Below are 144179 nucleotides of genomic sequence, written 5' to 3' on the forward strand. Positions count from 1 at the left end.
AAGCGCCATACGTTTCTTTATTTCACAAAACCTTATCTTATAAAAAGGCATTTAACAAGGCATTATTTGCAACAATTTGCGATCTATGCATAAGCGGCCATACCCGCAACAAGGGTGAATCAATACTACACCAATTAATGGTTCTTACCATTTCATTACGTATACATAACTATTTTTATGTAACTTGCATTGAACAATGTGCACACATCGCACAAGTTGTAACCAGTTAAAGTACTTAATGATTTCATTAGAATATTGGATCCTAAGTCGATGGGCACTCATGCAGCCCCATAGGCTGCAGTCCGAAGCTTGCTAACGAAGCAAAACCGTGGCGAGAAGGAGGGATGTCCTACAGCTGGGTTGGAGCTGTCCAAAATAGGCTGGCGCTCTTACCAGCCACATCGATGCCATGGGGCACCAAGCGCACACATGCAGGCCTGGTTGGGCCGTGCTGCCAAAACGTGGCAGCACCCACGTCGAGGTGACAGCCAGCTACTTTCTGCTGGTGCTGCACCACCAGGACCAAAAGGGTTGGTCAAGGAAAGATTACACCGCGCGGGTTGCAGCCATCGTGAAGACCCAGGTCTGGACCGATTGGTCCAGACCCCCAAATGATCATATTTAGACCTGACAAGGTCTGGACCATGCGTCCAGACCTCACGAGGCTCGGCTACCAACGAGTGGAGGGGCGCAGGCCTACCAGCTTGCACCTTGTTGCAGCCCAACTGCTGCAACGCTACAGAGGGTCCGTGAGGCACCAGCCAGCACCGAGGGGAGGGGTGCAGGCCCAGCTGCCTGCACCCAGCTGCAGCCTAAACACGACATGGATGCAGCAAGGTTCAAAACAAACCCGAAAACAAAGGGCCTAACGCCCTTCCTACCGAACTGGGTTCGGCCAGGCCAATGACAGGTCTGGACCGAGTTCGGTCCAGACCATGTCAGGCCGAACAGGGTGACCAAACCCCAAAGCCACCGACTGGGCTCGGCTCAAGGGGTTCACCAGGTCAACCGGGGAGAGAAAGGGCGCCCAGGCTGACCCATTTGTGGTCAGCCTGGGGTCACCCAAAGCAAAGGTGTGTCCAGAAATTTCTGGATGCCCAAAACAGAAAGTGAAGAGTGGAAGAAGCGAAAGGGGCTCAGCCCAACCTACCCCCGGCTGACCCAGCTGGGGTCGGCCTAGGTCACACATGCTGGAACGTCCAGCCAAACAAAAAATGAAACAATGGTCAGGGGCGTCCAAGGCCAGAAAAAAATAAAAGGAGAAAAGAGTGGTGCGCTCCACCATAGCTCGACCCGTTTAGCCTAAGCCAACAACACCCAAAAAGGGCTAACCCGAGTAAAAAGGTTTTGTTGGGCTTGCCAAAACGTGGCCTCCTTGCCAACCTAACCATGCTTTGGAAAAATCTTTGGCGGACACGAACAAACCAAAATCAACATGATGTGTTGCAGCCACTTAGTTAACAAAGGAAAAACGGGTTTGTGATGGCATGCTCAGCCCAAAACCCTATTTACCATGCATGCAAGCTCGCTCACAAAAATCTACAAAGGTGTAACAAAACCGAAACATTCTCAAGTAAGAACCCACATTAAGGTACGTAAAGAGGGAAAACTCACACAAACGCCAAAAATGCATAGAAATTGCTCAACCGAAAACCATGTTTGGACATGTGTAGCACTGTCTCACCTTCGAGGCTTTCTACAATGGTGGAAGAGGTATGTGCAACGGCTGGAGCTGCAACTAAGCTCACTCTCAATCTCTCTCTCTATCACTCACGGTTTTGGAGAAGCAAAGGGGAGAGAGAAGCTCCTCTCCAAAATCGCACAAGGCAAATCCTCTTTTTCTCTCTCTTAAAATCTTATATAGCTAGGTTAAATAAATGGACGACTGGGATTGTCCCAGCTAGGATGAATGGCTGGGGTGCTCCACGCCCCCCTATAGCAAATGCATGTTCCCCTTTTGAAATTTCTAAAAAGGTTTACAAAAACGCCACTTTGAAAAGCCATTAAAACTTGTAGAAATTACTTGGAAATGCCCCTAGTTGCCGCCCCTTATGCCCAACCGAGTTTTAGCATTTGAATTGCTTCAAAAGTGTTTTAAAAATGCCATGAGGTGCCAGCCCCATGCTCCTTTTTATAAAAAGTTGCCCCCTCATGATGAGCTCTAGGCTCATCATGAGTTTTGAAAAGAGGAAATGGCCAATCGTGGCCTCTTTTTCAAAAGCCATGCAAATATTTTCAAATATGCCACCTAGCTTGTCAAACCTTGACCATCTGGTCAACCAAAGCTAAAAACGTCCTCTAGAGAGGACGCCCAATGGGTTTGGGTCCTCTTCTAGTGATCCGGGTCCAAATCCAAAATTGCTAATGCATTATGTTTCAAAACAATGCTTATTTTATGCATTTAAATATTAATTTAATTCAAATAAATCATTTAGTTCTCTTCAAAGCCTTAATTAATATAGAATGCTTGATGCCTCTTAAGAAAATTCTCATTCGTTTGTAAGAATTAAGCGTATTACGATTCGTGTCCAATCGTAAAGCAAAACTCGTAATTCACATGCAATGACAGGGTTTTTACGTCGTATAGGTACCAAATTTGAAGACAAACTATAAAAATATATTATAAACTTACCCTTAAAGTTTCAAGGCGTAATTCGTCCGAAATTAGGCACTTCTTACTTACACAGTATATTTACGTAATTTTCGGGTCGCGCGCACAAAGCAGAAATACAAAGCACAGTCAATTTACATCAAATTACATGCTATAATCTCATAAACACCCAAAAACATACATTTCAATATTAAGTAAGCAATAAATTCCTCAGAAAATTCACGGGTCTTACATTCTACCCTCCTTAAAAAGGATTTCGTCCGTGAAATCACAAATCAACAAGCAACAACAAAATAGTTAGATCTCGTCCAACAGCACCTACTCGGCCACAACTAAGTCTCTCGTAGACTTCTTAGGATAGAACTTGGCAATATACCCTGGTTGTCCACACTTGAAACACTTGCCATCAAAGAGAGGACAAGCTCCAAAAGCGTGATCTTCGTCGCATCGTCAACACTTTCGTTGGACATTCGATCGCTGGGATCACTTTCGCTGGCGGTTCTAAGATACTTTCTGACGCTTCCGATCTCTAGTAGGTGGTGAAGACTCCACCCTACTAGGTTTCTTCTCACTCGCAATCGCAAAAACTTGAGCCTGATGCTCAGCTTGGTCTTCATCCAATAGAGTAGCTACCTCGATAGCCTCTTTGAGCGACTTTGGCCTGCTAGTGAATACTTTGGTTCTCAAAGTAGGCCTCAAACCTCGAGCGAACTTCATTGCTCGATCATTCTCCTCGACGTAAACATTCAGACAGTATCGTTCTAAACAACGAAACTTCGTGATATAGTCAGACAAGGTCATCGTTCCTTGTTGCAAGTCCAGAAATTCTTGCATCTTCTTATTGCGTTCGTGCTTCGAAAAATAAGCAGAGTTAAAGACTTCAACAAATTCTTCCCACGTAACAGTCGCGTCCTTAAATTTGACCGAAGAGACAGTGTCCCACCACTTCTCAGCGTGGTCTTTCAAGCGATAAGTACCAAAGTTCACTTTCTTCTCCTCTGGGACATCCAAAACACAGAAAATACGCTCTATCTCACGTAACCACGACTCAGCGGCTTCAAGGCCTATCTTACCCACAAAAGCAGGAGGATCTAACTCCATGAATCGCTTATACGAAACCACACTATTGTTCTGCCTATCTTGGGCTATGTGTTGAAGATTCGCACCCAACTGTTGGATCACAACCACTTTCTGTTGCACAACCTCCGCAAGGTTGCTCACAGTACCCATAATATCGTTGCATCTGGTCTTCTAAGTCATCTATCATGACAAAAAGACACAATAATCAATCGGTAGGTCTGACAACCATACTCGTGAAACGATATTCACAGCAATCATGCAAAATTCATGAGCATACAACACACATATAATCCAGACAGAAACCACAACATAATTCCATCGTGCAATACATCACGACATATAAGCATGTTCTATGAACGATCTCAAGCGACACCATACAAGGTCGCTATCGCTAGAAAATCACCATTCTAGACGACAAACGTTAGAGAATCACCACTCTAACACAATAAAACATGAGAGAAACACCACTCGCATGACATTATCAATCGTAACATCGTTAGGGAATCACCACCCTAGCGGCATTGTTAGAGAATCACCATTCTAACGGCATCATCAGAGAATCACTACTCTGATGGCATTACTGAAGAATCACCACTTTAGTAGCATCATTAGGAAATCACCATCCTAATGGCCTTGCTGGCGAATCACCACCCCAGCAACCTCATTAAGAAATCACCATGCTTATGGCATCGGTAGCAAATCACCACGCTAACGGCATCGCTGAAACATCGTCACTCCAACGGTGTCACTGGAGAATCACCACTCCAATGACCTTCATTAGAGAATCATCACTCTAATGGAATCGTTAGCGAATCACCATGCTAACGGCATCGCTGAAGTGTCACCACTCCAATGGTATCACTGAAGAATCACCACTCCAATGACCTTCATTAGAGAATCACCACTCTAATGGCATCGTTAGTAAATCACCATGCTAACGGCATCACTGAAGCGTCATCACTCTAACGGTATCACTGGAGAATCACCACTCCAATGACCTTCATTAGAGAATCACCACTCTAATGGCATTGTTAGAGAATCACCACCTGACGGCATTACTGAAGAATCACCACTCGAGTAGCGTCATTAGGAAATCACCATCCTAATGGCATCATCAGAGAATCACCACCCTGATGGCATCGTTAACGAATCACCACGCTAACGGCATCGTTGGAGAGTTACTCCATCCAACGGCACAGTTGGCGCTACCAGGAATCACCTCCTGAGCCAACGCACCACAATCCTCTAGACAGTAGTGGGGGAAACAAAAATTCCCGCAACGCTCTCTCACGAGCAAGAACACCCTGATAATCGGTGTTAACTATCCCCAGAACACGACCCTCTCAGGAGTCAAATGCCATCACCAGCAACACAAACGCAACATGCTAAGCGCGTAACAACCGATATGTTCTCATCACCAAGAACGACTGGGGGAAATCTGCAGTATCCGCCAACGGGATATGCAGAGGCTCACTGGCACAGACAAGGCTTCAGCCTTCTGTCCAAAAAGGAACCACATCCAGCAAGATACCCTTCGTCAAAGATAGTGTTACGAATAATTCCAACAAGGTCAGAAAAGAGGGAAAACATCCACTTAGAGCCTCACACGACGATTCTTATCGAAGTCATCTTGTCTTTAGCATGAAAAGGCTAAGGGTTCAATAATCGCTATGATATATCAATCGTCTCCACCACATAATGTGGAATGAGAAGGGCGAACAATGCAAGTAGTCCCCTAAGTCTCAGTCAAAAATCTTTAACTCTCACAGGAGTCGACTCATATCAGCTTGGGAAACTAGATCCACAAGCGTGAACGAACCCTTAGGTTCCAACAATCAATGTCTTAAGCCCAATATACGAGTGTTATCATCACAAAATTTTACTTTTGCAAGTCAAACTGACCTTTGGAAAAGATTTTGAAAATAACTCACCTCTGTTTTAAAATGCAAGATAATTCCGAAGAATGGGACTCGTCTGTCGGTACGAGGTTCAACTGTTTCTGGCGCCTTTACCAAAGGTAATTGAACCAAGGATCAAAAGTGTGCTTAGCTTTGCTCAACTAGTCTAAATCGTGTTCTATTTCCTAAATGCACAAAGAATCAGGCATGTGCTATGATTTTCTGAAAATGCAGGTTTGAAAACATGATGTTTGCTTTAAAGATTGAGAATAATTGGAAAATTCTTGGAAAAGATGTCACTTGAAAATCGTGAATCCTGATTGAGAGAATGTTTCTGAGAAAGTAAAAATCGATTTATGAAGAAATCTTGAAGTTTTATGAAAATCGATTCTGAGAAATTTGAAATAACTTTAGGAAATGTTTGAATTTTGAATTTTGGAATTAAAGATGTTAGGATTTGGAAAATCATGAGTTTGAACTTGAGAAAATACTTGAAATATCCTTTTAAAACTCAGAACTTTGAGAAAATCCATTTCTGTATAAAACTTAGAAAATTTTGAGAAAATCGATTTCCTTGAATTGGAATTGGGATTTTTAAATTGAATGAAATGAATGAATATGGATTTGAAAGTCATGATTTTGAGAAATTGAGATTTTTTTTTTGTATTTTTGAGAAATGCAGTGCATTTTGACGTTAGCCTAAGAGTGTAAGCTGAATGTGGCTAATACGAAGATCACAAATCTGGGTCTCATTCGTGTAAGCGCCACAGTTTTTCTGAAGAATTTTTAAATGAGATATACTTCATTATTAGAAATTCCTTGTTCCAGCACGAGCAATACTCGTAAATTTAGCAATTATCGCTTTCTGAGGTTCTGACTCGCGTAGATTTGCTCTATGAGGCGATTCGGGGCAAACCACGATGGATCCAACCTCAATATTTGTAGATTATATGTATATTGTGTTTGCATGAGTTCGCTCCGGATTTAGGGTTTAAACGAGAGCAATATCTCGTTATTTCATGGATCTTGGCGAGATAGGGGTATATCGGTAATTATGAGTCATACCGAGGCCCAATTTCGCCGTAATTGAGAAATTAAATATACTTTATGAAAGCTTAAACCTTAATTTACAAAGTGTAATTTAAAATCTTGATTTTTAAATTAGTTTAGATTAGTTCTTTTATTACTTACTATATTGAGATTTTACAAAAGGAGAGAAATGGGGTAAATTGCAAAATCCTCAAAACCTAGAAGAGGGTTTTTGAAAACTTTTTTTTCAAGGGGTAGGTTTGTGAATTTAGAAGAGTTTGGCATGGGCTCCACCTCAGCCCATGTCTCCTTTTTTAAGACTTATGAAAAGGAATATTTGCAAAAAACCACTTTTCAAAATGGAGATTTTGAAAAGTTGGAAAATTTTCAAATGGAGGCCTTGAAAAGGTATTTTCAAAAGTGGGTGGGCTCAGCCCACGTTTTGGGGAATAGGCTGGGCATGGGCGTGCAAGGGAATGGGAATGGGAATGGCGATTTTTTTGGGTTGACCTTGACCATGAGGGGTCAAGGCCAACCACTCCCCTTTGATTAAGGGGAGTGGTTGGAAGGTACCAAGTACCTTACACCCACCCCCCACCCCCATAGGGCATAGGTGACTAGGGTGGGGCATGGGAGGGGGAGACCACCCATCTCCCCTCCTTCCCTTTCCACCACTCATCTTTCCCCCCCCCCCTTTTTTTAAGTAAGGGAAGGGAAGAGAGATAGGGTCGACACCCTCTCTCTCCTTCCACTCTTCTCCTTCTTCCTCTTCTACACTCCCTCCTTCCCCCTTGGTGCTGCTCCTCAGCTGGGCCAACCTAGCAAGGTGAGTTCCTCCCTCTTTGTCATTTTTAAGCTTTTGATTCAAAAAAAAAAAATTTGTAAGTGTGTGTGCTTGTTTTTGTTGTAGTGTTAGAACGCCCCGCCCCCCCCCCCTTGGGGGCTGGTGCTGGGCAAGGTCCATGGCTGGGCCCTTGCACGCCCAGCCCAGGCCGTTTGGTGGCCTGGCTGAGTCCACGGCTGGTGGACTGGGCCGTTGTGGGCCTTGGGAAGAGCCCCGGACTGACCCAAAGCTGGTCAGTCCGGCTCTTCTCCGCATGGCAAGGATGGCTGCAGCTTGTGCTGCAGCCCACGGTTGGCCTGGGCCACACTGGACCCAGACCTACCCGAGGTGGGCCCACCACGGGTGAGCCACCAGGGGTGAACCCCCCCCCCCTCCCCCCTTTCTTTCCTTGGTTATCCCCAGCGCACCACCCGGGTGCCTTAGCACCCGGGGGTCTGGGTTTGAGGTTTGACCTGCAGGGTCAAGGGCTACAACCCTGGTTCGAGCCACCACTTGGCTCGAACCAGGGGCCTGTATGGGCCCCTTTCTTTGTGGTTTGCCCGAGCCAAGGCCCTTTGGCAAGCTGGTGGTCTGGTGCGCATGGCACCCGGGCCACCTCCTTGGCGCAGCCACTTAGTGGGTGCGCCAGGTGGGTACGGCCTGGCTCAGCCCATGGTTGGGCTGAGCCAGATGCTACAGACCCAGGGTCTGTAGCAGGCAGCTGACAACCCCCCCTCCCCCTTGGACCGGTTGGCTGCTGTGCAGCTGGGTGCTCAGAGCACCCGGGGCTTGGCGCTGGGCGCATCACTTAGTGGTGCGCTGGCCCCTTTGTGGGCCTGGTCTGGACCCACGACTGGGTCAGACCAGGCGTAGCCTACCCCCAGCAACCTCTGTTGCTGGGGTAGTGGAGCTGGTTCTGGACCCCCTGTGGTCCAGACCAGTGTTGTGAGAGGCGTACGCCTCAGTACCTGAAGCGTACGCCTCAGAGGCGAAGGGCACGCTCAAGGTACTGAGGCATTGTACCGAGGCGTTTGAGTCTTGAAGCATACGCTTCACATGGGTGAAGCGCACGCCTCTCATCGAGGCACGCTTCGCCTCTAAGGCTTACGCATCATGTAAAGCAAAAAAAAAATGATTCGCGCCCAGCCCGCCGATCCCGACTACTTTCAGCACGTCGGTTAGCACCCCCCCCCCCGATGATCGCCTTCCTCTTCCTCACCCGACGACACCTTCCTCTCGATTTTCTCTGGCAGCATTTCTTCAAGGTATCCCATTGTTCTCCCCTTATGGATGGTTTTTTTGTTCGGGGCTCCGGTATGAAGGATCTAGGGCACAGAGTGCAGGTGAGGAGAGGTTCTCCATTTACGTGCACTCGAGGCCCGGATTCGTCTTCGACCACATGACGACCATGTGCTCCTATTGCTACGGGCGCCATTTGAATCATAGCATTAAGGTTTGGGCTTCTTCTTTTTTCTCCCTTCCTTGATTGATCGGCGGTAGATGAATTGGTTCTATTGTTGCTTTCGATGGTTTGAGTTTGTGATTATTTGGGTGGGGATGTAGGTAGCTTGGGGAGAGGCGAGCATGATCGATGCGGAGCGTATGTTGCTCGCTGAAGCTCTTCAGGATCAAACGAATCAACGATTTGTTCTTGTTTCTGACAGGTTTTGTCATGTCTTCCATGAGTTTCTTACCAATTGCGTCCATAATTTTATCATCTTAGCCAAAATTTCCCATGTTTTACTTATTTATGTTGAATTATTGTACACAATATTTGGGCTTGTTGTCATTCATTGTTTTTTGTTGATTGGTTTAATAGTTGGAATTGTTCTATTGCGACGATTCAGGAAATGAGTGTTCATTTTTTTTATAGCAGAAAAAAATCATGGAGTTTTTCTATTCGCACGATCGTATAAATTGCCTTTCCTTGTTGGCGTCATTGCAGTTGTGTCTTTCTAGCTTCTGCATTGCAAATTTCGTACTAAACTTTCTAGGATCGACTGATTCTGTGTTGTGTGGTGATATCAATTATCGGGTTAAGAACTAATGATGGCAATCTTTAGTGCAGTTGTGTTCCTTTGTACAACTTGCTGATGTACTAATAAGATGAAATAGCATAACATGGAGGAAATTCACGAGCTAGTTGATTTATGTATTGCATCTGTTCTTACAGCAAACAATCATGTGAGTTCAGTTTATTTTTCCAGTTATTTTCTATACACTTTGTAGTGGTATTGTGATCGTGAAATTGGTGTGACCTTTTTTATTGGCAGCAAACCATATTTTAAGAATTCTGCCATAACCTTTGTTGTTTGAATGATTTTAACTGTATTTTGAAATTATACACCTTGTTGCATTGACAATTTGCTTCAGAACCATGCAGTATCATCATGGATCTGTTGTAGTATTGGATGGGTGTCCGCAAGTATCACTTACTGTGAATGCCATCTTTCTGTTATAGAACGCGTTTTTCCTTGTATATCGTTTTTCTTTTCTCCTCACATGCTCTACTTGTGCTTATAATCATTTTTCTTGAGGTTTGGATGAGTTATCTAGATACAGCCTTAACAGTTCATGTCCTATAATAGAAGGCCACCCTGCATGTTGGCGTAATGTTTCTTATCATCTCAATGTTTTCATTGAACCATCAGACAGGGAATAGATAATTCAAACTGATTCTATGTTGGGACTCTGATCAGGGCACTGCATCAGAGCCATAAGTAATATGGATGATGAGAAACCCCAGAAAGGACAACCAATTACTCATGAATGAAGTGGTGCGTAGAAATGAGAGTCTGGTTAATATGTTATTGTTGGAAGTCGATAAGATTGAAAAAGCTGGACTTAACAAAAAAATATTGCCAACTTAATCTTCTTGCCAAATGACCCTTGTAAACACCTCAAATTTTCCACATCCATTCTCAAACAATCCTCCTCAGGCAGTGCCAACCCTGTCAGGTCAGTGTAGGAGTCAAACCCCGAGTCAGTTTCAGAAAATCACCATTTTACCCATTTTCATTAGGAAATTTACCATTTTACCCCTAGGTCATCCCGAACCCCAGTCAGTCGGAGTCAACCAAGCTCATTGGTCAGTTTAAGACAGTTAGAATATCAGTCATCTCAAGCTCATCTGAGCTCACAGTGAGAAAGCCATTTTCATTTCTGACCATTTCTGCCAAAATGAGATCATTTCTTCAGAAATAAGCTCATTTCTCACTCAAATCAAAGCCAATTGTCTCTGAGTCAGCCATTTACAGTCAGTCATACTCCCCAGAGTCTAACTTGAGCTCACCAGAAGTTCAAGCGCTCCAGTTTCAGTTAAAAACCATTTCCAAGTGTTCAGGAGCCCATTTTAGTCCATTTCAGCTCTTTCAGCTGAAATTGAGCTGAGTTCAGCCAATTGAGCTAGTGTTCGAGCTTCGATTTTAGTTCATGTCAGTATTATTGACCTTTTTTTTTAGCTCAAAGTCAGCTCAAGTTCGTAATTCACTTCGCTCCAGTGATCATTCCGTACCATTTCTCTAAAAATGGCAACTTTTCTTGAAAATTCAGTCGAAAAGGTCAGTTGAGTCAGTGTCTGGTGAGTTCATTTGAGTTCTGAAACTCTAAAACCCAGCTCATCTCAGTTCAATCCAGCTCGAATCCCAATTTTCAGTGTCACTCTGACCCAATAGAGTCCCGAAAACCATTTCTTGAGCTATTTTGCAAATTTTATCAATTTTAATGCTTTTTAAACTGGTACAACTGCTAATCGGGGTCTAACATCTAAAATTCTTCATTCAGGGTCTGCATTTCGCATGTCATTTCTCATCATTTCATATCATTTCTTAGCATTTCATAACATTTCATCACATTTCATCACATTTCGTCACATTTCATCACATTTCATCACATTTCATTTTATTTTCGAAGTCCAAAACTCCAGTTCTATAAATTTCAATCCAGATTGAGTTATAAAACTTTTCAGAAATCAATTTCAAACCTCAGGTTTTTTCAAAATTGACATTTTTACCCCAGGAGTCTAAATTTGGAAATATTTTCTCAAGAAAAATAATCTAGATTTATTTCAAACTCAATTTTTTGAATTCTACACTGGATTTGCTTCGCAATTAGCTATTGAACTTTAAAATCCGAGCTCGTTTCAAAAACTGCCTAAAATAGTTTGTTTCATTTTGAAATATTTTCTTGAGAAAACAATCTGGATTTCTTCCAAAATTAAATTTTTAAATTCTACATTGGATTTTCTTCGCAATGAGGTATTGAACTTCAAAATCCGAGCTCGTTTCAAAAACTGCAAAAAATAGCTCGTTTCGTCTGGAAACTTTCTGAAATGACTATTTTACCCCTCTAATCTTCAAAATGAATTTCAAAATTGAAATTTGGACCCGCTCTGAGATGGCCCATTCATTTACATTTCTACTTTATTAAAAAAAAAAAAGATGTTTCTTTTTATTTGTTTATTTTTGTTTTTATTGATTTTTATTTATTTATTTTATTTTAGAGAGGTGGGACCCACAAGGTGGTCGCCCAAACCTCCAGCCCCTCTATTTCTCCATTTCCTTTCTCTCCTCCTCTCCTTTCCCTTTCCTCCTTCCTTTCTTTCCTTCTTTCTTTCTTTTCTTTCTTTCTTCTTCCTTTTTCTTTTCTTTCTTTCTTTCTTTATTTCCTCCTTTCTTTCCTCTCCCTCCAACTCACGTATGGGAGTCCAGCCCCCCTTCTTCTTCTTTCTTTCTTTCCTTTTCCTTCTTCCCCTCTTCTTTCCTTTTCCTTCCCTTCCTTCTTTCCTTCTTCCTTTCCTTCCTCCCTTCCTTTCCCTATTCTCCACCCATTCACGTAGGTTCTTTGTTTTTTTTTTATTTAACTTATCAACACCTAAGTATGGAGGAGATGAGACCCGAAATTTCCTAAGGTTGAAAGATAACAACTCACGGCTGCTCCCATTGCCCCTTTATGCACCTCTCTCTCTCTCTCTCCCTTGAACTCTTTCTCTCTCTCCCCTTTGCTGCAACAGCCACAACCATTAGCAACCCACAGCAACTCCCACCTTCTTCCTTCAACACCACCAACTGCACACCATAGCAGCCAACCACCTCTTCCAGCCATTGAAGCTCCACTTACCTTTATGCACCTCTCTCTCTCTCTCTCCCTTGAACTCTTTCTCTCTCTCCCCTTTGCTGCAACAGCCATAACCATTAGCAACCCACAGCAACTCCCACCTTCTTCCTTCAACACCACCAACTGCACACCATAGCAGCCAACCACCTCTTCCAGCCATTGAAGCTCCACTTACCAGCTTGCAGCCACCACAAGGGGAGCACCAGCCGGTTCATCTCTTCCAGCCACCATCATTGCTTGCAGCTGATCTGCCAACTTTGAAGGCACCTCTTCCAGCCTCTCTACAGCAGTCATCACCACCAGGCCATCAACCTCTTTCAGCAGCTGCAACATCCTCCAAGGTGGTCTCCTTTGTAAGGAGCCATCACTCTCACACCTCTCTCCTTCAAGTCTTGTTGCTGCAGCCATCACCACTACAGGTGCTGCTCCGGCCACACCACAGCTCCACACAGCAGCTCTTCCTCCACCATAGTAGGTCCAGCCCCACGACATTCCAGCGGGTGCTTTTCCTCCAATCGGCATCTCCTCCATCCTTCACCGCTCCAGCCATAACAACAAAGTAGCAGTTATGCCATTGCCAAGGTCACTGCTCCAGTCATAACACCAGGGCAGTACGTTGGCCTAGCTCCTTCTTCGAGCACCCTCAAGCATCCCCAACGGTTGAAAGCTTCCCAGGTCTTCTTCGGTAGCACTCCCTCTCCGCTGTAGCAGCAAGGTGGCAGCCACCATAGCCTTCCCTCCAACCGAGCCAAGGTAGGACCCCTCTAGCCCTTTTATTTGATCTCACCCAAAATCCATTTTTTTTCTTGTTTGATCTCTGTTGCAAACTTGATGTAAAAGTCTTTTTTTTTTTGTTTTTTTAAAGGAATAATTACAACTTGATGTCAATTAAGCTTTGGCGATAATCGTTTTGGGCTCATTATGTTTTGGAAAGACCATCGTATATGGAGTAAATTCATGTTATCTCCTTTCATAGGATAGTTTGTCTGAATTTTAAATGTTTTAACTTTACCATGTAGGTCTTTATTTTTATTCTTAAATACTCTTTACAATGTACCTATTATATGTAAAGGCTAAAAAAATGAAAGATTCATGTCGATAGATCAAATCTTTCACTTTATAAGCCAAAATCAAAGATAGATTTATGCCTCCAATAAATTTTATTTTGCGTATTTCATGTCATTCTATATATATATAAAAAAAAATTGCATTTAGTTAAATTTCATCATGTATTTATTCATTTTACATAGTCTTATTAGTAGATTGATTTAGAATCTGTAGAGTTTCAAGTTTGTGCGAAGTCCATGCATATTTTTATGTAAATTTCTGCATTAATAAATTTTGTAAAATTTAGAACAATTAGGATTATATGTCTCTGATCTATTGCCGAACATTTGATTCAATCCGGGTTTTAGAAACCATCTAAGTCGATCAAAACCCTAAATTGGGTTTTCTGTCCTCTGGAATTTCAATTTCTGATTTAGCAGAAAAGAACCTCCGACACCACCCCTGTGGGAGATTCAAATCGTCCTTCAAAAATCACAGTAGATTCATGATTGAATCTACTAATGATCTGGAAATTTTGAGTTTTTTCTAATTAGTTTTGATCTCTGTAAAAAATTGGATTTCTCACACCCCTGGGAAAATATTGATTTTCTTTCGTCAGGGTATAGACAGACTCTAATGCACCAAGTCCATCCAATCTGCAACCCGTCTGCAATAACTTTCAACATGAAAGTTGTTTCTAACATAATTTTCTGTCATTTCCCAAAATTTGGGAATTTTTGAATCTATTTAATTATTTTTCCCGGATTTTCTCTTTTTGTCTAACAGATTTCAATGTCCAGAAATCTCAGAGATTTAGGTCTCTGATAACAGTATGGACTTTTCCAAACCATAACCCGAATCCCAATGGTGTAAAAAGATCAAATTTTCCTATATTTATCAGGGACATTTTCCACAATTTCAACCTTTTTCCCATCTGTCTTCCATTTTTCCCATGTTTTCTACTGAAACCTGTCTGTTTCCCCTAAATCCTAGAGTCACCGGATTCCGATCTGACTTGCCGGAGTGTCACAGCTCCGACCATAGGTCAAAACCAGAAAGTATAAAAGGCAAAAATTCTTGCCTTACTGTCCTATGTCACCCCATAAAATTTGGAAAATTTTTATGGAAATTTGATATCCTAAATCCCCTTTAGAATCAACATTTTAGGCAAAAATCACAAAATTTAAGGTTTTTATTTGAATTTTCATATTTAAAAATATAAAAAAATTAGATTTTCGAGCTCCATTATGTTTCTAGGGTTATTTTAGGTGTCCATGCCAAATTTGGTTTAATTCCAAGTTTATTTGCTCCATGTGTTAGTTTATCTTTAAATTCAGAAGCGAAAATCAGACGAAAATCAGGTTAAATTTGATATTTATGATATTTTCGCCATTTTAGGGTTTTTATCATGTACATAAGCATGTAGACTCATATTAGGGTTAATTTCAATCTCCTTTGCATTTCATATTTTTCAATTTTGCAAAATTTATTTCAGAAAACCCTGGTTTCAAGGCCATAGTCTTGTTATCAGGGGTATTTTGGTCATTTGCCCTAAATTTCGAAATTTCAATTTCTAATTCTCCATAATTTTATGCATATCATCATATTTCATCATATTATGTTTGATTTATTTCATTTGATTTTAAAATTTCCAAAATTTATAAAAATTCTTTCATAAAACCCTGATTTCAAGGTCATCAGGGGTATTTTGGTCATTTTGACCCCAATTTCGAATTCTCAAGTTTATTTTCGAAACTTATTCATTATTTATTATGTTTATATCAAAGGGGGTATGATTTTGGGTTTATATCTGAATAATATCCGATAATTTCCCATATTTTCGGATAAATTCAGAAAAACCTACATTTTTGTGCTAACCTTGTTTTCTAGTTTTGCAGGAACATTCAAGAAGAAGACTTAGCTTTTATTTTTTTTTATTTCAATTCAATGTAACCTCAAATGTAATAATTTGGAATAAGAGTTACTTTTCTGCTTAGAATAGGGTTGCATTACATATAGTTTAATTTATGCAAATTTCAATATGTGATGTATGATTCATGCACATTATTTCAAATTCACTATGGTTTACACGAATGGCACATGCACAAGCTCTTATGGAGTTTATAAACTCGGTGGGATTCGTATTTATGGCCATAGTCAGAATACGAAGAAAACCAAGATTTATGATCTTCATATTAGCCACATTCAGCCTACACACTTAGGCTAACTTCAAAAATGCACTGCATTTTTCAAAACTTCAAAAGGATTTCTCAATTCCTCAATGAAATTCCCTTTTCAAATTCATATTCATTCATTCATATTATTCAAACTGCATTGTTTTCAAATTCATTTTCCAATTTCAATTTAAAAAAAAATCATTTTTCTCAAGAATTTCCAAGTCTTTCTCAGGATCTGATTTTCTCAAAATCCTAAGTTTTCAAATGACATTTCAAAGCATTTCCCAAGTTCAAATCAAGATTTTCCTATGTTTTCAAATTCTCAAATTTTAAAATCCCAAGTTTTCAGAAATCGATTTTCTCATATTTTTCAGTTTTCCTGAGAATTCATTTTCCATTTCAAAAGTCATTTTCCAATGAATTTCTTAGATTCTCTCAGAATTCTCAAATCCATTTTCTCAGAAAAGCAATTCCAAATTTCAAAATTGATTTTCTAAAGTTCAAATTTTCCTGAGAAATCACTTTCCAATGCAAATTTCTGATTTCCTATAAAATTTAGTGATTTTCCCAGGAATTCCATTTTCAAGCATTTTCCAGTCCTTTTTTTAATGCATTTCAATTTTCCAAAGCAAACATCATATTTTCTCAAACTTGCATTTTTCAAAATTCCATAGCACAAGCCTGATTCTTTGTGCATTCTAGGAAAAATAGAGCATAATTTAGATATTTGAGTCAAGTTAAAGCACGTAATTGATCCTTGGTTCAATTACCCCTGGTAAAGGCGCCAGGAACGGTTGAATCTCGTACCGACAGGCGGATCCCATTCCACAGAATTTTCCCGCAAATTTTCAAAACGGAGGTGAGTAATTTTCAAAACCATTTTCAAAACTTTGGTCGAGTTTGACTCGCAAAATTCGTTTCTCTCTCGCAAGGGAGGGGAAAAATTTTGCGATGATAACAGGTTTGGCGACCGTGATGGGACCTGTCTTCGCCTGATCAATTATGTGTTTTAACTTAGCTCATTTATCAAAATTATGTTCTATGGAATGTCAGCTTTAATTTCTGATATCATGTGAACCTAAGATCCTAGACTTGAACCCAGCTGACATGGATTGCATGTAGACTAGGCATGGTTTGGTAGGACCATATTGAGGAGAATTATGCATGCTCACATAGACTTAGGTCTGAAATACAACACTCCTCAATCTAGGACTTGTATGAAAACATTGTTTGCTTCTTCAAAAAAAAAAAATTCAAAATTCTCTCTCTTTAGGATTTAGAGCCCTCTGTTTGCCTGCATGTGATCATATTTCAAAAACCACCCCACCTATGTCTACCCGGTCTTCACGTTGCTGGGATCTCTTCCAGAACCATAGTTCGGGACAGAGCCTCACAACTGGGCCACTTATTTGGGTTAACGCCCCCCTGCCACGTACCAAGGGCCATAGTCCAACGTATATCGGCAGGCGCTCAAGGATGTTGGGAAAACACAAGCCTAGACCCGAAGATGAGTTTTATGCCACGTACATCGAGCCTCGACTCGAGTATATCGACATAGCATGATTGGACACAGTTGATCTGAGCCTAGAGTCAAAATTAGGGTCCTAAAGCTCTTTCAAAATCAATGCATTTAGAGTTGGCTTCTTAGGGATTGTTGTATGTGCATAATTGTTTGTAATTGAATGTATGATATTCATTTTTGCCTTATTTTCTCATATTTTTCCCAAATTTTCTAAAATACCGAACAATTTTCCAAAATACCTCATTTTTCATCTTTTATGAAATATTTCCTTTTTCTCAAAAACCTTGGATGATTTTTCTAAATTATCCACCTTTTCCTTCAAAACTCCAGGAGATTTTTCATTCTTTCGTTCCTCTAGACTTCGAATTTCCAGCTTTCATTTTATCCTGCCTGCAATTTTCAAAATTCTTGTATTTTTCCAAAGTCTAATTCCAGTCTTCTTGTCTTTCAGTCCAATGGCATCCAGTCAGCTCGATTCTGTTTTTCATGAGGGTCACATCTCCTACGAGGTGCGACAAAGTCTTCCTGAGCATCGATCTCTTAGCACCGGACCCTTCTTCCCCCGGTGGTACTATGTCTGGTTCAAAAACTTCTCTCGTATGTTTCCGGACCACTTGAGCGATTGCGTGTTGGAATTGGCATATGCAGTGGGAAAGTTGATAGTCAACTACAATCTGATTCATGCACTGGCAGAGCGGTGGAATCTGTGCACTTGCACGTTCTGGTTCCCGTGGGGCGAGATGACACTACTGATGGATGAGTTTTCAGAGATTATGGGACTGCCTGAGCCAGCCGGTCAGCCTGGAGATCCGTTAGAGCAGCAGTTTCTGATCAATGTCAAGGGTCTGGACCCCAAAGATGTCGTAGCTCACATGACAGGGCGCAAGTCTTGGCCACTGATTGAAGAAAATGGGAATGAATACGTGAGTCTGATCGAGATCTACCGACAGTATGGAGAATTCGCAGAAGTCAGCTCGTTGTCCAGGACAGCTCGAGAGAGAATTCAGCACGCGATGGTTTTGTGTACTGTGGGACTTGCTTTCTTTCCAGATGGACAGAATTATGTGGATGTCAGAATAGTTCAACTTTTGAGAAGATGGGGAAGTCGACAGACCAGCTGTCTCTCGATAGCCATGGCCGCGCTTGCTTTTCTATACAGAGGACTGACCCACTTCACACTTGGAGAGTCCATCTTAGTCGAGGGATGTACTTATGCTCTTCAGTCCTAGTTCCTTCAGCATGTACCGACCAGAGCTAGTTCGTTCAGATACAACGGCAAGAAGCTCCTTCCAGTTGCGCGGTACCGATTCATGATCGATTATCTGCAGGAAGAAGAAGTGGTGTGAGACTATTTTGATCGAGAATTATTGCCTCTTAGATACACCTATGCATATGGCAAGAGATTCAAGTTGCTTGGTCCATTCTTATGTACTTACTATCATCCGGAGCGGTGTGTTCGACAGTTTTCTCAGAGACAGAAGCACATAGAGATGAGTCTGCTATCAGGAGTCGTGCCGGAGTTTGACCTTACATCAGCGCAGTGGTCCAGAACATACCATTCTGCCAAATATGGCTGGGACTCTTTTGTTACTCTTCCACTTTTTCCTGGTCCTCGTGTCTCTGCCAGTTATAAGGAGTGGTGGCAAATTGTCTGTATGCCCCCTCTTTCCCAAGTTTATTATTGATGCAATCATGTTTTTCTTTCAATAAATAAAAATCTTGCAAATTCTTCAATTCTTGGTTTGACGACCTTGCCTAGGTAACAAGGCTTAATTTTCAGTTGTTTATTTTCTTTGCAAAGGAATGACAACGCAATTGTCGTAATCCCAGCGACGACTCAATCCTTAGTAATGGGATATTCTTTCAAATTGTCTACCAAAATTCTCAGCGAATATTTTCTTCCAATCAAAATCTCTCTCAAAAGCCTAACCATCGATTTTGCCCTGCAGAGAGCATTCGTGACAGTCAATGGTTCAAACAAGGTCAGGGAAGAAGACTGCACCAGTCGAGGGAATCGCATATTCGACAGCTTCAGACGAAGAAATGGATTCCCCGCGCTCAGGCAAAAATCAGGGGCAACATGTTGAGGATGACATTGATCCTCAAATGTATGCCATGTTTAACAAGATGATGACCAAAATGTTGGCAGAGCAAGCGGAAGCTAGTATAAAGAAGATCCAAGTCAAGCCAAAGGCTAAGGGTCATGCAGTCAAGAAGGAGGTGAAAATGTCTAAGAAACATGTCCAACATGTTGATACAACTGATGAAGAAGGATCAACAGAAGGCACAGATGAAGAGTTTGAGACCCATCAGGCATTCCGCAAATCTACTCAGGGGCAGGGGTCAGCCCACAAATTCAAAGAGCAATCTGTCAATGACTCTGACCAGCCGCAGTTCAAAGATGTGGTCAGAATGCTTCGAGACCTGCAGGCCCGCGACAAGGGCAAGAAAGTCTTCACCAGCGAAGACTTCTATGATGGTTTGGATGGGGATGACAATCTCGAGAATCTCCCTAGAAAGTTTATCAAATTTGATGGTTCTGGCGATCCCAAAGCTCATCTCGCCATGTTCTTCGCTGAATGCTCCAGATTCAAGCGAGATAACCGGGCACTTTTTCTATGTTTCCCTCGCAGTCTGGAGGGAACCGCAGCTAAATAGTACTCGGAGCATGTAAATCCAATTGAATTGAAAGAATTTGATAAAGTGGTGAACATGTTCATCGAGCGATTCCTCTTCAATGCTGAGGCACTTCCCACCCTCAGTCATCTTTGTGGCCTCAAACAGAGAGAAAATGAAAAGGCAAGAGATTTCATTCACCGCTGGAGGTCAGCTTGCAACAAGATGAGAGACCCCATATCAGAGGGGCATGCTCTATCCTTAATTCTAAGCAACTTCTCACAGCCTCTGAGAGGCCTCATCTCTACTGCACCATCAAGGACATTCATTGAACTGACAGAGCGAGCCGAATGGCTCGAGTTGAGCATGGAGAATAGTTTCTACGAAGGCTTCACTTTCATCAAGAACAACGACCAGAATGAGCAGAAGAAGAAGACTCACTTCACTCATTCTGTCAGAAATAATAATTGGAACCACTATAAGGGGCAGAACAAAGATTTCTGTTATGGGGCAGAAAGTTCCAACAAGAACGATCAGAAAGGCAAGTCAGTGCCTCAATACAATAAGCCACTTCAATTAGAACAGGGACCGAAGCCCCAAGAAAAAGTAAAGCATGAAGGGTGGAGTTATGACAGAAAATTCACTCCACTAGACCAATCCCTCGAGACTGTGCTTGAATATATGTTGACCAAGGAGATGGTCAAACTGCCTAGGTTGGCTGATCCCCCTGTTCCCATGGGGAAATTCAAAGATCAATTTTGTAAATTTCATAGAACAGTGGGGCACAATACTGAGAACTGCTTCGTTCTCAAGAATATTGTTCAGGATCTCATCGACAAGAATCTTCTTGTAGAGGGTGCCGAAGATGAAAATATGGATATTCTAAAGAAACCCTTTCCCCATCATTCTACAACGGTTGTCTCTGAACAACCTTTTCAGCCGCAGAAGCATATTAGGCCATGCTCTAAAAGGGATATGCAAATCCAACATCAGGTCCTTGTACTGCAGCAAGCTCAGTCCAAAGCTCAGAAAATGGATCTCATTGCAGCTTTTGGTAAAATGAAAGTATCTGATAAACCCGCTGGGGTATCTCCTGAGGTGGCTAAAAGAATGCCATGGCTCCCCAAGCACTTTATTAAGCTCACCCCGGAGAAAAGTGAGACATCCACACCAAAGCCGATAACAACATTATTCAATGTCTCAATTTTAGACTTAGCTCAAGCTTCCACCAAACACCAGCAGGTGTTGAATGATCTGTTGCGGAAAATCAAAGTGAAACCGAGCATAACTCCAGAAGACTTGGCCCAGATAGTCAATCAGGCCATGACAAATGCTCCGATTACTTTCTCAGATGAAGATCTTTCCAAGCCGCATGTGTTTCACAACAACGCTTTGTATGTTATGATTTGAGCCAGAGGAATGATTGTTCCTCATGTGTTGATAGATGGAGGCAGCAGCCTCAATATATGCCCAGAAATGACAGCCAAAGCTTTGGGCATCAAAGAAGAGGAATATATCCCAGACCCGATCACTATCTACGGGTTTGATAATCATGGTCAGACAGCGAAAGGAAAAATTTTCTTGGAGATTTTCATTGACTATTCAGTCCACTCTGTCCTTTTTCATGTGGTCAATGTGCCACCCACCTATAATCTGCTTCTCGGAAGACCGTGGATTCACAACACGAACACGGTGCCGTCTACTCTGCATCAGTGTGTCAAGTGGTCAAAAGGTGGAATGATCACAACAGTCTTGGGCGAGGATCCGGAGAAGAGGCTTGCACAACCCATGGTTCCTAGGCCCACTTTCACTACTGATATCCCTAGCATTAGGGGCATTGATGAGGCCAGTTTCGAAGAAAACTCAGAAATACTGCAGACGGCTGAACAACCAGCACATACAGTGGCCATGACTCGATGGAGAGGCCCACCGTTTTTCAAGATTGGAGGACGAATTGACTATAGCACATTCAAAGATCATCCATTGTTCTCCCAATTTATGAAGGCCAAAAAGGGATTTGATCTGTTAGTAAAGCATGGTTATCAGCCTTTTCAAGGCCTAGGAAAAAATGGAGATGGTCGTCTCGAGCCAGTAATTCCTCAACACTATCCTCAGAGGGCTGGATTGGGCTTTAATGGCAGAAGATCTCAGAAGGGCACTATCTTTGTCAAAGGAATGCACTAAGGGCATCTGCTTGTCTTTCATTTCTATTCTTCTGTTTTCACATTTAGGATGATATCCCATTTCATTTCAATCATTGTCCTCAATTCAATCTTTCAATAAAGTTGCAAATTTCCTTTGTCTGTCTGGATGTCATTTGTCTCTTTACTTCTCATTATCAAATCTTTATAAAATTGCCATTATTTTGCTCTTTTATTTTTCCAATTATTTTCTCAATAAAAGCAGTTTGTTTTATGATGGGCGATTTCCCTGAATCGATTTATTCTTTAATTTTCAGAATGTCTTCCCGATCTATCAAGAAGCTCGTTCTTAATCCAGAGGCCTTTTCGAAGCCAACAGTGATTCATCAGGTTAAAATAAGAGCAGAATGTAGTCAGATTACAAAGCAGTCAGAAGAACCTGCAGAATTTGATTCAGCTCTTCAAGAATTACCAGAATTTACAGCAATTCAGAAACAAGATGAGCCATCATCCTTAGTTCAGGATCCGACTGAGGATATCAATATTGGATCAGAAGACGATCCTAAAATTCTCAAGATTGGCAGCAGTTTGAGCCTGGAAGAAAAAGAAAGGCTCACCCATTTTCTCAAGCAACATGAAGAAGTGTTCGCGTGGACGTATGAGGACGTGCCAGGTCTAGATACCAAATTGGTTGAGCATTGTCTCATCCTAAAACCAGATGTCAAGCCGGTTAAGCAGAAACTGAGAAAGATGGATCCTCGAGTGGAACAACAAGTTAAGGAAGGTCTAGACGACCTACTCAAAGCAGGGTTCATTCGAACCATTGACTATCCAGATTGGCTAGCAAATATTGTTGTTGTTCCCAAGAAAAATGGTAAAGTTCGAATTTGCATCGACTTCAGAGATCTCAATAAAGCAACTCCTAAGGATGATTATCCATTTCCTAATATTGATCTTTTGATTGATAGCACAGCAGGTCATGCTATGTTCTCTTTTATGGATGGATATTTCGGATATAATCAGATCAAGTTGGCCGCTCGTGATCAGTCCAAGACATCTTTCACTACTCCTTGGGGCACTTTTTGTTATACAGTCATGCCATTTGGGCTTAAGAATGCTAGAGCCACTTATCAGCGTGCTATGGCCGTCATTTTCCATGATCAGATACACAAAATCATGGATGCCTATGTCGATGATATTCTGGTAAAGTCCAAAGAAGAGGAAGATCACATCGAAGCTCTCAATCAAGTTTTCAAGCGGCTCATTCTTTACAAGCTAAAACTCAATCCACAAAAATGTGTCTTTGGAGTCGAATCTAGCAAATTGTTAGGCTTTCTAGTCAGCAAAAAGGGGATAGAAGTTGATCCCGCTAAGGCCAAAGCTATCATTGACATGTCTCCCCCGACTAATTTGAAAGAATTGCGTAGCCTTCAGGGACGTATGCAATCAATTCGGCGATTCATATCCAATTTGGCCATGAGATGTGAGCCTTTCAATCATTTGCTCAGGAAAGGAGTGAAATTCGAATGGGGACCAGAGTGTCAGCAATCATTCGAACGCATCAAGAAATATTTGTTCAATCCTCCTGTGTTAAAGCTGCCAGAATTGGTGAAACCCCTACTGCTATACATTTCAGTTAATCAAGTGGCTTGTGGCGGATTCTTGGCGCAATACGAAGAAGGCAGTCTGATAGAGCATGCCATTTACTATGTGAGCAAAACCTTCATTGATTATGAGAAGAAATATTCTCAGATAGAGAAGACATGTCTAGCTCTGGTTTGGATGTGTCAGAAATTGAGACACTATCTGTTGGCATCTGAAGTCAAGATCCTATCCAAATTAAATCCTCTCAAGTACATTCTAGAGCAACCCTTCTTCAGTGGACGGATTGCCAAATGGCAGGTTCTATTGATGCAATACGATTTGGAATATGTCTCTCAGCAATCTATCAAGGGCCAAGCAATTGCAGATCAATTAGCAGATTTTCCTCTAGCAGAGGATGTTAAAGTCGAGGATGATTTCTCCGATAAGCGGATCTGCAATATTCAACAATCCCCAATTTGGAATTTATTCTTTGACGGTTCCAAGAATATGGCAGGCATAGGAATCAAGATTCTATTGATCACACCTGAGAAGGAAATGATCCCCTTCTCTCTCAAATTAGATTTTCAGTGCACTCATAATATGGCCGAGTATGAAGCTTTGATACAAGGTTTGAAAATTCTACAAGACTTCAATGTTAAAAGAGTGCATGCTTATGGCGACTCTTTGCTCGTCGTCAATCAAGTCCTAGCTGAATGGCAAGTGAGGGATCAGAAATTACTTCCTTATCAGAAGATCGTCTCAGCTCTTGTCAGCAATTTCGAAGAATTCCAACTTTTTCATGTCAAGAGAGACTTCAATCAAATTGCAGACAGTTTAGCCAATTTGGGATCCATCATGTCTTTCAAGAGCGGAGAATCTTGTCGCTCCTTTGAAATTGGCAGACTTGATCAACCTGCTTTCGTCCCAGTAGAGCAGATAAACCAGGCTGAGCAAAAGAAGAAGCCTTGGTATTATGACATCAAGAGTTTCATCGAGACTGGCGAATTCCTTCAGAACTCTCAAAGAAAGAGCAGCGAGCAATTCAGCGTATGTCTGCTCGATATTTTATTCTCGCTGATGTCCTTTATCGTCGTGGATTCAGTTCTGAATATTCCAGATGTTTGGACGAAGAAGAAGCCAAAGAAGTTGTACAAGAAGCACATGAAGGCATTTGCGGTGGTCATGTTGGCTACCAAACTCTTGTCAAACAAATCATCCGAGCAGGATATTACTGGAGAACTATGCAACAAGATTGCTATCGTTTTGTGAAGAAGTGCGTTCAATGTCAGATGCATGCACCTTCCATTCATGCGCCAGCGACATACTTGCAATCCGTCGTCTCACCATGGCCATTTTCCATGTAGGCTTTTGATGTCGTAGGTCCCATTACTCCTTCTGCTTCAAATGGCCACAGATATTTTCTTGCTGCAACAGAATATTTTACTAAATGGGTAGAAGCAGTCACTCTACGCACAGTAGAAGGACGACATGTGGTCTCATTCATCCATAAGAATATCCTATGTCGTTTTGGCATACCACACGATATTGTGTCAGATAATGGCAGTCATTTCAAGAATGAGAGAATGAGGACTTTCTGTTTGAAGTTCAAAATCCATCATCATTTCTCCGCTCCTTATTATCCTCAAGGAAATGGCCAAGCAAAGGCCACCAATAAGATTTTGATTCGAATCCTGGAGCGAACTTTGGAAATAGGCCGTGACTGGCATGAGAAGATTCATGATGCATTGTGGGCGTATCGAACCACCATTCGAACTCCAACTAATGCTACTCCGTCAGAACTTGTCTACGGAACTGAAGTAGTATTGCCTCTACATGTTGAAAACCTGCCTTGAAGTTCACATCACTACTGAAATTATCGCTTGATCAGTATCAGTAGCAGCGACTGGTACAACTTGATTTGCTAGATGAAAGAAGACTCAGAGCAGCAGAGTACGCTCAATCATATCGTCAGAGGATAGCCAAACAATATGCAAAATCAGTCATTGAAAGAAAATTTCGAGTCAATGATCTAGTGCTCAGATCAATGGCTTATCTCAAGCACCGCCCAAGGGGAAAGTGGTCACCAAATTGGGAAGGTCCCTATGTTGTCAAAGAGGCATTACCTCGTAATTCATATCGGCTGATCAATGCCGACTGAGTGGAATTACCAGATCCCATCAATGCTCGACATTTGAAAAAATTCTATACTTAAATTATTCTTTGTAATTCCTCAAATTTTCTTCAAATAATGATCAGATTCTCCTTTCCCAGTTATACTGGGGCATTTTTAAAAAAAAAAAAAAAAAACTTTGTCTTTACCTACAAATACCTTGTACGCAGGCAGGACAAACAAATCTCTCACTTTGCATGCATGTGCACTCATTTATATCATTTTCATATTTGCATACATCTGCATTCATTGGCATGCATTTGCATCAAGTTTGTTACCCATTCAGGATAAGGGATAATCCTGAGACCCCAACAATCATTCTCGTTACAATTCCCAAATACTTTAAGAGCATAGGTCTCTTTTAAAAATTCAAATTTCAAATTAAAAACAAGGTATATTTTCAAAACCCAGTGCTTGAACTGGTACATTTTTGAAATCCAGTGCTCAAACTGGTACACTTCCAAAATCCAATGCTCGAACTGGTGTGTTTTAAAAATCCAATGCTTGAACTGGTACATTTTCAAAATCCAATGTCTATGTTGACATAGTTTCAAAACCCGGTATTCATGCTGGTGTTCTTTCAAAGTTGAGCACTCGTGGTTAGTGTCTCCCTGGTTGGTCGTATCACTCAACCTTTCGGGTTCAGTCTTTGTGTTGATCATTCATCAAAGTTCAAATTCCAATTACCAGTTTCGGCCCTTGGGCCATCCAATTTCCAATTTTGGCCCTCGGGCCATCCAATTACCAATTTCGGCCCTTAGGCCACCCAATTTCCAAGATTCCAATTTCGACCTTCAGGTCAACCAATTTCTAAATTTCCAATTTTGATCTTCGGGTCAATCAATATCCAAATTTCCAATTTCAGATCTCCGGGTCAACCAATTTCCAAATTTCTAATTTTGACCTTCGGGTCAATCAATTTCCAAATTTCCAATTTCGACCTCCAGGTCAACCAATTGTCAAATTTTCAAATTCGACCTTTGGGTCAATAGATTCCAATTTCGACCTTCGGGTCAATCAATTTCCAGTTTTCAAATATCAATTTCCAATTTCCAAATTTCCAATTTCCAATTTTCAATTTCCAATTTCCAATTTCCAATTTCAAATATCAAATTTCAAAATTTCAATTTCCAATTTCGACCCTTTTGGTCACCCAATACCAATTTCAGTCATTTCCTCTTGCGAGAGACCCTTTTTACAGGGAGAGTTCAAGGGAGCTCGTTCTTTTCGCATGCTATCCTTTGTTCACCTAGCCCCATTTCAGGGAGAGTTTGAAGAGACTCGTGTCTATGTGAACCGTTTGCAAAACAAAATTCCAATTTCATACAAGGAACCCTTAGTTCAGGGTGATCTTCGACGGAAGTTCGCTTTCCTTGTGACCATAATTTCGTACTAGGCCATTTCATCATGAAGGACCCTTTTTTTTAGGGAGAGTGTGATGGACTCGTTCTTTCATGACCAATTCACCGACCTCACCATTACCGACCCCCTTTCCATAAGAGAAGCCTAATGTTAGAAAGTTTTGACGAAAGCTTAATTTCTCTTTGAAAGTTCATTTTGCAAACACCTCCTCTTCAGGGAAGAGAGGAGTAATTCCTATTTCCAATTTCTGAATCTTCTCCTTTGGGGAAAGGAGAAGAAAATTTTTGTCATGGATACATTGCGTTGTGCTTCAAATACTCGCTTCCACAAAGGATTTCAAGAAATATTGGCCAATTTGTCATTAAATATTTGTTGATTTCAAAATTTTTATTGCACAAAAACATTACCTCAGAATACCTTCAGTATTACTTCCGAAAGGACAAAGCTTTCGTGAAAAAAGATTTAAAATTCAAAATCTTTCTATTGGCCGACCAAAAGGATGAAGAATAAATCCTCGATATGGGCAGCAAAGGAAATTCAATGTTGTTGCAAAGCCATAAGTGATCAGTATTGATCGCAGTCAATGGCACATTTTTAAAGATCATTCTTGGAAAATAAAGCAGTCGAAATATCTTGGGTGATACAGAAAAATCCATTAAATCCCTATATCTCCTCAATCACCTAAGCTGCAATTAAATATCTGCAAAAGGGATCTCTCATATGTTGTCAAGATGAAGGCGAATTAGGCGAGTAGACCCCCGAGGCCAAAGAAGATTTGAATCATCTCCAAGATGACGGAGTTTGTGACGGATCCTTCCAGGGAAAGTTCAGAGCACCGTCAAGATGGAGGCGACTGCGATGAGCCTCCCGACAAACCCTAAAGGATATTTAATTTCCGCTATCATCAAGAGATTTCCAACCAATGAGCCAATAACCATCGATATAATCCCTGAGAGAAAAAGAAAGATCAGAACACCTCCAAGATGAAGGAGTTTGTGACGTACCCTTCCAAAAAAAAAAAGAGAGAAAAGTCAGGACATCTCCAAAATGAAGGATGATGTAATAAAATCCCTAAAAGCCTAAGAGAGCTCTAATTCTGCCAAAAAAAGAAAAAAAGAAAAAGAAGAAAAAAAAAAGTGGGCAGAAAGATCATCATGAGAAAAGAATTCCAGGATATCAGACTGCCGAATCTGTCAAGAATCTTCTTTAAATTTTGTGAAATTCTATTATCAATATTCTTTCACCAATTGCCAATATTCATATCAAGGAAATTGATAGCTTCCTTAAAAGAAAGCCAATTGTAAGAAATTTAAATTCGAATCTGGATTCTACGAAGTTACGCCCAGTCGGAGGTAATACTTCAGGTAGAAAAGAGGGAATATTTTCAAAAAATGTGCATCATTTTAAATTATTTTGAATCAACAATAATTTTCAACATTTTGACAATATTTTCTAGCTATCCTGGCGTGAAGCGAGAGCTTGAGGTTCATCTTTGGCGCATCCTGACATCAGTTGTTATCCCTTTTAAGGACTTGATAACGGGAGTTTTCAATATTCCTTTCCTTCTGTTGGTATAATCTGAGCGCATGGGCTCTCAGATTCGCACACTTCCCTGTGTCCCCACTGTCCCACCATAGACAGTCCAATTTCGGCTTGAGGTTAAGCCACCAATCATTTTCTCGCAAAAGGTCACCAATTTCAAAAGTTATTTAGTCTCAGCAATGAGGCTCCCAAAATCAAACCCCTTTTCAAGCTTTAGGGACCCCAATTTCATCCTTTTGCAAAACCCCTATCGGATTCATTGTGCGGAAATCTGAAGGTTCCATCATGGTTTCTTCCTTCGAGGATTCCATTCATTTTCTGCCCAATCAGGATAAGGGAACAAATCTGAGCCTCCTTTGATGAGGTATTTCATTTTCTGCCCAATCAGGATAAGGGTACAAACCTGAGCTTCCTTTGATGAGGTATTTCATTTTTTTGCCCAATCAGGATAAGGGAACAAACCTGAGCCTCCTTTGATGAGGTATTTCATTTTCCGCCCAATCAGGTTAAGGGTTAAACCTGAGCCTCATTTTGATGAGGTATTTCATTTCACGGTCAGGTTAAGGGTTAAACCTGAGCTTCGTTTCTACACGAAGAATTTTCCGTCCCATCCAGGTTAAGGGCAAAACTTGAATCTCACTTCTTTTGAGGTAAATTTTTTATTCTTCATTCTTCATTTCATATCTATCATTTTCATCAGGGCTAATATTTTCATATTCGGTCAGATCCTTCTAACTGGGGCATTTTTATAACCCAAATTTGGTGTGTTTTTCTTTGCCACTAAGCTCGTCTTCAAGCCGGCTTAGTAGCAAAGAGGGGCATCTGTAAACACCCCAAATTTTCCACATCCATTCTCAAACAATCCTCCTCAGGCAGTGCCAACCCTGTCAGGTCAGTGTAGGAGTCAAACCCCGAGTCAGTTTCAGAAAATCACCATTTTACCCATTTTTATTAGAAAATTTACCATTTTACCCCTAGGTCATCCCGAACCCCAGTCAGTCGGAGTCAACCAAGCTCATTGGTCAGTTTAGGACAGTTAGAATATCAGTCATCTCAAGCTCATCTGAGCTCATAGTGAGAAAGCCATTTTCATTTCTGACCATTTCTGCCAAAATGAGATCATTTCTTCAGAAATAAGCTCATTTCTCATTCAAATCCAAGCCAATTGTCTCCGAGTCAGTCATTTACAGTCAGTCATACTCCCCAGAGTCTAACTTGAGCTCACCAGGAATTCAAGTGCTCCAGTTTCAGTTAAAAATCATTTCCAAGTGTTTAGGAGCCCATTTTAGTCCATTTCAGCTCTTTCAGCTCAAATTGAGCTGAGTTCAGCCAATTGAGCTAGTGTTCGAGCTTCGATTTTAGTTCATGTCAGTATTATTGACCTTTTTTTTAGCTCAAAGTCAGCTCAAGTTCGTAATTCACTTCGCTCTAGTGATCATTCCGTACCATTTCTCTAAAAATGGCAACTTTTCTTAAAAATTCAATCGAAAAGGTCAGTTGAGTCAGTGTCTGGTGAGTTCATTTGAGTTCTGAAACTCTAAAACCCAGCTCAATCTAGCTCATCTCAGTTCAATCCAGCTCGAACCCCAATTTTCAGTGTCACTCTGACCCAATAGAGTCCCGAAAACCATTTCTTGAGCTATTTTGCAAATTTTATCAATTTTAATGCTTTTTAAACTGGTACAACTGCCAATCGGGGTCTAACATCTAAAATTCTTCATTCAGGGTCTGCATTTCGCATGTCATTTCTCATCATTTCATATCATTTCTTAGCATTTCATCACATTTCATCACATTTCATTTCATTTCATTTTCGAAGTCCAGAACTCCAGTTCTATAAATTTCAATCCAGATTGAGTTTTAAAACTTTTCAGAAATCAATTTCAAACCTCGGGTTTTTTCAAAATTGACATTTTTACCCCAGGAGTCTAAATTTGGAAATATTTTCTCAAGAAAAATAATCTAGATTTATTTCAAACTCAAATTTTTGAATTCTACACTGGATTTTCTTCGCAATGAGCTATTGAACTTTAAAATACGAGCTCGTTTCAAAAACTGCCTAAAATAGTTTGTTTCATTTTGAAATATTTTCTCGAGAAAACAATCTGGATTTCTTCCAAAATTAAAATTTTAAATTCTACATTGGATTTTCTTCGCAATGAGGTATTGAACTTCAAAATCCGAGCTCGTTTCAAAAACTGCCAAAAATAGCTCGTTTTGTGTGGAAACTTTCTGAAATGACTATTTTACCCCTCTATTCTTCAAAATGAATTTCAAAATGTTTCTCCATTTATTTACATTTCTACTTTATTAAAAAAAAAAGATGTTTCTTTTTATTTGTTTATTTTTGTTTTTATTGATTTTTATTTATTTATTTTATTTTAGAGAGGTGGGACCCACAAGGTGGTCGCCCAAACCTCCAGCCCCTCTATTTCTCCATTTCTTTTCTCTCCTCCTCTCCTTTCCCTTTCCTCCTTCCTTTCTTTCCTTCTTTCTTTCTTTTCTTTCTTTCTTCTTCCTTTTTCTTTTCTTTCTTTCTTTCTTTATTTCCTCCTTTCTTTCCTCTCCCTCCAACTCACGTATGGGAGTCCAGCCCCCCTTCTTCTTCTTTCTTTCTTTCCTTTTCCTTCTTCCCCTCTTCTTTCCTTTTCCTTCCCTTCCTTCTTTCCTTCTTCCTTTCCTTTCTCCCTTCCTTTCCCTATTCTCCACCCATTCACGTAGGTTCTTTGTTTTTTTTTTTATTTAACTTATCAACACCTAAGTATGGAGGAGATGAGACCCTAAATTTCCTAAGGTTGAAAGATAACAACTCATGGCTGCTCCCATTGCCCCTTTACGCACCTCTCTCTCTCTCTCCCTTGAACTCTTTCTCTCTCTCCCCTTTGCTGCAACAGCCACAACCATTAGCAACCCACAGCAACTCCCACCTTCTTCCTTCAACACCACCAACTGCACACCATAGCAGCCAACCACCTCTTCTAGCCATTGAAGCTCCACCTACCAGCTTGCAGCCACCACAAGGGGAGCACCAGCCGGTTCATCTCTTCCAACCACCATCATTGCTTGCAGCTGATCTGCCAACTTTGAAGGCACCTCTTCCAGCCTCTCTACAACAGTCATCACCACCAAGCCATCAACCTCTTTCAGCAGCTGCAACATCCTCCAAGGTGGTCTCCTTTGTAAGGAGCCATCACTCTCACACCTCTCTCCTTCAAGTCTTGTTGCTGCAGCCATCACCACTACAGGTGCTGCTCCGGCCACACCACAGCTCCACACAGCAGCTCTTCCTCCACCATAGTAGGTCCAGCCCCACGACATTCCAGCGGGTGCTTTTCCTCCAATCGGCATCTCCTCCATCCTTCACCGCTCCAGCCATAACAGCAAAGTAGCAGTTATGCCATTGCCAAGGTCACTGCTCCAGTCATAACACCAGGGCAGTACGTTGGCCTAGCTCCTTCTTCGAGCACCCTCAAGCATCCCCAACGGTTGAAAGCTTCCCTGGTCTTCTTCGGTAGCACTCCCTCGCCGCTGTAGCAGCAAGGTGGCAGCCACCATAGCCTTCCCTCCAACCGAGCCAAGGTAGGACCCCTCTAGCCCTTTTATTTGATCTCACCCAAAATCCATTTTTTTTTGTTTGATCTCTGTTGCAAACTTGATGTAAAAGTCATTTTTTTTTTGTTCTTTTTTTTTTTTTAAAGGAATAATTACAACTTGATGTCAATTAAGCTTTGGCGATAATCGTTTTGGGCTCATTATGTTTTGGAAAAACCATCGTATATGGAGTAAATTCATGTTATCTCCTTTCATAGGATAGTTTGTCTGAATTTTAAATGTTTTAACTTTACCATGTAGGTCTTTATTTTTATTCTTAAATACTCTTTACAATGTACCTATTATATGTAAAGGCTAAAAAAATGAAAGATTCATGTCGATAGATCAAATCTTTCACTTTATAAGCCAAAATCAAAGATAGATTTATGCCTCCAATAAATTTTATTTTGCGTATTTCATGTCATTCTATATATATATATAAAAAAAAAAATTGCATTTAGTTAAATTTCATCATGTATTTATTCATTTTACATAGTCTTATTAGTAGATTGATTTAGAATCTGTAGAGTTTCAAGTTTGTGCGAAGTCCATGCATATTTTTATGTAAATTTCTGCATTAATAAATTTTGTAAAATTTAGAACAATTAGGATTATATGTCTCTGATCTATTGCCGAACATTTGATTCAATCCGGGTTTTAGAAACCATCTAAGCCGATCAAAACCCTAAATTGGGTTTTCTGTCCTCTGGAATTTCAATTTCTGATTTAGCAGAAAAGAACCTCCGACACCACCCCTGTGGGAGATTCAAATTGTCCTTCAAAAATCACAGTAGATTCATGATTGAATCTACTAATGATCTGGAAATTTTGAGATTTTTCTAATTAGTTTTGATCTCTGTAAAAAATTGGATTTCTCAGACCTCTGGGAAAATATTGATTTTCTTTCGTCAGGGTATAGACAGACTCTAATGCACCAAGTCCATCCAATCTGCAACCCGTCTGCAATAACTTTCAACATGAAAGTTGTTTCTAACATAATTTCCTGTCATTTCCCAAAATTTGGGAATTTTTTAATCTATTTAATTATTTTTCCCGGATTTTCTCTTTTTGTCTAACAGATTTCAATGTCCAGAAATCTCAGAGATTTAGGTCTCTGATAACAGTATGGACTTTTCCAAACCATAACCCGAATCCCAATGGTGTAAAAAGATCAAATCTTCCTATGTTTATCAGGGACATTTTCCACAATTTCAACCTTTTTCCCATCTGTCTTCCATTTTTCCCATGTTTTCTACTGAAACCTGTCTGTTTCCCCTAAATCCTAGAGTCACCGGATTCCGATCTGACTTGCCGGAGTGTCACAGCTCCGACCATAGGTCAAAACCAGAAAGTATAAAAGGCAAAAATTCTTGCCTTACTGTCCTATGTCACCCCATAAAATTTGGAAAATTTTTATGAAAATTTGATATCCTAAATCCCCTTTAGAATCAACATTTTAGGCAAAAATCACAAAATTTAAGGTTTTTATTTGAATTTTCATATTTAAAAATATAAAAAAAAATTAGATTTTCGAGCTCCATTATGTTTCTAGGGTTATTTTAGGTGTCCATGCCAAATTTGGTTTAATTCCAAGTTCATTTGCTCCATGTGTTAGTTTATCTTTAAATTCAGAAGCGAAAATCAGGCGAAAATCTGGTTAAATTTGATATTTATGATATTTTCGCCATTTTAGGGTTTTTATCATGTACATAAGCATGTAGAATCATATTAGGGTTAATTTCAATCTCCTTTGCATTTCATATTTTTCAATTTTGCAAAATTTATTTCAGAAAACCCTGGTTTCAAGGCCATAGTCTTGTTATCAGGGGTATTTTGGTCATTTGCCCTAAATTTCGAAATTTCAATTTCTAATTCTCCATAATTTTATGCATATCATCATATTTCATCATATTATGTTTGATTTATTTCATTTGATTTTCAAATTTCCAAAATTTATAAAAAATCTTTCATAAAACCCTGATTTCAAGGTCATCAGGGGTATTTTGGTCATTTTGACCCCAATTTCGAATTCTCAAGTTTGTTTTCGAAACTTATTCATTATTTATTATGTTTATATCAAAGGGGGTATGATTTTGGGTTTATATCTGAATAATATCCGATAATTTCCCATATTTTCGGATAAATTCAGAAAAACCTACATTTTTGTGCTAACCTTGTTCTCTAGTTTTGCAGGAACATTCAAGAAGAAGACTTAGCTTTTATTTATTTTTATTTCAATTCAATGTAACCTCAAATGTAATAATTTGTAATAAGAGTTACTTTTCTACTTAGAATAGGGTTGCATTACATATAGTTTAATTTATGCAAATTTCAATATGTGATGTATGATTCATGTACATTATTTCAAATTCACTATGGTTTACACGAATGGCACGTGCACAAGCTCTTATGGAGTTTATTAACTCGGTGGGATTCGTATTTATGGCCATAGTCAGAATACGAAGAAAACTAAGATTTATGATCTTCATATTAGCCACATTCAGCCTACACACTTAGGCTAACTTAAAAAATGCACTGCATTTTTCAAAACTTCAAAAGGATTCCTCAATGAAATTCCCTTTTCAAATTCATATTCATTCATTCATATTATTCAAACTGCATTGTTTTCAAATTCATTTTCCAATTTCAATTTAAAAAAAAATCATTTTTCTCAAGAATTTCCAAGTCTTTCTCAGGATCTGATTTTCTCAAAATCCTAAGTTTTCAAATGACATTTCAAAGCATTTCCCAAGTTCAAATCAAGATTTTCCTATGTTTTCAAATTCTCAAATTTTAAAATCCCAAGTTTTTAGAAATCGGTTTTCTCATATTTTCCAGTTTTTCTGAGAATTCATTTTCCATTTCAAAAGTCATTTTCCAATGAATTTCTTAGATTCTCTCAGAATTCTCAAATCCATTTTCTCAGAAAAGCAATTCCAAATTTCAAATTTGATTTTCTAAAGTTCAAATTTTTTTGAGAAATCACTTTCCAAAGCAAATTTCTGATTTCCTATAAAATTCAGTGATTTTCCCAGGAATTCCATTTTCAAGCATTTTCCAGTCCTTTTTTAAATGCATTTCAATTTTCTAAAGCAAACATCATATTTTCTCAAACTTGCATTTTTCAAAATTCTATAGCACAAGCCTGATTCTTTGTGCATTCTATGAAAAATAGAGCATAATTTAGATATTTGAGTCAAGTTAAAGCACATAATTGATCCTTGGTTCAATTACCCCTGGTAAAGGCGCCAGGAACGGTTGAATCTCGTACCGACAGGCGGATCCCATTCCACGGAATTTTCCCGCAAATTTTTAAAATGGAGGTGAGTAATTTTCAAAACCATTTTCAAAACTTTGGTCGAGTTTGACTCGCAAAATTCGTTTCTTTCTCACAAGGGAGGGGAAAAATTTTGCGATGATAACAACCCTATAGATCGCCAATCGAGCTCACAGAGCTATTGACGCCACGCACGCCAAGTGTTTGATGGTATGTGTGAGATGATAGTGGTCTTGAAGCTTATTTTATTATTTTGATCATAAAGCTTACGCTCCAATGCCTCGAGGCTTATGCCTCGCTTCATAACATGCTCAACGCCTCGCTTTGCCTCATCGCATTTAACAACCTTGGTCCAGACCATCGCCTTGGTGTGGCGCCACCTAATTTGGGTGGGCGCCCCACAATCTCTCCTTAGCGCCCCTTGTGGGCTGGCGTGCACACACTGGGTGTTTTGGTCTGGACCCACCCGTGGGTCAGACCAGGGGTGCCTGTGGGACACCTCAACTGGTGCCCCTACCCCTGGTGGTCGGCTGGGCTTGGACCAACAGGGTCCAGGCCTGAGCCTTAGGCTTGAACCACCCAGCCGGGTGGTTGGGTTAGCCGCTCCCCTCCGGGTGTGGGCTAAGGCCCAACACCCTGGTCCGAACCCATGGCTGGGTTCAGGCCAGGGGTTTTCGGGACCCAGTTGGGTCTGGTCAGGTGCTGACCAGACCTCGCTTTGGGTTTTGTTTTGGTTCGGTAGGCACTGGGCTAAGCCTAGCCCCTTGTGGGCGTTTTAGGCTTAGCCAGGTGCGGGCACACCCGAGGTTGGCGCGTGCGGGCTGAGGCCAGTATGGCTGTCAGCCCCACTTGGCCAGTTGCTAGGCGGGGACCAAGAGTGGCAGGGCCTCCGTGGCCTAGCCTCTTGTCCAGCCCCCTTCGGGTTTTTGGTTCCCCGTTGGCGCCACAGCGGCACCGGGTGCTAAGGCACCCGGTAACCTTGTCACCTTGTTGGGCAGCCCCTTGGAGTGCTCTGACCCGGGGTTTGAACCCCTTATGGGTAGCACCAAGGTTGACGCGACCCCATGGAGTTCCATGGGAACTCATCAGTGGCAACGGTCGCCTTTCCGTTCCGTTAGGGAATGTCGAGCCTTATAGGCGGTATGTGTCTCTGGCAAACAACCTATGTCGCGGTTGGAGGCTTCAGTTGCTCGTACCCCGCAACCTCGTAAGGGAGGCAGTGCGGACGGGTTTCAAGCGGTGTTGCGACACACGTACGCATAGGGATGTCCGGTTCTATGGACCTTTAGGGTTTCGGTCACATTCGTGCCCCAGACATGCGGACCGCACATTTGGATATGCCAATGTTATTCCCATTAGCATGGGATTATATTGAATTCTATTCTATCCCCTGACACTTGTGAGTGTGGGTCTTGCGAGGATCCCTGGGGATGGCTCCGCTACGCGAGATTCTGTCGTGTTATGATAATGGTACGCGTTTTTTGATGAATTCGCACCTATGCGAGTTGTCCTGTTTCGTGAGTGCAAGTTGGCACGTTCGGACATGTACATCACTAGCTCACTTGTCGAGCATCTTCGTGGTTGGACCCCTCTCGTATATCGATAGATATACGCTGCACCAGAGGTGCGCCTTACATGGCATACACTTGGAAAGGAACTGGAATTATCATAGGGTTTGACACTTTTGACCTATTGAGGTATTGAGACTCGGGTGGAGTCTACGGGAAATGGCCCGGGTTGGTGAGAATGTACTCACATATTCGTGTCGCCCTAGACATAAAACAAAATGTTGTATATTATCGTCTTCACAGGCGATGTGCTTGTGGTGGCCGTGTGAGGCCGAGCACGTGAATGGGCAGGCGAAGTCCTCGTTTGCGTACCCCGCGGGGACCACGAGGCACGACTACCTCGAGAGGAGGTACGACCGGAAGTTTGAGCCTAAATAAGATAAACCTGCCGCGCCCCATTCACAATTTGGTCACCCAGGGAGAGGGTGAATGGTACAGCCCCGAGTGACGTGTCGTTACTACGACTTGTTCTTTAGAGGAGCCGATGTGCCCTCTGACCTCCAGTCACTCGGAGTTAGGGAGGTCAAGGTACCCTCTGCAGGGACCTTTACTACTGCAGTAGTACGGATTGCAATCCTTTACCCCTGTGAAAGGTTTCTCCTGGCTGCGTGTCGCCCACAGGTGGTTTTCTCGTTTTGTAGCATCCCCGGTTACCACATTAGAAATTGAATAACAGACGCCGGGGGCATGTCTCATAGAACTCGAGGGTTTTCCTTCGCGTACCCGAAGGAGGTAAAAAGATGAACATAAGGACTAACCAATCAGACTGACTTACTGTAGTTGCTACTTTAGAGCAGTACACACTTTTGTTCAGTTGCTACCCTCTGTTGGTTGGTTCCTACTTTGTTGCTTTAGCTGCTACTTCTGTCTTCAGTTTCTGTTTTGTTACTTTAGTAGTTTCACTGTTACTTGTAGGTTTACAGTCTCGTGGCACGTGCACTTACTTGACACACACTGGTATTTTTATTCAAGTTCTTCTAACTGTTCCATCATGCTAGTATAGTCTGGTACTTAGCACACTTGTAGCTTGTTGCTTACCTTCCGTTTTTCCTTAAGAATGATAATGTATGGATGGGTTGTCTCACCAACTCGCAAGAGTACTGACCCCGTTTTATGGGGATACAGGTGACGAGTAGATGCAGCGCGATGCGACGACGCACAGCAGGAGCCTTGAGACCCACACTTGCAGCAGATTCTGGCTTCTTCTTGTTTTGGGGTTTGAGGGGTGGTACCCCTCCTTTTTGTGAGACTGTCCCTTTTTGTACCCAGTCTCGTTTTGTATCATTATAACTATTGTGGAAATGAAGAATACTTTACTTGTCTACTGTGGTTTGGTTTTCTCACTGTGGCTCGCTCAGACTTGCGGCCCTTGCTTTACCCCTGTTTCCCTCCTTTCCTTCCGCTAGTTGTTTTTCACTCTGTATATCCTTCAAAAAAAAAAATCCTCAAAAACCAAAGGTTTTCACAAGGTCGGGGTTTGGGGCATCACAGAGATTGGTATCAGAGCCGCAGGTTTATAAGTGTGGTCCAAGACTTCTGCGTGCAACGTTCATCGCACTGTAAGTATGTTCTGAATTATTACTTTCATTTATTTCTTAATGATTTCTGCTGTATTTAGCTTTGCATGCTTGACTTGTTGCATAACCTGTTAGATGCCTGCTGATTCGAGAAATGAGCGAATGCTCGGAGCTCTTATCGACTTGATTCGAGGCACAGAGGCCCTCGATCAAGCGGTTCAGCAAATTGTACGGAGTGCCCGGATACTTGCACATCCGGCACCTCCTTGTGGGAGATGTGACGAGTATCACGCAGTACAGATTTATCCTCGTGCCTTGAGCATATGCCCCTACTGTGGCTTTAGGGGGCATATTGAGATCGAGTTTCAGCGCAAGTTGGGCGACGAACTCATAATGGGTAACGCTGAGACCGAAGAGAACGAGGCTTCTGAGGGTGGTCAGACACAGTCAGCAGTTGACCCAGTGGGAGATGCACTGGTTGCACCAGGTTCTCCTGAGTACACGCCAGCTTCTTACTCACGCTTTGTTTCTCCCGAGTACATGCCAGCTTCACCTCCATGGTCTCAGGCAGTGAGTCCTCCTGAGTACACACCTGCTTCTCCTCCTCGTCCGATGCAGCGACGATACGGGAATCGGAACACCTACCGCAACTACTACACTCGTAGGCAGCGGTGATTGTGTTTGTTCATATATGAACATGTGTGGTTGGAACACTGAGTCAGTGTTCATTTTGTAGACTTGCTTTGTTTTTGCTTTTGTTGCGGAGGTTTATGTATGGTAACCCTGTTATAGAGGGTAATTTTGGCTTGTACTGAATATATGTATGCATCTGCTTTTTAAGTAATGAAGTTATGCTTTGACTTGTCTGATCGCTTACACGTATCTTCTTTTTGCACAAGATGGCTTGGCGCGAGCGTTGCGATCGTATCATGGACACTGTGAGCAACCTAGCTGAGGTTGTGGGCAGGCAGGCTGAGGCCATGCGTGTTATGGGAGAGAACATGAGGACCTCTCAGGAGCGAGAGACCCCGGTTCCTACTCCCTCTCCAGTTCCAGCGACAGCCGTGCCCTATAAGCAGTTCATGGCTATGAACCCTCCCTCCTTTGATGGAAAGTCTACACCCGAGGCAGCCGAGGATTGGATACGAGAGATCGAGCAGATCTTTCGGGTGCTGCAGGTCAATGACGACAGAAAGGTAGACTTTGGCACGTATCGACTCCGGAAGGATGCCTAGAGGTGGTGGGCGACCACCTAGGATGTCAAGTTTGGAGGCGGAGCAGTTACGTGGGAGCAGTTCGTGGAGGTCTTCTACGCGGCCTATTTTCCGACCCACGAGCGCAGCCGTAAGATGCAGGAGTTCCTCGACCTTCAGCAGGGGAACTCTACTTTGGCAGACTACATCACGAAGTTCAGAAGCTTGGAGCACTTCTGTCCACATGTGTACGTGACCGAGAAGGAACGAGCGATGAAGTTTGCTCATGGACTGAAGTTAGCCTTGCGCCTGAGAGTGTTCACACGTGCTCCCTCGACTCTTGAGGAAGCCCTGGAGACGGCTACACTTCTGGAGCAGGAATGGACAGAATCCCAGAAGACTTCGCAGACCAAGGGTAACCAGCAGCAACAAGGCCAAAAGAGTTGGCCTAAGAAACGTTCATTCCAGCAGAATTCGGGTGGAAAGAAGTCCGCCCCGCCAGCAAAGAGGAATCACAACAACCGGCAGCGACAAAATCGCCAGCCCCATCAGCAACAACAGCAGAGACAGGTGGTGGCAACATCAGGTTGCCCAAAATGTCGGATGGATCATCCTGGCCGACCATGTCCACGGGACCTTGGAGGATGCATCTACTGTGGCAAGATGGGCCACTATATCAAGGATTGTCGGAAGAAGCAGTCCGACGATCTGAGGAGGAACACGCCAGGAACATCACAGCCAGCGCCTCAGCGACTTCCTCAACAGCAGCAGCAGCAGATGTACCCGCCGCAGCAATCTTCCCAGCAGAAGACGGGTAACCAGAAGACGGTGGCAGGGCGTGCCTACGCAGCCACTATCGAGCAAGTGACCAAGGGAGGGTTGGTCCAAGGTACTATTCCAGTCGTTGGTCATGCAGCTTTTACCTTGTTTGACTGTGGTGCTTCGCATTCTTTCATAGCTTCGAGATTTGCTAGTTCTTTGCCTTTGTCTGCTGTATTGTTGAATTATCCTTTGGAAGTTCGTACGCCGACTGGTGATCAGTCTTTATGTACTTCGTACATTCCGAGCGTAGATGTGTCAGTGGCAAGTCAGGACTTGCCAGCTGACTTGATCCTGCTAGATATGACGGAGTTTGATGTCATTCTAGGCATGGATTGGTTATTTGAGTATCATGCTCAAGTTCTTTGCAGAGAAGGCAAGGTGGTTTTGTACCCTCCTGACCGTCCAGTTTTGGAGATCAGCCTTGCTCGACCTGTTCGAGACAGACGTATGATTTCGTCATTTAAAGTTCAGAAATATCTGCGGAATGGGGGTACTGCTTTCTTGGTCAGTATCGCCCCGGTTGAATCGGTGTTAACCCCTATCGAGGATCTTGAGGTAGTTCGGGAGTTCTCCGATGTGTTTCCTGAGGAACTGCCTGGATTACCTCCGAAGCTTGAGATCGAGTTTTGTATTGAGTTGTTACCTGGAACAACTCCGATCTCAAAGGCACCATACCGTATGGCTCCGGCAGAACTCGAGGAACTGAAGCGTCAGTTGGAAGAGTTGATGCAGCAAGGGTTTATCAGAAACAGTGCATCGCCGTGGGGTGCACCTGTTTTGTTCATAAAGAAGAAAGACGGATCCCTGAGGTTGTGCATTGACTATAGAATGCTTAACCAAGCGACGATTAAGAATAAGTATCCGTTGCCGAGAATAGAAGATCTCTTTGATTAGTTGCAGAGAGCGAAGATATTCTCGAAGATTGACCTCAGATCGGGTTATCATCAACTCCGGATCAGAGAAGATGATGTCTCGAAGACAGCTTTTCGAACTAGGTACGGGTTGTACGAGTTCGTTGTGATGCCTTTTGGGCTCACAAATGCACCAACAGCATTCATGGATTTGATGAATCGTATCTTCTGTCCGTTCGTGGATACATTTGTGATCGTATTTATCGATGATATCTTGATCTACTCAGAGACCTCTGAGCAGCACCGAGAACATCTGCATATTATATTGGGAGTACTTCGGGAGCACAGATTGTTCGCCAAGTTCTCTAAGTGCGAGTTTTGGCTTCGACGCGTCATGTTTTTGGGTCATGTGATATCCAGTGATGGTGTGTCAGTTGATCCAGCAAAGGTCGAAGCAGTGTTGGACTGGAAGCAGCCTCAGTCTGTTACGGATATTCGCAGTTTTCTCGGGTTAGCTGGTTACTACCGGCGTTTCATACAGGACTTCTCCAGGATTGCGCTTCCTTTGACGAAGCTTCTGCGTAAGGGAGTCAAATTCAAATGGACTGACTCTTGCGAAGAGAGTTTCGAAGTCCTGAAGATGAAGCTGACTACCTCTTCGGTGTTAGCTTTACCTTCTGGCAGAGGCGGTTTTGTGGTGTACACAGACGCCTCGGGTACAGGATTAGGATGCGTGCTCATGCAGCACGGTCGGGTTATTGCATATGCTTCACGACAGCTAAAGATTCACGAGAGGAATTACCCGACTCATGATTTGGAGTTAGCAGCTGTGGTGTTCGCCTTGAAGTTCTGGCGACACTATCTGTACGGAGATACGTTCAAGGTCTTTTCTAACCATAAGAGTCTCAAGTATTTATTTTCCCAAAAGGAGTTGAATATGAGACAACGTCGTTGGCTCGAGTTTATCAAAGATTATGAGTTTATGTTGTCTTACCACCCTGGTAAGGCGAACGTTGTTGCAGATGCGCTTAGTCGCAAATCGAGTAGTGTTCTGGCTAGTCTTGTGTGGAGCCAGAAATTGATCGAAGATTTTGTGGCTTGGAAGCCATTCGCGATCGGAGGCGGAACCATTAGATTGTCTGGGTTGGCCATTCGATCAGAATTCTTGCCTAAGGTTATCGAGGCACAGAAGCGGAACGCTCAATATGAGAAGATTGTGGACCGAGCTCGTGAAGAGGGCTCAGTCTTTCGCATAGACGATAGCGGTTGCATCCGCATGAAGGAACGACTTTGGGTGCCAAATGACCCTGAGTTGAGAAAGGAGATTCTTGATGAGGCACATCTGTCGAAGTACACCGTCCATCCTGGTGGTACTAAGATGTTTAAGGACCTTCAACGAAGGTATTGGTGGAACGGGATGAAGCGTGAAGTCGCAGCGTATGTTTCGAGGTGTTTGACTTGTCAGCAAATCAAGATCGAGCACCAACGTCCCGGTGGCACCATGCAGAGGATTGAGATTCCTCAGTGGAAATGGGAGGATATCACGATGGATTTCGTGGTAGGGTTACCGCGAACCAGGCGAAAGCACGATGCGATATGGGTGATTGTGGATAGACTCACCAAGTCTGCTCACTTCTTACCTATCCGGATCAGTCAGCCGCTTGAGAGCTTAGCAGACTTGTATATCCGAGAGATTGTGCGGTTACATGGTGTACCTACGTCTATCATTTCGGATCGTGATCCCAGATTCATGTCGCGATTGTGGGGATAGTTGCAGTCAGCTTTGGGAACGAAGCTGAAGTTCAGTACTGCCTTTCACCCTCAGACTGATGGCCAGTCAAAGAGAACGATTCAGACGTTAGAAGATATGTTGCGGGCTTGTATGCTCGACTGGAAAGGTGATTGGGATTCACACTTGTGTTTGGTCGAGTTTGCCTACAACAATAGTTATCATGCTAGTATCAGTATGGATCCGTACGAGGCTTTATACAGGAGACCTTGCCGATCACCGTCATATTGGGACGATATCAGCGATCGATCTAGCGAATCGCGATTGTTCTTCAGCACTACACTCAGCAAGTGCAGAAGATCCGAGAACGTCTGAAGGCAGCCCAGGACAGACAGAAGAGTTACGCCGATAAGAGGCAGCGAGAGCTACAGTTTGATGTTGATGACATGGTTTTTGTGAAAGTATCCCCGACGAAGAGCGTCTTTCGTTTTGGGAAGAAAGGAAAGTTGAGTCCTTGATACGTTGGGCCGTTCAGGATCCTCGAGAGGATCGGTGGAGCAGCCTATCGGGTTGAGCTACCGCAGCAGTATGCTCAAATTCGTAATGTTTTTCACGTGTCGATGCTGAGGAAGTACATTCCGGACCCATCGCACGTTATCCGATACGAAGAAGTCGAAGTGCAAGAGGACTTAACTGTGGCTGAAAGACCGGTTGAGATTGTCGATCGTCGTGATCAAGTTCTGCGTACCAAGACCATTCCATTGGTTAAGGTACGGTGGCAACACCATGGCATTGAAGAATGCACATGGGAGCCAGAGGCCAGTATGAGGGAGAAATACCCTGACCTTTTTATGGCCTAGCGTTCGTGATTTCGCGGACGAAATCCCCTTTTAGGAGGGAAGGATGTAAGCGCCACAGTTTTTCTGAAGAATTTTTAAATGAGATATACTTCAGTATTAGAAATTCCTTGTTCCAGCACGAGCAATACTCGTAAATTTAGCAATTATCGCTTTCTGAGGTTCTGACTCGCGTAGATTTGCTCTACGAGGCGATTCGGGGCAAACCACGATGGATCCAACCTCAATATTTGTAGATTATATGTATATTGTGTTCGCATGAGTTCGCCCCGGATTTAGGGTTTAAACGAGAGCAATATCTCGTTATTTCATGGATCTTGGCGAGATAGGGGTATATCGGTAATTATGAGTCATACCGAGGCCCAATTTTGCCGTAATTGAGAAATTAAATATACTTTATGAAAGCTTAAACCTTAATTTACAAAGTGTAATTTAAAATCTTGATTTTTAAATTAGTTTAGATTAGTTCTTTTAATAGTTACTATATTGAGATTTTACAAAAGGAGACAAATGAGGTAAATTGCAAAATCCTCAAAACCTAGAAGAGGGTTTTTGAAAACTTTTTTTTCAAGGAGTAGGTTTGTGAATTTAGAAGAGTTTGGCATGGGCTCCACCTCAGCCCATGTCTCCTTTTTTAAGACTTATGAAAAGGAATATTTGCAAAAAACCACTTTTCAAAATGGAGATTTTGAAAAGTTGGAAAATTTTCAAATGGAGGCCTTGAAAAGGTATTTTCAAAAGTGGGTGGGCTCAGCCCACGTTTTGGGGAATAGGCTGGGCATGGGCGTGCAAGGGAATGGGAATGGGAATGGCGATTTTTTTGGGTTGACCTTGACCATGAGGGGTCAAGGCCAACCACTCCCCTTTGATTAAGGGGAGTGGTTGGAAGGTACCAAGTACCTTACACCCACCCCCCACCCCCATAGGGCATAGGTGACTAGGGTGGGGCATGGGAGGGGGAGACCACCCATCTCCCCTCCTTCCCTTTCCACCACTCATCTTTCCCCCCCCCCCCCCCCCCTTTTTTAAGTAAGGGAAGGGAAGAGAGATAGGGTCGACACCCTCTCTCTCCTTCCACTCTTCTCCTTCTTCCTCTTCTACACTCCCTCCTTCCCCCTTGGTGCTGCTCCTCAGCTGGGCCAACCTAGCAAGGTGAGTTCCTCCCTCTTTGTCATTTTTAAGCTTTTGATTCAAAAAAAAAAAATTTGTAAGTGTGTGTGCTTGTTTTTGTTGTAGTGTTAGAACGCCCCCCCCCCCTTGGGGGCTGGTGCTGGGCAAGGTCCATGGCTGGGCCCTTGCACGCCCAGGCCGTTTGGTGGCCTGGCTGAGTCCACGGCTGGTGGACTGGGCCGTTGTGGGCCTTGGGAAGATCCCTGGACTGACCCAAAGCTGGTCAGTCCGGCTCTTCTCCGCATGGCAAGGATGGCTGCAGCTTGTGCTGCAGCCCACGGTTGGCTCGGGTGGCCTGGGCCACACTGGACCCAGACCTACCCGAGGTGGGCCCACCACGGGTGAGCCACCAGGGGTGAACCCCCCCCTCCCCCCTTTCTTTCCTTGGTTATCCCCAGCGCACCACCCGGGTGCCTTAGCACCCGGGGGTCTGGGTTTGAGGTTTGACCTGCAGGGTCAAGGGCTACAACCCTGGTTCGAGCCACCACTTGGCTCGAACCAGGGGCCTGTATGGGCCCCTTTCTTTGTGGTTTGCCCGGGCCAAGGCCCTTTGGCAAGCTGGTGGCCTGGTGCGCATGGCACCCGGGCCACCTCCTTGGCGCAGCCACTTAGTGGGTGCGCCAGGTGGGTACGGCCTGGCTCAGCCCATGGTTGGGCTGAGCCAGATGCTACAGACCCAGGGTCTGTAGCAGGCAGCTGACAACCCCCCCTCCCCCTTGGACCGGTTGGCTGCTGTGCAGCTGGGGAGCCGGGTGCTCAGAGCACCCGGGGCTTGGCGCTGGGCGCATCACTTAGTGGTGCGCTGGCCCCTTTGTGGGCCTGGTCTGGACCCACGACTGGGTCAGACCAGGCGTAGCCTACCCCCAGCAACCTCGGTTGCTGGGGTAGTGGAGCTGGTTCTGGACCCCCTGTGGTCCAGACCAGTGTTGTGAGAGGCGTACGCCTCAGTACCTGAAGCGTACGCCTCAGAGGCGAAGGGCACGCTCAAGGTACTGAGGCATTGTACCGAGGCGTTTGAGTCTTGAAGCATACGGTTCACATGGGTGAAGCGCACGCCTCTCATCGAGGCACGCTTCGCCTCTAAGGCTTACGCATCATGTAAAGCAAAAAAAAAACGATTCGCGCCCAGCCCGCCGATCCCGACTACTTTCAGCACGCCGGTTAGCACCCCCCCCCGATGATCGCCTTCCTCTTCCTCACCCGACGACACCTTCCTCTCGATTTTCTCTGGCAGCATTTCTTCAAGGTATCCCATTGTTCTCCCCTTATGGATGGTTTTTTTGTAAGTGTGTGTGCTTGTTTTTGTTGTAGTGTTAGAACGCCCCCCCCCCCCCCCCCTTGGGGGCTGGTGCTGGGCAAGGTCCATGGCTGGGCCCTTGTACGCCCAGCCCAGGCCGTTTGGTGGCCTGGCTGAGTCCACGACTGGTGGACTGGGCCGTTGTGGGCCTTGGGAAGAGCCCCGGACTGACCCAAAGCTGGTCAGTCCGGCTCTTCTCCGCATGGCAAGGATGGGTCCAGCTTGTGTTGCAGCCCACGGTTGGCTCGAGTGGCCTGGGCCACACTGGACCCAGACCTACTCAAGGTGGGCCCACCTAGGGGTGAGCCCACCACGGGTGAGCCACCAGGGGTGAATCCCCCCCCCCCCCCTTTCTTTCCTTGGTTAGCCCCAGCGCACCACCCGGGTGCCTTAGCACCCGGGGGTCTGGGTTTGAGGTTTGACCTGCAGGGTCAAGGGCTACAGCCCTGGTTCGAGCCACCACTTGGTTCAAACCAGGGGCCTGTATGGGCCCCTTTCTTTGTGGTTTGCCCGGGCCAAGGCCCTTTGGCAAGCTGGTGGCCTGGTGCGCATGGCACCTGGGCCACCTCCTTGGCGCAGCTACTTAGTGGGTCTGCTAGGTGGGTACGGCCTGGCTCAGCCCATGGCTGGGCTGAGCCAGATGCTACAGACCCAGGGTCTATAGCAGGCAGCTGACAACCCCCCCCCCCCTCCCCCTTGGACCGGTTGGCTGCTGTGCAGCTGGGGAGCCGGGTGCTTAGAGCACCCGGGGCTTGGCGCTGGGCGCACCACTTAGTGGTGCGCTGGCCCCTTTGTGGGCCTGGTCTGGACCCACGGCTGGGTCAGACCAGGCGTAGCCTACCCCCAGCAACCTCTGTTGCTGGGGTAGTGGAGCTGGGTCTGGACCCCCTGTGGTCCAGACCATCGCCTTGGTGTGGCGCCACCTAATTCGGGTGGGCGCCCCACCATCTCTCCTTAGCACCCCTTGTGGGCTGGCGTGCACCCACTGGGTGTTCTGGTCTGGACCCACCCGTGGGTCAGACCAGGGGTGCCTGTGGGACACCTCAACTGGTGCCCCTACCCCTGGTGGTCGGCTGGGCTTGGACCAACAGGGTCCAGGCCTGAGCCTTAGGCTTGAACCACCCAGCCGGGTGGTTGGGTTAGCCGCTCCCCTCCGGGTGTGGGCTAAGGCCCAACACCCTGGTCCGAACCCATGGCTGGGTTCAGGCCAGGGGTTTTCGGGACCCAGTTGGGTCTGGTCAGGTGCTGACCAGACCTCGCTTTGGGTTTTGTTTTGGTTCGGTAGGCACTGGGCTAAGCCTAGCCCCTTGTGGGCGTTTTAGGCTTAGCCGGGTGCGGGCACACCCAAGGTTGGCGCGTGCGGGCTGAGACCAGTATGGCTGTCAGCCCCACTTGGCCAGTTGCTAGGCGGAGACCAAGAGTGGCAGGGCCTCCGTGGCCTAGCCTCTTGTCCAGCCCCCTTCGGGTTTTTGGTTCCCCGTTGGCGCCACAGCGGCACCGGGTGCTAAGGCACCCGGTAACCTTGTCACCTTGTTGGGCAGCCCCTTGGAGTGCTCTGACCCAAAGTTTGAACCCCTTATGGGTAACACCAAGGTTGACGCGACCCCATGGAGTTCCACGGGAACTCATCAGTGGCAACGGTCGCCTTTCCGTTCCGTTAGGGAATGTCGAGCCTTATAGGCGGTATGTGTCTCTGGCAAACAACCTATGTCGCGGTTGGAGGCTTCAGTTGCTCGTACCCCGCAACCTCGTAAGGGAGGCAGTGCGGACGGGTTTCAAGCGGTGTTGCGACACACGTACGCATAGGGATGTCCGGTTCTATGGACCTTTAGGGTTTCGGTCACATTCGTGCCCCAGACATGCGGACCGCACATTTGGATATGCCAATGTTATTCCCATTAGCATGGGATTATATTGAATTCTATTCTATCCCCTGACACTTGTGAGTGTGGGTCTCGCGAGGATCCCTGGGGATGGCTCCGCTATGCGAGATTCTGTCATGTTATGATAATGGTACACGTTTTTGGACGAATTCGCACCTATGTGGGTTGTCCTGTTTCGTGAGTGCAAGTTGGCACGTTCGGACATGTACATCACTAGCTCACTTGTCGAGCATCTTCGTGTTTGGACCCCTCTCGTATATCAATAGATATACGCTGCACCAGAGGTGCGCCTTACATGGCATACACTTGGAAAGGAACTGGAATTATCATAGGGTTTGACACTTTTGACCTATTGAGGTATTGAGATTCGGATGGAGTCTACGGGCAATGGCCCGGGTTGGTGAGAATGTACTCACATATTCGTGTCGCCCTAGGCATAAAACAAAATGTTGTATATTATCGTCTTCACAGGCGATGTGCTCGTGGTGGCCGTGTGAGGCCGAGCACGTGAATGGGCAGGCCAAGTCCTCGTTTGCGTACCCCGCGGGGACCACAAGGCGCGACTACCTCGAGAGGAGGTACGACCGGAAGTTTGAGCCTAAATAAGATAAACCTGCCGCGCCCCATTCACAGTTTGGTCACCCAGGGAGAGGGTGAATGGTACAGCCCCGAGTGACGTGTCGTTACTACGACTTGTTCTTTAGAGGAGCCGATGTGCCCTCTGACCTCCAGTCACTCGGAGTTAGGGAGGTCAAGGTACCCTCTGCAGGGACCTTTACTACTGCAGTAGTATGGATTGCAATCCTTTACCCCTGTGAAAGGTTTCTTCTGGCTGCGTGTCGCCCACAAGTGGTTTTCTCGTTCTGTTGCATCCCCGGTTACCACATTAGAAATTGAATAACAGACGCCGGGGGCATGTCTCACAGAACTCGAGGGTTTTCCTTCGCGTACCCGAAGGAGGTAAAAAGATGAACATAAGGACTAACCAATCAGACTGACTTACTGTAGTTGCTACTTTAGAGCAGTACACACTTTTGTTCAGTTGCTACTATCTGTTGGTTGGTTCTTACTCTGTTGCTTTAGCTGCTAGTTCTGTCTTCAGTTTCTGTTTTGTTACTTTAGTAGTTTCACTGTTACTTACTTGTAGTTTTACAGTCTCGTGGCACATGCACCTACTTGACACGCACTGGTATTTTTATTCAAGTTCTTCTAACTGTTCCATCATGCTAGTATAGTCTGGTACTTAGCACACTTGTAGCTTGTTGCTTACCTTCCGTTTTTCCTTAAGAATGATAATGTATGGATGGGTTGTCTCACCAACTCGCAAGAGTACTGACCCCGTTTTATGGGGATACAGGTGACGAGTAGATGCAGCGCGATGCGACGACGCACAGCAGGAGCCTTGAGACCCACACTTGCAGCAGATTCTAGCTTCTTCTTGTTTTGGGGTTTGAGGGGTGGTACCCCTCCTTTTTGTGAGACTGTCCCTTTTTGTACCCAGTCTCGTTTTGTATCATTATAACTATTATGGAAATGAAGAATACTTTACTTGTCTACTGTGGTTTGGTTTTCTCACTGTGGCTCGCTCAGACTTGCGGCCCTTGCTTTACCCCTGTTTCCCTCCTTTCCTTCCGCTAGTTGTTTTTCACTCTGTATATCCTTCAAAAAAAAAAAATCCTCAAAAACCAAAGGTTTTCACAAGGTCGGGGTTTGGGGCGTCACAGAGATTGGTATCAGAGCCGCAGGTTTATAAGTGTGGTCCAAGACTTCTGCGTGCAACGTTCATCGCACTGTAAGTATGTTCTGAATTATTACTTTCATTTATTTCTTAATGATTTCTGCTGTATTTAGCTTTGCATGCTTGACTTGTTGCATAACCTGTTAGATGCCTGCTGATTTGAGAAATGAGCGAATGGTTCCTACTCTGTTGCTTTAGCTGCTACTTCTGTCTTCAGTTTCTGTTTTGTTACTTTAGTAGTTTCACTGTTACTTGTAGGTTTACAGTCTCGTGGCACGTGCACCTACTTGACACGCACTGGTATTTGTATTCAAGTTCTTCTAACTGTTCCATCATGCTAGTATAGTCTGGTACTTAGCACACTTGTAGCTTGTTGCTTACCTTCCGTTTTTCCTTAAGAATGATAATGTATGGATGGGTTGTCTCACCAACTCGCAAGAGTACTGACCCCATTTTATGGGGATACAAGTGACGAGTAGATGCAGCGCGATGCGACGACGCACAGCAGGAGCCTTGAGACCCACACTTGCAGCAGATTCTGGCTTCTTCTGGTTTTGGGGTTTGAGGGGTGGTACCCCTCCTTTTTGTGAGACTGTCCCTTTTTGTACCCAGTCTCGTTTTGTATCATTATAACTATTGTGGAAATGAAGAATACTTTACTTGTCTACTGTGGTTTGGTTTTCTCACTGTGGCTCGCTCAGACTTGCGGCCCTTGCTTTACCCCTGTTTCCCTCCTTTACTTCCGCTAGTTGTTTTTCACTCTGTATATCCTTCAAAAAAAAAAATTCCTCAAAAACCAAAGGTTTTCACAAGGTCGGGGTTTGGGGAGTCACAATTCGTATTCTGACTATGGTCATAAATACAAATTCCATCGAGTTTGTCAACTCCCTAAGAGCTTGTGCACGTGCCATTCGTGTAGACCATGGTGGATTTGTAATATGTGCATGAATAATGCATTCGTCAGATATTAAAATTTGCAGAATTAGGCTATATGCAATGCAAATCCTAATTAAGCAGAAATTGAAATTCTTATTCCAAAGTTTACATTTAATTTACATCACTAATTGAATTTAAATACAAAAAAATAAAGTCTTTAATATCCCTGCAAAACTAGAAAACTTGTTAGTGAAGACATGTTGGCTTTTCTAGATTTATCCAGTAATATCTGGAAATTACTGGATTTTGCTAGATATAAGCCATTTTCCATGATTCCCTAAGATAAACATAATAAAAAATGAAATAAAATATAATAAATATGAAAATAAGATTTGAAAATTCGAAATTGTGGTCAAAATGACCAAAATACCCCTGATAGCAAGACTATGGCCTTGAAATCAGGGTTTTCAGAAAGATATTTTGTAAAATGCAAGTTTTGAAATTCAAATGAGGAATAATTAAACCAAAGATGATATTATATGATTAAAAATATGAAAATTAGGGTTTAGAATTTCGAAATTGAGGTCAAATGACCAAATTGACCCTGATAGCAAGACTATGGCCTTGAAATCAAGGTTTTTTTAAATAAATTTTGGTAAAAACTTTGGATTTAGGATTGAAATAAATATAAAATTGACCATGAAGCATTCTAATATGATTCTAAACATGAAAAAACCATAAAAACATGAACTTATAAACGAAAATCAAGAAATATCATGAAAATCATGATTTTAGCAGTGTTTCGGGATCTTGCGGGCACCCTTTTTGCAATTTGATCCATTCAAGCATCAAATGGATTCCAAAATTGATAAAAATTGGCAACTGAACTTGTTGTCACCCTAAAATAATATTGGAATCATAAAAATATATTTTTGACATTATTCCAATTCGAAAATTCCATTAAAACCCTAAAATATGCTATTTTTATCCATGGTCACATACCAGTTTCAGTGTTAGACCCGAATCAGGAGTCAATTTACCATAGAAATTTCTGAAATTTTACAGAGACAAACTATACAGAAAAACAAAGAATCTCCTCTTTACAGATCAGAAAAATCATCTTTGATAAAGGAAAAAATCTTCCAACAATCTGGACTTAAATATAACGAATCTAACATTGGTTAAAATAGGTACTTACGGTTGAAAATACAGAAACAAATAGAAGTTTTCATCCAAAATTTCTGCAATTTTAGCAGTGAACATTACACAGAAAAATAATAAACTTCTTTTTTTACAGATTATGAATCGGATCTACTGTTTTAGATCTATGATCAGCACAAGTCGGATTAGGGTTTTAATAAATCATAACGAGTTTTAAAAGATGGATCCGACTTTCTGATAGAGGAAAAATATTAAACAGAGGCAAAAAATTATGAAAATTTTACAGTAAATAGCCTACATCAACGCAAAACTATTTCACTTTACGGATCTTGAATCGGATATCGAATAAAAGAAATAACACATCTGCAATTTAGGCTTGAAATTAAACAATGATTTTAATCAATAGAAATCTCGATTTGACTTTGTATTTTATTAACAGAGTTCCCAAATTCCAAAATGTCTGAATTTATTACAGTAGTTTACTGACATACCCGTGTATCACATATAAAAAACTCAGTAATTTCTAACCAGTATTTCAATATAAACTAACATGCTTTCTACTGATCTAAAATTAAAATCTACAGAAATCTAAGAAACACTAAGAAAAATATGATTTAATCATGAAAAACCATAAAATTTATCTAAACAGCAAAAAAAATTTGATTTTAATGATGAAACACATCTAATAAACATTAATATGCTAAAAAATAAATAAAACACAGGGAATTCATGGTTAGATTTTGATTTACCCATTAAAAGATGGATTCGACCCATTAAACGGGTGAATCGTAATCTTTTTCGGGCGTTTAGCATAATAAAAAAATAAAACATTGTTAATGAATCAAAACATGTAAGGCACCATCAAACATCAGCTTAACATCATCTTGAGGTCCTCACATGATTTTTTTGAAATAAAAGAAAAGAAAAAGCATGCTAAAAGAGGCGATAATGGTTATTTTAATGAGATAAAGTAATAAAAATGATGAAAATAATAAAATAAATTAAATAAAACCTTACATTGGGGCTGCAACAATGGAGGAAGGAGAAGAGGGATGGAGACGAGAGAGAGGCCATGAAATTGGGAGAGAAAAAGAGCTCTCTTTGACCTCTTGAAGTCCCCCTTTTATAGGTTTTCAAAAAGTCACTTAATTAGGGTTAATTAAGAGGTGTTTCTTTTTTTCAGGACTCTTTCTAATAAATCCACTAAGGGCAACTATTTTCCTAGAGGATTCTAACTTAATGGACTTTAATTAATCCCTAATTAACACCTAATTAAACCCTAGAAAGTCCAAACGTGGCATCACCTAGTATGGACCCACATTTGGTTTTTAAAACTTGAATTTAAAACCTTTAAAAACCAATGGTTTAAAACTTAAATAAAATGGATTTTCAAAATTGATTTTGACTCCTATAAACCCCTAACCTAACTAGGACATTGACTAACTCTACTCTAACCTTGACTTCTTCAAATGTGGCACCACCCCGAGTGGGCCCCACTTGAATTTTTAAAAACGATTTTAAAACTTGAAAATGAGAGGTTTTTCAAAAGAGATTCAAAAGTATACTTTGAGATTGAAAGTTTTGAAATGACACAGAGTTCTGACTGAGTCAGAACTCCTCTGGATATGGCACCAACTGAGTGGGCCCCACATCGAAGTTTTAAAATTTTGAAATAAAGACTAAAAATAGCTTTAAAAAGGGGTTAAAATCAATAAATGAGATTCAAAGACTTGGAAATAGAGTCCTAATCGAACTGGAACTCCGATCTAGAGTCCTGAATTTTTAGGACTCTAAGACTTTAGGATTTTAAAAGCCAAATGAAGAAGTTTTTGAAATATTTTATCAGAAATGGTAAAATAAGTCAGAAAATGCAGTCAAGGTTAGACTCCTAACTCAACCGAAACCCTGAAATAGAGTTCTGAATCAACTGGGACTCTACAAAATCACCTAATTTTTGAAAAACAAATGGAAAAGAGTAAAAATAAAAGCAAAAACAGACTCTAGAACAGACTATTGACTGGATTAGGACTCTGGAACGGAGTCCTGATCGGACTGAAACTCTAGATTTTTTTGGTATTTTCTGAAAAACATATGAAAGAACTTGTGAAAACAGTGAAAACAATAACAAATATTAAAATAAAACAGAGTTCTGATTCAACTGAGACTCTTGGGACAGAGTCCTAATTGAACTAGGACTCTTAGATTTTTGGATTTTCAGAGAAAACAAATGAGAGAATTTTGAAAAACAGTTAAAAATAGGATAAAATTGAAGTTTTGGTTCAGAGTCCTGATCTGATTAGGACTCTGAGAAAGAGTCCTGATTCGATTAGAACTCTAAGAATTTTTGGTTTTCTGATAAGCAAATGATGAAATTTAAACAGAAATTTTGAAAATCAGTGAAAATGGAGTGAGAAAACAAACTTTTGATAGAGCTTTTGATAGAGTCCTCATTTGATCAGGACTCTGGGGCAGAGTCCTGATTTTATCAGAACTCTAGGATAAAATCCCAGAATTTTGAAATTCTTTGATAAAAGTGTAATAGTTTTGATAGATGGAAAGATTTTTGAAAGATTCTCTCAAAACTGAAATCAGGATCAGAGTCCTGATCCAACTAGGACTCTCTAAACAGAGTCCTGTTTTGACAAAAACTCTGAGTTGTGACTCATTTTGAAAGATTTGGTTAAAAACAGGTAAAAATAGTGACAAAAGACAGAGTCCTAATCCGACTGGGATTCTTGAAAAAGAGTCCTAATCCAACTAGGACTCTGGGATTTTGGCCAAAACGAAAGATTTTAAAAGGTTTTCTCCAAAACAGGTAGAAAAGGTATTAAAAAGTAGTGTTCTATTCCGACTGGAACTCTAATTTTTTTGAGATTTTTGATAAATAAAGGAATCCAGAAGTGACATCACCTAAATGGGCCTCATCTGAGAATTGATACAATTGAAATTGAGTTTAATACGAATCCAGATTGTTTTCTGAGAAAAACATTTCAAAATATAAGGTCCTGGGGGTTGGCAAATGACAGAATATTGATTAAAAACCCAGGTTTTAAAATTGATTTTGAAATAAAAGTTTTAAAACCCGAATCTGAATTAAATATTTTAAAAACAGGAGTGCTGGATCTCGAAAATGAGATGTAATGACATGCAATGCTATGCAATGCAATGAAATGGTATGCCAAATGCATGTAATGATATGTAGTGACACATGAAATATATAAACACTGAATGAGGGTAAAAATTTGGGGTGTTTACAGATGCCCCTCTTTGCTACTAAGCCGGTATAGGGCGGAGCTTAGTGGCAAAGAAAAACACACCAAATTTGGACTATAAAAATGCCCCAGTCAAAAGAATTTGACTGGGTGTGAAAGAATTAATTCAGACGATGATGGTAGATATGGAATGGAGAATAAAGAAGATTCACCTCATCGAAATGAGGCTCAGGCTTAGCCCTTAACCTAGATGGGGCGGGAAATGAAATACCTCATAAGAATGAGGCTCAGGTTTAACCCCTTGACCTGATCGGGGATGATACCTCATGGAAAAACGAGGCTCAGGCTTAACCCTTAACCTGAAAGGGGATGATATCTCGTGGAAAAACGAGGTTCAGGTTTAACCCTTAACCTGAAAGGGATGATACCTCGTGGAAAAATGAGGTTCAGGCTTAACTCTTAACTTGAAAGGGATGATACCTCATGAAAAAATGAGGTTCAGGCTTAACCCTTAACCTGAAAGGAGACGATACCTCGTGGAAAAACGTGATTCAGGCTTAACCCTTAACATGAAAGGGAATAATTCCTCGTGGAAAAATGAGGCTCAAGCTTAACCCTTAACTTGAAAGGGGACAATACCTCATGAAAAAATGAGGCTCAGGCTTAACCCTTAACCTGAAAGGGGACGATACCTCGTGGAAAAATGAGGCTCAGGCTTAACCCTTAACCTGAAAGGGGACAATACCTCGTGGAAAAATGAGGCTCAGGATTAACCCTTAATCTGAAAGAGATGATAGCTCATGGAAAAACGAGGTTCAGGCTTAACCCTTAACCTGAAAGGGGATGATACCTCGTGGAAAAATGAGGTTCAGGCTTAACCCTTAACCTGAAAGGGAACAATACCTCATGGAAAAATGAGGCTCAGGTTTAACTTTTAACATGAAAGGGGACACTACCTCATGAAAAAACGAGGCTCAGGCTTAACCCTTAACCTGAAAGGGGACGATACCTCGTGGAAAAACGAGGCTCAGGCTTAACCCTTAACCTGAAATGGGACAATACCTTGTGGAAAAATGAGGCTTAGGCTTAACTCTTAACCTGAAAGGGGACGGTACCTCATGGAAAAACGAGGTTGAGGCTTAACCCTTAACCTGAAAGGGGACGATAAACGGAATCCTCAAATGAAGAAACCATGATGGGACCTTCGAATTTTGCATAATAAATCCGAGAGGGGTTTGCAAAAGGAAGAAAAGGGGTTTCTTAAAGCTTGAAAAAGGATTGATCTTGGACGTCTCATTACTAAGACTAAATGGCTTTTAAGATAGATGACCTTTTTGCAAAAAATTCAGGTTTAACCCTTACCCTGAACGGGAACTGTCTATGGTGGGACAGTGGGGAACACAGGGAAGTGTGCAAATCTGAGAGCCCAGACGCTCAGATCAAAACAAGAAGGGAAGGATCTTGGACAACTCTCATCATCCGATCCTAAAAGGGATAACAACAATGCCTGGATACATCAAAATAGACATCAAGCTCTCACTTCATGTCAGGATAACTTGGAAAGATTGTCAATAAGATAAAAAAAAATTATAGTTGATTGAAAAATGATTGAAATATAAGTATATTTATATGAAAAATATTCCTTCTTTTTTACCTGAAGTATTACCTCCAACTGGACTTAACTTCGTAGAATCAAGATTCGAATTCAAATTGCTTGCCATTGACTTTATTTCAAGGCGGCTATCAATTTCCTTGATATGAACGAAAAAGAAAGGATTCTCATTGTGAAAGCAATTGGTGAAAGGATATTGATAAAAGAATTTCACAAAATTAAAGAAGATTCTTGGCAGATTCGACAGTTTGATATCCTGGGATTCTTTTCTCAGAATGGTCTTTCTGCCTGTACTCTTTTTTTTCGACAAAATTAGAGCTTTTTGGGTTTCTGGGGAATTCATTACATCATCCTTCATTTTGGAGATGTCCTAGCTTTTTCTCTCTTTTTAGAAGGGTACGTCACAAACTCCTTCATCTTGGAGATGTTATGATCCTTCTTTGCCTCAGGGATTATATTGACAATATTGGCTCATTGATTGGTGGTCTATTGATGATAGCTGAAATTAAATATCTTTTAGGGTTTGTCGGGTGGCTCATCGCAGTCGCCTTCATCTTGACGGTGCTCTGAACTTTCCCTGAAAGGATCTGTCACAAACTCTTTCATCTCAGAGATGATCCAAATCTTCTTTGGCCTCGGGGGTCTAACTCGCATAATTCGTCTTCATCTTAACAACAATTGAGAGATCCCTTTTGCAGATATTTAATCGCAGCTTAAATGATTAAGAAGATATGGGAATTGAGTGGTTTTTTCTGTATCACCCAGAATATTTTGACTGCCTTATTTTCGCAAGAATGATCTTTAAAAATATGCCATAGCTTCGATCAATATCAATCACTTATGGCTTTGCGACAACATTGAATTTTCTTTGCTGGCCATATCGAGGATTTATTCTTCATCCCTTTGGTTGGCCAATAGAAAGAATTTGAATTTTGAATCCTTCTTCGCAAAAGCTTCACTCTTTTTGGAAGTAATACTGAAGGTAATCTGAGGTAATTTTTTTGTGTAATAAAAGATTTTTGGAGTCAACAACTATTTTTCATGACAAATTGGCAAAATATTCTTGGAATCCTTGGTGAAAGAAATCGCTTGAGGTCTAAATGACACATCCATGGATAGATTCTTCTCTCCTTTCCCCAAAGGAGAGACTCAGGCTTGACCCTTACCTGAACGGGTAGTAAAAAGATACTCCTCTCTTCCCTGAAGAGGAGGTGTTTGCAAAACAAACTTTCAAAGAGAAACAAAGTTTTCGTCAAAACTCCCTATTTCTAGGCTTCTCTTATGGAAAGGGGGCCGCTAACAAAGGTTGGAAGGATATCATAGAGGAGCGAGTCCATCACATTCTCTCTGGAAAAAGGGTCCTCGACGACAGGGGTGGCCTAACAAAAGACATTTTAGGGTTACAAGGAGAACGAGCTTCCGTCGAAACTCTCCCTGGAAAAAGGGTTCCTTGTGTGACAATAAAGATTGTTTTACAAACTGTTCGTGAAACACGAGTCCCTTCAAACTCTCCCTAGAAAAAGGGGTTCAACGAACGAACAATAAAGACATGCGAAAAGAACGAGCTCCCTCGACCTCTCTCTGGAAAAAGGGTCCCTCACAAAAGAAAATGATTGACAATTGATTTTGAACTAATTGACAGACGAATTCGACACGAAGGTCGAATCTTGGAGGACTATGATTGCAGGATATCACTCAAAGGTCGGAAAGATATGATTGACTTTGATAGAATTTGTTAACCCAAAGGTTTTGCTTGCTAAAAATTTGATGACCGGAGGTCTGACTAACAAAATAGATGACCCGAAGGTATGCTTGATAGACTGGAATGACCCAAGGGTCTGACAAAGATTGTTTGGTTGGCAGATTTGAAGATTAACATTGAGTCTGAACCTCAATGTGAGATTTATGTTGCGACCAGTATGAAGACCGAACTTTGACAAAGTACCAGTACGAGCACTGGATTTTAAAAGATTACCAGTACGAACACTGGATTCTAAAAGATTACCAGTACGAGCACCAGATTTTTAAATAAATACCAGTATGAGCACTGGATTTTAAAAGATTATCAATACAAATACAAGATTTGGTAAAGCAACCAAGGCGAGGTTGGATTTTATAAAAGGACCAATTTGAAAATTGGATTTAACTGGACCGATGGAAAACTAGGTTCGGTCGGAAGCTTTGAATCGGAATTCAAATCTTCAAGGAAAGACTAGATGAATTGGATTTTGAAAGAGAATTTGGGTCGGAACTCGGATCTTCTAGACCAATTGCTAAATTTGCAGGAAAGTTTGAGTAGAAGTTCAAACTTTTAAAGGAAAGCTAAGCGAATTGGATTTGGAAGGAAATTCGAGTCAGAACTCGAATTTTCTAGACCAATTCTGAATTGGATTTGAAAGAAAATTCGAGTCAGAACTCGGATCTTCTAGACCAATTCTAGAATCTGGAGGAAAGAAAATTAGGCGAACTGGATTTGGAAAAAAAAATTGAGTCGGGACTCAGATTTTCAAGACCAATTCTGAATTGGATTTGGAAGAAGATTCGAATCGGAACTCGAATTTTCTCGACTAATTCTGAATTAGATTTGGAAGAAAATTCGAGTCGAAACTCAAATCTTCTAGACCAATTCAAGACATTTGAAGGAAATTAAATTAGATAAATTGGATTTGGAAGAAAATTTGAGTCGGAACTCAGATTTTCTAGACCAATTCTGAATTGGATTTGGAAGAAAATTCGAGTCGGAACTCGGATCTTCTAGACCAATTCAAGACATTTGAAGGAAAGAAAACTAAATGAATTGGATTTGGAAGAAAATTCGAGTCGGAACTCGGATTTTCTAGACCAATTCTGAATTAGATTTGGAAGAAAATTCGAGTCGAAACTCGGATCTTCTAGACCAATTCAAGACATTTGAAGGAAAGAAAATTAGAAGAATTGGATTTGGAAGAAAATTCGAGTCGAAAATCGGATTTTCTAGACCAATTCTGAATTGGATTTGGAAGAAAATTCGAGTCGGAACTCGGATCTTCTAGACCAATTCAAGACATTTGAAGGAAAGAAAACTAGATGAATTGGATTTGGAAGAAAATTCTAATCGGAACTCGAATTTTCTAGACCAATTCTGAATTAGATTTGGAAGAAAATTCGAGTCAAAACTCAGATTCTCTAGACCAATTCAAGACATTTGAAGGAAAGAAAATTAGATGAATTGGATTTGGAAGAAAATTCGAGTTGGAACTCGGATTTTCTAGACCAATTCTGAATTGGATTTGGAAGAAGATTCAAATCGGAACTCGGATCTTCTAGACCAATTCTGAAATTTGAAAGGATGAAATTTGGAATTAGTTCAACTAGTATGAGTACCAGATTTTAAAGGAGTACCTGATCATGCATATATTTTAGGGTTATTTCATATCAAAAATATGCATGATTTCATAAAAAAATGATTTAAAACTCAATTTTATGCTGGTTTTGAGTAAATGAGCTAAAATGAATTAAAAACAGAAAATGCTTGAAAATTAGTGTTATTTTGCAATTTAATGAATATTTTAATGTTTGTCATTGTGAGTTACTAAAAATAAAATAAAAATTAGAGTTGAGAATATAGTTAGTTAGTTTTAGAAAAATAATAAGTTGAAATGAGGTTTAGTGTAAATATTTTTTAAGAAATAGTCTTTAGATTAAAATAGTTTTGAGGTTTTTAGCAAATAGACTTTCTTTAAACAGTCTTTTTAGATTTTTGAAAATAATAAAACAAACCATTACATGGTTTGGTTTTTTTTAAAACTGAAAAAAAAAAACAAATTGTAACAAACCGGTTCAAACCGGTTTGTGATTTTAAAAACTGAAAAAAAAAATAATAACAAACTGGTTTAACCGGTCTGCGTTTCTTTAAAAGCTGAAAAAAACGAAAAACAAAGCGTCTTCACCCTGTGCGCCAAACTCAATCCCCTTTCCCCCTCTGTTGCATTTCTTTCCCTCTTCTCCAAACCGCCAGATTCCTTTGTTCCCTCTCTTTTCTCCTTCTTCTTCCTCCTTTTTCCCTTTCTTCCCCTTCTCCCTTCTTCTCATCTTCCTCAATCCGGTGGTGGAATCCCTCAGTTCGGCGATGGTGCACGGGTGGATGACCACCATTTCTCTTCTAACCCTTCTGATTCAAAGTAAGTTTGGATTCTTCTTCTTCCTCCTCTTCTTCTTCGGCCAATTATTCATTCTTCTTATTCTTCTTCTTTACTTTTTCAATCGGTGATGTGCTTATTTAAGAAAAACTAAAAAAAAATATTCGTAAATCACATCCGTTTCCCTGTTTCTTCTTTGTTGATCTTGTTTTTGTTTTAGAAAAAAATGAAATTCGGCTATTAATTTCTGTCAATATCTGTTCATGCTTTCCGCTTTTTTTTACTATTTCATTTACAGAATTAGTTCAATTGCTGCTTAATGTAGTTTGATTCCTTGCTTTTTATTAATTTCCATTCCTGTTTGTTTTTCTGTTTTACAATTTCCTGTGCTCTTCTTGTTTGTTTTGCATTCAATAGTTCATGTTTTTTTTTTTAGTCATCGAATTGAATTTTGAATTTTCTGTTTTTCAATTAAGTCATTTTCTGTTTTTACAGTTTATTTTCAAATTCATTTTCCTGTTTCATTTTTCTTGTGTTTGTTTTGAATCATTCCAATTTCTGTTTTACCTTTATTTCTTATGTTTTTCAGTTGTTATTTCCAGTTTTAATGTTTTTCATTTGTTAAAGCTTTAATTTCTGTTTGTTTAATCAGATTGTCTTGTTATGATTCTATTTCCTGTGTTAGTTTTGTATTCATGCTGTTTTCAAACTTGTTTTACATTCATTAATTTCCCGTTTCTGCATTATGATTGATCCATCACATTGATTTCCAGATTTTGCATTAAGCTTGTTTTCCTTTTTAATATTTTTTTTCAAGTAAAATTTCCTATTTATTTCATTTTTCAGTTTTTAGTTCATTTTCAGTTTTCTTTAAAATTCCTAATTCCATTTCCGATTTCTGTTTCAGTTTTTTTTATTTTCAATTCCTGTCTTTGATGCTGTGTCTTTCAATTAAGTTTCATTTCATTTCAGTGTATGTTGTTTCTTGTTTTTTAGTATTTCAAATAATGCATTTCTTTCCTGTTAAACATTTTATTTTCTTGTATTTTGTTTTCTAGTTTTTCTTTTCATTTAAATTCCTGTTTGTTTCAATCATTCATTTTCTTGTGTTTTTTTTTCATAAGTTCATTTTCTTGTTGTTTTAGCTCAGTCATTTTCCATAATTGTGCTTGATTATTTAGTTTTTTTTTCATATATAGCAATTGTAGTCTTAGATTTACTTAGTGAATTGCCATTAGTTCAAGATAGTTTTAATTGGCATTAGACTCTTTGCATGATATCTTTCACAATATTTTTAATAGTATAGTTGGTTTAGTATAGTTGCTACTTCTATCTCTGGTACTGCTCGTGTTCATTTGATTTGTGGAGGATATCACAGGAGTGTAGTGGAAGTGATTACGTGACACGAGGAAGCACAAGAGTAGAAGATTTTTTATTTTATTTTTTGAATTAGGAATTTAATTGGGTTTGTAAATATTGCACTTTACGCCCTCTGCGAAGGGTATTCATTTGTTGTAATACTTAGTTGTTTTTACCTTTCTTGAACATTTTACATTTTAATAATACGTCAATAAAGATTAGTTTAGATTTGTGTGTTTGAATACCAAATATTCTCCTTTCCTGAGTTCGACCCGGTCTCATCCACTAGTGAGAACCGTTTTTTATTATTTGATGTCTGGTTTTCACATGTTTTACATATAAAAATCTTTTCAAAATTACAACAATTTAAAAGAAGACATCAAATTTTTGGCGCCGTTGCCGGGGAACGGCGTAATACTAGTATTCACTTTATTGCCCAGTGTTTGTTTGCATTTAGGTTTAGAACCACGTATGTGCATATCTTAGAGATGAGCTTAGTTTTCTACATAGCCCACCTATTAGGAGCCCCTTAGAGGTGATTGTGTACGATTGGTACCATACACATAGATTTCATATTTCTTTTAAATAATCTCTGTTATGTGTAACTACGTGGTGTTTGTTTAGTTTTTGTTTTTTTTAGTTTACTCGCTTTGTAGTTTGCGTGGTTTGGCCGCTTAGTGCATTAGTTAGGTAGAAAACCCAAATTAGGACATGTGCTACACAGGTCTACTCCAAGGTGTACGCAATGGCTGACGATCATCATTTGATCCGTCCTTTGAGGGAGTACTTTATGCCAAATACGTATACTCTCGCCTTTTGCATCACGAGACCTGATGTAGAAGCGAGCCATTTTGAGATTAAGGCCAGTGTGATTCAAATGCTACCTTCATTTTATGACCTTAGCAATGAGGACCCATATCGTCATCTCGACGAATTTCTTGAGATTTGCTCGACTGTGCGAATCAATAATTTTGGAGACGACGCTATGAGATTGACTTTGTTTTCGTTCTCTCTTAAAGATAAAGCCAAGCACTAGCTAAAATCTCTTGAGACGGTTCGTATTACTACTTGGGAAGGAATGCAGCGTGAATTCCTCAAAAAGTACTTCCCAATTGGTAAAACGAATCAGTTTTGCAAAGCTATAACCAGTTTTTTTCAAATTGAGGGAGAACAGTTTCACAAGTCTTGGGAGAGATTGAAAGATCTTCTCCGCAAGTGTCCCCATCACCAAGTGCCTCGTTGGCAGTTGGTGCAGTATTTCTATGACAGGCTTACTGAGAAGCACCATCAAATGGTTGATTCGTCGTGTGGGGGCACTTTTATGCTCAAGAGTGAGGATGAGGCGTGGTCTCTATTTGAGACCTTGAGTGAAAACACGATGCATCATACCTTGTCTTGATGGCTCGATAGGACTACATCTTTGTCTAGTGGTCCTAGGAAAGTAGGGATTTCCGAAGTTGGGTCCGAGTTAGAATTGCGTACCAAGGTTGACCAGTTGACTAGGAAGTTAGATCAACTCCTAGCCAATTCTTCGCGAAGTCCAGTAGGAAGAGTGTGCGAGCTATGTGCTAGCCCTGCACATTGTGTTTCAGATTGTCCGACAGCTCCATTATATCCTGAATTCGTTCAGGAGCAGGTGAATGCTGCCCAAGGTTTCGCTAAACCCATGCTTGATTCATTTGCATCATATAACCCAGGTTGGCGAAACCAGTCCATTTCTCCATCCCATCAGCCCTCCCAGACATAGTATAGACCCAGTAACCCTTCACAAGGTTACTCGCATCCCATTTTTCCACAGGTTCATTCCCCAGCCCAACCTGCTCATACTCAACCCCATTCTCATAAGCTTTCACCTAGTCAATCCTTCCAAGATAGGATATTACAAGTTTTGAGCTCCCATACGCAGTCAATAGCCAAGCTAGAGACTCAAATGAGACAGTTGGTTGAGACCTTCAGTAGGCAAAGCCAGGGGAACCTTCATAGTCAGTCTGTTGTCACATTCAAGGGAGAGGAGCCCATGTCATTTAACTTGCAACCCAACGATTCACATCATGAGCAGGTTAAATCTGTTATATCCCTTCAGAGCGGGAAGGCGTATCATTCCATTCAGGAATCGACTCATGAGCCTCATATCATTTCTACTGACGAGTCAATTTTCAGTATATCTCAGCAGAAGGGGCAAGGCCCTTAGTTGTCACAACATTCATTATCATCATATAGAGCCCCATTCTCTCAACCTTTAGGATCACCGATTGTTTTCAGTAAGCAAGAGGTGCAGATGCAGAAGGTGCTTGACCAAGTCAACCCTGATCATATTCACCACTTGTCTGAAGTTGCATTCATTGATTCTCGGTCGGTCCTAGACTCTCATTTTTTGACCAGTCTCTCAGATGAGACTAATCTTCGTTCTTCATGTCGAGGGAGTCATGATATTACATTTAGAGGTAGACGGGATGGCAACACAGTGCGTAGTGTCACAGATGACACTCTTTTCTTCATAGAGACTCATTGAGCGATACTTCATGTCCATTGATCTCATGGACGATGGAGGTTTTTCCAGGGATCCGTCTGGCTGGGGACGTGAAACTTAGTGCTTTATGGGAGGCAACCCATATCTTGTATATTATTAGATTTGCTTAGAATTTATAGATTTTATTTTGTTTTTCCTTTTCGTTTTATTCATGAGTTTTTCATGTTCTTTTTGTTTCATTCATGGTTTTCATGTCATGTCATGTACACATTTGCATACATTACATTCATAGAACATGCAATTTTTTAATTCATGACAAGTTGATTCTACTCTTTTCCCTCATGTATTTTCTCTCATGTGCATTCACTTAGTTTCATATAAGCATGGGGGAGTGCCACTGGGACAGTGTCATTCAAGCATGGGGGAGGGTATAGTTTGCACACCTTGATATTTCTGTTTATGTTCTTGCACATGTTTACACATCTTTCATGAAAAGTAGGTTTTTAAAGAAAGAGTTTGAACTTATATGAATGTTATTTCAAATCTGATATTTTTAGAGGATTTTTAAGCCCCATAAAATTTTTTTGCTGACATAGATCTAAAAATTATGATTGTTTATGCGAATTTTGAAGAAATGATGATAAATACATGTTAGAGTTTATTTTGAATCATAAATATGAATATGCATAGTTGTATTTTTGAAAAACTAAGCAAATGAACAAAAGCGTAAAAATGAGCTCAAAAAGTGAAAAAGAGCATGCGTTAGGTTGTTTGGATAATTCCATAATCCTTAGTAGATGGAACTTGGATGTAAGTTGAAACTTTTAATTCCATTTTGAAAAGGAGAGTGGAAAACTTCGTGATCCTAAGTAGCTGAGAACATATACAAGTTGAAATGTTTGACTCTCACGTTGCAAAGGTGAATGAAGGAAGTCACTTTTATGTCTTAGTTGATATCTTTTGGTGTGCATTGAAAAAGTATAGAACATATTAACATTGCACAAGGCATAAAAGCAGACCACACGCAAGTTATAAGAGAAGAATGAATACGCAAAAAGAAAAAGCGTGAAAAATGAAAAATCAAGAAAAGAGCTGAAAAAGAAAGAAAAGTTCAGTGCTTAGAAGTGTGATTGAGAAAACTTGTGCAGAAAACATATGAGTGAGGATAAGTAAATAATAACTTGTTTTTATTGGATTTTCTAAGAATAAAACATAAATAATTGTGATATTTAGAAAAGTGAAAGAAATTATGTTTCTGTGGTGGTATATAAAAGAGTCTAATTATGTTTTGATTTTTGAAATAACAGGAAATATTGGTGAAAATAAAGTCTTTAATTAACTACTGCTTATGAGGATGTGTAATATTATGCATACATGACAGAGATGTTTGTGGGTAGCATCACTGCAAACCCTCACGAGACCTTACTCGTCCACTGGGGTAACTGGGGGGTTGAAAGGGCTTGTTGCATGAGCTAAATGCAACCGTGATTCCTACGAAAGTGAGTTAGGTGATAGTTTGATTTCTTGCATTTTTCTAGTTTGCTCGAGGACTAGCAAAACATAGGCATGGGGGTATTTGATCATGCATATGTTTTAGGGTTATTTCATATAAAAAATATGCATGATTTCATAAAAAAATAATTTAAAACTCAATTTTATGCTGGTTTTGAGTAAATGAGCTAAAATGAATTAAAAACAGAAAATGCTTGAAAATTAGTGTTATTTTGCAATTTAATGAATATTTTAATGTTTGTCATTGTGAGTTCCTAAAAATAAAATAAAAATTAGAGTTGAGAATATAGTTAGTTAGTTTTAGAAAAATAATAACTTGAAATGAGGTTTAGTGTAAATATTTTTTAAGAAGTAGTCTTTAAATTAAAATAGTTTTGAGGTTTTTAGCAAATAGACTTTCTTCAAACAGTCTTTTTAGATTTTTGAAAATAATAAAACAAACCATTACACGGTTTGGTTTTTTTTAAAACTAAAAAAAAACAAATTGTAACAAACCGGTTCAAACCGGTTTGGGATTTTAAAAACTAAAAAAAAAATTTAATAACAAACCGGTTTAACTGGTTTGCGTTTCTTTAAAAGCTGAAAAAAACGAAAAACAAAGCGTCTTCACCCTGTGCGCCAAACCCAATCCCCTTTCCCCCTCTGTTGCATTTCTTTCCCTCTTCTCCAAACCGCCGGATTCCTTTGTTCCCTCTCTTTTCTCCTTCTTCTTCTTCCTTTTTCCCTTTCTTCCCCTTCTCCCTCCTTCTCATCTTCCTCAATCCGGTGGTGGAATCCCTCAGTCCGGCGACGGTGCATGGGTGGATGACCGCCATTTCTCTTCTAACCCTTCTGATTCAAAGTAAGTTCTGATTCTTCTTCTTCTTCCTCTTCTTCTTCGATCGATTATTCATTCTTCTTATTCTTCTTCTTTACTTTTTCAATCGGTGATGTGCTTATTTCAGAAAAACTAAAAAAAAATATTCGTAAATCACATTTGTTTCCCTGTTTCTTCTTTATTGATCTTGTTTTTGTTTTAGAAAAAAATGAAATTCGGCTATTAATTTCTGTCAATATATGTTCATGCTTTCCATTTTTTTTTTACTATTTCATTTACAGAATTAGTTCAATTGCTGCTTAATGTAGTTTAATTCCTTGCTTTTTATTAATTTCCATTCCTGTTTGTTTTTCTGTTTTACAATTTCCTGTGCTCTTCTTGTTTGTTTTGCATTCAATAGTTCATGTTTTTTTTTTAGTCATCGAATTGAATTTTGAATTTTCTGTTTTTCAATTAAGTCATTTCCTATTTTTACAGTTTATTTTCAAATTCATTTTCCTGTTTCATTTTCCTGTGTTTGTTTTGAATCATTCCAATTTCTGTTTTACCTTTATTTCTTATGTTTTTCAGTTCTTATTTCCAGTTTTAATGTTTTTCATTTGTTAAAGCTTTAATTTTTGTTTGTTTAATCGGATTGTCTTGTTATGATTCTATTTCCTGTGTTAGTTTTGTATTCATGTTGTTTTCAAACTTGTTTTACATTCATTAATTTCCTGTTTCTACATTATGATTGATCCATCGCATTGATTTCCAGATTTCGCATTAAGCTTGTTTTCCTTTTTAATATTTTTTTTCAAGTAAAATTTCCTGTTTATTTCATTTTTCAGTTTTTAGTTCATTTCCAGTTTTCTTTAAAATTCCTAATTCCATTTCCAATTTCTGTTTCAGTTTCTTTTTATTTTCAATTCCTGTCTTTGATGCCCTGTCTTTCAATTAAGTTTCATTTCATTTCAGTGTATGTTGTTTCTTGTTTTTCAGTATTTCAAATAATGCATTTCTTTCCTGTTAAACATTTTATTTTCCTGTATTTTGTTTTCTAGTTTTTCTTTTCATTTAAATTCCTGTTTGTTCCAATCATTCATTTTCTTGTGTTTTTTTTCATAAGTTCATTTTCTTGTTGTTTTAGTTCAGTCATTTTCCATAATTGTGCTTGATTACTTAGTTGTTGTTTTTTTTCATATATAGCAATTGTAGTCTTAGATTTACTTAGTGAATTGCCATTAGTTCAAGATAGTTTTAATTGGCATTAGACTCTTTGCATGATATATTTCACAATATTTTTAATAGTATAGTTGGTTTAGTATAGTTGCTACTTCTATCTCTGGTACTGCTCGTGTTCATTTGATTTGTGCAGGATAGCACAGGAGTGGAGCGAAAGTGATTACGTGACACGAGGAAGCACAAGAGTAGAATATTTCTGCTTTTAGTTTTAGAATTAGGAATTTAATTGGGTTTGTAAATATTGCACTTTACGCCCTCTGCGAAGGGTATTCATTTGTTGTAATAGTTAGTTGTTTTTACCTTTCTTGAACATTTACATTTTAATAATACGGCAATAAAGATTAGTTTAGATTTGTGTGTTTGAATACGAAATATTCTCGTTCCCTGAGTTCGACCCGGTCTCATCCACTAGTGAGAACCGGTTTTTATTATTTGATGTCTGGTTTTCACATGTTTTACATATAAAAATCTTTTCAAAATTACAACGATTCAAAAGAAGACATCAGTACCAGTACGAGCACTGGATTTTTTAAAACATTACCAGCACGAGCACTGATTTCTAAAAGATTATCAAATGATTGTGATGGGAGATTTTCAATCTTCACCCTCACGATGACCTAGACAAATGCCACGGGTCTCAGGATTTATCCCTTATCCTGCATGGGTAGCTCAGGTTTATCCCTTAACCTGAAGGGGAAGTGAATTTGATACATATGGATGCAAATGAATGCATGAAAATGCAAATGAATGGGTATGCACGCAAAATAAGAGATTTGCTTGATCCTGCCTGCATACAGGATGTTTTGAAGACAATTTTTAAAATAATGCCCCAGTGTAATGGGAGAGTAAGATATTGAACGAAAAGATAAATAATTGATATTTGAGGAACGTTCTCTCAAGATAACAATAAAAAGGTTGATGATGTGCTTCTTGATGGATTCGGGAGGCACTCTGAAAGAGGTTACTCCTTGTAAAAAGATATTTTGTAAAGAAGGAGAAATACAAAAGATGATGCCAAGCTATGAGGAAGATTGATAATTTTATTGATGAAAGAGATGGGACCATGCCATCCATATAAAATGACAAAAGCGAAATGCAAGAATGAAAGAGTGTTGGCCTTGTCGCTCTTAGGGTGCTGATGAGCTGGCTGCTTTATCCTTTTTTGTGCCTTCCACAAGGATATTTTTATCGATATAGTCTTGGATAATATTTCTGAGAACGAAGCAGTACTCTGTATCATGCCTCATGGCCTGATGAAACTTGCAGAATTGATCTTTCAATCTTCCCCTATTGATAGGAGGATTATCAACTCTTGGGAGCTTAATCATCTCCTTGGCCAACATATACTCAAGGATTTCTTCACGTGACTGATCTAGAGGAGTAAGGTCACGTTTAAAACTCCAGTTGTCGTGCTTTTTCTTCTCTTTCTGTTGACTCAATTTTTCACTCCGCTTCGAAGACTTTTCTTTCTGACTTGTATGATCTCCCTTGTTATCTTTGCAATCGCTGCGGTTGGCATCGGCGAAGAAGGTGAAATTTGTCTTCTTTTCTGAATCTTGATTATTCCTGTTGGGGGTGATGCCATCATAGAAGTCTTTGCTCCTAAAGACCTTCTTGCCCTTGTCACGGGCTTGCAAATCTTTAATCATCTTGGCCATTTCCTTCAGCTGTATTTGGACTGGATCATCCATTGTTTGATTTTTCAATTTATAGGTTGTCCCTTGTCTATGAGGGGATCTTTGAAATGCTTGCAGGACTTCATACTCCTTATCAGTGTCTTCTATTGATTCCTCTTCATCTGTCGTATCAGTATTCTGAGCATGCTTCTTGGGTAGCTTAAAAACCTTTTTGACTACCCGACCTTTTGCCTTCTGCTTGCCCTGGGTTTGCTCTGTATTGGCTTCAGCTTGTTTTGCCAGCATCTTGATCATCATCTTTTGAAACATGACATACATCTGTGGATCAACATCATCATTGCCTTGCTGATTTTTGTTTCTGATAGATCTTGAAGAGGCCATTTCTTGTTCTGAGGCTTGGCGAGTAACTGATACGCTGAACGGGTGTAATTTTTCTGCCAAACCTTTTATGAACCATATAAGCGTGCAAATACTCTCTGCAGGGCGAAACTGGGGATTAGCTGCTGAAAATAGTTTTGAATAGGAAATATTTGTTGGATATTTCGATTGATAATTGGAAGGATATCCCATTACTAGGGACTGAGTCATCGCTGGAGTCACGACAATTGCACTGCTATTCTTTGCAAAATAAACAACTGGAAATATGCCTTGTTACCTAGGCGAGGTTGTCAAACCAAGATGAAAATTAAAGGAATTGTATTGAAGGAAAAACATAATTTTATTAATAATACACTTGACAATGGGGAGCGGGATAAACAATTTTCCACCACTCCTGATAATTTGAGGACACTCGAGGACCAGGAAAAATAGTGAGAGTAACAAAAGAATCCCAACCATGTCTGGCAAAATGGTATGTTCTGGACCATTGATCTGATGTGAGATCGAACTCTGGCAAAATCCCTGATAGTAGACGAATTTCTATGCGCTTCTGTCTCTGAGAGAACTGCCTAACACAGCGCTCTGGATGATAGTATGCGCAAAAGAATGGGCCAAGTAGCCTAAACTGTTTGTCGTATGCATAAGTATATCTAGGAGGTGATTCCTGACGATCAAAGTAGTCCCATACGACTTCTTCCTCTTGAAGGTTGTCGATTAAAAACCGGTATCGCGCAACTAGCAGAAGCGTTTCACCATTGTATCTGAATGAACTGGCTCGGGCTGGCACATGTCGGAGGAACCAAGATTGCAATGCATAAGTGCACCCTTCGAATAGAATTGATTCTCCGAGTGTGAAATAGGTCAACCCTCGGTATAGAAAAGCGAGTGCGGCCATGGCTATGGAGAGACGACTGGTCTGTCGACTTCCCCACCTTCACAGAAGTTGAACTATCCTGTTATCCATGTAATTTTGTCCATCTAGAAAGAGAGCTAATCTCACAGTACATAAGACCATCGCATGTTGGATTCTTTCTCGAGTTGTTCAAGATAAGGAACTGACTTCTACAAATGCCCCATACTGTCTGTAGATTTCGAGTAGGTTTACATATTCATTTCCATTCTCCTCGATCAATGGCCAAGACTTGCATCCTGTTATGCGAGCTAAAGCGTCTCGAGGATCTAGACCCTTGACATTGATAAAAAATTGTTTCTCCAATGGATCTTCAGGCTGACCAGCTGGTTCAGGTAATCCGATAATCTCCGAGAATTCGTCCATCAATAAAGTCATTTCCCCCCATGGGAACCAGAAGGTATTAGTGCTCGGATTCCACCGTTTTGCCAGTGCGTGGATCAATTTGTCGTTAACTGTCTGCTTTTCCGTTGCGGATGCCAGTTACAATCCACAATTGTCCAAATGGTCCAGAAACATACGAGAAAAGTTCTTGAGCCATGAATAATACCACCGAGGAAGGAAGGATCCAGTGCTGAGGACTCGATGTTCAGGAAGACCTCGTCGCACCTCGTAGGAGATGTGACCTTCAGGAAAGACCAAATCAAGTTGATTGGATGCCATCGGACTAGAAAACATGAAAAATTGGAATAAAACTTAGGAAAATATAAGGATTTTGAAAAAGATGCAGGCAGGATAAAAATGAAGCAGGAAATTTGAGATCCAGAAGAACGAAGGGATGGAAAATCACCTGGAGTTTTAAAGAAAAATAGAGGAGAATTTGAAAAAATCGTTCAGGGTTTGAATAAAACAAGAATTTTAGACAGTATATGGAAAAAATGGAGATTTTTTAGAATCGTTCAGTATTTTAGAAAACTTATAGAAATATGGAAAATAAAAGAAAATGACTACAACATATTCAATCACATCCTGCACAAATAAGTATGCACATACAACATTCCCTAAAAGTTGACTCTAGATGCACAAGTTTTGAAATAGCTGTAGGACCTTAATCCTAACTCTAAGGTTCAGATCATCTGTGTCCAATCATGCTATGCCTATATACTCGAGCCGAGGCTCGATGTACATGGCATAAAATCAATTTCTCCGGTTCTAGGTTCAAGTTTTCCAACATCCTTGAGCGTCTGCCAATATACGTTGGACTATGGCCCTTGGTACGTGGCAGGGGGGTGTTAACCCAAATAGGTGGCCCAGTTGTGAGGCTTTGTCCCGAACTATGGTTCTGAAAGAAAGCCCAGCAACATGAAGACCAGGTAAAGATAGGTGGGGTGGTTTTTGAAAACATGAGCACATGCAAGCAAACAGATGGCTCTAAGTCCTGAAGAGATAGAATTTTGAAATATTTGAAGAAGCAAACATTGTTTTCATACAATTCCTAGATTGAGGAGCGTTGTATTAGACCTAAGTCTATGTGAGCATAAATAATTCTCCTCAATATGGTCCTACCAAACCATGCCTAGTCTACATGCAATCCATGTCAGCTGGCTTCAAGTCTAGGCTCCTAGGTTCACATGATATCATGAAATAAAAGCTGACATTCCATGAAACACGATTTTGACAATTTGAATTAAGTTAAGCACACAATTGATCAGGCGAAGACAGGTCCCATCACGGTCGCCAAACCTGTTATCATTGCAAAATTTTACTTTTGCAAGTCAAACTGACCTTTGGAAAAGATTTTGAAAATAACTCGCCTCTGTTTTAAAATGCAGAATAATTCTGAAGAATGGGACTCGCCTGTCGGTACGAGGTTCAACCGTTCCTGCCGCCTTTACTAGGGGTAATTGAACCAAGGATCAAAAGTGTGCTTAGCTTTGCTCAACTAGTCTAAATCGTGTTCTATTTCCTAAATGCACAAAGAATCAGGCATGTGCTATGATTTTCTGAAAATGCAGGTTTGAAAACATGATGTTTGCTTCAAAGATTGAGAATAATTGGAAAATTCTTGGAAAAGATGTCACTTGAAAATCATGAATCCTGATTGAGAGAATATTTCTGAGAAAGTAAAAATCGATTTATGAAGAAATCTTGAAGTTTTATGAAAATCGATTCTGAGAAATTTGAAATAACTTTGGGAAATGTTTGAATTTTGAATTTTGGAATTGAAGATGTTAGGATTTGGAAAATCATGAGTTTGAACTTAAGAAAATACTTGAAATATCCTTTGAAAACTCAGAACTTTGAGAAAATCGATTTCTGTATAAAACTTAGAAAATTTTGAGAAAATCGATTTCCTTGAATTGGAATTGGGATTTTTAAATTGAATGAAATGAATGAATATGGATTTGAAAGTCATGATTTTGAGGAATTGAGAATTTTTTTTGTATTTTTGAGAAATGCAGTGCATTTTGACGTTAGCCTAAGAGTGTAAGCTGAATGTGGCTAATACGAAGATCACAAATCTGGGTCTCATTCGTATTCTGACTATAGCCATAAATACAAATTCCATCAAGTTTGTCAACTCCCTAAGAGCTTGTGCACGCGCCATTCGTGTAGACCATGGTGGATTTGTAATATGTGCATGAATAATGCATTCGTCAGATATTAAAATTTGCAGAATTAGGCTATATGCAATGCAAATCCTAATTTAAGCAGAAATTGAAATTCTTATTCCAAAGTTTACATTTAATTTACATCACTAATTGAATTTAAATACAAAAAAATAAAGTCTTTAATATCCCTGCAAAACTAGAAAACTTGTTAGTGAAGACATGTTGGCTTTTCTAGATTTATCCAGTAATATCTGGAAATTATTGGATTTTGCTAGATATAAGCATTTTTCCATGATTCTCTGAGATAAACATAATAAAATATGAAATAAAATATAATAAATATGAAAATAAGATTTGAAAATTTGAAATTGTGGCCAAAATGACCAAAATACCCTGATAGCAACACTATGGCCTTAAAACCAGGGTTTTCAGAAAGATATTTTGTAAAATGCAAGTTTTGAAATTCAAATGAGTAATAATTGAACCAAAGATGATATGATATGATTAAAAATATGAAAATTAGGGTTTAGAATTTCGAAATTGAGGTCAAATGACCAAATTGACCCTGATAGCAAGACTATGGCCTTGAAATCAGGGTTTTTTGAAATAAATTTCGGTAAAAACTTTGGATTTAAGATTGAAATAAATATAAAATCGACCATGAAGCATACTAATATTATTTTAAACATGAAAAAACCCAAAAAATATGAACTTATACACGAAAATCAAGAAATATCATGAAAATCATGATTTTAGCAGTGTTTCGGGATCCTACGGGCACCCTGTTTTGCAATTTGATCCATTCAAGCATCAAATGGATTCCAAAATTTATAAAAATCGGCACCTGTACTTGTTGTCACTCTAAAATAATATTGGAATCATAAAAATATATTTTTGACATTATTCCAATTCAAAAATTCCATTAAAACCCTAAAATATGCTATTTTTATCCATGGTCACATACCAGTTTCAGTGTTAGACCCAAATCAAGGATTAATTCACCATAGAAATTTCTGAAATTTTACAGAGGTAAAATAGACAGAAAAACACAGAATCTCCTTTTTACAGATTGAAAAAATCATCTTTGATGAGGGAAATATTTATCCGGCAATCTGGACTTAAATATAATGAATCTAACATTGGTTAAAACAGGTACTTACGGTTGAAAATACATAGACAAATAAAAGTCTTCATCAAAAAATTCTGAAATTTTATAAGTGAATAGTAGACAGAAAAATAATAAACTTCCGTTTTTACAGATTATGAATCAAATCTACGGTTTGAGATCTATGATCAGCACACGTTGGATTAGAGTTTTAATAAATCATAACGAGTTTTAAAAGATGGATCCAACTTTATGACAAATGAAAAATACCGAACAAAGACAAAAAATTATGAAAATTTTGGATTAAATATCCTACATTAACACAAAACCATTTCATTTTACGGATCTTGAATCGGATATCGGATGAAAGAAATAACACATCTGCAATTTAGGCTTGAAATTAAACAACGATTTTAATCAACAGAAATCTCGATTTGACTTTGTATTTTATTAACAGAGTTCCCGAATCTCGAAACGTTTGAATTTTTTACAGTAGTTCAATGACATATCCGTGTATCACATATAAAAAAATCAGTAATTTCTAACAAGTATTTTAATATAAACTAACATGTTTTCTACTGATCTGAAATTAAAATCTACAGAAATCTAAGAAACACTAAGAAAAATATGATTTAATCATGAAAACCCATAAAATTTATCTAAACAGAAAAACAAAATTGATTTTAATGATGAAACACATGTAATAAATATTAATATGCTAAAAAAATAAATAAAACACAGGGAATCCATGGTTAGATTTTGATTTACCCATTAAAAGATGGATTCGACCCATTAAACAGGTGAATCGTAATCTTTTTCGGGCGTTTAGCATAATAAATAAAAAAATAAAACATTGTTAATGAATCAAAACGTGTAAGGCACCATAGAAAATCAGCTTAACATCATCTTGAGGTCCTCACATGATTTTTTTGAAATAAAAGAAAAGAAAAAGAATGCTAAAAGAGGCGATAATGGTTATTTTAATGAGATAAAGTAATAAAAATGATGAAAATAATAAAATAAATTAAATAAAACCTTACCTTGGGGCTGCAACAATGGAGGAAGGAGAGGAGGGCTGAAGAGGAGAGAGAGGCCACAAAACTGGGAGAGAAAAACAGCTTTCTTTGACCTCTTGAAGTCCCCCTTTTATAGGTTTTCAAAAAGTCACGTAATTAGGGTTAATTAAGAGGTTTTTTTTTTCAGGACTCTTTCTAATAAATCCACTAAGGGAAACGATTTTCCTAGAGGATTCTAACCTAAATGGACTATAATTAATCCTTAATTAACACCTAATTAAACCCTAGAAAGTCCAAATGTGGCATCACGTAGTATGGACCCACATTTGGTTTTTAAAACTTGAATTTAAAACCTTTAAAAACCAATGGTTTAAAACTTAAATAAAATGGATTTTCAAAATTGATTTTGACTCCTCTAAACCCCTAACCTAACTAGGACATTGACTAACTCTAGTCTAACCTTGACTTCTTCAAATGTGGCGCCACCCCGAGTGGGCCCCACTTGAATTTTCAAAAACGATTTTAAAACTTGAAAATGAGAGGTTTTTCAAAAGAGATTCAAAAGTATACTTTGAGATTGAAAGTTTTGAAATGACACAGAGTCCTGACTGAGTCAGAACTCCTCTGGATATGGCACCAACTGAGTGGGCCCCACATCAAAGTTTTAAAATTTTGAAATAAAGACTAAAAATAACTTTAAAAAGGGGTTAAAATCAATATATGAGATTCAAAGACTTGGAAATAGAGTCCTAATCGAACTGGAACTCGGGGCTAGAGTCTTGAATTTTTAGGACTCTAAGACTTTAGGATTTTAAAAGCTAAATAAAGAAGTTTTTGAAAGATTTTATCAGAAATGGTAAAATAAGTCAGAAAATGCAGTCAAAGTTAGAGTCCTAACTCAACCGAAACTCTGAAATAGAGTTCTGAATCAATTGCGACTCTACAAAATAACCTAATTTTTGAAAAACAAATGGAAAAACGTAAAAATAAAAGCAAAAATGGACTCTAGAACAGACTCCTGACTGGATTAGGACTATGGGACGGAGTCCTGATCGGACTGAAACTCTAGATTTTTTTGGTATTTTCTGAAAAACAGATGAAAGAACTTGTGAAAACATTGAAAACAGTGAAAACAATAACAAATATTGAAATAAAACAGAGTTCTGATTCAACTGAGACTCTGGGGACAGAGTCCTAATTGAACTAGGACTCTCAGTTTTTTGGATTTTCTAAGAAAACAAATGAGAGAATTTTGAAAAACAGTTAAAAATAGGATAAAATTGAAGTTTTGGTTCAGAGTCCTGATCTGATTAGGACTCTGAGAAAGAGTCCTGATTCGATCAGAACTCTAAGAATTTTTGGTTTTCTGATAAGCAAATGATGAAATTTAAACAGAAATTTTGAAAATCAGTCAAAATAGAGTGAGAAAACAAACTTTGGATAGAGTCCTGATTTGATCAGGACTCTGAGGCAGAGTCCTCATTTTATCAGGACTCTAGGATAAAATCCTAGAATTTTAAAATTCTTTGATAAAAGTGTAATAGTTTTGATAGATGAAAAGATTTTTAAAAGATTCTCTCAAAACTGAAATCAGGATCAGAGTCCTGATCCAACTAGGACTCTCTGAACAAAGTCCTGTTTTGACTAAAACTCTGAGTTTTGACTCATTTTGAAAGATTTGGTTAAAAACAAGTAAAAATACTGACAAAAGATATAGTCCTAATCCGACTGAAACTCTGAAGAAGAGTCCTAATCCGAATGGGATTCTTGAAGAAGAGTCCTAATCCAACTAGGACTCTGGGATTTTGGCCAAAACGAAAGATTTTAAAAGGTTTTCTCTAAAACAGGTAGAAAAGGTATTAAAAAGTAGAGTTCTGATTCGACTGGGACTCTAAATTTTTTGAGATTTTTGATAAATAAAGGAATCCATAAGTGGGCCTCATCTGATAATTGAAATCAATTGAAATTGAGTTTAAAACGAATCCAGATTGTTTTCTGAGAAAAACATTTCAAAATATAAGGTCCTGGGGGTTGGCAAATGACAAAATGTTGATTAAAAACCCAGGTTTTAAAATTGATTTTGAAAGAAAAGTTTTAAAACCCGAATCTGGATTAAATATTTTAAAAACAGGAGTGCTGGATCTCGAAAATGAGATGTAATGACATGCAATGCAATGAAATGCTATGTTGTATGCATGTAATGATATGCAGTGACACATGAAATATATAAACACTGGATGAGGGTGAAAATTTGGGGTGTTTACAATGAGGCTTAAACACGAAACTGTGTCTCGCATCGGAAGACACCCGAAAAACACACGATGTCATCAAATCAAGCAGAACAAGTCAGTAAATGACAGAAATACAATTCTACTGAATTAAGAATACTTACAGTGCGATGGTCGATGCTTGCAGAGACTTGAACCACACTTCTTTAACTCTTTTAAAACACTACTCTGATACTATAACTGTGTCGCCCCCAGATTTCCCGACTTGTAAAATCCTTTGAAATCCTTTGGATTTTTGGGTAAACTTTTTTTTTTTAAAACAAGTGCGCAAGTGCAGAAGTACCAAAAAGGAAGACAAGTGGCAAACTACGGGGCGGGTCGCAGGAGTGAAACAACAAAGTTTGAAACAACTTATTATTAAATACATCTTTTTAAAATGATACATCCAATTCCCTTTTACAAAACAACATTTGCCAAGATCTCTGATGGTACAGAAGTGTGGGTTCACGTCCGCTGCAGCACATCGAACTCCATCGCACGCCTAAGTAAAACACTTGTATCCCCATAAAACGGGGTCAGTACTCTTTCGAGCTGGTGAGACAAACCAATCACAAAATACCATATGTGGAAAACGAAGCAGAGCTATACATACAACACATAGCATGCTTAATACAGTAATTGAGCAATTACAACATGAGCAAGTGTACAAAGCTATACATGGTGCAATAAGAGAATATAAGTAGCAGGATTTAATGCGAATAGGCAAAGCAGGAGAATTTAACCACGACATTTCATTTCAATCCATTAGCAAGGTATGCATCAAGGAACATAAAATTTCTAATGTAATAATACAAAAGACTGTGATGTGCAAACAAATGTGTCATCGTGAATTATGCACAGATACAAGTAGACAAGTATGTGCAACGTGCCATAAGTGTAAGAACTAGCCAAGCAACAATACAAAACATTGCATGTTATGATAAGACAGTTAGAAACATTTTGTCACGGTAAAGCGTGACTCTCAAGCTGTGCCAAAGTTCATAAACCATGTATTGCAACCATAAGCGAGCTCATCTCGCTAAGTGGGTTCATCACCCACAAACAACGCGCCAAGGAGTTCTAATTATCGCATAAGTCTCACAAGACTGCGATTTCCATATGTGTGCCTCAAACTCCCTTCATGCTTAGGAAAAAACCATGCAATTGCCAATGTGGTTCGTGCAATCCAAAAATATAACAAGCACGACTAGGACTACACTCATTTGATGACATACATTCAAAAATCACTAATATGAGTTTGTGATTACATTCATTTCGTACGCTAGCTTACGTGCCAATGTGTGTGGCGGTGCACAACTTCTTCGGGACAATATGTTACGTAACACAACTATAACACGTTTAAATAACTAAGTTGTGAAGTGCCAAGGTGCCAAATACGTATGACAAGAGAAGTGCCACCATTACAACATTTCAATTGAAAAGTGCCATATGTTTCTCTATTTCGCAAAACCTTATCTTATAAAAAGGCATTTAACAAGGCATTATTTGCAACAATTTGCGATCTATGCATAAGCGGCCATACCCGCAACGAGGGTGAATCAATACTACACCAATTGATGGTTCTTACCATTTTATTATGTATACATAACTACGTATGCATAACTATTTTTATGTAACATCGCACAAGTTGTAACCAATTAAAGTACTTAATGATTTCATTGGAATATTGGATCCCGAGTCGATGGGCACTCATGCAGCCCCATAGGCTGCAGTCTGAAGGTCGCTAACGAAGCAAAACCGTGGCGAGAAGGAGGGATGTCCCACAGCTGGGTTGGAGCTGTCCAAAATAGGCTGGGTCTCTTACCAGCCACATCAGTGCCATGGGGTACCAAGCGCACACATGCAGGCCCGGTTGGGCCATGCTGCCAAAACGTGGCCGCACCCACATCGAGGTGACAGCCAGCTACTTGTTGCTGGTGCTGCACCACCGGGACCAAAAGGGTTTGTCAAGGAAAGATTACACTGCGCGGGTTGTGGCCATCGTGAAGACCCAGGTCTGGACCGATTGGTCCAGACCCCCAAATGATTGTATTCAGACCTAATAAGGTCTGGACCATGCGTCCAGACCTCACGAGGCTCGGCTACCAACAAGTGGAGGGGCGCAGGCCTACCAGCCTGCACCCGGTTGCAGCCCAACTGCTGCAACGCTGCAGCGGGTCTGTGAGGCACCAGCCAGCACTGAGGGGAGGGGTGCAGGCCCAGCTGCCTGCACCTAGCTGCAGCCTAAACACGACATGGCTGCAGCCAGGTTCGAAACAAACCCGAAAACAAAGGGCCTAACGCCCTTCCTACCGAACTGGGTTCGGCCAGGCCAATGACAGGTCTGGACCAAGTTCGATCCAGACCATGTTAGGCTAAACAGGGTGACCAAACCCCAAAGCCACCGACTGGGCTCAGCTCAAGGGGTTCACCAGGTCAACCGGGGAGAGAAAGGGCACCCAGGCTGACCCGTTTGTGGTCGGCCTGGGGTCACCCAAAGCAAAGGTGCGTCCAGAAATTTCTGAACGCCCAAAACAGAAAGTGAAGAGTGGAAGAAGCGAAAGGGGCTCAGCCCAACCTACCCCGGGCTGACCCAACTGGGGTCGGCCTAGGTCACACATGCTGGAATGTCCAGCCAAACAAAAAATGAAACAATGGCCAGGGGCGTCCAGGGCCAGAAAAAAATAAAAGGAGAAAAGAGTGGTGCGCTCCACCATAGCTCGACCCGTTTAGCCTAAGCCAGCAACACCCAAAAAGGGCTAACCCGAGTAAAAAGGTTTTGTTGGGCTTGCCAAAACGTGGCCTCCTTGCCAACCGAACCATGCTTTGGAAAAATCTTTGGCGGACACGAACAAACCAAAATCAACAAGATGCGCTGCAGCCACTTAGTTAACAAAGGAAAAACGGGTTTGTGATGGCATGCTCAGCCCAAAACCCTATTTACCATGCATGCAAGCTCGCTCACAAAAATTGACAAAGGTCAAACAAAACCGAAACATTCTCAAGTAAGAACCCACATTAAGGTATGTAAAGAGGGAAAACTCACGCAAACGCCAAAAATGCATAGAAATTGCTCAACCGAAAACCACGTTTGGACATGTGTAGCACTGTCTCACCTTCGAGGCTTTCTACAATGGTGGAAGAGGTATGTGCAACGGCTGGAGCTGCAACTAAGCTCACTCTCAATTTCTCTCTCTCTCACTCACGGTTTTGGAGAAGCAAAGGGGAGAGAGAAGCTCCTCTCCAAAATCGCACAAGGCAAATCCTCTTTTTCTCTCTCTTAAAATCTTATATAGCTAGGTTAAATAAATGGACGATTGGGATTGTCCCAGCTAGGATGAATGGCTGGGGTGCTCCACGCCCCCCTATAGCAAATGCATGTTCCCCTTTTGAAATTTCTAAAAAGGTTTACAAAAACGCCACTTTGAAAAGCCATTAAAACTTGTAGAAATTACTTGGAAATGCCCCTAGTTGCCGCCCCTTATGCCTAACCGAGTTTTAGCATTTGAATTGCTTCAAAAGTGTTTCAAAAATGCCATGAGGCGCCAGCCCCATGCTCTTTTTTATAAAAAGTCACTCCTTATGATGAGCTCTAGGCTCATCATGAGTTTTGAAAAGAGGAAATGGCCAATCGTGGCCTCTTTTTCAAAAGCCATGCAAATATTTTCAAATATGCCACCCAGCTGGTCAAACCTTGACCATCTGGTCAACCAAAGCTAAAAACGTCCTCTAGAGAGGACGCCCAATGGTTTTGGGTCCTCTTTTAGTGATCCAGGTCCAAATCCAAAATTGCTAATGCATTATGTTTCAAAACAATGCTTATTTTATGCATTTAAATATTAATTCAATTCAAATAAATCATTTAGTTCTCTTCAAAGCCTTAATTAATATAGAATGATCGATGATTCTTAAGAAAATTCTCATTCCTTTGCAAGAATTAAGCGTATTACGATTCATGTCCAATCGTAAAGCAAAACTCATAATTCACATGCACTGACGGGGTTTTTACGTCGTATAGGTTCCAAATTTGGGGACAAACTATAAAAATATATTATAAACTTACCCTTAAAGTTTCAAGGCTCAATTTGTCTAGAATTAGGCACTTCTTACTTACACAGTATATTTACGCGATTTTCGGGTCGCGCGCACAAAGCAGAAATACAAAACACAGTCAATTTACATCAAATTACGTGCTATAATCTCATAAACACCCAAAAACATACATTTCAATATTAAGTAAATAATAAATTCTTCAGAAAATTCATGGGTCTTACAGTTCTTGGTTGAGCCCTTTAGGACACTTCGGTGTTCAACTGCTCGCCTCATAACTATCGTCGAATATATGTGTTGAATAAGCAGTATATGCATTCTTAAAAATGGTATCTTACCCTAGTTCTTGGTTAAGACCTTTGGGATACCTCGATGTTCACCCGCTTGCCTCGTAACTCGTGTTGGATGCTGAACTTCATGTATATCGTTTGGTGACTGCCATCGCGTCTTATATCGCCAAAGCCTTGTAATTTACCTTTGCCATCGGGTCGTATGATGCCAAGGCTCCCTGCTTTCTATAATTTCCAATTATACATTTCCGCTTATGCATTTACATTACGCCATCGCGTTGTATGATGCCAAGGCTCCCTGCTTTCTGCAATTTCCAATTATGCACTTCTGATTATGCATTTACTTATGCCATCGCATTGAATGACGCCAAGGCTCCTGCTTTCTGCAAATATATATGTAGAATATTTCGTTCGGTTAAACACCCAGAATAATAAGTATATGTATTTCGTTTACGCCACCACCATATAAAGCACATGATTCTGCTTATACTATATATATGGCGCGTAAATGAGCGTTCAAATAGAGATCAACTCCAAATCGCCAATGTGATTCTCTTACCGCTCCTCGTTCAAGATTCTACTTGACGAATGAAGCCTTTATTGGAAAGGATTCGCTTTTTGACAAAACAGCTCTTTACGTAAAGACTAAGTCATTTACGTATGGCCTGACTATGGCCCAGGGTTCCAAACAACCTTGATGGATGTAAGGTATGCACAACAGTGCACATCCATTTCATGAGTTAAGCATAGTGATTTTCCGCCAAAGAGGAGAGATGCCACTAAAATGGATAAAAAAATGCACGCTTTCTCCATCAAAGAGAGGAAGTGTTGCAGAAATTTCTAAAGAAGCTAAAAATAGATCAGAAAAGAACGTAGCAGGATACTCCATCATATAACGGAGTGTTACCCAGTTCATGGAACACTTTCTACAAGGTAGAAAGGATCGTCGCACTACTGTCGATAGAGCAGGAGAGGTGCTGACGAAATGGTTGGCAGAAGAGTTGCCAGAACCGGTTAAGTGGCACAACGATGGTACTATTGGAACGATGCCAGATTGACTCATCTCCTTGATACCTGTAAGAGCACCTTGCTCGTAAGGGTCGTTGCTCCAGAGTAGTGGTTGTGCCTTGACTGGGTTGTGGGCTTGTTGCGTAAAAATACACCGAGCAACCGATTTATTGTGATTGTGTTATATACATGCTCATTTTGAGACTGATATACAACTAGACTCGTATGAGCCGCAGAGCCAGAGTACGTTGTCCACCCGGAAGATGTGTGATGCTCGCGATGGCCACACTGTCGAGTGTAGAGTCAAGCATGCATATGAATAAAATGAAAAGACCTCACGGTTGATGGCCGTGTTAGGGGCACATTGAACGGGGTCGGGTACATACTCCTCAACAGCTACCCTATAGGCATGCATTAAGTAGCTTGTCAGACCGACAAACCCCTTCAGAATCTCTCACTAAGGAAGACGGTGATGGTGCAGCCTTGAGTGACTTATATTACCCTCAAACCTGATAGAGTTCATGATGGCCTCTGTCACTTATAGGTATGGAGGTCGTGGTTATCCTTAAATTCTAAGAATTGAACCCAACTACTGCAGTAGCAGAATGCATTCAAATACCTAGTAAGGACTTCTTTCGATATGATTGTACAATCCTATTAGGGGGATGGGGTCAACATGTCTCTAGGGTATCTAAAAATACATAGAATAATCAACACCCAAATCGTCGCGTTGGTGCTCAGATATACAATCCTACTAGGAGAAGGGGTTAATTATCGAAACAAAGCATTAGTTTAGGTTCAGTGATGCTTGAATGTATGAGTGGATGGACGTTGTTAAGTCAGTCCTGCATAACCGTTATGAAGGTGTCAAATCAGTATATGGCTGGACTGACTGGGCAAAGACCCATGTTGTATACGCACGACTAAGCGAAACTCGAGGAGTTGTCCTTAGATGCGTGGGATACAGATGTGCCAAGTATAAAGACTTGAGCGAGATATTCAAATCACAACCCTGAAGAGGCTTGCGCTAAGTCGTGAAGACTGGAGAGGATGTTCAACTCATAGCATTAAGGAGGCTCTTGCGATATACGCTAAGTCGTGGAGACTTAAGCGTCGTTATTGCGAACTACGACCCTGAGTGGTCAATGCATTTACTTGAGTTGAATGGATATGTGATTGCGCTTACCAGACCATTAGTGGTTCTGACCCCATTTTATGGGGATTTCAGGTGTTGAATCTGCATTGCGATATGTGGAGCAAGGCGGCATCGAGTTCAAGGGTTTCTCTAGACAGAGTTGTGTTGCTTCATTTTATTGAACCGGTGCTACTTTTCTAAGCAGTGATGTTGTAATAAACATGTGGTTTTCGATAAAATGGAACACTTTGGTGGTCAATGAGTTGTTTGGTCACATACCTGTAATGTGTCTGGGGTTTTCTAAAATTGACGACTCATTTTCGTTTGATTCCGCTGCTAAAAGCTTTTCTAAGTTCCACTGCAAAGAAAGAAAAAAAAAAGAAATCCATAAAAAATTTAACTTCGCTTTGTTTTGAAAATTCGGGGTGTTACAAGGAGAGGAGAGGAGAGAGTCTAAATTGATTTTGGATTTCTCTCTCCCTTTCCCCCTTAAGAAACCAATGTAAAGCCATTGGATGACTGAGATTAAGAGGGTGAGATGGAGGGCTCACCAAGCTCACACCTCTCCCCCCCCCCCTTTTCCTCCTTTTTTTTTACTTTTGAATAACCTCCCATAAATGCTACCCACTCCTTTCAAAAGTACCAACCACCCCCCTCTTTTTCCTCCTTGATTTTGGGGCTGGTTTTTTACTTTCATTTCTTTTCCCTTTTTTTTTTAATCCTTTTTGAAGTAGCATGGGCTGCACTCTAGAGTACGCCCATGCTTCTAGGAAAACGTTGGCTGGGTGCCAACCTTTCCATAATTTAGAAAACCTCACTTGTTAAATTTTTATTTTGGTTCTTTTAAAAAAAACTCTTTTCTTTTCTTTTTTTTGAAGTTTTGCTTTGAATTTTGAAAGTGTCCTTTCTAATTTTTGATAAAACCTAAAAAATTTCATAAACCACATTCGAAGTATGATTTTACAATGAAATGAGTTTTAAGTCCCTTTTTAAAAATCTTGATGGTTCAATTTTTATTGAATATATATATATATATACACATTTGTGGTTATGTATGCATATATACACTTATATATATATATATATATATATATATATATATATATATATATATATATATATATATATATATATATATATATATATATATGTATGTATACATAGGCTCGCATATACTTATACTTTGAAATTCCACTATATATTAATTAAATTCCTCAGAAAAACCTCGGGTCTTACATCCTACCCTCCGTAAAAAGGATTTCGTCTGTGAAATCACAAACATCAGTCAACAAAGTGTAAGACCCATAATTTTTCAGTATCTTTCTGAAGAAATTCATGAGGCATTTTCAAGTAAAAATAGCATCTGAACCCGAAATACGAATCAAATCGATTTGTACAAACCATTTATACTTGAGATATTCGTCGCTTTGTGAATATATGCTCAAACACTCTGGAAGCCATAACTTCCTAACTAAACAAAATCAAAGGATTTCCTCGAGCCAACTTTCTTAGTTACGTCAATACGAAGAGAATGGCGTACTCAGAATTTTTCAGAAAAAAATCGCTGAAAACCCAAAATTTTTGCGGGACCCATGGAAATGTTGGTGGGATCCACAGAAATATTCCTCAGAAAATATCTTGTGGGACCCACAAAATATCCTATGGAAATATCTAGTGGGCCCCACCTCAAGAGGAACCTCCTGGAATTAAAATAAAGCTCAGGGGCAAAAGGGGGATAAAAATTCCCAAGAGGAGGTGGGCTTGGGCTATAAATAGCCCTCCCCACTCTCTCTCTTCTCATAATTTCGACCCCCCCACTCTCTCTTGCCTCCTCTCTCTCTCCTAAACCTCCCCTAGTGAGCCCAAGTGAGTCTGAGCCCACCTGACCTGGCCTGAACCCACCTGACCTGGTCTGAGCCTGCCTGACCTGGTCCTAGCTCACCTGACCTGGGTCTGAACCCACTTGACCTAGTCCAAACCTAGTTGACTTGACTTGAACCTAGTTGGGTTTAAAATCAAAGTCAAAGTCCTTTTTTGTCTAGATTCCAGTTTGGATTTCTGAACCCAGACTTAGCCTACTTGAGCTGAGTTCGAACCTGATGAACCCAGTTGACTTGGACCGAACCCTGTTTGGTTCAAACCACTTAGGTTGAGTAGCTTGACCTACTCTCCCTCTTTCTCAACTAAGTCAGCTTCATCTGACTTAGTCTGACCTCTCGAAGGAAGGCTCGAAGCCAAAGAAGCAACCCGGAGCCGTTTCTTCCACGATTTGAAGTAAGTTCGCTTCGTTGATCCATCTCTCTCAAGTATTTGATTGTTTGTATATAGACCATACTTTCTAAAGTAGTATCTTGCTTTAGTTCTTGATTGAGCCCTTTTTGGACACTTCGGTGTTCACCCGCTCGTCTCGTAACTATCGTCGGATATATCTATGTTTAAACACGCAGTATATGCGTTTTTAAAATGGTATCTCGCCCTAGTTCTTGGTTGAGCCCTTCAGAACACTTCGGTGTTCACCCGCTCGCCTCGTAACTATCGTTGGATACAGATCTAGGTGTATATCTGCTGATTCTGCCGACGCGTCCTATATCGCACAGGCTATGTAATTTACCTTTGCCGTCGCGTCGTATGATGCCAAGGCTCCCTGTTTTCTGCACTTCCGATTACTGCACTTCCGATTATGCATTTACTTACGCCGTCGCGTCGAACGATGCCAAGGCTTCTGCTTTCTGCAATGTATTTACTTACGCCGTCGCGTCGAATGATGCCAAGGCTTCTGTTTTGTTATATATGTAGAATATTTCGTTCAATTACACACCCTGAACAATAGTATATGCATTTCTTTACGCCGCCGCTGTATAAAGCACAGGCTTCTGCTTATACTACATATATGGCACATAAATGAGCATTCAAAATGGAGACCAAACTCCAAATCGCCAATGCGATTCCCTGACCGCTCCTCGTTCAAGATTCTGCTTGACGAATGAAGCCCCTATTGGAAAGGCTTCACCTTTTGGCAAAATGCTCTTTACGTAAAGACTAAGTCAATTACGTATGGCCTGGCTATGGCCCAGGGTTCCTGCAACCTTGATGGATGCAAAGTACGCACAACGGTGCGCATCCATTTCCCCGAATTAAGCGTGGCAATTTCCTACCAAAGAGGGAAGATGCCGCTGAAATGGATAAAAGAAACGCACGCTTTCTCCGTAAAAGAGAGGAAGTGTTGCTGAAATTTCTGAAGAAGCTAAGAATAGCTCAGAAAGAACGTAGCAGGATACTCTGACATATAGCAGAGTGCTACCCAGTTCATGTATTTGCCTTCTACAAACATAGAAGGGTTCGTCGCACCGCTGCCGATAGAGCAGGGGAGGTGCTGACGAAATGGTTGGCAGAAGAGCTGCCAGAATCAGTTGAACGGCATAATGATGTCCGTTGATGGAACGATGCCAGATCGGCTCGTATCCTTGTGCCTACAAGGGCACCTTGCTCGTAAGGGTCACTGAGCCGGAGTAGAGGTTGCACCTTGGCTAGGTTTGTACTCATCGCGTAAAAATACGCCGAGTAGCCGATCTATTTAGATCGAGTCATATGCATGCTCATTGAGAACGGTTACGCAACCAGACTCGTAAGGGCCGAAGAGCCAGAGTGTGTTGTTTCCACCCAAAGAGGTGTGATGCTCGCGGTGGCCGAAGTGCCAAGAGCGGTGTTCTGCATGCATATGAATAAGACTTAAGGTCGCACATACCCCGCGGTTGAAAATCATGTTAGGGGTACCCCCTCAGTAATGACTGTGTTGGGGCAGACTGAATGGGATCGGGTACATACTCCCGTAGTGCTGAAAGCACGGGCTGCCTAAATGGCATGCAGATTCTGTCCAAGTAATTGTAAGACTGACAGACCCCTTCAGGAATTATGCTCACTGTGGAATGACAGTGATGGTACAGCCTTGAGTGACATATATTTTACTTTGGACCTGATAGAGTCCACGATGGCCTCAGTCACTCATGGGTTTTGGGGTCGTGGTTATCCTTAAGATCTAAGGATTGAACCCAACTACTGCAAGTAGAGGATGCATCCGAATATGGGCCTAGTAGGGTTCTCCCAGTTAAAACACACTGCCCTACTATGGATAGGGTCAACAGGCCTCTGGGGTATCTAAAATACATAGAATAATCAACCCCCAGAACGTCGCGTTGATGCCCGGACAATAGCTCTACCTGCGTACCAAAGGCGGGAGCGGTTAATTATCGAAACAATGCATTAGTTCTAGGTACAGCGATGCTTTGAATCTATGAGTGGATGACGTGTTGAGTCAGTCCTGCATAACCTTTGTGAAGGTGTCATGTTCGGTATACTACTGGACCGACTGGGCAAAGACCCGTGTTGTATCCGCACGACTAAGTGAAGCTCGAGGAGCTGTCCTTAGGTGCGTGGGATACGGATGTGCCAAGTATGAAGACTTGAGCTAGACATCACTTTGAGACCCGAAAGTGGTCATGGCTAAGTCATGGAGACTTAAGCGGTTATTCAAACCACAGCCCTGAAAAGGCTTGCTCTAAGTCATGGAGACTCGAGCGGATGTTCAACTCATAGCCCTGAGGAGGCTCTTGCGATATACGCTAAGTCTTGGAGGCTTGAGCGTCGTTATTGCGCATTGCGACCCTGAGTGGTCATTATCGTACTTGAGTTGAATGGATGTATGACTGCATGCTTACCAGACCATCAGTGGTTCTGACCCCGTTTAATGGGGATTTCAGGTGTTGTACCTGCGTGGCGATATGCGGAGCAAGGCGGCATCGAGTTCCAGGGTTTCTCTAGACAGAGTTGTACTGCTTCCTTTTTATTGAACCTACACTGCTTTTCTAAGCAGTAGTGTTGTAATAAACATGTGGTTTTCGATAAAATGGAACACTTTGGTGGTCAATGAGTTGCTTGGCCACATACCTGCAACGTGCTCGGAGTTTTCTAAAACTGACGACTCATTATTGTCCGATTCCGCTGCTAAAAGCTTTTCTAAGTTTCGCTGCAAAGAAAAAAAAAAGAAATTCATGAAAATTTTAACTTAGCTTTGTTTTGGAAATCCGGGGCGTTACACAAAGAGATCAGGGTATTTCTCCCTCATGCTCGCTTCAAGCTCTCATGTGCATTCTTCGATGCCATGGTGTTGCCAACGCACCTTAACCAACAGAATGGTCTTGGTACGCAAAACTTGATCTCGTCGATCAACGATCTCAATAGGCTTCTCAGCTATCGTCAAATCTTCTTGTACTTCTATATCTTTGTATTGAATGATGTGTGATGGACCAGGAATGTACTTACTTAACATCGACACATGAAAAACATTATGAATCTGGGCATACTGCTGAGATAGCTCAACCCGATAAGCTGCTTCTCTAATTCTCTCGAGAATCTTGAATGGTCCAACGTATTTAGGTCTCAATTTCCTTTCTTTCTGAAATAAAAAACACTCTTCGTCAGTGATACCTTCACGAAAACCATGTCGTTAACATCAAAATGAAGCTCTCACTGTCTCTTATCGACGTAACTCTTCTATCTATCTTGAGTTGCCTTCAAATGTTCTTGAATCATCTGCACTTGCTGAGTGTAGTACTAAAGAACAATCGGTGATTCACCGGATCTATCACTGATATCATCCCAATATGATGGTAATCGGTAAGGTCTCCCCTACAAGGCTTCGTACGGAATCATCCTGATACTAGCGTGATAGTTGTTGTTGTAGGCAAACTCGACTAAACACAAGTGTGAATCCCATTCACCACTCCAATCGAGCATACAAACTCGCAATATATCTTCTAATGTCTGAATCATTCTTTCTGACTGTCCATCAGTCTGGGGGTGAAAGGCAGTACTGAACTTCAACCTTGTCCCCAAAGCTGACTGTAACTGTACCCACAGTCGCGACGTGAATCTGGGATCACAATCTGAAATAATGGACATCGGTACACAATGTAATCGTACGATCTCTCGGATATACAAGTTGGCTAAACTTTCAAGCGACTGACTGATCCGGATAGGTAAGAAATGAGGAGACTTGGTGAGTCTGTTCACAATTACCCAAATCGCATCGTGCTTTCGTCTGGTTCGCGGTAAACCTACAACAAAATCCGTAGTAACATCTTCCCATTTCTACTGAGGAATCTCGATCCTCTACATGGAACCTTTGGGATGTTGGTGCTCGATCTTGATTTGTTGACAAGTCAAACACCTCGATACATACGCTGCTATTTCTTGCTTTATACTGTTCCACCAATACTTTCGCTAAAGATCTTTGAACATCTTAGTACCACCAAGATGAATGGTGTACTTCAATAGATGTACCTCATCAAGAATCTCTTTCTTCAACTCAGGGTCATCTAGCACCCAAAGTCGTTGCTTCATACGAATACTATCGTGTGAACACCTCAAATTTTTCAAAAATTGCAAAAAAATCCCTTTTTGCCCCTAACCTTCATTTTCTTAATAATTGAGTCAGTTTTTTATCAAAATTCTATTTATTTCTCCAATTCACTGGAATTCAAACCCATTTTCTATATCTGACCTAATTTTGGATCCAAATCTGACATCAAAATCCAATTATGAGCCCTGTTATCCAATTTTCAAATCAAAATTATAAAAATACAAAAAAAGTTTTATGAATGGCTCAAACAGTTCATCTGGTGTCCATTTGGATCCACTGCTCTATATTCCTCAATTCGAGATCCAAAACTTTAACATTTTCTCAAAACTCTGAATCGAGACCCATTTTCTGAAAATTCCTGAAGTTTAACCCTATATTCTCAAAAAACCCCTTTTATAAAAATTTCAGGTTTTTCAAAAGTATTTCAAAATCCCCTTATTTTTCCCATATTTTTAGAATGTTTCTTTTCAAAAATACAAAACAATATAGAAAACACAAGGAAAAGAACAAAAAAAATATAGAAAAAGAAAACAAAATTCGAAAAAAAATAGCCTAGAAACCTTTTTTTTTAAAACACTTTCATAGTTACAACCACCATTTTGAAATTTTTTACAAATTCAAGAGTCATGTTTTGAAAATTTTCTAACAGCTTTCCGTTATATAAACAAGTCGAAGGGGTCCTTCATCTTCACCGCTTCTTCACCCCAGCACCCTTCTCCTTCTCGACTCATCATCCCGTAGTGATCGCCTTTCACCCCTCCATTTCACGTATTTCCTCCTCTCGACGATAACCTTCACCCCAGCACCCTTCTCCTTCTTATCTGATCCAGCGCCATCCGCTCTCTTCCTCTCCCTCTCGATCCCCATCTTCTTTCTCTCATATTTTTTTTCCTTTTGCTCCTGGTTCATTGAAAGTCGTAGGGAATTTTGAAAGATCAGCTGCATTCTTCTGCAAACCGAATCCTCCATTGATTCACGGTAAGTAACTACCATCTTCCCCTTTTTATTTTGGATTTCTTGTAAGGATTTTTTTTTATCGCATTCCCTCATTTATAGTTTTGTCCTTCTTCATTTTCCTTTTCACTGTAAGGCATCAAAGGTATGATCGACCTGCATATAGCAGGATCGATCCACCTATTGCTACAACAATCAGAATGCTTGCATTCCAACATCATCTTTCCTCTTTTATTTACAATTTATTGTTGAATTTCATTGGTTTATATTTGAGTTTGGTCGATGTTCCTATCATCGACCTATACATTTCAACCCATATCTAATTTCGTTTTTTATTTCTTTCTTTCTTTCAACTTTGATTTTCTCTTTGCAATCTTCTTTGGTTTTCGTTTTCTTGTCTTCATTATCCTTTTTTATCTTGATTTCCTATTAGCATCAGATTTCCTGTTTTATAATCGGCTATGTCGTGTGAATACATCTTGTTCACCATACCTCTTGCTTGAATTTGTTCATAATGTTCCCCTTTATTTCCTGCTCTTAATTACATTTCAATCATTCTTCTGATAGTATTTTGTTACGACAATGAAGCCATACATGATACTTCAAGTACAAGGTTTTGATGATGAACAAGTGAATCAACTGCATTTCAGCTAAGGCAATGAAGAAAGATGACAAGCATTAAAGAATTCGATGAAGAATCTTTGAAGACTAGTGTGCAAATGTTAAATTCATTAAAAGTCTTAGATTCTTGTAAGAGCCTTACTTATAGTGCATATTTCTGTTGCATTTCACCTAAAAAGTCTTTAGAAAAACTTTTCTAAAAGAACCCGTCATGAAAATCTTTTTAGAAAACTCTTTATTTAATTTTTCGTGTTTATTAGTCGACCAATAGACTCACCAGTCGACTAATCCATTCACGCCAAATTTTCTAAACAAAATGTCATTTTTGTCAAATTAGTCGACCGAAGGTTTTATTAGTCGACCAGACAAAATGTCTGTTTTCTGGAAATTTAGCAGCAGTCGACTAATGATTTTATCAGTCGACCGGACAGAACATGTATTTTTAGAAAAATTTAACAGCAGACGACTGAAAGGTTTTTCAGTCTACTGATGATATTATCAGTCGACTAACTTTTTCTCTAGTCGACTAAGTTTCAAAACTTCAGATTTTCAAACAGCTTGATAAACAGATCAATCGACCGACGATAACTGTCAGTCTACTAATAGCTAATTATCAGTCCACTAACTACTGTTCCAGTCGACTAATTTTGCCATTTTTCCTGAAACTTTAAAAAGGTGTGTCTTTTCCTTTTTCAAACATTTTGATCATTCAAAATGGACTGTTTTGACACCCTTTCATACTCTCAACGTATGGAATCTTTCAACTATAAATATGAGTACATTCTACACTCAAAATCAATCAATTTGAATCGAATTATATTGAATTACTCTTTGTTTTTCACTCATATTCAGTTTCTCACTCACTTGATATTTTTCACTTCAGTTTTTCACTCAAATTCCTTTGAGAGAGTGGATTCGTGAGTAGAGTATTCCAACAACCTCAAAAGCCAATTGCATCTCATTTGCATTCATAAAAAGGGTTCGTAGGTTGTTTTGTAAGTTGTTACTTATTTTTTTTTCTGTAAAAGGAAGGACTCCTTGGTTTAAAGGAGTTGTTTGCTTTCAGTAGGTGTGTTACTGAAAGTGGGACCGGATTTGGTCTGTATGATCTTGTAGTTACACAAGGTTGATAGTGGAAATCTCAAGCGGGTTTTGCTTGGGGACTGGATATAGGTCGGGAAAGACCGAACCAGGATAAATTATTGTGTTCTTTGTGTGATTGCTTTACGAATTGCAAAATCTATCAAAATTCTGAAGACGATATTTAAAAGCACTATTCACCGCCCCTCTAGTGATCGTTGCCTCGATCCTACTACACTTTCATTTGGTATCAGAAAAGATTTGCAATTATTTTGATTTGACCATCATCTAGAATGGCAACAACATCATCTCAGCACAAAGAAGGATACTCCTCTGTTCATCCTCCTCTCTTCGACGGAACAAAATATGGATACTGGAAAGTGAGAATGACAATATTCTTACAATCCATGGATCTCAAAATTTGGAGAGTTGTTTCAGAAAAGTACCAAATGCCATCAATTGATTTCAGCCAATGGACCGATAAAGAAAAGAAGACTACTTCATTTAATGCCAAAGCTATGAATGCATTCTATTGTGCTGTTGACAAGGTAGAGTTCAATCGCATCTCTCAATGCTCTACAACAAATAAAATCTGGCGTACTCTTCTTGTGACTCACGAAGGTACGTCAAAGGTAAAAGAATCTAAAATTGCTTCTTTAGTTCATAAATTTGAACTGTTTAAAATGAAACAAAATGAATCTATATCGGACATAGTAACAAGAATGACCGATATTACTAACACTCTAAAATCCCTTGGAAAAGAATATTCACAAGTGGATTTAGTCAGAAAAATCTTAAGGTGTTTAACATCTGAATGAGAGAGAAACCATTGCTATTGAGAAAGCAAATGATTTAAACACTCTCACTCTTGAAGATTTGGTTGGTAACTTAATGGCATATGAAGTCCAACTTCAAACAGACAAAAAGAAGAACCCAAGAAGAAATCTCTTGCTTTTAAAGCTACTTTTGATTCTGAAAATTCAGAAGAAGATGAAGATATTTCCCTCATCACAAGGCAATTTAAAAGATTCATCAAAAAGGGAAGATTTCAAAGAAAGGTAAAGAAAGTGGATTCTTCAAATCCTAATGAAGTCAAGTGCTTTAACTGCAAAAAGGCAGGACACATCAAGAAAGAATTTCCTCTTCTCAAAATCAAGCCCAAGGACCAATTCAAGAAGAAAAAGGCATTTCAAGCATGTTGGGATGATAGTGACTCCTCTTCCGATGAAGAATCAAATGAAGAAGTCGCCAACATGTGCTTTGTAGCACAAGAAGACTCGATAAGTCAATATGAGTATGATGATTTATTAGAAGTATTTAATGATTTATATGCTAAATTTAAGAGTCTAAGTTCTAAAAACAAAGAGTTAAAAACTGAAAATTTGACTCTTGACTCTCAAAACAAAGTGTTACTTCAAGAGATAGAAGATCTCAAGAAAGAAAACTCTTGTCAAGCTTTTGAGATAAAAGAAATTGGAATTAGAACCAATCTCTTATAAAAAGAAATAACGAGTTTAAAAGAAAAATCAAATGATCTTCTTTCTATAGTGACCAAATTCACAAATGATCAAGAGAATCTAGAAAGACTTTTTGGTTCTCAAAGATGTTTGGTTAATAAAACCGGATTGGGATATAGCTTCTTTGATACTCAAAATAGACCAAACTATGTGGTGAAGAATCAAAGACAATATTCTCAACCATTTGTTCAAAGAACTAAATTTTCTAGTTATAATAGAAATGCATCTAATCATGAAACTTATAATGCTTATAAGCCTAGACATGATTACTCTAGAAATGCTAAATCTTTTTATAGAAAGAATATTTATTATCAAAGGAAACCAAAATCCAAATGGATATGGGTTCCTAAGACTAACTCTCATGGACCCAAAAATAGAAAGGGGTCAAATGCTTTGTCTTCTAATTTTGTTGTAGGTACACAAAATAAGGAGCAAATGGATATTGGACAGTGGTTGTTCCAAACATATGACTGGAAGGCCAGAATTATTTTTCACCCTCCAAAGAAAGGATGGAGGAACCGTCACCTTTGGTGACAATAACAAGGAAAAAGTAATCGGTATTGGTAACATTGGTAATCCAAAATTTCTCTTGATAGAAAATGTTCTTTTAGTAGATGGTTTAGTGCATAATTTATTATCCATTAGTCAATTACGTGATAAAGGTTTTCTTGTTTCTTTTGAACATGATTTATGCTTAATTTTTTATTTTCAATCTAAAAAGATCATTTTTAAAGGTAAAAGAAGAAACAATGTGTATGAACTTTATCTAGATGAGTTACCCACTTTTAATGAAAAATGTCTTATTGTTTCAAATGAAATTCAATGGTTATGGCACAAGAGACTTGGACATGTTAACTTTAAAATTATTTCCAAGTTATCCAAGAATGATCTTGTTAGAGGCCTACCTAGAATACTATATAAGAAGGATCACTTATGTGATGCTTGTCAAATGGGTAAACAAATCAAGAGTTCTTTTAAAGCAAAAGATATAGTTTCAACAAAACGTCCTCTTGAACTTTTACATTTAGATCTATTTGGACCATCTAGAATTCAAAGTTTGAACGGTAGCAAGTATGCTTTTGTTATAATAGATGATTATTCTCGATTTACATGGGTGATTTTTCTAAAAAGCAAAAATGATGCTTTTTCTGAATTTTCCAAACTTTGTAGAAGAATTACAAATGAAAAATCTACATCTATTATTAAAATTTGTAGTGATCATGGTGGTGAATTTGAAAATGAATCTTTTCTAAAGTATTGCGATTTACATGGTATATCTCACAACTTTGCTTTTCCTAGAGCGGCTCCACAAAATGGAGTTGTTGAAAGAAAGATTAGAACTTTGCAAGAATGTGCTAAAACCATGCTTCAAGATAAAAATTTACCAAAATACTTTTGGGATGAAGCAATAAATACAGCATGTTATGTTTTAAACCGTGTTCTTATTCGACCAACCTTACATAAAACATGTTTTGAATTATATTATCATCGTATACCAAAGATCTCATATTTCAATATTTTTGGTAGTAAATGCTTCTTGTTAAATACCAAAGATAATCTTGATAAGTTTGATTCAAAATTAGATAAATCAATATTTCTTGAATATTCGTCTAGAAGTAAAGCTTATCGTGTTTTTAATAAAAGAACATCTTGCATTAAAGAATCTTTACATGTTGCATTTGATAAGAATTGTGAGCAGGTTATACCTCTAAGCGAAGGAGAAGAAGTAATACTTCAAGAAGAACCTTTGATAAAGAGTATTTCTCAAGAAAATGTTCCTCTTCAACCTGTTTGGAAAGAAGTTCCCAATCATCCACATGAACAAGTTATTGGAGAAATAAAGAGTGGTGTCCAAACTAGAAGGCAATTGCAATATATTGCAAATATTGCTTTCATATCTAAAATAGAACCAAAGAATATCAATGAGGCTTGTGATGATGAATTTTGGCTTTTGACCATATCTGAAGATTTTATGAGAATTAGGAGAGAACTAGGCATTTGCTCGTTTTTGGATTTATAAAATGCTGATTTTTTGAACAAAATCTCAAAATCGCATCATATTAGTCGACTGATAAACTTCTAGTCGACTAATGTTTTTAAAATTTTTTTACTAAAGGAATAGCCCCTTATTAGTCGACCGATAAAATTCTAGTCGACTGATATTTTTTTAAAATTTCAACTGAAGGGACCCGATACCCCTTGGATTTTTTTTAACACCTGTTTTTTTTTAAAGAGCACCGTTTCATTTTTACGCCCATTCATTTTTCCCTTTTCTTAAACAAAACCCCTTCTCTCTCTCTCTTTTGTCTCTTCTGAAAATACCTCGGAGTGTCGGTTGCACCCCTCCTCGCCGAAATCTTCTTGTCGTGACAGGGTGCCTCTTCAACCAACGCCTCTTGTGGAAGCCTCTTTTCACCTGTCATCATCCACCACGTCATCTTCTATTTCTGTAGCAGACGGACTACTCCTCGCCTCTTCCCTCTTGCCTAAAATCTGTGGAAACTCGACATCCCTTTTGGTGGGTTGTTACTCTCAATTGTTTTGGCCACTACCAACGATCTTGATCGTAGAAGGCACAATGTTCACTTTGCACAAAGTGTTTCTGTTGCATTGGTTCTCCGCCACGATGCCGGACAACATCTTTCTTCCGCCGGACGTCATTCTTAAAGCATTTGGAAGCCGACATCAACACTATCTTCAATTGTTCCTCTCAACGATTGTGTTGATCAATCACTCTCTGCAACTGCCAATTTTTTTACAGATGAATCTATTTCGTTTCTTATCAACCATGCCTTGTCAGAAGACTGCATCCGCACACGGTTCTCCTCCAACTACACTACAACCACGTCATGGATTTTCTCTCAGACTACTCAGAAATCCTCTTTTATATGATACTTTTGGATCGATTTCTTCACTTCCTATTTTACCAGGCTGAAATATCTTGTTTCATCTATTTTCTTGTTACAAAATCGGAGAATTATTTCTAGGTATTTCACACCTTTTTGATGTCGGTGCAGACCCCCTTTATTATCCTTTTCTGATCCACTTGTTTTACATAAATTTACAAATTGATCATGAAACTGGAATTCTTTTCTCTCTTGTTCGCGATGTTGAAATTGAGTTTGATTCTAAACTGCTTGGACAAATCCTAGATATTCCTCCTTCAGAAACTCTTTTTAATACTATTGAACTTAATGATGAAAGAATTTTTGAACAAATTCTTCTTCCCGGTGTACCTCATTGTCCTTCTTTCAAAAATACCAATCTTCAAACTCATGCATGCATTGCTGGATGAATTCTTGCCCACAATGTTCTACCTAAAACTGGTTCTTTTGATTACTATTCCACAGATCTATCTACGACTCTTTATGTCTTATTTGGAAATATTTTGGTAAATTGGGCCAACGTGTATTTTACTAATTTGTGGAAACAAAAACCTTTTCTTCCATATGGATGTCTTCTTACTCGTATTTTCAGATATTTTAAAGTACCCTTAACCAATGAAAAATATATTGAACAAAAGGAGTTCTTTGATCAAACTATTTTTAAACATATGAAAATCAAATATCTGTCTGTTTTAAACTTTGATCAAACTGAACCATCTGAACCATCAATTTCTAAACCCTCACTATCTTTTGTGACACCTTCATCTCAAGCAAAATGAAAGAAATTCTCTACTAGTCAAGACAATGATGAAGTTTTGCAGCGAATGGAAGCTTTGAAGCTGCATCAACACACTTTTTGTGAAGATGTGACTCAACAACTTTCTTCAATTCAGAAAGATATTGCTGAACTCAAGGAGATGAACAAACAATACTTCTCTTGATCTTTGTTTTTTGTCTTTACTGAACTTTGATACTTTATGGGTTGTAATATTTTGAACTTGAATTTGCATTTTGCTTATGCTATTTCTGCCCTTACTCTTTTTTATTATGACAAAGGGGGAGAAAAAGACGGAAATTACATGAGAAATTGCATCACATGGAAATGAGAAAAAGATAGAACTTGCATGAGAAATTAAGAGAAAAAGATAGAAATTGCATATTGCATCATGACATGGAAATTACATCATGTGAAAGCATTGAAAATTGCATTTATGAAAAAGTTTTAGAAATGCATGAAGTAATGATGGAAATGCAAACCAATCAATATGTGATATATGTGCTTTGAATGTACTAACTTTTAATGTTTTGCAGCATATTTATAGGGGGAGTAAAATCTCCATCTAATGCATCTAAATGCTCCATCTTTGATTAGTTTGTCATCATCAAAAAGGGGGAGATTGTTACGACAATGAAGCTATACATGATACTTCAAGTACAAGGTTTTGATGATGAATAAGTGAATCAACTGCATTTCAGCTAAGGCGATGAAGAAAGATGACAAGCATTAAAGAATTCGATGAAGAATCTTTGAAGACTAGTGTGCAAATGTTAAATTCATTAAAAGTCTTAGATTCTTGTAAGAGCCTTACTTATAGTGCATATTTGGGTTGCATTTCACCTAAAAAGTCTTTAGAAAAACTTTTCTAAAAGAACCCTTCATGAAAATCTTTTTAGAAAACTCTTTATTTAATTTTTCATGTTTATTAGTTGACCAATAGACTCACCAGTCGACTAATCCTTTCACGCCAAATTTTCTAAACAAAATATCATTTTTGTCAAATTAGTCGACCGAAGGTTTTATCAGTCGACCGGACAGAATGTCTGTTTTCTGGAAATTTAGCAGCAGTCGACTAATGATTTTATCAGTCGACCGGACAGAACATGTATTTTCAGAAAAATTTAACAGCAGACGACTGAAAGGTTTTTCAGTCTACTGATGATATTATCAGTCGACTAACTTTTTCTCTAGTCGACTAAGTTTCAAAACTTCAGATTTTCAAACGGCTTGATAAACAGATCAGTCGACCGATGATAACTGTCAGTCTACTAATAGCTAATTATCAGTCCACTAACTACTATTCCAGTCGACTAATTTTGTAGTTTTTCCTGAAACTTTAAAAAGGCGTGTCTTTTCCTTTTTTAAACATTTTGATCGTTCAAAATGGACTGTTTTGACACCCTTTCATACTCTCAACGTATGAAATCTTTCAACTATAATTATGAGTGCATTCTACACTCAAAAGCAATCAATTTGAATTGAATTATATTGAATTACTCTTTGCTTTTCACTCATATTCAGTTTCTCACTCACTTGATATTTTTCACTTCAGTTTTTCACTCAAATTCCTTTGAGAGAGTGAATTCGTGAGTAGAGTATTCCAACAACCTTAAAAGCCAATTGCATCTTATTTGCATTCATAAGAAGGGCTCGTAGGTTGTTTTGTAAGTTGTTACTTATTTCTTTTTTCTGTAAAAGGAAGGACTCCTTGGTTTAAAGGAGTTCTTTGCTTTCAGTAGGTGTGTTACTGAAAGTGGGACCAGATTTGGTCTGTATGATCTTGTAGTTACACAAGGTTGATAGTGGAAATCTCAAGCGAGTTTTGCTTGGGGACTGGATATAGGTCGGGAAAGACCGAACCAGGATAAATTATTGTGTTCTTTGTGTGATTGCTTTATGAATTGCAAAATCTGTCAAAATTCTGAAGATGATATTTAAAAGCACTATTCACCCCCCCTCTAGTGCTCGTTGCCTCGATCCTACTGCACTTTCACATTTTATGATATTTCAATCATTTTATTGTATTTAGTTTCATTGAATTTGCACGCATCCCATGTTCCTTTCAGTTCAACCTATCATTTTCATTCAATTTAGATTTTTGCTCCTTTTGTATATCAGCAATGTTGATTATTGGAACATCATCAGATTCATTAGCCATGATAGCATGGCGTCATGCTCAAGTTCAATAGAATAGGAGTCGTGTTGCATCGTTCTTTTATTTTAGATCTCTGTTAAATCTAGCATTTGTATTTGCTTCTTACCGAGGGCAGTACAGTTGACTTACCATTATACTATCTACTGTTTTTTTCCTTCTCCCACGTTTTTGCAATTCACCAAATCACTATTATCGTCTGATGATATTACCACAATGTATGATGATATAAAGTTGTTTGGAAATATACATTGGACTTCTGATTCCATGTAAAAAAGAAGAAGTAAAGGGTTCAATATTGGTGTAAAGAATCATATTCATAATCCGCTGAGAAGATGCTTTGTTCCTCTCCAAGAGTAAGTTGGTATTGATTGTAAAATCTATTTATTCATTAGATGAGCCTCATGGCATTTGGAGTCTGTATCATTCAATTTTTTACAGCCTTGGTTTCCCTGTATCCTGTGTTTTGCATCATTTCTATTATTATATCATTTCTTTTTTTAATGTTAAGAATAGAATATCCTGAGTTCCCTTTTTACCTTCCAGATTTGTTTTCTTATACAACTTGATGATGTATTAAGTAAAGATGAGGTTCTTCAGGATAAATTTTTGATATAGTAATCATTATGTTTACAAGCATTTACCTAATTGCTTAAGTGGTTATTGTTTTCAGAGTTATTGCTTATCTTTACAATGGATTAGGAGTAGGATATCTCCTTGTGATCTTTCTATTTCTGGAGTCTCTTTTCTTTCTCTGTTGTTGTTACTCAAAATTATTTCAGTCTAGGACTGTACTCTGCTAAGTGTTCACATGTCTATAAAATACCTCAAACATCTTACCTTCTGCAACAGTGCCCCCACCACTTGTATACCTATTTACTCTTTGACCATGGCACATCTACACGACATCCCACATTTTCCCCTGTTGTCTTCCATCCTGTGCACTCACTCCACTATGTATGCACTTTCATTGCTACTCTACCTTCACAGTACCCATTGTGCTACCCGCACAACAAGTCACTCACCATACCACCAACTCAGCATTTTCCATCCACTATCTCCATACCATATCATCACCTTCACTACACTATTGCTTGTATCTATTGCAGCATCTGCATTTCACCAAATACACAACATCACCCCACTGTTGTCACCCTATTCCCAGCTGCACATTAATACCCACTATACCTGTCAGACAGCATGCTACAACATTTACCTGCCACAGTTTCATCCCTAGTATCACCTCCAACTCTCCACCAGCTACCTAACACACTCACAGCAATATCGCATCTATATCATGTTCACCTTATCTCTACTTACCTGTTGTATTACTAACATCTTTACTACATCACCATCCTCACAATCCAGCCATTTTACATCCCTTCATCACTTGCTGCAATTACAGCAGCATTACATTGCATCACAAACCCATCATCATCCACAACACCTAACTCCCTCCATTATCTGTGCATCATCTTCAACCACTACTATCACAGTTGCACAAGCTATTCACTGCTATACCCACCATTCAGCACCTTGCTGCACCTAACATCCTTTAAAGCCCAAACTTCCACTTCACCATATGCTGCACATTCATCACTAGCACTCCACCTAATCACCCAGCTGCTTCCATCTCCCACAGTGTGCACACATACACTGTGTGCACACTCTACCTGCTACAGCCCATCTACCACTTACATTTCCCTGCACTATTGTCACCTACAACTTCATCCCACAACATCATTACTATCTGCACCTGTTTACACCCTTGCACCATCACCTGCACTCCCATATCCTTCTCTCACCTATCTATCAGCCGCCATATTCACTGCATCTCTACAATATCTTTCGGCAACCCTTTCGATAACAGTCCATGGAAATTATTTCCTACACATTTTGTTATATTAGATGCATCATTCATTACCGTAGCTCAATCTTGCTTTCTTTCATCCATTTCGCTAAATCTTGGTATGCCATAGCGCAATATGTTCACAGATATTATGTCTTAAGCACAATCATTGGTTTTTTATACTGAATTGCATTATAGCTAGGTATTTTTTCTATAGTTGGTTCGTATGCATTGTGATATTTCACCTTTTTCTCATGTAAGTATAATGTATCATATAGGCATTTCCATTTTTGTTGAAGTATGAGTGCATGCATAACACTTAGGCATATGCATGAATCTTTTTATCATGTGCATTTTAGAATCAATGTAATTTTTGCAAATTTCTTTCTATATTTGTCAGTTGTCTTATGCTAACCCAGTTTTGCAGGGAATATGTGAAAAATGCTACTTTCCTTCCTAAATCAGGGATTTTTGTAATTTTAATTTCAAGGTTATAATAGTTAGGTATTAATGAGAATTTTATCTTTCCAGTATTAGAATAGAATGTATGAGCATGTAAATCTCATAAATTATCTGTTTCATCTCATTTTCGCTTTTATTTCAAAAATTCACGAATGGTGAAACACGAATGGTACGTTCACCTTTCTAATAATAGGTAATTAATCCTAAGTAAATGATTCACATTTATAACCATAGTCAAAATGTGAATAATACTTAGGATTTTTATCTTTTATGGAATAACATTTGACCTTCACTTGGGTCTCTTTTTGAAAATCATCATATTTTCTCTAAAATTGTCTTCATTTATCAGAATTTGACTTGTAAATTAACTTAAAATATATTCATGGCCATAGTCAGGATATATTAAAGGTTAATTTCATTTCAAATTCTATAAAAGCACCAAAAATTTATTTTATTCTTTATTAGAGTTTAAATATAGATTGTATTATAATATATTTGTGACCATAGTCATGAATGTATTATAATTCTAATCTTATTTCAATTCTATTAAAAAATGAAATATGCTTTTAAATTTCAAATTCTATAAAGTCATTCATCATTTAGGATAGAATTGCATTTCTTTTCAAATCATTTTTCATATTATTTTTCCAAATTCCAAGTGATTTCTGAGATAAAATTTCAAATATATTTCTCACTTCTAAAATCATTTTCAACTTTTATTTACCAATTCAAATTCATCTTTTATTCTCAATTCTATCATATTTCAAAATTCCAATTTCCAATTCTCATTTCTGAATTTCACATTTTGAGCATTCCAAATTTTATTCAAATTCTTTATTTCTATTTTTCAAATTCTATTTTTCAATTTCTAATTTCAATTTCAAAATTCTTATTTCAAAATCACTTAGAAAAATCCAAAATTTTAGAATTATTCTTCTCAAAAGTATACATCTTTGCATTCGCATTGCACAAGCATGATTCTTTGTGCATTTAGGATTAAAAAATAATTACTTAGACAATATTTACGCAAAGCAAAAGGCATTTATTCGATCATTGGTTCAATTACCCCTGGTAAAGGCGCCAAGAACGATTGAACCTCGTACCAATGAGCGAATCCCACTCTCCATTTTTGCCATAAATTTTCAAAAATGGAGGCAACTAAATTCAAAATCTTTTCAAATAAAGGTCAAGTGAGACCTTGCAAAAGAGTTTCTCTCTTCTTTCTTTCTTTCTTTCTTTTCTCTTCTCTCTTCTTTTCTATCTTTTATCCCCCTCAAAAAGGGAAAAGTGGCTAGAAAGGAAAGAGGAAAAGGAAAAGGAAAAGAGAAATTTTTTTGCAATGATCACATACCGTCATCATCAACATGAAAAACCGAGCCTTCCTCATGAGCTTGATCTACAAACTTCTCGTAATGCATGTCTTGTTTTTGTGCCTCGATGATCTTAGGCAAAAACTCTGATTAAATGGTCAAACCAGACAATTTAATGGTTCCACCTCCAATCGAAAATGACTTTCAAGCCACAAAATCTTCAATCAACTTCTAGCTCCACACAAGACTAGCCAGAACACTGCTCGATTTGTGACTAAGCCCATCTGTTATGAAGTTTGCCTTACCAGGGTGGTAAGACAACGTGAACTCATAATCCTTGATGAACTTGAGCCAACGATGTTGTCTCATATTCAATTCTTTTTGAGAAAATAAATATTTGAGACTCTTGTGATCGGAGAAGACCTCAAATATATGTCTATACAAATAATGTTGCCAAGAGTTTAAGGCGAACACCACTGTTGCTAACTCTAAGTCATGAGTTGGATAATTCCTCTCATGAACTTTCAACTGTCTCGATGCATACGTGATAACTCGATCGTGTTACATTAGCACGCATCCCAATCCTGTTTCTGAGGCATCTATGTACACCATAAAACCACCTCTGCCAGAAGGTAAAGCTAACACCGGAGAGGTCATCAGCTTTATCTTCAGAATCTGAAAGCTCTCTTTGCAAGAGTCAGTCCACTCAAACTTGACTCCTTTACATAAAAGTTTCATCAACGGTAGTGCACTTCTGGAGAAATCCTGAATGAAACACTGATAATACCCAGCTAATCCAAGAAAAGTTCGAATATCGGTAATAGTCTGAGGTTGCTTCCAATTTATCACGACTTCAACTTTCGCTGGATCAACTGACACTCCATCGCTGGATATCACGTGACCCAAAAACATAACTTGCTTGAGCCAAAACTCACATTTGGAGAACTTGGTGAATAATCTGTGCTCCTGAATTACTCCTAAGATGATACACATATACTCTTGATGCTGCTCAGAACTCTCTGAGTAGATTAAGATATCATCGATGAACATGATCACAAAGGTGTCCACAAATGGATGGAAGATCTGATTCATCAAATCCATAAACAATGTTGGTGCATTAGTGAACCCAAATGGCATCACTACGAACTCATACAACTCGTATCTAGTTCGAAATGTTGTCTTCGAGACATCTTCCTCCTTGATTCGAAGCTAATGATAGCCCGATCTAAGGTTGATTTTTGAGAATATCTTTGCTCTCTGCAATTGATCGAAGAGATCTTTGATTCTTGGTAACAGATATTTGTTCTTAATCATCGCTTGGTTGAGCATTCTGTAGTCAATGCACAATGTCATAGATTTGTCTTTCTTCACGAACCAAACAGGTGCACCCCATGGAGATGCACCGGGTCTGATGAATCCTTGCTCCATCAACTCTTCCAACTGACGCTTCAGTTCTTCGAGTTCTGCTGGAGCCATACAGTATGGTGCCTTCGAAATCAGAGTTGTTCCAGGCAATAGCTCGATACAAAACTCGATCTTGCGCTTCGGGGGTAATCCGGGCAATTTCTCAGAAAACACATCAGGAAACTCCCGAACTACGTCTAAGTTCTCCATAGGGACTATCTTTGGCTCAACTGGAGTGATACTGACCAAGAATGTAGTACCCCTATTCCGCAAATACTTTTGTGCCTTGAAAGATGAAATCAAACAACTGTCTCAAATGGGTCGAGAGAGTCTGATTTCCAAAACTGGTCAATCAGGTCGATATAAGAGCACCTTGCCTTCTCTGCACAAAACTTGAGTGTGATACTTGAATAACCAATCCATGCCTAGAATGCCATCAAACTCAGTTATGTCTAGTAAGATTATGTCAGCTGACAAGTTTTGCCCTGCCACTGACACCTTGATGCTCCGAATATATGAAACACATAAGGACTGATCACCAGTCAGAGTACGGACCTCAAACGGGTAATTCAACGATTCCTTAGACATAGGCAATGTTCTAGCAAATCTAACAAAAATAAACAAATGGGAAGCACCACAATCAAGCAAGGTAAAAGTTGCTTGTCCAGCGACTGGTATAGTACCTTGGACCAATTCTCCCTTGGTCACTTGCTCTATGATCGTTGCATAGGCTCGCTCTGCCACTAGTCTTTGTTTGGCTGCCTTCTATTGATAGGATTATTGCTGCTGAAGCAGTCGCTGATACGCCGGTTGCGATGCTCCTGGGATGTTTCTCTTCATGTCATCTGAATGCTTCTTCCAGCAGTCCTTGATGTAGTGGCCCATCTTGCCACAATACAGACATCCTCCAGTGTTGTGAGGACATGATCGACCAGGATGATCAATGGGACACTTTGGGCAAACTGGTGTTGCCGCTATCTGCTTCTGCTGCTAGTGTTGCTTATTCTAACGACGTTGGTTGTTGTTATTACCCTAAGGGTGATACTTCTTTGTTGGTGGATAAAACTTCTTCCCATCGGGATTCTTCTGAAAATTTCTCTTCTTAGGCCAACTCTTTTGGCCTAACTGCGGGTTTCCTCTGAACTGTTGTATCTTTAGGGATTCAGACCAATCTTGATCCAAGACAGTAGCCATCTCCAAAGCTTGATCTAGAGTCATAGGGGCATGTGTGTAGACCTTCGTACGAAGAACATGCTTCAATCCACGAGCAAACTTCATTGCTCGATCCTTCTCGGTGATGTAGACATTAGGATAGTAGAGTTTCAGACTTTGAAACTTCGTAACATACTCCGCTAGTGTAGAGCTCCCTTGTTGGAGGTCAAAGAACTCTTGCATCTTTCAACTTCGCTCATGCATTGGGAAGTATGCGGCATAGAAGACTTCCAAAAACTTCTCCCACGTGACCGCTTCATTTGCGAATTTGAATTCTAAGGTAGTCACCCACTACCTTTCAGCATCCTTCCGGAGCCGGTACATCCCAAAGTCCACCTTTCGGTCATCACTAACTTGCAGAACTCAAAATATCCATTTAATTTCTTGAACCCAATCTTTTGCTGCCTCGGGAGTCAAATTTTCATCGAAAGACGGAGGGTTCATGCTCATGAAATGCTTATACGGTACTGTCGTAGCTGGAGTTGGAGTAAGAGTTTCTCATCCCTGGGTGGCTTGCTGAAGGTTGTCACACATAGCATGCATGGTTTCTGCTTGACGGCCAACAACCTCTGCAAGGTTGTTGAGTGACTCCATCAGGTCATCACATTGACCTCGTCATGCCATCTTAAACAAGAAAAAGCTTGTATAAGCGAGAGAACAAGTCCAAAACATGATTTCTATACATAGAACAAAAGATGCATACATTTCATTACATATCAAGCCAAAATACCCTCTTTACTATAACAGGGTTACACAAAGCATATCCAACCATGTTGAAAACAAAAACGAACACTGATTTAGTGTTTCAACCAAAATGTTCATATCTAGGTGACCATCTTCACTTCCTATTGGTGTAACTGTCTCGGTAATCGTTCTGGTTTCCACACTGTCTCTGCTTCAGACGAGAAGGAGATGCAGGAGTGTACTCAAGAGAACTCGGAACTTGGGATGAAGGAGGTAAAGTCGGCACATACTGAGGGGAAATAGAATGAGAATAAGAAGTTGGCGAGTACTAGAGAGAATTTGAGGAAATGCGCAAATCTCCCTCTTGGCTGTCAACCTCTGACAGTATTGGACTAGTCTCAGACACTACGTCTTTTACAATTTCGGCATTACCTTTCGCGATCTTGTCGCCCAATTTATGCTGGCACTCGATCTCAATATGCCCTCTAAGGCCACAATAGGGGCAATCACTCAGGTCATGTGGACAAATTTGCCTCACATGAAACAACTCGCATCTTCCACATGGAGGTGCTGGATATGCAATCACTTGAGCACTTTGTATTATCTGCTGAACGGCTCGGTTTAAGGCTTCTATGCCTTGAACCAAGTCATGTAGGGCATCAAGAATCCTTTTATGTCTCGGATCCAACGACATCTAACAAACCATATATCTAATTATGCATGCAGAACTGATTAAAGCAGTAATCAACATTAAATAACAAAAATTGCTAAATTAATCATACTTAAGTGTGATGGACGATTTACGCAGAACACGCTTTGATACCAAGATTTTTAACACCCCAAAAACCCAACTTGTAGAATCATTAAATTTTTTGAAGAATTTTTTTTTGATAACATTATATAAGCGAAAAAACTATAAGGAAAATCAGTTGGAATTTTGAGCGGGTTACAGGATGAACAACAAAAAGAAACATTTCATTCCACACTTGCTTTACAAAATGTGACCGAGGATATACATCAATTTAGTTATAAAAGGGTCTCTCAAAAACCAAAAAGGGGGATTTCCCAAACAACTGCCAAGACCGCGTAAGTCCAAAGTGTGGGTCCCAAGCCTGTATAGCACAGTCGTCGTAATCACACATCGTCACCTGTAACCCCATAAAACAGGGTCAGAACTCTTGCGAGTTGGTGAGATAAATCATCCATATAATACCATTTTAAAGGAAAAACCTGAAGCATGAAGCATCAAACAAGAAACATATATGACATAGCTCAGAAACTACGAATAACAGGCTATAGCTATCATGATGACAATGTTAGAAATATTTAACCAAGGTACGTGTGCATGTGAGCATACATATGTGCAATGTGCAACAAGTACGAGAACTAGCAAGAATAACAGTATAAAGCTAAGTGCAACAGGATGAGACAATAAGAAACATACGACCAAAGTAAAGCAACTACGATACGTACAATGAAGAAAGCAAGGCACTACATTACACAGTTCTGATATAACTAAATAACTAATCAAGGTAAGTCAGCATGTGATTAGTTAGTAATTATGTTCTTCTTGCTTATTCCTTCGGGTATGCGAAGGAACCTCGCATTCTGTGAGACATGCACTCAGCGTCTGTTATTCAATTTCTAATGTGATAACCAGGGACGCTACAGACCGAGTAAACCTCATGTGGGCAGCTCACAGCTGAGAGAAACCACACATAGGTAATGAATTGCAATCCACACTACTGCAGTAGTGGAGGTACCTCAACAGGTAACCTCGACCTCCCTAACTCTGAGTGACTGGAGGGTCAAAGGATGCCTCAGCTCCTATAAACGTGTTGTAGTAACGACCTGTCACTTAGGGCTGTACCATCCACCCTCTCTAAGGTGAACCATTTTGTGAATGAGGTGACAACGGTTTATATTTCTTAAGTTGGTTTGACAACACACCTCCTTTCGAGGTGTTTAGACACACATGACTCATGGTCCCCGTAGGTTACGCAAATAAGGTCTTAGCCTTCCCATTCACGTGCTCAAGCCTCACATGGCCAACTAAAGAGCGCATCGCCGGTGAAGGCGATTCAACACCATTTTTCATTTTCATTTCTAGGGTATCTCAATACGTGAGCTCACTCACGAACATGGGACCATCGCCCAAAGACTCAAGTAGAGTCGCAAAACCTCAAAAGGTAATTGAGCCAATACCCTACAGTGAGTAAGTCATAACCCATTGTCGGGATAAGATGAGTGTATAGTGTGCGACATGCATCGTGCAGTGCCAAAGTGCAACAATTTGTAGTGGCGCACAAATCCCCAATGTGACTCTCGGTGTAGGAAATACGATGGACCAATTAAGAGTCATGGTGCCAAGTGCGAGTGTGCTACATGCAATACCATTTTATGTGTCTTCGCACATCAGCCAAACGCATAACAAAAAGTATCACATCACCATGTGTAGATATGTGCAAGTACCAAGTGATAAGGACCTCCAACAAACACCACGTATAGCGATACCATTCACATGTAGTGTGGAGGCAAGCATCACCCATAAGTATCATAATGTGCAAGTGGGACTACTACGTCCGTATGAGGATTACATTAGCACTTCCATGGTCAAGACTTTGCCCGCAATATCACATACCACAAAGAACGCCAAAGGCACCACGATTCAGTACCCAAACACAAGCACAAATAAGTGAGAGACAAGGGTGCCAAGGCAGTTCCCAATACACTACCGTGAGCCATTCGAAGCGACATCCGCAGGACTACAAAGCACAACAGCGCTTAGGCTGCAACAAGAAAGGGTTGCGGACCTGCACACGTGCGAAGAATAGGGCTAGCAAGCGGCCACTTATGAGGTGATGACGGGAAATGCCACAATAGCTGACTACGGCCAAGCAAGAACAGTGGTCTTGCTGCGACTAAGGCAATTCGAGTGGGCAGCAAGTTGCTACTTGTTGTCCACACCTCCTTGCTGCCACGTCGCGACAACCGGGAGTTTCACAAGGTCCAGCAGAATGTCCAGCACGCTGCCACTTTGGGGCCCAACCCGTGGCAGCCACTACCTAACCCGAACTGGGTGTAGGTTGTAGCAAAACGGACAGCTCAGATCTGGACTAATTGGTCCAGACCTGTGCTGTAATGCTCAAACCTTGAGCAAGGTCTGTAGCGACACAAACCCAGATTTCCCGACCTTTGAGGAAACCCCTTTTTTTTTTTACGAGTTAGATGCACAAGTGCGGAAGAAACCAAAAGGGAAAAGAACAAGCGGAAAAACCCTGGGCGGTCACTATAGGTGTGAAACAACATTTAAATGAAACAACCTTTATTAAATACATCTTTACAAAATTGTACATCCAATCCTTTATACAAAACACTGCCAGGATCCAACAAGCGAGGTTCAGAAGTGTGGGTTCGAAGTCCGCTGCAGCACATCGAGCTCCACCACACGTCGAAGTAAACCTGTATCCCCATAAAACGGGGTCAGTACTCTTTCGAGCTGGTGAGACAAACCAAGACACATTACCCAAGTGTGGAATACGAAAGCAAGCTATACAAGGTAAACTTAGCATGCCATTATACAATATTTGAGCAGTTGCAGCATGGACAAGTATAGAACAGTGATATCTACACATGGAGCATTATCAACAATTCCTATAGCATGCATCAAGACACATGATTTAGCAATGGATCAACATTTGTAACAAGGTATGCATCATAGAACATAAAGTACAAGTGTATCAACATGAAAGACTGTAACTAGCATACATCAATGCAAGTAGCCAAAGCATGAGTGACTATTATGCATCACAGAACATAAAGTACAAATGAATAATTTTGTGCATCGTGTCATAAGCGAATGAACTATCCTATGATAATTCGAACATTGTATGCTATGATGCCATGATGGGACAGTTAGAAGCATTTGCCATGCAAGACCTACCTCACAAGCTATGCCAAGGTTCATAACCCGCACATTGTAACCATAAGCGAACTTATCTCGCTAACCACTCGCCAAGGAGTTCCAAGGTTGCGTAAGTCTTGCACCACTGCAATATCCATAGGCTAAATTGCATATGTCTCGCACTACTGCAATATCCATAGGCTAAATTGCATATGTCTCGCACTACTGCAATATCCATAGTGCATCCCAAGGCATAGCAAGCACAATAATGCCCACGTTCCTTAGTTGACAAACATACGAGATTTGTTAACATGAGTTAGTGATCACATTCAACACGCGTGTCATCTATGTACTTAAAAATTGTGTACCAACTACGCTAAGTCGAATCGTTATACATTATCTCTGTCCACTTGGATCCATCGCATAAGTCAAAACACTTAACGCACTCGTAGGGATACTGGATCCCGCTCCAATCACAATTACATCCCCTTGGCTATAGCTCGGATGTCTACTAACAAGGCTATAGGCACGACAATAAGAACGGAAATTTACATATAAAGTTTGCTTCGGTTTGACGAGCACAATCCATTTGTGATACGATGAGTCAAATCCATCACGTTGCTGGGGTATTGGACCCCGCGGTACGTATGCACATGCATCCGCATAGGCTGCAGCTCGGATTGCCATAAACCAACACTCAATGCGCAACCACGGGAGAGAAATCATCTATTAGGACTGCCGGTCATTCGTTGTCATGTGGCAACTTGCGCACGCGCACCGGGTGCAGCTAAGAAAGAAAACCCAGGTCTGGACCGACTGGTCCAGACCTCACTTAGGGCTCGGCCAATACCAAAACGCAAGGGGTGCAGGATTTGCACCCGAAGACGACCCACCTGCTGCAACTTGGTTGCAGCAGGCTGGCCAACACAGTCCAGGACTGGACCGACTGGTCCAGATCCAGGTTGGCTTCGGCCAAAGGTCCAGGAGGTGTGCAGGCCTTCCAGCCTGCGTCTGGACACAGCCCAGCTGCTGCAACTACCACAACATGCCCGAAAATCTCAGCTGGCAGACGAAAAAGGGCTGACGCCCAATCCGACAATCATGGGACGGCCTTTGACAGGTCTGGACCATTTCGGTACAGACCATGTCAGGCCAGAGATGGGGAAACCGAACCCACACCGACCCGTGTTGGTGGGTTCGGTTAATGCTCGAACTGAACCAAAAAGGGAGGAAGAAGGAAAGGGACGCCCACGCTGGGGACGGTCTGGGCTAACCTTGCTGGAACGTCCAGCAACAGGGAAATAACCAATGGTGCAGGCGTTATGGTCAAATGACAAAAAAATGGAGTGTTAAACGAAATGGTGCGATTCCACCACAGCTCGGCCCGTTTAGCCCAAGCCGGCAGCACCCAAAATGGGGCTAACCCGAATGGATGGGTTGGTTGGGCAGGTGCCATCCGCGGCCTCCTCGCCAATGAAATGAAGCATGGGAAAGAACATTGATGCAACCACTAAACCATGCAAGACACAAACTTGAAACTTTTGAGGAAAATGAAAGGCTAAAACATTTTCTTGTAAACACGTTTTACCAATGCTAAAACGAGGTTTAAAAAGTACCAATAAGCGTGCAAATACGAAGAACTGTATGGCCTTAAGCTATAGTGCCCATTTTGCACGAGGAGAAAGCTTAAAAATGTACTTAACCGAACATTCATAATGCATGCCCCTCAATTCGTAAAATACATAAACGAGAAATGAGGAAAAAGGAATGGAAATGCTCAAATTGCAAGCCAAAGTAGAACCTTGCTCAAACGGAATCCACAATAGGCATAGGGAAGGAGGTGTCTCACCTTCGCGGCTTTAAAATGGAGGAAATGAGGAAGGTGGAGGCAATGGTGTCCACGGCTGGAGTTGCTCCACACCACACCCACAAACTCACTCTCACTCGGTTTTGGAGAAGAAGAGGAAGAAGGGGAAGAGAGAGAGGTTCCTCCAAGAAAATCGCCCAAGAGGTCCTCTCTTTCTCTCTCTTGAAACCTTAAGTACATAGGGTTTACAAAAAGGAACGGCTAGGATTAAAACTCATAAGATGGAGGGCTGGAGTGCTCCACGCCTCACCCCTAGGTATCCACGCCCAATGCATGTTGAGCTTTTAAAACATTTCAGAAATCTTTCAAAAATGCCATTGCAAAGTGCCTTTAGTGTTCGAAAGTTTTACAAAAGAGCCACCCAAGCTCACCCAATCGGATTTTAGCATTTGGATTCTTTTGAAACAATTACAAAAATGCCATGGGGCGCCAACCCCATGGTCCCCTTTATTGAAAAACACCTTTCATGATGAGCTTCAAGGCTCATCATGAGTTTCAAAAAAAAGAAATGGCCAATCGTGGGCTATGTTTTAAAATCCATGAAATTCTTTACAAAAGTACCACTCAGCTGGTCAAACCTTGACCAGTTGGTCAAACATAGACAAAATCGTCCCCCCCCCCTAGAGGGGCGCCCAAAGGTTTTGGGTCCTCTAGGTGACCCGGATCCAAGATCCAAAATCGCCAATTGATAAGTATCAAAACATCACTTAATTAATGCCTTAAAACACTGAATAAATCCAATTAAATCTTTCAGTTCTGTTTATAACCTCAATTACTACGAAATTCATGAAGTCTTATAAGGAAATTCTCATCCGATTGCAAGAATTAAGCGTATTATGATTCGGGTTCAAACTTGGGCCCAAACTCGTAATTCGCATGCACTGACGAGGTTTTTACACCGTATAAGTCCCAAATTCGAGGACAAACCATAAAAATATAATATAATTTAACCCTTAAATTCTTAGAGGCTAATTCATCCAGAATTAGACACTTCTTACTTGCACATTATATTTACACGATTTTCAGGTCGCGAATACAAGGCAAAAATACAAAGCATAGTCAAATTTCATCAAATCACGTGCTACTTCACAAGTACACACAAACATACATTCCAACTCAAATCACACAATAAAGCACTCAGAAATTCACGGGTCTTACAAGGTCTGGACCGGGGTGTCCAGACCCAGTGTAGCACTGCCACATGTGGTAGCCTCGACCTAACCCAAACTGGGTGTAGGTCGCGACACACAGGCAGCCTAGGTCTGAACCAACTTGTTCAGACCTCTACTAGAAATGCTCGGGCTCTGAGCAAGGTCTTGACCGAGGTGTCCAGACCTGCCATGGTGCTGCCACAACCGAACAAGGAGAATGACGACCCGGGTGCAACCTGCACCCGGTCACCAGCCACTTAGTGGTTGCAGGGCAGAGAGCCCTTGTCTGAGCCCCTACCCTGCCCAGAGTGACCCTGACCAACCTGAACCAGGGTGGTCTAGGCTAGTCAGGTCAAAGACCAAAGGGCTACAGTAGGTCTGACTCGCAAAAAGGGTATGTCCGGCTCAAGGGGCTGGTGCGCTCAGTAGCTGAAAGACTGGCGATTTGAAAATGCTTACAGGCAGATTCAGCCACGATGCTGAACACAAAAGTTGTGAAGCTGTCTCTTAGCTTTCTGCAAAAATAAAAATAAATAAATTTTCATGAAGGAAGACAGGATATATCCCGAAAATACTGGACACTGTCCAGGATGTTCTGGACTGAACAGTGACTGATAACAATCCAAATTATGCCATTTTGATAGGGATTTTGAAGGACTCTGCGGACCAAATCAGACCAAGTTTTCAACTAAAAGGTTAGAAGATTGGGTCTTATCTTTCCAAAATATCCAAGAACATCGAAAACTGACCCATATCTAGGGAGATACAGTCGATTTATCACGGTTGTCTCTGAGAAGTTGGAAAACCGGGAGAACCGATGCATGCAAGAAAATACCTTTTTGACAAGGCGTTTGAAGGACCCTATGGACGGAATCAGGCCAAGTCCTCAACTACAAAGTTGTAGGACTGGGTCTTATCTTTTCAAAATATTCAAGAACACTGAAAACCAACCCGTATCTAGGGAGATACAATCAGTTTATCAGGGTTGTCTCTGACAAGTTGGAAAATTGGGAGAACCGATTCATGCAGGAAATATGTAGTGTGTGTGTGAGCATGGTTGTGTGCATACTATTAGACCAAAACACATGCAATACCATGAAAAATCATGTTATAAATCCACCAAATATTCGTGAATGCAATGGATGCACAAGGATCTCTTGGTTTCATGCGTAATACCACATGCTATTCCAAGAAAATGGAAAAAAAAATGAAGATAGCTCACCTTGATCGGTTGAAAGATGGAAAAGGAAATGGTAGGCTCCTTCTTGCTTGGAGTGAAACTGAAATTCCACTAGAGGGGGGGTGAATAGTGAAATATGAAATAGATCGATAATTTAAATAATTAAATGCAATAAGGCACAACACATAAAACACAGGATTTATACTGGTTCGATCGAGTCACTGACCTACATCCAGTCCCCAAGCAAAACACTTGAGCCTTTCACTATAACATCCGAGTTACCGGATAAATAGTACAACACCCTCTTCCTCAGAGGTCTTCTTCTCTCAACAGAGAAGGGGAACACACCCTCTTTCACAGAGGTCTTCTTCTCTCAACAGAGAAGGACAACACCCTCTTTCATAGAGGTCTTCTTCTCTCAACAGAGAAGGAGCACACCCTCTTTCACAGAGGTCTACTTTTTTCAACAAAGAATGAATACAGTAAATAACAAAAAGTTACAATACTTCCTATAGAACCTTCAGAATGATATCAATGCACGAATGAAGGATTCTCAGAATGTTTTGTTATTTTCACTCAGAAGATACTCTTTGTCAAAGATCTATTCTTGACTTTTTCTCTTTCTTTTTCTAGGCTCTCTTTCAAATATCGAATAGGAATTTTTCTCGTTGTAAGCTCACATGTCCTTGTTTGAAAAACTATTTTGTTTGTGTTTATATAGCCTTCAGAAAATAGTCGTTGCCTTTTTGAAATGATTGTCTTTTTGGGATGTGAGATGTCAAGTCATTTCAAAAACAACTTTATGTATTTTTCGAAAAAGTCTTCTTTCTATAGGTGTAGTATTTGGGGTACACTATTCATTGTAGTATTTTAGGTGTGATATATTTTATGTAAAAGGTCTATTCTCATAATAAATGATTTGTAGTACATTGAACGTTAGATTGTAAACCATCATGTAGTTTTGTCTTTATTCAAATTAATGATTTGTAGTACATTAGTATTTTATTTAGAAATTGTCACTTCTTGACTTAAATGGGTGTAAATATAATAAATGCTTTGAGTTCTTTATTTTGTAAATGGTCATATCTCAAAATACTTTATGATGTGCTATTTAATGTCTACAGAGAGAATGAAGACTTTAAGCAAGTCGACATTCTTGAGTGGGGTTAAGATAGTCATTTCTAAAAAAGTTTTTGAGGTGGTATTTAATGTTTTACAGAAAGAATGATGACTTTAAGTAAGTCGACATTCTTAAGTTGTATAAAGTAACTAAAGTCTTTTCTAAACATATTGTAATAATATTAGTTTTCTTTGTTTAGTTCAACTAGCCAATTTTTATGTTTGTCTTTTCCTTACATACTTGAAATCATTATTTTTTATTTCTTTTCAAGTTGTCTTATGCATGATAGAAGGTACAATTAATGCTTTTGAAATCATGAGCTATTATATCTTGTCAAAATACCTTTTTTCATAAAAGTTTGTAAGAAGGTACAATGATTAGTTTTCAAAAAGGTGCTTTTTAAAAATATCGTATGCTTTTATGAAACATAGCTTTTGTGAATGAGTGGCTTGTATGATAAAGCATGTAATATGCAATATGCATGCTTCTGAAGGTTCTATTACATATGACTCTAAAGAAGAAAAAAATCTTCATCTTGAAGTAGCCGATCTCTTTAGATGATCTTTAAGAATGAATGACCCATCAAGCTTTTCTTCAGAGAGTATGATTGCACCAAGGTTGTACTTGAGCAGGAGGTCTCCATCCTTTTGGGTGAGATATCCTTGCATCAAATACTCGTTAAATACATGACAAATCATATCAAGTCATAATATAACATTATTCATGAAGACATATTCATATCATATTAAATCAAATATGACAATGTATCATATTGTGTGTCATCAAAATATAGTTTCTCAACATTCTCCTCCTTTTTGATGATGACAAAATATGCTCCCCTTGTCAAAAAAGCCATTATGCATAGTAATAATAATATCATAAAAATGCATAAAAAATATAGAAAGTGTCAGAATATTTTTCTCCAATATTGGAGACAGGTTTTTCTCCCCCTTTGTCATGGACAAAAAGGAGGGGATCAGAGTATAAAAAGTTATTATAGACCAATGAATAAAAAAATTCATTCTGAGTCGGATGAGGGGTGAAACTTCCGAAGCAATGCATCTTGGCCGATTTTCAAGGATTCGAAGGCTTGATGCAAAGATGCTTGACTCTTCAGAAGGAGATCCTGGGTGTTCTGTACATCGACAATTGTTGAGAAGATGTCGAGTTCAGAAGTTGCTGCTGGATCTGCTTCTTGATGGCCTTCGTCGTCAGAGTTGAGGGGACTCTTTCTCAGGGAGGAAGGAGTCATCAAAAGTGTGATTGGAGTAGTAGATGACATCGGTTTCAAGAGGTATTTGGAAGTATTGAAGAATAAGGGTGATGAATTACCCGAAAGGAAGAGAGCGAAAAGAACAAAAGTTAATCATGTTATTAAAGATGACATTGAACCAGTTTATGGGAAAAGCACAGAAGATTGCATAGAGAAGGAGTGAGATTTCATTGGCAATAAATCCCTTAGAGGGCGACTTAGGGACTATGTTGAAAGAAAGGATTTGTGATAATAAGAGAGCATGAGGCTTCAAGTTGCTTATATGCCACAGAAAATGGGTTGAGCGAGTGGAGAGGAGGATTTTCTTAAACACAGTTCGGTCGATAAGAACTATGTTAGGGAGATCAATGCCGTAGGAAGAGATATTGAGAATGCAGCCTAACTAAGAAATGTTGAAAAAGATGACTTTTCCATGAACCATGGAAGTGATAGTGGAGTGGTCGTGGTCGACTGAAAGATTTGTGTAGAAAACTTTGATGAGATGTGGATAAATTATCATAGATTGGGGAGAGGCTAGAACATGAATAAATTTTGAAAGGGAAGTTTGTAGGTTGAATGATGGAAAAGCTTCAAGATGTACTAACTTGCCGGTCTGGATGGGCATGGAGTTAATGGAATGATACATGTGAATGAGATCTAGAAATCTCAAATCCGATGCTTCAATCAAGTTGATGTCGGATGATTGTGAAGAGGAGGCCATTTCCAAAGGTTTTTGAGAGAATGAAAGCTTTTGAAAAGAAAATAAGGACTTGGAGAGGGTAAAGGCTTGAAGGATGATAGAGATTTTCGAGTAAATTAGTGAGGGATGAATCAATCTATTAAATAGAAAGAAGAAAATAATTATGATAAGAAGTGAGTGACATTTGAATTTTAGATTTTAGTTGAAAAGAGAATGCGTGAGTTGTAACTTAAAGCACTTGTGAATGATAGATCAAATCATTATTTGGAAGATAGTTGTAATGCCCCGGATTTCCAAAACAAAGCTAAGTTGAAATTTTCATGAATTTCTTTTTTTTTTCTTTGCAGCGGAACTTAGAAAATCTTTTAGCAGCGAAATCAGACGATAATGAGTCGTCAGTTTTAGAAAACTCCAAGCACGTTACAGGTATGTGGCCAAGCAACTCATTGACCACCGAAGTGTTTCATTTTATAGAAAAACCACATGTTTATTACAACATCACTGCTTGGAAAAGCAGTATAGGTTCAATAAAAAGGAAGCAGTACAACTCTGTCTAGAGAAACCCTGGAACTCGATGCCGCCTTGCTCCGTATATCGCCACGCAGGTCCAACACCTGAAATCCCCATTAAACGGGGTCAGAACCACTGATGGTCTAGTAAGCAAGCAAACATGCGTCCATTCAACTCAAGCACATACGATGACCACTCAGGGTCGCAGATCGTAATAACGATGCTCAAGCCTTCAAGACTTAGCGTATATTGCAAGAGCCTCCTCAAGGCTATGAGTTGAACATTCGCTCAAGTCTTCACGACTTAGCCTTGACCTCTTCCGGGTCTCAAAGTGATGTCTAGCTCAAGTCTTCATACTTGGCACATCTGTATCCCACGCATCTAAGGACAGCTCCTCGTGCTTCGCTTAGTCGTGCGGATACAACACAGAACTTTGCCCAGTCGATCCAGTCGTATACCGAACATGACACCTTCACAAAGGTTATGCAGGACTGACTCAACAACGTCATCCACTCATACATTCAAGCATCGCTGAACCTAAGCTAATGCATTGTTTCGATAATTAACCTCTTCCACCCTTGGTACGCGGGCGAAGCATTGTTCGGGCATCAACGCGACGTTCTGGGAGTTGATTATTCTATGTATTTTAGATACCCCAGAGGCCTGTTGACCCTATCCATAGTAGGGCAGTGTGTTTCAACTGGGAGAACCCTACTAGGCCCATATTCATATGCATCCTCTACTTGCAGTAGTTGGGTTCAATCCTTAGATCTTAAGGATAACCACGACCCCAAAACCCATGAGTGACTGAGGTCATCGTGGACTCTATCAGGTCCAAAGTAAAATACGTGTCACTCAAGGTTGTACCATCACTGTCATTCCACAGTGAGCATAATTCCTGAAGGGGTCTGCCAGTCTTACAATTACTTGGACAGAATATGCATGCTATTTAGGCAGCTCGTGCTTTAGCACTACGGGAGTATGTACCCGACCCCATTCAGTCTGCCCCAACACAGTCATTACTGAGGGGGTACCCCTAACACAATTTTTAACCGCGGGGCATGTGCGACCTTAAGTCTTATTCATATTTATGCAGAACACCGCTCTTGGCACTTCGGCCACCATGAGCATCACACCTCTTTGGGTGGAAACAACACACTCTGGCTCTTCGGCCCTTACGAGTCTGGTTGTGTAATCGTTCTCAATGAGCATGCATATGACTCGATCTAAATAGATCGGCTACTCGGCATATTTTTATGCAACGAGTCCAAACCTAGCCAAGGTGCAACCTCTACTCCGGCTCAACGGCCCTTACGAGCAAGGTGCCCTCGTAGGCAAAAGGATATGAGTCGTTCTGGCATCGTTCCATAAACGGACATCATTATGCCATTCAACTGGTTCTGACAGCTCTTCTGCCAACCATTTCGTCAGCACCTCCCCTGCTCCATCGGCAGTGGTGCGACGAACCCGTCTACGTTGTAGAGGGCATTCCATGAACCAGGTAGCACTCTGCTGTATGGCAGAGTATCCTGATACATTCTTTCTGACTATCAATAGCTTTTTCAGAAATTTCAGCAGCACTTCCTCTCTTTTAAGGAGAAAGCGTGTGTTTCTTTTATCCCTTTCAGTGACATCTCCCCTCTTTGAAGGGAAATCGCTACGCTTAACTCGGGAAATGGACGCGCACCGTTGTGCATACTTTGTATCCATCAAGGTTCTAGGAACCCTGGGCCATAGCCAGGCCATACGTAATTGACTTAGTCTTTACGTAAAGAGCATTTTGCCAAAAAGTGAAGCCTTTCCAATAGGGGCTTTATTCGTCAAGCAGAATCTTGAACGAGGAGTGGTCCGAAAATCGCATGGGCGATTTGGAGTTTATCTCCATTTAAACGCTCATTTACGCGCCATATATATAGTATAAGCAGAAGCATGTGCTTTATATAGCGGAGGCGTAAAGGAAATGCATATACTATTGTTCAGGGTGTGTAACTGAATGAAATATTCTACATATATAACAAAACAGGAGCTTTGGCATCATTCAACGCGACGACGTAAGTAAATACATTGTAGAAAGCAGGAGCCTTGGCATCATACTACACGACGGCGTAAGTAAACACATAATCGAAAGTGCAGTAATCGTAAATTGCAGAAAGCATGAGCCTTGGCATCATACGACGCGACGGCAAAGGTAAATTACATAGCCTGTGCGATATAGGATGTGTCGGCAGAATCAGCAGATATACACCTAGATTTGCATCCAACGATAGTTGCGAGGTGAGCGGGTGAACACCGAAGTGTTCTGAAGGGCTCAACCAAGAACTAAAGCGAGATACCATTTTTAAAACGCATATATTGCGTATTTGAACATAGATATATCCGATGATAGTTACGAGACGAGCGGGTGAACACCGAAGTGTCCAAAAAAGGCTCAATCAAGAACTAAAGCAAGATACTACTTCAGAAAATATATCCTATATACAAACAATCAAATACTTGAGAGAGATAGATCAACGAAGCGAACTTACTTCAAATTGTGGAAGAAACGGCTCCGGGGTGCTCATTTGCTTCGAGCCTTCCTTCGAGAGGTCAGACTAAGTCAGATGAAGCTGACTTAGTTGAGAAAAAGGGAGAGTAGGTCAAGCTACTCAACCTAAGTAGTTTGAACCAAACAGGGTTCGGTCCAAGTCATCTGGGTTCAGCAGGTTCGAACTCAGCTCAAGTAGGCTAAGTCTGGGTTCAGAAATCCAAACCGGAATCTGGACCAAAAAGGACTTTGACTTTTGACTTTAAACCCAACTAGGTTCAAGTCAAGTCAACTAGGTCAAGTGGGTTCAGACCCAGGTCAGGTGAGCTAGGACCAGGTCAGGCAGGCTCAGACCAGGTCAGGTGGGTTCAGGCCGGGTCAGGTGGGCTCAGACTCACTTGGGTTCACTAGCGGAGGTTTAGGAGAGAGAGAGAAGGCAAGATAGAGAGGGGGGGTCGAAATTATGAGAAGAGAGAGAGTGGGGAGGGCTATTTATAGCCCAAGCCCACCTCCTCTTGGGAATTTTTATCCCCCTTTTGCCCCTTAGCTTTATTTTAATTCCAGGAGGTTCCTTTTCAGGTGGGGCCCACTTGGATATTCCATGGGATATTTTTGTGGGTCTCACAAGATATTTTCTGAGAAATATTTATGTGGGTCCCACCAACATTTCTATGGGTCCCGCAAAAATTTCTGGTTTTCGGCGATTTTTTTTTGAAAAATTCTGAGTACGCCATTCTCTTCGTATTAACGTAACTAAGAAAGTTGGCTCGAAGAAATCCTTTGATTTTGTTTAGTTAGGAAGTTATGGCTTCCAGAGTGTTTGAGCATATATTCGCAAAGCGACGAATATCTTAAGTATAACTGGTTCGTACAAATCGATCTGATTCGTATTTTGGGTTCAGATGTTATTTTTACTTGAAAATGCCTCGTCAATTTCTTCAGAAAGATACTGAAAAATTATGGGTCTTACATCATTACCCCTTTAAATGAATTTCGTCCACGAAATTCAGTTAAGAGTACTAAGTGCGTACCTTGGGATATTTCTCCCATATGTTAGATTCATAATGTTATTCACTTAGTTTAACATCGTATTTATTCCAATCATAACCTCATATCATGATTCACGATTGATGAGGTATGCTTCTCATATCTGAGTTCAAATTACGCTACAACAACGACAGTTTTGTTGAATCAATATTCTTCCAACCGGCTATCGATATAGCCATCTTGTGTAACTATTTCATACACACGGATCATTCTTCTAGAGATTAACCATATTGAAATAAGTCCCTTGTCAGACTACCTGATATTGAAAACGTACCTCCTCACAGGTTCGCCCTTGTCAGACTTACCTGATAGTGGATCAGTACACCCTCACATAATCATACTAGCTAAGCTATTGATTTTGGAACATATACACTCGCACGGAGCTGTATACCCTCACAGGCTCACTCTGGCTAGACGATCTGATCTTGAATATGTAAAACCTCACAGGACTCTCTTCTTGGGAACAATTCATCGATGGTTTATTTTATTAAGTAACTTTTAACGTTCTAATTACGCAAACTTAATTTCTCAATCATGGGGTCTATAGCCATCAACTTTTGGGCATAAGCACTTAAGATTTTAATTTGACAAATCCAAAATTACTTTAGAGAGCAAGGATACATATTGATCCAAATGACCGTACACAAGGTCATAAGCCACTTGTCACAAGCATTCATTGGATCTTGTCTTTCAATCGCTTTTTACCCATTACAACTCTATCTATCAAGGTATCCAAATTCCTTGATATGGTCATCATTCATGAGTTGTTCGGCTGTCACCGCATAGACACGACCTGCCACAGGTTTCTGCTCTATCCTGGGTAGTGATAGTCGCTGTTGTTGTGTTTGTTGAGAGGGTCCTCTAGATCCCATATTTCTTCGTTGAAGATCTGAGGCCTTCTTGTGACATTCTCTTATACGATGCCCTGGTTTGCCGCAATACAGGCAACCTCTCGTATCGCGAGGACAAACCCCTCCGAGATGATCAGAGCTACACCTCGGGCATCAAAAATTAGACGGTTGGTAGGGCTGATTGGCTTCTACCATCTGCAATGGTCGCTCGGCCTATGGAGTACAGTTGTTCTCTTGAAAATCCCTCTTATAAAAAGCTGGTCGTGATTCTTGGCCACCGGGGAACGTCCTCTTGTTGTTCCCATTACTTGCTACCGGTCGCTTTACTACGACCCATTTGCATCGCTCTCAGTCTGCGCTAATCTTTGAAGTTGTTGTCACAGCGGCTTGAAATGTTTGGGGCATGCTAGTTATAATTCGAGATCGTAGCCCTTCCCGAAATCCGTTGATATATTTATCGGCCCTCTCTTGGTCAGTATTAAATAACCGAGAGCAGTACCGCTCAAGGTTCTGAAACTTGGTAGTATAGTCGATAAGACTCATACCACCCTGTTCTAGTTCCAGAAACTCCATCTTTTTCTTATTTATGGAGTGCAACGGGAAGTAGTTATCCAAGAAAGTTCTCCGAAAATCATCCCAAGGGATGACTTCAAGTTGAGAGAACTGAATGATCTTTGTGGTATCCCACCACTTTCGTGCATTATCCTTCAGTCTATATGTGCCGAAGTTAGTCTTTTTCTCTTCCGGTACTCCCAGTACCAGAAAAGCGTGCTCTGTCTCCTCGATCCAGCTTTCTGCAAGTTCTGGATCAGCACTGCCAATGAAAACAGGTGGGTCGAGTTTGAGGAACTTTTCATATGTTATTCCTCCAAGGTTCTCATTGCGAGGTGGGGCTAGTGCTTGCCTTGATTCACGAATGGCAGACACAAGCCTGTTGAGTGTCTCTAGCAGAAAGCCTTGTGTATGGGACTCCTCGCTCGGCATGGTTCTCCTCGTCCTAGGAGTCATTTATCTATTCACGCAAATATACCCAAATCAGAAAAAGTGTAAGATTTATACTTACAGTGCGATATAGTGAACAAGACGGATCTCGAATCAGGTTTCTCAGACATAGGCTTTGATACCAATTCTGTAACGCCCTGGATTTCTAAAATAAAGCTAAGTTAAAATTTTCATGAGTTTCTTTTTTTTTCTTTGCAGCGGAACTTAGAAAAGCTTTTATCAGTGGAATCAGACGATAATGAGTCGTCAGTTTTAGAAAACTCTGAGCACGTTGCAGGTATGTGGCCAAGCAACGCATTGACCACCGAAGTGTTCCATTTTATCGAAAACCACATGTTTATTACAACATCACTGCTTGAAAAAGCAATATAGGTTCAATAAAAAGGAAGCAATACAACTCTGTCTAGAGAAACCCTGGAACTCGATGCCGCCTTGCTCTGCATATCGCCACGCAGGTCCAACACCTGAAATCCCCATTAAACGGGGTCAGAACCACTGATAGTCTGGTAAGCAAGCAAACATGCGTCCATTCAACTCAAGCACATACGATGACCACTCAGGGTCGCAGTTCGTAATAACGACGCTCAAGCCTCTAAGACTTAGCGTATATCGCAAGAGCCTCCTCAGGGCTATGAGTTGAACATTCGCTCAAGTCTTCACGACTTAGCCTTGACCTCTTTCGGGTCTCAAAGTGATGTCTAGCTCAAGTCTTCATACTTGGCACATCTGTATCCCACGTATCTAAGGACAGCTCCTCGAGCTTCGCTTAGTCGTGCGGATACAACACGAAACTTTGCCCAATCGGTCCAGTCGTATACCAAACATGACACCTTTACAAAGGTTATGCAGGACTGACTCAACAACGTCATCCACTCAAACATTCAAGCATCGCTGAACCTAAGCTAATGCATTGTTTCGATAATTAACCTCTTTCACCCTTGGTACGCGGGTGAAGCATTGTCCGGGAATCAACGCGATGTTCTCGGGGTTGATTATTCTATGTATTTTAGATACTCCAGAGGCATGTTGACCCTATCCATAGTAGGGCAGTGTGTTTCAACTGGGAGAACCCTACTAGGCCCATATTCGGATGCATCCTCTACTTGCAGTAGTTGGGTTCAATACTTATATCTTAAGGATAACCACGACCCCAAAAACCATGAGTGACTGAGGCCATCGTGGACTCTATCAGGTCAAAAGTAAAATACGTGTCACTCAAGGTTGTACCATCACTGTCATTCCACAGTGAGCATAATTCCTGAAGGGGTCTGCTAGTCTTACAATTACTTGGACAAAATCTGCATGCCATTTAGGCAGCTCATGCTTTAGCACTACGGAAGTATGTACCCAACCCCATTCAGTCTGCCTCAACACAGTCATTACTTAAGGGGTACCCCTAACACGATTTTCAACCGCAGGGCATGTGCGACCTTTAGTCTTATTCATATGCATTGAAAACACCGCTCTTGGCACTTCGGCCACCACGAACATCACACCTCTTTGGGTGAAAACAACACACTCTGGCTCTTCGGCCCTTACGAGTCTGGTTGCGTAATCATTCTCAATGAGCATGCATATGACTCGATCTAAATAGATCGGCTACTCGGCATATTTTTATGCAACGAGTCCAAACCTAGCCAAGGTGCAACCTCTACTCCGGCTCAACGGCCCTTACGAGCAAGGTGCCCTCGTAGGCAAAAGGATACGAGTCGTTCTGGCATCGTTCCATCAACGGACATCATTATGCCATTCAACTGGTTTCGGCAGCTCTTCTGCCAACCATTTCGTCAGCACCTCCTCTGCTCCATCGGCAGTGGTGCGACGAACCCTTCTACGTTGTAGAGGGCATTCCATGAACCGGGTAGCACTCTGTTGTATGGCAGAGTATCCTGCTACATTCTTTCTAATCTATCATTAGCTTCTTTAGAAATTTCAGCAGCACTTCCTCTCTTTTAAGGAGAAAGCGTGCGTTTCTTTTATCCATTTCAGCGGCATCTCCCCTCTTTGGCGGGAAATCGCTACGCTTAACTCGGGAAATGGACGTGCACCGTTGTGTATACTTTGCATCCATCAAGGTTCCAGGAACCCTGGGCCATAGCAAGGCCATACGTAATTGACTTAGTCTTTACGTAAATAGCATTTTGCCAAAAAGTGAAGCCTTTCCAATAGGGGCGTCATTCGTCAAGCAGAATCTTGAACAAGGAGCGGTCAGGGAATCGCATGGGCGATTTGGAGTTGATCTTCATTTGAACGCTCATTTATGCGTCATATATGTAGTATAAGCAGAAGCCTGTGCTTTATATAGCGGTGGCGTAAAGGAAATGCATATACTATTGTTCAGGGTGTGTAACTGAACGAAATATTCTACATATATAACAAAACAGGAGCCTTGGCGTCATTCAACGCGACAGCGTAAGTAAATACATTGCAGAAAGCAGAAGCCTTGGCATCATATGACGCGACAGCGTAAGTAAACGCATAATCGGAAGTGCAATAATCATAAATTGCAGAAAGCATGAGCCTTGGCATCATACGACGTGACGGCAAAGGTAAATTACATAGCCTATGCGATATAGGACGCGTCGGCAGAATCAACAGATATACACCTAGATCCGCATCCAATGATAGTTGCGAGGTGAGCGGGTGAACACTGAAATGTTCTGAAGGGCTCAACCAAGAACTAAAGCGAGATACCATTTTTAAAATGCATATACTGCGTATTTGAACATATATATATATATCCGATGATAGTTACGAGACAAGCGGGTGAACACCGAAGTGTCCAAAAAGGGCTCAATCAAGAACTAAAGCAAGATACTACTTCAGAAAGTATATGCTATATACAAACAATCAAATACTTGAGAGAGATGGATCAACGAAGCGAACTTACTTCAAATCGTGGAAGAAACGGCTCCGGGGTGCTCCTTTACTTCGAGCCTTTCTTCGAGAGGTCAGACTAAGTCAGATGAAGCTGACTTAGTTGAGAAAGAGGGAGAGTAGGTCAAGCTACTCAACCTAAGTAGTTTGAACCAAATAGGGTTCAGTCCAAGTCATCTGGGTTCAGCAGGTTCGAACTCAGCTCAAGTAGGATAAGTCTGGGTTCAGAAATCCAAACTGGAATCTGGACCAAAAAGGACTTTGACTTTTGACTTTAAACCCAACTAGGTTCAAGTCAAGTCAACTAGGTTTGGACTAGGTCAAGTGGGTTCAGACCCAGGTCAGGTGAGCTAGGACCAGGTCAGGTGGGCTCAGACTCACTTGGGTTCACTAGGGGAGGTTTAGGAGAGAGAGAGAAGGCAAGAGAGAGAGGAGGGGTCAAAATTATGAGAAGAGAGAGAGTGGGGAGGGCTATTTATAGCCCAAGCCCACCTCCTCTTGAGATTTTTTATCCCCCTTTTGCCCCTTAGCTTTATTTTAATTCCAGGAGGTTCCTTTTCAGGTGGGGCCCACTTGGATATTCCATGGGATATTTTTGTGGGTCCCACAAGATATTTTATGAGGAATATTTCTGTGGGTCCCACCAACATTTTCGTGGGTCCCGCAAAAAATTCGGGTTTTTGGCGATTTTTTTCCGAAAAATTCTGAGTACGCCATTCTCTTCGTATTGACGTAACTAAGAAAGTTGGCTCGAAGAAATCCTTTGATTTTGTTTAGTTAGGAAGTTATGGCTTCCAGAGTGTTTGAGCATATATTCGCAAAGCGACGAATATCTTAAGTATAACTGGTTCGTACAAATCGATCTGATTCGTATTTCGGGTTCAGATGTTATTTTTACTTGAAAATGCCTCGTGAATTTCTTCAGAAAGATACTGAAAAATTATGGGTCTTACAATAGTGTTTATAGAATAATTTTAAACATTATTTTTCTACTTAACGAAATTTTATAGTGTGAGAGTCTATCGAAGTTGTGATGTGTGACAAAACTTGAGTATGGAGTGTTTTATTGGAAGTAGTAAAAAATTGGTGAATAAGATAGGATGAAAGAGTAAGCCTAAAGAGGAGTGTTCTTTGATAGATTTTGAAGATATCCACGGGATGTTGTGATGAGTAAAGGTAATTCGTGAAAATAAGGTGTAGGAGTATCATAGAGCCATATCATGTGAGATGAATAATGGCCTAATAAAACAAACAACTTTAAATAATCTTTTTACTTTATGAGAAAGTATTCTAAATTCGTGAAAGATGAATTTAGAAGAAGACAAAAGAAATACATGAGTGAGGAGTAATGATTTCTTATATAAGAAGTATTTTTATGGATATGCGTGGAAGGACTGAGAATAGACATAAAGAAAGGGTGATGCCATATACGAATTTAGGGTGAGATATGAGTGGACAAAAAGGACAAAAAGATTGATGCTTGATATGAGATGAGTGACATAAAGCAATGTCATGATTGACATCAATTGATGTTTGTAGAGAAACTCGATTAGAGGGAGTCCATAGTTTTTGAAAAAGATTAATTAAAATGTGTAAAGGAGTCAAAGTCAAGGATGGAGGCTCAATTCATATGATAGAGAGAGAGAGAAGAAGGATGGTGCTAATGGTACAAATGAAAATAACATATAATAATTAAAAAAATGAAGGACCAATTGTCAAGAATGAGTCCTTATAATAATTTTATAAAAAATGTGAAAGATGATAGGACAAAAAGTAGATTGTACTTGAGATATAAAAGATGACATAAAGCATTAAATTAAATAGTAAAACTTTATGATGTACGTGAAATATGAAAGACCTTAACTTTGAAAAAGGTGGTGAATGGAATGATGACAAAAAAAATAGTAAGAAAAGCAAACACTCGATTATGACACAAATTTGTAAAACAAGATTTCATATAAAGTGTTTTTATCGTTTTTACTTTTATTCTTTGGTTAAGATAAATTTTGTCAAGTATAGATTATATTTTAATATTTTGTAAAGGTGAACTCGAGTAGACTGATCTTTCTAAAATTTAATTAGTCATATGAATTGATTTTATAAATCACTTAATTTACATATCCCTAATTCTCTCCTAATTCTTATAAAGTCTTCATTTTTTAAAGGTTTAGTGAAAATGTCTGCTAATTATTTATTAGTGGGTATAAATTCCAGTTTGATTATATTGTTTAGGACTTGTTCTCTTAGAAAGTGGTGTCTAATTTGAATGTGTTTAGTTCGAGAGTGTAAAATAGGATTTTTTGATAAATTTATAGCACTTGTGTTATCACATAAAATAGTTGTATTTTCGAATTTCAAACCAAAATCTTTCAAAGTTTGTTTCATCCAGATGACCTGTGTACATGCTAGGCTAGCAGCTATGTATTCAACTTCAGTAGTTGATAATGATACACAGTTTTGTTTCTTACCGAACCATGAAACTAGTGAGTGCCCTAGCATATGACATGTTCCACTTGTGCTTTTTCTGTCAGATTTACTTCCAGCAAAGTCAGCATCACTGTATGAGATTAAATCAAATGTAGATGATTTTGAATAGAATAACCCAAAATCAACTGTGTCTTTCAGGTACCTCATTATTCTTTTTACAGCTTTAAGATGTGATTCTTTTAGATTTGACTGAAATCTAGCACACAAGCAAACACTGAATATGATATCTGGACGGCTAGCAGTTAAATAAAGTAGTGATCCTATCATACATCTGTATAACTTTGTATCCACAGCCTTACCATCTTCATCTTTGTCCAATACAGTTGTTGTGCTCATAGGAGTAGTTTTTGAAGCAGTTGAGTTCATGTTGAACCTCTTTAGAAGTTCATGAGCATATTTAGATTAGTTGATGAAGACTCCATCCTTGGTTTGCTTAATATGCAGTCCAAGAAAGTAGGTGAGTTCTCCCATCATACTCATTTTGAATTCTTTCTGCATGGACTTAGAAAAATCTTCACAGAGAGTGTTGTTAGTAGATCCAAAGATAATATTGTCCACATAAATTTGAACGATTAGGGTATGATTATTCACTATTTTCACAAATAGAGTAGAATCTGCTTTGCCTACAGAAAAACCAGTTTTTAATAAAAAGGTTTTAAGTCTGTCATACCAAGCACGAGGTGCTTGTTTTAATCCATATAAGGCACATTTTAGTTTGAAAACATGATCTGAAAATTGTTCATTTTCAAAGCCTGGAGGTTGTTTTACATATACTTCTTCATTTATAAAACCATTTAGAAATGCACTTTTGACATCCATTTGATATAGTTTGAAATCCATATAGCTTGCATATGCTAAAAACATTCTAATAGATTCAAGTCTAGCAACAGGAGCAAATGTTTCATCAAAATCAATACCTTCCTCCTGGTTGTATCCTTGAGCTACTAGTCTTGCCTTGTTTCTTACAACATTACCTGTTTCATCTAGCTTGTTTCTGAAGATCCATCTTGTCCCAATGATCTGATGATCTTTTGGTCTTGGTACAAGATCCCAAACAATGTTTCTTTGGAATTGATTCAGTTCTTCAGTCATGGCTAGCATTCAGAACTCATCGATGATGGCTCCATCAATCTTCTTTGGTTCAAGTTGAGAAATGAATGCTATGTTTGCAATCCGTTCCAACTGAGCTCTAGTTTGAACCCCCTTGGTCAGGTCTCCCAAAAATCTGCTTTTTAAGATGATCTCTGATTTCGGCAAATGTTCTTTAAAGATCATCTTTATTGGGTTTAGCTGTGTTATCTAAGAATAAATCTGTACTTTCAACATCATCATCGTTAGTCTGCTTATGAACAGATTGATCAATAGATTCACAAAAACTAACATGCATAGATTCTTCAATAGTATTTGAACTCTTATTAAATACTCTGTATGCTTTACTATGACTTGAATATCCTAAGAATATGCCTTCAACAGATTTAGCATCAAATTTATCAAGGTTATCTTTTGTGTTAAGGATAAAGCATTTATACCCAAAGACTTTAAAGTAGTCTATCCTTGGAGTTCTGTCATAGAATAATTCACAAGGAGTTTTATTTAATAAGGGCCTAATAAGAACTCTATTTGATATATAGCATGCAGTATTAACAGCTTCTGCCCAAAAGTATTTAGCAAGGTTATTGTGTTGGAGCATAGTTCTAGCAAATTCCTGAAGGGTTCTATTCTTTCTTTCTACTACACCATTTTGAGGTGCAGCTCTAGGAAAGGCAAAGTTATGAGAAATATCATACAAGTTACAAAAATTTACAAAAAGATTATTATCAAATTCTCCTCCATGGTCACTACGAATTTTTATAATAGAACAAGATTTTTCATTTTGTAACTTTTTACTTAAAATTTCGAATTCAAAAAACGTATCACTTTTGTTTTTCAAAAATATTACCCAAGTAAATATTGAGTAATCATCTACAATGACAAAAGCATATTTATTATGATTAAGAATAGCTACTCTAGAAGGACCAAAAAGATCCAGGTGGAGAAGCTCTAAAGGTCTTTTACTTGAAACAATATTTTTTTATTTGAAAGATGATTTTGACAATTTTCCTAGTTGACATGCATTACAAACATAGTTCTTTTTAAATGACATTTTAGGTAACCCACGTATTAAATTGTTTTTAACTAATTTAGACATGTATTTTGAGTTGACATGACCCATTCTCATGTGCCATAAATGTTGAGTGTCATTATTAGTCATAAGGCAATGTTCAGTAATATTTTCTAGGTATAATTCATATATATTATTTTTTCTTATACCTTTTAAAATGATATTTTCGTTGGTGTCTTCTATAAGGCATGCATCATGTTTAAAGCTAACATTATAATTTGTGTCACACATTTGACTTATACTTAAGAGGTTATGTTTTAAGCCTTTAACAAAGAGAACATCTTTGATAAGATGTTTATCGATATTATCAATATTATCAATACCAATTATCAAACCTTTGTTGTTATCTCCAAAGGTGACAATTCCTCCTTTATGATGAAGAACAACAAAAAGATCTGGATGTCCTGTCATATGTTTTGAACATCCACTGTCTAGTATCCATCTGTTCTTCTTCTTTGGAGCCTGCAAAATATTAAGTAAAAATTCTTTGTGGTACCCAATCGGGTTCCTTTTTGTTAGACTTAGGAACCCATATCCATTTTGATTTGGGTTTGTCTATATCTTTAGAGGAGTACAAAGTATGAAAGTTGTAATGTTCCTGCTTAGGTTCATCAGAACCTTTGATGAAAACAGTTTTTTTATTTATACAAGAAGGTTTATTCATGTGAGAATAACCAATACCATTCTTGTAGAAAGAGAATTTTTGGGAGGATAGGAGTTTATCCAGGTTCTCTTTTCCTTTGGTAAACTTGAAAACCGTTTTCATAAGGTTTTCAGTTTTACTTTTTAATTCTGAAATTTCTACTTGAAGATTTTTAGTCTTGGAGCTAGTAGAGGAGATTTCAGAAGTAATCATAAAAATTTTCTTTTTCAACTCAGAAATTTCAATACTGAGTTTTTCATTTTCCTGCACAAGCTCTAGATTTTCAGATTTCAAATTTTTATTTTTGAGAATCGTTTTTCTTGATTCTTCAAAAAGTTCTTGAAAAGCATTTTGAAGATCTTCGAAAGAAAAATCGAGAGATTCACTTACAGAGCTTTCTGCCATGAAGCACATGTTGGCGGTTTCAGCTTCATCATCACTTGACTCTTCCCTTGTGGATGGTTCTGAATCATCCCATTGAGCATGCAGAGCCTTTTTCTTGAAGAACCTTTTCTTTGGTTTCTCGGTTTTGGATTTTCTTTTTAGAAGAGGACAATCACGTCTCATGTGACCTGGCTTATCATGAACTCTTCCTTAGAGTCATTTCTTTCCTTGTGCTTATTTGGAAGTCGGTTCTTTCTCATGAAGCGCTGGAATTTTCTAGTGAGTAGCGCAATTTCAGATTCTTTTTCTGAGTCCTCATTCTTAGAAAGAGTTGGAAAGGCCAGAGTTTTCTTTATAGGTTGTTTATCTTCCCTTCTTTCCTTCATATGGACTTCATAGGCCATAAGATTGCCTATTAAGTCATCCAGGGTAAGCTTGGATAAATCTTGACCTTCTTCAATTGCTGTAGTCTTTTTCTCCCAATCAGTTGTGAGAGATCTCAAGATTTTCTTCACCTTATCTGTCTGGGAATAGGTTTCTCCCAGAGATTTCAGGTCGTTGGTGATGTTGGTGAATCTTGTAAACATCTCTGTGATAGGTTCATCTTTGTTCATTTTGAACAACTCATATTTTTGAACTAGAGATGAGATTTTGGCTTCTTTCACTTTGTTGGTTCCTTCACGAATTACCTCCAGAGAATGCCAAATATCATAAGCAGATTCACAAATAGATATTCTGTTGAATTCATTTTGATCAATGACACAATACAAAGCATTCATAGCCTTTGCATTTAGATTGGCCATCTTCTTTTCTTCATCAAACCATAAGCTATAGTTTGAGGATGGAGATGTGTATGGATGTTCAACAATTTTCCATACTGCAAAATCTATGGACTTGAGAAATATAGTCATTCTGCATTTTCAGTATCCATAGTTGGAGCCGTTGAAGAAAGGAGGACGAGATGAGTGTTGACCTTCAATATCACGAGCATAAAAGGTTGATGCCATAAGTGCTGGAAGACTTGTTATGTCAAAACCAGCAAACCTACTCTGATACCAAATGAAATTTCACTAGAGGGGGGGTGAATAGTGAAATATGAAATAGATCGATAATTTAAAGAATTAAATACAATAAGGCACAACACATAAAACACAAGATTTATACTGGTTCGGTTGAGTCACTGACCTACATCCAGTCCCCAAGCAAAACACTTGAGCCTTTCACTATAACATCCGAGTTACCGGATAAATAGTACAACACCCTCTTCCTCAGAGGTCTTCTTCTCTCAACAGAGAAGGGGAACACACCCTCTTTCACAGAGGTCTTCTTCTCTCAACAGAGAAGGACAACACCCTCTTTCATAGAGGTCTTCTTCTCTCAACAGAGAAGGGGCACACCCTCTTTCACAAAGGTCTACTTTTTTCAACAAAGAATGAATACAGTAAATAACAAAAAGTTACAATACTTCCTATAGAACCTTCAGAATGATATCAATGCACGAATGAAGGATTCTCAGAATGTTTTGTTATTTTCACTCAGAAGATACTCTTTGTCAAAGATCTATTATTGACTTTTTCTCTTTCTTTTCTCTTTCTTTTTCTAGGCTCTCTTTCAAATATCGAATAGGAATTTTTCTCGTTGTAAGCTCACATGTCCTTGTTTGAAAAACTATTTTGTTTGTGTTTATATAGCCTTCAGAAAATAGTTGTTGCCTTTTTGAAATGATTGTCTTTTTGGGATGTGAGATGTCAAGTCATTTCAAAAACAACTTTATGTATTTTTCGAAAAAGTCTTCTTTCTATAAGTGTAGTATTTGGGGTACACTATTCATTGTAGTATTTTAGGTGTGATATATTTTATGTAAAAGATCTATTCTCATAATAAATGATTTGTAGTACATTAAACGTTGGATTGTAAACCATCATGCAGTTTTGTTTTTATTCAAATTAATGATTTGTAGTACATTAGTATTTTATTTAGAAATCGTCACTTCTTGACTTAAATGGGTGTAAGTATAATAAATGCTTTAAGTTATTTATTTTGTAAATGGTCATATCTCAAAATACTTTATGATGTGCTATTTAATGTCTACAGAGAGAATGAAGACTTTAAGCAAGTCGACATTTTTGAGTGGGGTTAAGATAGTCATTTCTAAAAAAGTTTTTGAGGTGGTATTTAATGTTTTACAGAAAGAACGATGACTTTAAGTAAGTCGACATTCTTGAGTTGTATAAAGTAGCTAAAGTCTTTTCTAAACATATTGTAATAATATTAGTTTTCTTTGTTTAGTTCAACTAGCCAATTTTTATGTTTGTCTTTTCCTTACATACTTGAAATCATTACTTTTTATTTCTTTTCAAGTTGTCTTATGCATGATAGAAGGTACAATTAATGATTTTGAAATCATGAGCTATTATATCTTGTCAAAATACCTTTTTCATAAAAGTTTGTAAGAAGGTACAATGATTAGTTTTCAAAAAGGTGCTTTTTGAAAATATCATATGCTTTTATGAAACATAACTTTTGTGAATGAGTGGCTTGTATGATAAAGCATGTAATATGAAATATGCATACTTCTGAAGGTTCTGTTACATATGACTCTAAAGAAGAAAAAAATCTTCATCTTGAAGTAGCCGATCTCTTTAGATGATCTTTAAGAATGAATAGCCCATCAAGCTTTTCTTCAGAGAGTATGATTGCACCAAGGTTGTACTTGAGCAGGAGGTCTCCATCCTTTTGGGTGAGATATCCTTGCATCAAATACTCGTTAAATACATGACAAATCATATCGAGTCATAATATAACATTATTCATGAAGACATATTCATATCATATTAAATCAAATATGACAGTGTATCATATTGTGTGTCATCAAAATATAGTTTCTCAACAGAAACTCCATCACTCACTTTTCAGTAGAGAGAGAGAGAAGAGAAAGAGTAGAGAGGAGGGAAGAGAAGAGAAGAGGAGAGGAGAGGAGAGAATCCAAATAGATTTTGGATTTCTCTCTCTTTCCCCCTCAAGAAACCCATGTAAAGCCATTGGATGGCTGAGATTAAGAGGGTGAGATGGAGGGATCACCTAGCTCACCCCTCTCCCCCCCCCCCCCCCCTCCCTCCTTTTCCTCTTTTTTTGACTTTTGAATAACCTCCCATAAATGCTACCCACTCCTTTCAAAAAGTACTAACCATCCCCCTCTTTTTCTTCCTTGATTTTGGGGCTGATTTTTTACTTTCATTTCTTTTCCCTTTTTTTTTATCCGTTTTCAAGTAGCATGGGCTGCACTCTAGAGTGTGCCCATGCTTCTAGGGAAACGTTGGCTGGGTGCCAACCTTTCCAGAATTTAGAAAACCTCACTTTACTTGTTAAATTTTCATTTTGGTTCTTTTAAAAAAACTCTTCTTTTCCTTTTCTTTTTGTTTGGAAGTTTTGCTTTGATTTTTGAAAGTGTCCTTTCTAATTTTTAATAAAACCTAAATTTTTTCATAAACCACATTCAAAGTATGATTTTATAATGAAATGGGTTTTAAGTCCTTTTTTAAAAGTCTTGATGGTTTGATTTTTATTGAATATATATATATACATATATAAATATGATGTCCTTTTTATGAAATTGTAGTTTTGAAAAGATTTTTAAATGAAAGTAATGTGAAAATCAGACATCAAATAATAAAAACTGAGTCAAACTTTGGGAACGGGAATACTTTGTATTCAAACAAGTAACTAAACTACTCTTTATTGCCAAAATGAAAAAAGTACGAGGAAAGTAAATCTAATTAACTATTACATCCAATGAATACCCTACGCAGAGGACTTAAAATGGTTTGATTACAACCCAAATTTAAATTTCTAAATTCTAAAAGAAAAGGAAAAGTCTTCTATGTTTGTGCCTCTGTGTCACTTGCTCGCTTCTGCTCCACTCTGTGCTATCCTGCACAATTCAAAAGAACTCGAGCAACACAAGATACTACACTATGCAAAAGATCATCCTCAAAAGCAGATTTTGGGAGAACTAACAAAGGGGGTTCAAACTAGAGCTCAGCTAGAACGGATTGCAAACATGGCATTCATTTCTCAACTTGAACCAAAGAAGATTGATGAAGCCATCATTGATGAGTTCTGGATGCTAGCCATGACTGAAGAACTGAATCAATTCCAAAGAAATGACATTTGGGATCTTGTGCCGAGACCAAAGGATCATCCAATCATTGGGACAAGATGGATCTTCAGAAACAAGCTAGACGAAACAGGTAATGTTATAAGAAACAAGGCCAGACTAGTAGCTCAAGGATACAACCAGGAGGAAGGTATTGACTTTGATGAAAAATTTGCTCCTGTTGCTCGACTTGAATCTATTAGAATGCTCTTAGCATATGCAAGCTATATGGATTTCAAATTATTTCAAATGGATGTTAAAAGTGCTTTCTTAAATGGTTTTATAAATGAAGAAGTCTATGTAAAACAACCTCCAGGATTTGAAAATGAACAATACCCAGATCATGTTTTTAAACTCAAACGTGCTTTGTATGGTTTAAAACAAGCACCTCGTGCTTGGTACGAAAGACTTAAAACCTTTTTATTAAAAACTGGTTTTTCTGTTGGCAAAGCAGATTCTACACTATTTGTCAAAGTAGTGGATAATCATACCCTAATTGTTCAAATCTATGTCGACGACATCATCTTTGGATCCTCTAACAACACTCTCTGTGAAGATTTTTCTAAGTCCATGCAGAAGGAATTCGAAATGAGTATGATGGGAGAACTCACCTACTTTCTTGGACTACATATTAAGCAAACCAAGGATGGAGTTTTCATCAACCAATCTAAGTATGCTCATGAACTTCTGAAGAGGTTCAACATGAACTCAACTGCTTCAAAATCCACTCCTATGAGCACTACTACTGTGTTGGACAAAGATGAAGATGGTAAGACTGTTGATACAAAGGTATACCGAGGTATGATAGGATCACTTCTTTATTTAACTGCTAGCCGTTCAGATATAATGTTTAGTGTTTGCTTGTGTGCTAGATTTCAGTCAAACCCAAAAGAATCACATCTTAAAGCTGTAAAAAGAATAATGAGATATTTAAAAGACACAGTTGATTTTGGATTATTCTATTCAAAATCCTCTACATTTGATCTAATCTCATACAGTGATGCTGACTTTGCTGGAAGTAAATCTGACAGAAAAAGCACAAGTGGAACATGTCACATGCTAGGGCACTCACTGGTATCATGGTTCAGTAAGAAACAGAATTGTGTATCATTATCAACTACTGAAGCCGAATACATTGCTGCTAGCCTAGCTTGTACTCAAGTTATCTGGATGAAACAAACATTAAAAGATCTTGGTTTAAATTTTGAAAATACAACTATTTTTTGTGATAATACAAGTGCTATAAACCTATCTAAGAATCCTATTTTACACTCACGAACTAAGCACATTCAAATAAGACACCACTTCTTAAGAGAACAAGTCTTAAACAACATAATTAAACTAGAATTCATATCCACTAATCAACAGTTAGCAGACATATTCACTAAACCATTAAGACATGAAGACTTCACACGAATTAGAAGAGAACTAGGAATATGTAAACTAAGTGACTTATAAATTAATCTTAATATAATACTTCTTATAAGTTTTGTTAAAATCTTATTTTAAAAGTCTTTTTCTTCTTATCGATTTTTGTTAGTCAAACTAGGTTTCCATATTCACGTATACTCTAAACTCTTATAAGAAACATTCTTTGTGTCTTTCAACTTGTCATCTTTCAAGTACACATCCATAATGACTCCTTGTCCTATCTCCTTTCACTCATATCCATAAGAACTAATTATATTAAAAGCTATCATGACATTGTTCACATCACTCATCTCATATCTCCTTTATTATTTGTTGTCCTTTTGTGAAAACTTCTCTTACGATAAGTTGATTCACCTTCAACATGATAACATATTATTTTATGAGAAATCTTACTTTTCAAATTTTAGTCAAAATCGAATGATTTTTTTTTTTGTTCTTTTTACCCTCTTCTTCTAAAGATCTAGTTGCTATGTTTTTACGTATAAATTTTACTATATCATTTGTTATATCATATAGTATGTACACTCTATTTTTATCATGTCTTCCTTTCATTCTATCGACACTTCACTAAGACATTAATGCCCTTCATGAAAAATTCAAATGATTATCCTCTCGTACCACCTTTTAAGTTATTATATTTCACATAAATTTTTACTATATCATCTATTATATCACAGCCTAAGAACAATCTATTATCATCTCTTCATGGTTTACATCTTTTACGAAAAAGTACGGTAAAATTCTCTTTTCAAAAACTTGTACTCCACTCATTAGTACGTTTTGTATCACCATTTTATATCTCTCTCTCTACATTATACGAAGTTCCTTTTCATCCGTGACCATGACTCTCTCATATATTTTATATCTCTCTCCAATCGAGATTCATTAAAACCTTGTCCTTCACTCCACTTTATGTCATACAATTTCTATCCAACTTCAACTGATTGGTGTCCTTTATGACCACTCTCATTTCTTTTACATATCCGTATCACCCTCCTTTATATCTATTCCCACTCCTTTCACGTATATCAAAATATACACTTCTTAAATAAGAAATTATTGCATTTCCTCATACTCTCATGTTTGTCCTATTCCAAACTCCCTCTTCACGATTTTGGAATGCTTTCACATAAAGTAAATTCTTGAAAAAAGTTGTTTGTTCTTATTAGGCCATTATTCACTCTCTATTCTTCATGATCTTCACGAAAAACTTTAAAAACTCTTGAATCATTCTTTCTCTTACGTTTAATATGACACTCCATACTCAATTCGTGACTATTCTCACTATCCAACAAGATTGCCCATAGTAAATTTGTTACATATATAGAAAAATTATTTCGAAACTATGTCCTTCTTAATATCTATGCTAATATAATACACTCTCTTCCAAAATTGATTTGATTTGTCATTCACAAGTCTCTTATTTTACAACTCACGCATTTCCTCATTTCATATCAACAATTATTTTCTTCCTTCTATTTAATCAATTGGTTCATCTCCTACCATTCCATTCGATCTTTTCTATCCTTATACAAATTTTCTCTTGGTTCTAGCTCCTTTCTCTCCTAGTGCTTTATTCTCAAGACACTCGAAAATGGCTTCCTCTTCTACCAATGTGATCACCTCCGCCGATCTAAGGTATCCTGATTTGTTTCACACCTACACCTCACTCTGCTCTCGCCCCATTCATGAAGGAAAATTGATCAACTTTGACGACTTCATGTTCTTCGACTTAGACACCTATCTCCCCGAACTCAAACCTCTCATAGGATCTTCATCCCCAGCCGCCTATTATCCTGAACTAATTCGACTGTTTTATACCAACTTCTCTTCTGATCATGAACAAACCTCAATCACCAGCAAAGTCCGAGGACAGCTGATGATTTTCAATGCTTCCGACCTAGGTAGAATTCTAAATCTACCTTCCACCGGTACCGACCTTAACGCCATAGTACCAATCGACCGATCGGTACTTCGAAAAATACTTCTTTGCACCAACTGCTACCAACTTCCGTGGCACATGAGGAATCTCCAACCTCAAGCTCAGCTACTTGCCCAAGTTCTTCTCCACAACCTCTATCCCAAGCATCCCCGCCAGGGATTAGTTCCTCGAAAAATCTCTCTTCTTATCTACGCAATCCTTTCTTCTCTTTCGATAAATTGGTCATCCATTATTTTCGACCTTTTTATTCGTTATCAGAAATTTGAGCCTCTTCTTTTTGGGTGTTTTATAACTCCCATTCTCAAATACTTCCAAGTACCACTTCACAACGAAGTCATCCTCCGACCCTCTCACGTCCTCGATGCTACCACCTTCAATCTAAGGTCCCTGCACATGCCCGGCTCTGATGAAGCAGATCCACTGTCCTCCTTCAATTACTTTTCTGCTATGATGGATATCGAGCAAACTCAAGATCGAATCCTTCGTAATCAAGCCCTGTTGCAGCAGACTCGCAAGCGGAATCGTGCCAACCGGACAACTTCACCTTCTCCACCTTCGAGATAGACTCATTTTTTATTATTATATTTGGTCTGTAATAACTTATTAAATACTTTCGGTCTGTAATAATTTTTTATTACTCTGATCCCTCCTTTTTGTCCATGACAAAGGGGGAGAAAACCTGTCTCTTTAAACATTATTTCACCTTTTTTTATCATATTATTATTTCTATGCATAATGTCTTTTTGACAGGGGGAGCATATTTTGTCATCATCAAAAAGGGGGAGAATGTTGAGAAACTCGGTTTTGATGTCACATAATATGATACACTGTCTTATTTAATTTTGTATGATATGATAATATGTTCTCTTGAAATAATGTTATATTATGACTAAATATGTTTTGCCTTAAATCTAACGAGTATTTGATGCAAGGATATCTCACCCAATAAGGATGGAGACTTCCTGTTCAAGTACAACTATGGTGCAATCATACTCCTTGAAGAAAAAGCTTGATGAGCCATGCTTTCCTAAAGTTCAAATGAAGAAATCGGCTACCTCAAGTTGAAGATTTTTTTCTTCTTTAGAGTCATATGTAACAGAACCTTCAGGAACTTGCATATTGCATATTACATACTCATTCATACATACTATATCATAAAAGTATACGATAGTTTCAAAAAGGTTCTTTTTTGAAAACCAACAAGTGTACCTTCTTACAACCTTTTATGAAAAAGATATTTTGTCATATAATAATTGTACCTTCTTACAACCTTTTATGAAAAAGATATTTTGTCATATAATAATTGTACCTTCTTACAACCTTTTATGAAAAAGATATTTTGTCATATAATAATTGTACCTTCTTACAACCTTTTATGAAAAAGATATTTTGTCATATAATAATTGTACCTTCTTACAACCTTTTATGAAAAAGACATTTTGTCATTATACCTTACACTATATACAAGACAACATAAAATCGGCTACATAAGAAAAACAAATAAAATATGTTTTTGAAAAGACTTAAGTTATCTTCTTTAAAATGTTTCTTAATACAAGAAGAAGACAAAAACATAAATCGGCTACACAAAAGAAAAACAAATAAAATATGTTTTTAAAGGACTCTAGTTACTTTTTCTCATAACTATAGAATGTCGACTTACTTGAAGTCATCATTCTCTTTACAAAGCATTAAATGCCTTCTGTAACAAATCCCTTCTAAATATCCTTCCCAAAGAATGTCGACCTTCTTTTTGGGTCCTCATTCTCTCTGGAGACTTTAAAATACACTACATAAAGAACATACTTGACATGACTATGTACAAATAAATATCTCAAAGCACTCATAGTACTTACACTCATTTAAAGTAAAGAAGTACTAATGTACCTCAAATCATTAATTAGAATAAAGACAAAACTACAACCCAACGTTCAAATGTACTATTGTAAGAAATAGACTTTCTTACATAAAATATGTATTACCTAAAACACTACAACGACTAGTGTACCCTCTATCTTACTCTTCTGGAAAAAGGCATTCTCGATCTTCTCTAAAAGATATTTTTGAAAAGACATAACATTTCATATTTCAAAAAGTTACAATTCCAAAATGTAACGACTACTTTTTATAAGCTATATAAACACACACACATAAACTATTCAAACAAGAGGAATGAAATAGACGTGTGAGCTTACAAAGAGAAAAATATTCTATTCGTGATTTAAAAAGAGAGCCTTGAAAAAGAAAGAGAAAAAGAAAAAGAAAGAAAAGAGAAAAAGTCAAGTCCAGCTCTTTGACAAAGAGTATCTTCTGAGTGACAAACAGAGCATTCTTAGAATCCTTCATTTGTGCATTCATATCATTCTGAAGGTTCTATAGGAAGTATTGTAACTCTGTTTATTCACTGTACTCCTTCTTTGTTTAAAGAAGTAGACCTCTGTGAAAGAGGGTGTTGCCCTTCTCTGTTGAGAGAAGAAGACCTCTTGGGAAGAGGGTGTGCCCCTTCTCTGTTGAGAGAAGAAGACCTCTTGGGAAGAGGGTGTTGTACTATTTATCCGGTAACTCGGATGTTATAGTGGAATCTCAAGTGGTTTGCTTGGGGACTGGATGTAGGTCTGGAAATTGACCGAACCAGTATAACTTCTGTGTTTTATGTGTTGTGCCTTATTGCTTAATTATTTTATTTTATCGATCATTATCATATTTCACTATTCACCCCCCCTCTAGTGGAATTTCATTTGGTATCAG

Source organism: Nuphar pumila, chromosome 10, assembly GCF_984573655.1.
Source record: "Nuphar pumila chromosome 10, dmNupPumi1.hap1.1, whole genome shotgun sequence".
Lineage (NCBI taxonomy): Eukaryota > Viridiplantae > Streptophyta > Magnoliopsida > Nymphaeales > Nymphaeaceae > Nuphar > Nuphar pumila.